A 144,179-nucleotide genomic window follows, 5' to 3' on the forward strand; every position below is an offset into this window, starting at 1 on the left:
AAATAATAACTCAGGGCACTTCGGAATTTATGAAAGAAATTGGCAAGGTGCACCGAATTTTGAGATGGAACCGCCGAAGCGACGTAACAATGACCGACATGCGACTCGCCGACATGATGATTTTGACTATAAGCTGTTCATTACTACACGTAAATTCAAAACGTTTAAGAATTCTGCCAACGACATTCATCCAGAAGCGTGGCTCCATCAATTCTTTCATTGTTTTCCTCCCAACTGGTCATTGGAGCACAGGTTAGAATTTATGTGTGGCTACTTGGAGAATGAACCAGCTGTAAGAATGCGATCGGTCATTCACGGTTGTCACAATGAAGGAGAATTTTACCATGCGTTCCTCTCAGCATATTGGTCTCAAGCTACACAAGACCGAGTAAAACATAGCATCATAATGATGAAACATTTCGAACAATCTGAATTTTCCAGTCTTGTGAAATATTTTGAAGACATGTTGCACAAGAATCAGTACCTGTCAAACCCATACAGCCCCTCAGAACTCATACGCATTTGCTTAATCAAATTACCTGAACATTTATGACATATTATTTTGGCAGGACGTTGCAAAGACGACATTGAAGCTTTTCAGGGACTGTTACAAGAATTGGAAATTGACACTGACAATCACGGAACGCGAAAACAGGAGCACAACAATTACAGATCACATCCGTCACAATTCTGCGATGACAGAAATAATATACGACAAGGATATTCTTTCAATGTAAATCGTGACCGAAAGAGACACCACCCGTACGACAACCGTTGGCAGAGTAGTAATAATTACAGGGAAAGATCACCTCTCCGCGGTAATGACTATCACAGAGACAATCAGAGAAACAGACAATATGGGAACCAAAATAATTATTATCACGGGAGACAGAATAACTTCAGACACAACAGTTCAGCACGCAGTTACGATTCCAGGATAAATTCTCCACCACATGACCAACAAACAAGAAACTATGTAAACTACCAACAGAACGACAGACCTGAATTCCATCAGAACTGGCGGGATTCAAACAGAGCAGGGCACTTTCGACAACATGAGTTTGTAGAAGTTAGGTCTCCAAATCTCAATAACGACGCACGCCAACAAAGAAACAGACAATGGCTCGCACCGCAGGCAGCTATGTGCGCCGGCTGGCTCAGAGAAAAATAACATAGACGCTAATCTTGAGAAAAAATCCAGTTTTCTTTACCGACGTATACCACATGATAATTGCATTAAAGTTGAAACTCTGCGTACTAGGAAGAGCAAAGGGCTACACCACATTTCACATGTGAAACCATTTATTGAAAGATAATCTGCCTTCTAAGTTTGTCTTTGCCATAAAACGTTTCACTTCACGTTACTAGTATGCTTTAGAAACTGTTAACATGCAACAATGTTTTGAAGTTCAATATCCAATCAAGAACCAAGAGACCTTATTTAAACAGAAATTACGAATGCATTGTTATTGCGAACAGACGACACAGTGTTATTGTGTGTGTACATTCTTGCTTGTTAGTTGCACGATTACGTAACGACTATAAGGCTCACATACTTAGAACATTTACCAGTACTGCTAATCAGATTTTAATGCAACATTTTGGTGTACTTGAAAATACATTCTGAATTAAAGTACTTTCTGAGAGATACCAGATGACACAGTGGTTAGTTTATGTGACAGCTACAAGATTATATCATGACGTTACTAATGAGTGACAATTTACAATGTTGCTTTTGCGGTGTATCTGTTTTATATCTGCACAGTTTTTCTGAATTCTTCTGGAAAGTAAAACATGTTTAATAGTAACTTTTGTGGTATAGCTACAATGAGACAGCCTTTTCCGTAGCACAACAATACGTAATTTCTTCATCACAACAATAAGCGTAATAACTAAGATATCTATACGCAAAGCATTTCACTTTTGTTTATCATGAGGTAAGTACATTGACTTCTGCAGAACTTAGCTTTCGGAGGACAATAACTACGACACTTCCACAGAGATTATCTTACAGCAAGACGCACACTTAGCGCTGCAGGACACGTATTTGAGTGATTAATTTTGTACTTAAAACATTTATTTTTAAAGATTTTTGAATTACAAAGAAAGTTTTCCATGATACATTTCATTCCATTGCTGTAATCTGTAACACCTGAGGGTATAATTACAATAATCCTCAGGGGGGTACATGCTTACTTTGTGTACCATATGTTTGGCAAGCACAAGGAGCCCTAGCTAATATGGTATTTGCTTATACAGCTTTACACATCGGTACCATATTTCTCCAACACCGAATTACACAGCCACCTGATTATGTAACAGAGAAACAAACATTTTTTTTGCTACATCAGTGACACATGTTTACGCAATTACACAGTTGGGTATCTTCACACTTACGAAATTGTATTTTGTCTGTACTTTGTGAACTGTTCATATTTTTTCGGACCCATTGTGATATTATGAGAGCTTTGAATGATATATTTGGTATGGGATCACGATTTTTAAAGTACGTTTGAGGCAGATGACACTTTTGACATGAGAGAATTTTTTTAATTATTGGAGGAAGCTACGACGATTGTGAGAGTTGACTGAGGTGTTATGATGTTATTATTACGATGACTATGTGTATTATGCTGTTGCGGTATGTTTATGATCAATAAGCTGATGCTATATGAGTTATTTGATTAAGCTACGTATCTGTTATGATGAAATATTGAAGAAGTGTCGACGAATAAGGTAAGGAATAATGAGTAGTGTTTAGGGACTCTGGTTTGTGAAAAAGGTTGTTGGAAACCAAGAATCGTACTTTAAGAGTTATGAAATGCCGACGAAAACGTTTTGAACACTGTTATATTCATAGGATTTTGTTTCTACACATTTGCAACGTAAATTCTCGACCTGTGAAATTTTCATATGAGACTGGCACTGTAGCGGAAACTGCTGTCATAAATATTTCCATAAGAAAGTTAAGTGACCACCTGCACGTAATGCGTCGTGGGCACCCAGCTGTGTCAGACGCCTGGAGAACAAGCCATTAGGGCGTGCCTTTTCAGAGGCACAGGTAGAAAAAAAAAAGGGAGGCCATTAACCTCGCTATTGACATTCCTTTATAGAAAGCTCCGCAAATACGATGCGCTCATTACTTGGAAACATTCTTACATCTGCACACCTGATTATGACAAGTATCTTTCTACGAGAGTTGAGAGATTTTTTTACTATTTTATGAAATGCCATATGGCTAATGAATGATGTTTCATGCCTTCCTTTGTACATATTTTCATTTTTTTAATATCTAGTTTCTAGCTGCACTGCAGCATTGGTTAAAATAGAATTTTATAGATGTACTAATATAAATATTTTCTGTCTACAGATCGAGTAAATAATAATTTTTTTCAAACAAATGAGGGAGCACAAAAAGACATTTACCTTCACAGGAACTGCATACATAATTTTCTTTTCAAATACTTGGTAATTTATTTTATAGAATAAGTTGTGGTGCACCACTTTAATTACATAGACACTAAGATGTGACATAGGTATTAGACATGGCCATTTTTACTGTAATATTTTTTTCTGCTTGAGCTATGTCATGTTTAGGTATAAGTTACTGCTGTTTGCCAGACATAGTGTTACTGAATTTGATTTTGTGTTACTCTGCTAAGCCAGTTTATTACTGATTTATTTTTCTTGTTTGTTGCACAGTGGCTTATATTAGTTGTAATATTGTTGCTTACTTTGCCAATTTGAATTTTTTTGTCATTGCTGTTCGTGTTAATTGTTTTGTGCTGCTGCATTGCCTCGTCCCTTAGTTTAGCATCTGAGTTCAGTAGATTTAAGTTAGCTTAAGAGGGGGTAGCCTATAAGAGAATGAGTTGCAATGAATTTGAAGAAATGCACTGAGAAGTTATACGAACAAAGTACAGGTATAGGCAGGATTTTCTTGGAAATAAATAATGTGGTAAGAAATATGTGAAATAAATACAGAAAGCATGCTTGGATAGGATTTTTTTGGTGGAAGCAAAGGTTGAAATAAGACGAAAGATATATGGAATGAAGTTTTGGGTTGGACTGCAGTACCAAATGTTACACTGAAAACAAACCCTGTCCTTTCCTTTTGTGTTATCCCACTATGTGTTTGTGTACCCTTGTGTATTTGTTTTCTTCCTGTCTGTGTAGCTTCATAGAATTTTTTCTTCTTTTAATATTAAGCTACATTCACTATGATGAGGAATACTGTTCTCCTCAAATATAGTTGGCATTAATAATATGTTATTTACCTTGTAAATATTCTTAGACATTATTTATTCTGTTTTGTTTTAATGCTCATGTGTGAAGTTGATGTTTCAATAATTATTCTGATCTTTTATGTATTTACTTATGTCATAATTCCTGTAACACTGATGTATATGTTTATTTCTATTGTTTTGTAAAGCCTGTACTACAAATGTTATCTGTATTATTATGTTTTAATGATGTATTTTGTATCTTTGTTATTGTATTTTTATGTTATAAAAATGTAATTGATACCAGTTCATCAAATTAAGTTTCTGTTGGTCATAGTATATGGACAATATGTGAGAAGTAGGGACTGTTAGTGTTTGCACATGTGTTAATAATTCAGCAAGGGACTGGATAACAGCATTGCTGGTTCTAAGGACAATTCCAAAAACTTTGTGAGTGCACAAGTGGTGATTATGGACTTGCTATATTAACTGCAAGACTCTTCAATGGTGATTGTGCACCCGCACAGTCACAACAGATGGCTGCTGGCCATCTCTACAAGGACTACAGTGGGTCTGCATCTCTGATGACCCACCAATACCACAATCTCTACCAGGACTACAGTGGGCCTGTCCACAATTTCTACAAGGACTGCAGTGGGTCTGCACCTCTGGTGGCCCACCAATACCATACTCTCTACCAGGACTACAGTGGGTCTGCTCTGTGATGACCTACCTACCAATCTTCTTCAAAACGTCGAATGACTCTGCTGTGGGTTTGCTCTGTTGTGGCCCATTACCTGTCAGCACGTCAAGAGTCAGCACTGTCTTTCAGTTGGAAGGACAACAATACTTTTTCAAGACTGCATGGAAATCCACTACTTCCGTGTGCATTGTCTTTTACTGCTCAGACTTTGAAAAGAAATCACTGAAATTTTACTGTGATGAACAATCTGGACTGTCTTTATGGACTGTGAGAAAATTTTAGCTTTTGACCAACATTGTATAAATAAGTGTGTGCATTTGATATCTTTGTTATTGTAATTACGAAAAATTTTTTCAAATCATTATTGGCCACTGCCCAAAACAATTTGTAAAATTTTTGTGGGGAGCATGGGGGCTATGTAAGTAGGCTGTTTATGTTTTCTTTATGTAAGTAGGCTGTTTATGTTTTCTTATTGGCAACGTTACGTAGCGCTCTATATGAAAATCACTGGCTGTGCTGTGTGCAGTCTGTGGCTAGTTTGCATTGTTGTTTGCCATTGTAGTGTTGGGCAGCGGTAGCTGGATGTGAACAGCGCGTAGCGTTGCGCAGTTGGAGGTGAGCCGCCAGCCGTGGTGGATGTGGGGAGAGAGATGGCGGAGTTTTGAAATTTGTTATACTGGATATTATGAACTGCTATATATATTATGACTGTTAAGGTAAATACATTGTTTGTTCTCTATTAAAATCTTTCATTTGCTAACTATCCCTATCAGTAGTTAGTGACTTCCGTAGTTTGAATCTTTTATTTAGCTGGCAGTAGTGGCGCTCGCTGTATTGCAGTAGTTCGAGTAACGAAGATTTTTGGTGAGGTAAGTGATTTGTGAAAGGTACAGGTTAATGTTAGTCAGGGCCATTCCTTTGTAGGGATTTCTGAAAGTCAGATTGCGTTGCGCTAAAAAATATTGTGTGTCAGTTTAAGCACAGTCTTGTATAAATTGTTCTAAGGGGACGTTTCATACCCTTGAACTCAGTTAAGCCAGTCAGTTCTTCGGGCCTAAGAAAACGTAACCCTCAAGTAATGATGACTGTTATGCTTCGCTCCAATGTCTATTAGACCCTCCAAAACATAACCAGATGACTGATCACTGTGAGGTAACGGGCGAGTCGTGGTGACCTGAAAATATTCTAAGCTCAGAGTCGGCGGCCACCGCTCGGGCCGTCTGGCAAGGCGCGGCTCGTTAGCAGGAGCTTGGTGCCTCAAAACGGCCGGAGCGCGTGGTCCATCGGCCGCGTGGCTGGGAATTCCGCTGTGACGAGGTCAGTGCTTTGTGTCGATGAAGGAGACACGCAGGGAGTGTGCCAAAGATTGCGGACTTTGCGAAGCCTTAATGGCAGACATTCCACAGTTCGTATAGAAATTAAGAGTAGCCAGATGAATCATGATACCTCAAAAAGAAACACGTACATTACTATTATTTGCACGACGATTCTGATGGTGTAATAAGATTTTCAATATCTTTATTAGATTAAAGTTTAGTATCTGACGGTAAATTATACAAGTAACACCCAGCAACGAATTTCCAAAATATAAACGCTTCATAAGATTTTGTCAATCGCCGCGTCTTTAGAAAGCTATTAGTGTAAACCTAAATTTGTATGAATTACAGGCATGTAACTTAAATAGTACATGAGGTCAAAGTGGCCTGTTACTATCGATCGCCTCAGGCCATAAGTACTCCACAGTTACACGAAAAAAAGGTAGCAGCATGCTTATAAATATACTGATTCAGCCATGTCTTTGTTAATATCCGATATATGCTATTCATGAAGAAACAAGTCAATTATTTACTGTGTATTAGAAAGCACAGAGACATTGGGCTCCTGGCCTACCTTTTGCTTACTTTCTTTAGATATATGTGTATTTAATTGTTTATGTATTTAATAATGTGTGTTAGAGCGTGTTTATGGTCCAGCCGTAGGTATATTTATTTAATTACAAGTTATTTTAAATGTAACACCAGTAATTCGTATGTGTTTAAATATGTGTGGGTGCGTTGGCTTGAAGACATAGCCCGAGCGCTCTAGCCAATCATAGCGCTCGTAAATGGGGAGACTGGATGGAAGCGAGTTCGGGAGAGAGGACACGAGGTGTGCTGGAGAGGGCGGCACTGGACACAGGAAGTGCTGTCCGCGGCGGCTCGACGGACGCACAGTCGGCGGAAAGTCTTGGACAGCGGAGCAGTTTGCGCGTGGTCGTGGCAGATAGACATACTTCGGAGTGCCGACCTGTGCACTTGTGAGATTTCCGTGGCTTCTACAGTGAAGACGTAGTGTGCGTTTAGAAGTGAATATCTCGCGAGCTATGTTGTTGTTCATAACTAATTACGTGCAGTAGGAATCTGTTGTTTCCCATTTATTCAACTTTATTTAATTGCTGGACTATCGACACCAATAAGTGTCTTGCAGTAATATACCGCATTCTCAAAAGTACTTCTATTCTCGTACTCATCATTTAAAGTCGTTAAGGCAGTTCCAGCAGATTTTATTTAATTGCAATCTCTCATTTGTAAACGTCTACGTTACGTTCAAAATTCGCAATTGCAGAATGATAGGAGCTTCGACCATTCGATTCATGTGTATATTCATATTATATACTGTAGACTTAGCAGTATTTGGCCTGTAATGCGGCAACTACGTATCCCAGTCCCTAGACAACAAAACTAGCCAAATTTTTAATATTGCATCTCTGAGTCGGAAGGTGCGTAATTGAGGGCCACATTTCTATTGAACGCACGCATCACTCACTGAACCATGTTGACACCATAGGTTGTGATCCAGAATATGTACTGAATGAAGACGACACTGCAAATTCTCAAACCAAACTATAGTGCCCCCTGCTACGGGCCAGCATGATGCATGTGAGTTATGGAGACGAGGTGAGAGCCCAAGAGGCTCCAGAGAAAGACAGCTGCAAATGTAACAAGTTCTTTTACTGACGCTTCAGTGCTGCATGATACATCAGGTCAGTGGCTGGTTGGCCACTGGATTCGTCTGAGCTGGCTGCCTGAACACACCGCGATGCTGATGCAGTACTCCATCACACCGGCGGCCCTGTTATGTAAGCTGTCTATGTGGTTTCTACGCCACCAGTGTGTCCTTGATGACTGCGTGTCTGCTATGGGCCCTGGCGATAACCAGCGGTGTCACGATGGGGGATGGCCAGCATGAGGAGTTGCCCATCTCACAATGGCACAGGGCAGCTGGTGTGCATGGTGAGCGAAATAAAGACCCTTGAGCAGGAGTAGTACATACTGCTAGAATGATCTGGTGTGGCCCACTCCACCATGGCACTAAGGCCCCGGAAGCTGTAGCTCTGCCGTGGCTTTAATGTGTAGAGTTGTTGCCAGTTCTACTGGCAGATCCATGTGGCATTCTCATCTGGCACAGCCCTGTTACACTCGTTGGGGCCAGAGACTCAGAATAATTCTATGTTTTCCATGAGGATGTGTTAGATGACGATCAATTTGGCTTTAGGAAAGGTAAAGGCAGCAGAGAGGCAATTCTGAAGTTGGAATTGATAATGGAAGCAAGACTAAAGAAACATAAAGACACGTTCATAGCATTTGTCGATCTGGAAAAAGCATTCGACAATGTAAAATGGTGAAAGGTGTTCGAAATTCTGAGAAAAATAGGAGTGAGTTTTGGAAGAGAGGGGTAATATACAATGCGTACAAGAGGCAAGAGGGAATAATACGAGTGGACGACCAAGAACGAAATGCTCGTACTTAAAAGGGTGCAAGACAGGGATGTAGTCTTTCGCCCCTACTGTTCAATCTGTACATCGAAGAAGTAATGATGGAAATAACAGAAAGGTCCAGGAGTGGGATTAAAATTCAAAGTGAAAGGATGTCAGTGATGCAATGCGCTCATGACATTGCTATCCCGAGTGAAAGTGAAGAAGAATAACAGGATATGCTGAATGTAATGAACAGTTTAATGAGTACAAAATATGGATTGAGAGTAAATCGTATGAGAAGTTGCAGAAATGGGAACAACGAGAAACTTAACATCAGGATTGATGGTCACGAAGTAGACTTATGGTCGGTCGGCAGTGGCGCTTGTGTTGTGCATATCCACCTCTGTATCTTGAAACACCACGACCACTGTCAGTGAGAAAACCTGCCGTGCCCCTTGCTGCACTAGTCTGTGCAGTAATAGTGGTGTAGCAGTTTCTGCAAGATAACCTGCCTCGCAGCATTCCGCTGGCCTTGTTGAATTATTACAGTGGCAACATGGCGAGCTGCAATATACCACTCTGGTTAACACTAGTGTGGCCGTTTCTGGCGCTGCGCTACGGCTTCAACCACTGAGAGAAAATAAGATCAGGATGAAGAATCTAGTACGGTTTCGAGAATCGCATTTAAAAGCAAGAACAGTTCCATTCAAAGAACAAACATTTGAAAATTTGAACCGGATATCACTCAAAATACGAATTGTTGCTCATTACGTATTTCTTGCAAGGAAGGAAAGAATGTGTAAAGGAAATTACGAAGGAAGTAACAATTTTATTGCAAAAGATATTAAATTTACCCTCATTATCGATACATGTGGTAGAAGGAAACTTGAGTAACGTAAGAAACCTACGATGCATGTGTAAAATAAGGAAAATATGACCAATTCAATGGAGTTTTTGATATTACAAAAGAAAATTGTGAACGGCTGTGCAGTGGGGACAGAAAGTTATGTCACGTTCAAGCAAAGGACATGTTAGTTCCACATCTGGGAAGACTTTAGATCCAGGATCATCCATCCATCCAAAAGAAGAAAATATCTTTGCAGGCAACTTCGATGATTGCAACAACAACAATGACAAAAGCTAATACTAGTACTTCTGCTTCAAGCACTTCAGCACCACAGTCTAATATTGAATGGCAGGAGTCCGATAGTTCAGGCTGCGAGACCCCGCTCATTGTTGGAGTAACTCCTACCTTATCCGCATTTCAACAGTCGGCTCTGATGAGTCTGACCTTTAACTGACCTCTACTCAGGGTACAATGCTAATTAACAGTGTTGCCGTATGGACTTCTGGGTAATGCCATCTGGTGTTAAGGGACCTTAGCAATGTATACTGGGTGTGATCTCTTTAACTCTTCCGTAACTAATTAACAGTGTTGCCGTATGGACTTCTGGGTAATGCCATCTGGTGTTAAGGGACCTTAGCAATGTATACTGGGTGTGATCTCTTTAACTCTTCCTTAACTCTGCTATGATTGGGGATGTCACAGCTATGAAATCCGTCATCAGTTACAATGTGTAAATAATTTTTATTTTGGCTGGAGCCACAGCCATTTTTTGACATATAAATAGCCGGCAGGTGTGGCCGAGCGGTTCTAGGCGCTACAGTCTGGAACTGCGCGACCGCTACGGTCGCAGGTTCGAATCCTGCCTCGGGCATGGATGTGTGTGATGTCCTTAGGTTAGTTAGGTTTAAGTAGTTCCAAGTTCTAGGGAACTGATGACCTCAGATGTTAAGTCCCTTACTGCTCAGAGCCATTTGAACCATTTTGGACATATAAATAAGTTTTTGTACTTAAAAGGGGCCTAAGGCCTGAATCTGGATCGTATAACAGAAAAAAAATACAAACAAATGGCGGAAGCATCATTAAAGAAGGTCTAGAGTTTATTCCAGTAATAACGTTATGGATTGCAATTTTTAACGGTTTTGGTTTACAATCACATGTCAGTTACTACAGTAGATAAAAGTTTACTCTTCAGCAGGTGTTGGAAAGTTTTGGTTAGAAGTAGGCATGTTAAGGAGGATGTGCTGTGACCTATCATTCGGAGATATGCGAAGTTTTACGGCAGATAAGCCGTGATTGACGGAACTGATTTGACAGTGAATGAAGATAATGTTACTTTTGGGGCGGAACGATTCTTACAGACGCCACCGCTGGACATCGACCTAACGTATCGTAGCACGTGATGTGTACCGTACATGATGCTGCTACGGTGTGTTGTTATGAGCCGCGTCGTCTGCTGTCGAGTCGTAGATCTCATGACGGCCCTGCGTCATTGCCATCGGGTGTATGTTCAGCTGATCCCAACTCTTTCAGCCCTAATCTTAATCGCGCCTCCTCGGCATCTCCATCTGAATAAATCTTCTACAGCTCATCTCCGCGTCCATGGACCGCACTGTTGCTAGCTCTTTAATCGAGTACTGAATCGCTAAACTCCTAGTCCCGAATTCCTGTCTTCCAAATGCATGGATTGTACCGTTCTCAGCTTTTTCACACCTCTTCGAACTTCTGTCCAATCTCCCGCTTTACTGCCAGTATCGGCCCATAGCGTAAACTTTATAAGATCTCTTTTTCTCCCCCCTTCAGCTCAGTATTAACACCTACTCCAATCCACATCTTTAGCTTGTTTTTCCGCCAAAAAATTGGGTCATATCACCGTCAATCTACCAATGAGAAGACACTTTCTTCCTACCGAAGCTATTTCACCACCATAGGAATACAAAAGGAAAAAAAAAGCATTGTCGGGGGAGTCGTTTTCACCGTTATATCGTCCCAGGCCGCAGTCTTTTTTTGATCTACTTTGTAAGATATTGTATCCCCCGTAGCCCATATTCCTTTACAGCGAAGGAACTCTTCTCAATATTCCTTCATGTGACTGCGCGTGTTTTTCTAGACCATCTGCGACACCTAATTTGTCTGCAGGCAGGTCTGGGGGAAACAACGGAAGGTTAGTATTTCTACAATCATAGTACCGTCTGTCCTATGCCAGATGTAGCCGCCCGCACACAGTTCGCCCTGCCACTTTTTCGTCTCTTTGCTACATGGCCTCGTTCAGAAAGACGTCACCTCGGGCGTCCTGAGGAGTCACAAGGCAACGGCGCCATTCCGCCTCATCGTCTAACCTGAACAGCCGAGTGTCCGTATTTTTACACTTTCAGATTCAGAGTCCTAGTTAATAAAGGATAAATCACTCAGTATCGAGTATCCATTTATCACGGAACCTGGTAATAACTTTGAGCAGGTCAAGCTGAATTTTCAGAATGGCCAGGAAGTGATTACTAAAACAGCAGGATGGCGTGATGATACGACATTTCTATTTCACTTAACTCGACTTCTTCGCTTTTTTTTGACGAATTTGGGAGGTTGCGTAAAGTGAAGTTTCAGAAAATACCTAACTTAAGTAACGTAAGATGTAACTTCAGAGCAATATTAGCTCTTTTGGAATTTGTTCTTATACCAGAGAGAAGAGATTCACTACTCCAAATTTGTAGATTCATCTCTTACAAATGGGTGGCACATTTATTTACTGACCAAATGTGCAATGCACATGATTATCAGAAGTTATGCAGCATCTTACAGGTTCATGAAAATGGATTAAACTGTTTGAAAAAGTTTTGGAGTCAAGAACTATCGAGGAAATTTATTCTCAGAAGAAATCAGTCTGCAGAACGAGCAATCAAGTGGCTTCAAGATTTTAATACCTGTTGTAAAACGAAACAGGAACTTCGGCTTGAACGGATTTTGTCTAAAAAAATATGAGTGGTTAGTGATGCTACATTTATGGTATTTGTACTTAAGAGTTAGCAGTTTTGTACTTATTTGTAACTAGGTGAGTACCTGATGTTGCCTGGGTATGTATTTATTCCAATTTCGTCAGCCCATCTTCTCCTTCTCCCATCTCTCTGTCCATCTCCTTGTCCTCCTCGCTTTGTCCTCCTGTCCCACACTGTCTCCTTCTGTCCCCTCTCTCCATCCATCTGCCAATTCCCTCTCTCTCTCTCTGTCCACCTGTTCCTGCTTATTCTGTCTCTCTGACCCTTCTCTCACTTTCCATCTTCTCCACCTCCCTCTATCACCTCCTGCCCCTCTATATCTTCCTCACTCCCTTTATCTCCTCCTCCCCCTCTCTCTGGCCATCTCCTCCTCCACTCTGTCTCTGTTCAGCTTCTCCCATCTCTCTGTGTCCATTTTCTCTTCCGTTTTTCTGTTTATTTCCTCCTTCCCATCTCTGTGTCCATTCTTCTGACGTCTTGCTGCCAATACCAAGTCCAACGGTAGAACTGCTTCTCTGATCCCTTTACCTAAGATGAACTGATCGTCATGCAAGAGAGCCTCAGATTCTTTTCCCTTTTTTATTGTACATTGTTCTTGCCAATGACTTGGATACACGAGCTACTAACCTGATTGTGCGTTAGTTCAAAGTCGCATTTGCTCTTGCTATATTTGGGGGAACAGACGCGAAATATCGCTTGAAAGTCTAATTAAAAAGTTTCAAGAACCAGGTTTAAGGGACGGGTCCAGGAATGTCCTACCGTGACGCTCCCGACTACTGATCACGAAGACAGGATTAGTCTAACTACAGCGCGCAAAGAGGGATTCAACGAATTTTTCTTCCCTCGCTCCAAAGTTGATTGGAACGGGAAAAAATCTTAGCCACTGATAAAATGGGAAGTACCCTCTGCCATGCAGTTAATAATTGTTTGTAGAGTATAGATGTAGATGTATAATCATTGTAAATGTGTATTGTAGTAAGTGGAAAATGCTACGTCGGGCTCTCCCAGGATAAATGGCGTGGCGTTCATAGCGAGGGTACTAGTACCTAATCACAACAATCGCATGACTCTACAGTGAGTAGATGCAGATAAACAAATAACAGTGGAACTTCTGATTTAAAAGTTTTAATGATCGTGATGTTATCACTTATCGTACTTTTCAGGTCAGTGAGGTTTGTAATAGGGATATTGGTACACCTCATTTTGGCTCTAGTATACCTCTTGTTAGGACTCGCAATCATCGTATGGTTGGCGAGTCAGAAGCTGTTTGCGTATGGTGTAAAGGTGATGGTGTGTGCAGAAGTGAAAATGTTGCAGAAGTGCTGACCTGGTATAATCGCAAATGAAGTCTCTGACATTGAAAAAAAAAAAATGATCTTGCCAAAAGCCGAGAAGCGATTTTTGGTGTTGTGGCTCTGAGGGGCCCTCAAGGATGCTCTCTGTGTGAGGCACCGCTGTGGGTCTCTTACGATGGCTCGATGGCAACACACAGCTCTATGACGTAGGCTGTCTCTGCGGGCTGCCTATTTATGATTGTCTCCGCGGCGGTGCTAGCTTTGCTTGCGACTGTTCGCTGATCTTTTGACTGCCTCTCTTTACATTTCTACTCCATGTACGTGTATTAGCGCAATGTAAGCACTGGCACCTACCGTGAACCAGTCTTATTGTATCTTTTTTCCCCTTTGCTTCGGAATTTAATTACTCTAGATGACCATAGTATATGGGTAAACCCTCTCGACTTTGTAGAAAACTACAGTGAAGCTATTTCGGGAATACGCAAGTTAGTTTATGAGGTCATTATCTGGAAATTGCGATAGTAATAACTGCTCAATTAAACGCGTGTATGCTCTTTATTGTTTGCCATTTCCAGACAAAATGAGTTTTTTCGAGTATTGTTGTTTCATATGGTTAAATACCTAGTAATTAATTAGTTACAGGTCACTAAACAGAGGATTCATATTAATTAGATTACGCATTTAACTCCGACACACAGTAATGTGCTTTACCTATTTTTTAAAGAAATATTCACCTAGGTAAGGCCAAAATATTGCTAAATAATTACCATTTATTTCATTTATTAATTTTCCTCACTACGTTTCCTTCACAGTTTTTCATTTATCGATTCGTAGCGTTCGCGCAACTATCAGAAGCCCTGTTGGAATGTTCGCCGGAAAACTTTTGCATTTTTAATGACAACTTCATAATTTACTGGACGATCTCTGATCAACGTCATTTCTAGCTGAGAGAACAATTGAAATGTTGATCACTGAGACGCAGTTTAGTACATTCTTCTAAATTTTACAGAGAGACTGCAAAATTGTATATGGTTCCATATTGAGAACAGATTATACGAGTATGTTACTGTTTTACATACCCATCTTATAAACAAAAACATAATGGAATGATCAACTTCTGAATTTAGTTTCGGCTGCAGTTTCTAAAAGTTGAAGTTTGAATCAACTTGTGTTGCTTCTGCAGTATATAAATACCACTTGGACGAAATAAAATTCACGCCAGGGTTCCCGGGTTCGATTCCCGGCGGGGTCAGGGATTTTCTCTGCCTCGTGATGACTGGGTGTTGTGTGCTGTCCTTAGGTTGGTTAGGTTTACGTAGTTCTAAGTTCTAGGGGACTGATGACCATAGATGTTAAGTCCCATAGTCCTCAGAGCCATTCGAACCATTTGAAATAAAATTTATACTTGGGGAAGTATAAAGCAGATGAAACAAAAATATAACCCACTCTGTATTTTTTGTATTCGACACAAACATGGAAATATTATAAAATTCCTGACATCTTGAGTGTGTTGTCCAACTACTTGATATAAATAGCATTGGCATACTATCAACATGTCGAAAACTACGACAAGACAAAATAATATAAAAAATTGTGACAGTAGTAAAATTAAAAGAATATATCATCTACTGTATTATAATCCATCTCAGTATTGGGCCGCTGCAAGAGATTGTCATAAAATTTATGACAATTCTGCAGTATATAATCAACCGTTTCCTTTATGTCCTCAAAACTTGCTGACAGCTGGTAGTCTCTTGTGTTGTGGATCGTGATGAAATTCCATGTACTTACAAGGAGAAAGTGTAACTCGCTGTAGAGCGTCAACTGTCTTTGCAAATGATTCCACGGCTAAAGAACTTCTCTTGTAAAACTCTTTCCACCAAATATCAAATTTCATTTAGGGATTCGAATTTAGTTCGTTTGTAACGTGGCCATCAGGTTAAATACCGTTTCTAGTAAGGAATATTGACCGCAGACGAATCAGACACCAAATGTCGTGTTACAGCTAACAATTTTTTTTGTAAAGAAATAATTGAAATTAGAACATATAAGTTGTTAAGTCGTTCGGTAGCATCCATCATCGTAGGACATGATTATTATTAATGCTCATCAGGTTTAAAAGTGCTGTTTTGAGTAACTTGACTACCTTCGTTGTCTGTTACATTTTCTGTTCTTGTGATACATTCAGATACAACCTCATGAAAGGACCTGTTCTGAGCCACACCCTTTTGATCCTACTTCCGTCACTGACACAAAAGGTATCTAAACTTCCCTGTTACCCTTCGATACAGTCAGGTATGGTTTTACACCTTATCGACTGGTTACTTAGTATGTCCGTGCACTTATGAGTTTTCGTCACTCTCACCTAGTAATACACTGAGTAACAAGAAAAGTGAAGCGCCAGATGACATGGTCGGATGTTAATGTAATCTAGTACACGTACACACCATCAGTGGATATATAAACGATTGGAATAGCCAGTACCTGTGGTGGATTAAACGGTCACTGGGGTACATTAGTGTCTTTCTTTTTTGTTGTTTCATCAAGCCTGGTAGGTTATGTAATGCTAATGAACAGCATCAGATGTTGAGTGATCATGGTAAAGGACACAGAGATGTCACGTACTTTTGGGAGACCTGACATAGTTTGATAGGTACCTCATTGTAAGCCTCCATTTGGATGGCTGATCGAATCTTGTAATACCCAGATGTGTGAGGTATTCAGATGTGGCAGTGGCCTAAAGTTGTACTATTCGTGAAGGTGAGGGGAAGCATGCCTGACGTCAAGGGTCTGGTTGACCATGTCTGACCACCACAAGGGAGGATCGCCATATCGTGCACCAAGTACATCGTAGCCCCTTCATACCCATGCCTGCCATCCGACAATGAGCATTGGACTCCCTGCAACGTTCACTTTCAGACTGTATCATTGGTTGGCAGCCAGACTATGGACATACCATCCCCTATGTAGGCTGCTCTTAACACTACAACACAAATGGATGCGTTTAGAATGATGCCGTGACCATGATCCATGGACTGTCAGTAAATGGCATCACATTGATAAGTCACTGTTCAGCACTACCCCATATGATCATCGCTGGCAAGTAAGGCGGCTACATGGGGAGAAGTAGCACTCTTCCACTGTTTTGGAGAGGTGCAGCTGTGTTACTCTTGGTGTCATGGAGTGGGAAGCCATTGGATATGATTACAGGTCAAAGCCAGTAGTGAGTGGGGGACTCTGACAGTACCTCATGGACATCCTGCATCCTCATGTCATATCTCTCATGCTACTGTGTCTTGATGCCATTTTTGAACAGGACAATGCATGTCTTTATGACCTTTGTGTGCAGATACTCCAATGACCAACTGGGCAGAAATCTGTCCCCAATGGAACATGTACGGGACTAGCTTGGACTTCAACTCTATCCCAGGGCCAGTATCCAGGATGTCAAGTAGTTAAAACAGTTGTGGGCCATATTATCCAAGGATAGGATATAATGGCTTTATGATACCTTTCCCAAAAAAGTCACTGTATGCATGCACTCATGTCAGAGAGGGGTGCAATGTCATACAGGTAAGTGGGCTCATACTGCCAAGTGTCCTGTAAATTTGACTCGATTTTAAAATCACTGAAACAACATCATTTACGCTCTCAACCTGTTAGTTTTTATTTCATTTTCTTCTCCTATTCTGGGTGCTTTACTTCTTATGTCAGGCAGTGTACATTTATTTCGTAAGGCAGATAGGTTTTAGTTCAACATCTACAATATGTTTTATTGTAGACACTAATCTATATCTTTCGGCTACTGTTAAATTTTTATCACTTAACTGTCACAAGGTACATATCGAACTTGTAATTATTTTAGATGAAGTGATTTAATGTATGATTGATATGGAAATCACAGTTTCAATTGTGCTGTTTTTATTTTAAAATTCAAGATCGGTTTCAGGCTAACAAATGCTACTCCTCATTCGTTTTATTTTATGCGTGCAAGCGTATCTAACACTACTTTCAAGCGCACTTCTCTTGTTTGATTTCAATAAATGCATCCGATGGTGGACATTTCTTACACTGAAACCAGTCGCGAATTTTAAAAATAAAAGCCTTACAACTGAACTGGTGATTTCCATATGAATTACGATACTCCATTGCGGATGCTCCTCCAACAGGATAGTTTAATTTATGATTACTCTTAAGAGTGATGACAGATCATCTGATTTATTGCATTTATGTACAAATATGAAGAAACTCTTAAGAGTGATGACAGATCATCTGATTTATTGCATTTATGTACAAATATGAAGAAAAAGTGTTTACTTTATTTAGGGGGGCTGAAGATGCACCACTGTAGCGACAAAATCGGGAGCAAACAACACAAGACCTTTACATACAGCTGAAGGATTCAGTTAGACTACAAAAACACGTACGCTATGCCCCAACTCGTACAGGACGTGGTAGATTAATCTGCCATGAGTAATGAGTGAGATGAGAAAACATCTATTAGGTGCACTACGAATGTAGTGGTGTGGACATGTTGAGAATGTGGGTCTCATGGGTAGTGTGCAAGTACTGCAGTACCAAATGTTATACTGAAAACAAATGCTGTCTTTTCCTTTTGTGTTATTCCGCTATGTGTTTATGTGTACCCTTGTGTGTCTATGTCCCTGCAGGCGCACTACCCTCTGTGCCCTCAGTGGCTCAGATGGATAGAGCAACTGCCATGTAAGCAGGAGATCCCAGGTTCGAGTCTCGGTTGGATCACACATTTTCAACATGACCCTAGTGATGTACATCAACGCCTATTTGCAGCTAGGGTGTCGATTTAATTATCATTTACAAAAACGTAGTAGCAACTGGCCTCCCTCGGTTTGTATGAAGTTGAATATACAAAAGAAAAACTCACTCAAGAAAAGATGCTAAAAATTGACTGCATGTATGTATCCCAAGACTGCAGACTGTTGGGTGTTAATCTACTTTTGAATTTATGGTATGGGTCCACTAGCCTCATGATGAAAGTGGTTTGAAAAATAACTTTGTTTCAAACATAAAAGTCACAAACACTAGCACCAGATCAGTACAAAATAACAAGTTACAACTGGGTCAGGATGGTTGGAGTGTTTACTTATCCTATTGAAAGGTACAGTGATGAGGCATGTTGGTTGGGGGAGCAGCAGGAAAGTAGAGCCAGGTGGCCACCACCATAAAGCCATAAAAGCAAATCAATAGTTCATTTATTTGTGGCATACAGTGCAACAATAGAAATGTTGTCTTGTTACAGTCTGTGTCCAGGGATGCATGATGGTCCTGGTCAGCACTATATGTAGTTAGCTCAGAGTGCAGCCTCCACAGATGGCTAGTGCCAAGAGTCACCATGCTAGGCAGATGGCAGTGGTGGCAAAGGTACCCTGATGAGAGTAGTGTCACATCAGGTCCTGCCAGGAGGCCAAAATACAGCGATTGCAAGTCTCATACTAAGTTCATTACAGCATATGGCACCAATGTGGGGGTCAGTGCAAGAAGCAAGTGAATGCTGAGGCTTGTTATCAGTTTGCAAATACATAACTGATTCACAATTTCTGACATAAAATTGGTGACCTGATTGGTTCCAGTACACCAAACTTTAATAACCAATTTTTTACTGTGGCATGTGCAACTGTGTCTGCCTGCTGGTTTAGGACAGTGATCATCAACACAGTGACAGAAATTATCTATAACAGTCAGAACAAAGTGTGTTCACCCCAGTGTCTGGCAAAAGGTCCTTAAATATCCATCCCAATCATTACAAAAGGTTTAGTAGCCTCTGGTAACTGCACCAGTGGTACATGTTGATGATTTAATTATATAAGTTATGCATATGGCTCACAATTGTTAACATGCTGCTCAACATCTTTTACATGTTCTCCACAAGTAATGCTTAGATACTCTCCAATATGTGGTTCTATGTCCTCCAGATAACACCTGATCATGTGTTTCATTCAGTTCTTCGTGCAGTGTGACAGAAACCGTTACGTAAGGCTAAAGTATTATTGTCTTACACAACACATTGTGGTTGCATTGCAAGTAATTTGTAATTTGATTCTGCGACTTATGCTCTCTGCCACTCTACAATTTTAGTTCCACTGTCCAGACTACAATTTTTCAGCATTTTCATGCACATTATCATCTTTCTTGACAGATTTGTGAACAGCTTTCAAATTAAACTCAATCAGTTTTACCACACATCACATAAGTCTACTTGATGAATTCTTTAATCTCAACAACAATTTCAGTGCTGCGTCATCCATTAACCACATACTTTTTTCCATGTATACTGTGACAGAAGCCTGTCATGCAATATACAGATATCAATCTTAACATCTTGTTTTCAGTGGCAGAATAATTCCTTTCTACTTTGTTCAATTGCTGCAATGTTCAAGTGACTGGTTATTCCTTACCTTGTACTTAATGATGTGAAATATATCCAGTTGCATTTGTCTCTCAGCAAATGTGAATAAACCTCTGGTAACAACTCTGAGAGCTTTATTTATTAATAATGTACAGAGTATTATTTTATTAAAATAGTGATTTGTTATGAATTTAAAAGACATGAAATGAACTCCTTTGTTTGTTGAAATTAATGTTGGTGAGAATTTAATTAAATTCTCATGGCTGGCGCTTCCAGTGCCTCTATTTAGTAAGCAGATGCCTCACTCGAGTGCAAGTAAAATTAGATCATAATTAATAAATATCAACCCAAAATCCAGTCTTCACTACAATGAATGGTGCTCAATGTAGCTCTACACACTTACACGTTCATACAGCATTCAATGATTCGTTGTGCTGACCAAAGTATCACACAATTCGTTACTTCTCAGCGAGACAGTGTCCCTAAGCAAAGCCTACATGATTGTCACATAGTCTTAAAACATCTAGTCAGAAGGGACATTTTCATATTATTCAATAAAACCGTCAAAAATTCATCCTAATCACATTTATTGATCGCCACCACTGCATAATGTCTTTTAATATGCTCTCTTACAAATGAATAATATTATAACCAATCATAAGCCTCTAATGAATTTACTTGATCTCCCTAAAATATATTCTCCAAAAATGACTGACAAATTGTAACTAACAATATCTTTGCTTGTCTGAAGCACTTAGGCAAATATAGTACTTTCTAGATGTATATAGTCTCTTTTTACGTTCCCCTGCAGTGTATATGAACCATTACACGATGCAAAACATTTGGAATACACTTATATACATTTTCCATACAAATTTAACCACTAACAATTTCAAGAATTATTCTGCATGCATGCTGTTAATTCGCTTGACCACACATTCTAATAATAGAAAAAATGTATACTATTACAAAAAAGGGAAAATGATGTTCTAAAAATATATATAATACCAAGAATCTTAATTTTCTCTTGAAAACTTTGTTTTGAATATTTAACAACAAGACGTTTACTTAGATTACTTCTGTGATATATACATAGTGATTCAGCTGCCCCTATGTATGGGTTTTATGCAAGCCACAACACCTGCAAAAACCAGACACTGAATTTTCTTATTCTTTTGCTCGCTATGTGCAAACTATTAATCCTACAGAAAAAATGAGCAGGACATTTTTGTAGAAAATTTAATGTAGTTAAAGACTGTACAGAGATACGCTTTGTTGGAGACCACAGTTTTATTTTTATTGAATAATTAGAAAACTACAACCTCTAGCGAAAACTTATCTCAGAATAAAATTTAACTAATTTAAGTTTACTATGAAATGTCCTGTTTATCTTTTCTGTATGACTAATTGCTTGTGGGTAATGAGCGAGCATATATGATAATCTTCTGTGTGGTATGTGAAGGTGTTGTTGGTTAAAGAAATTCCATAGGTAGATATAGCTGAATCACCATGTGTACAATGTCATACTAGTATGTTAGCAAGCTATTCTGTATGCAATGCTTCCAGTCTCAGTTAAACTATACATCTCAGCAACTGGTATGGTTATCAGCCTGAAATTGGAATGATGACCTACTCTTGGTAAAAGAATTTGCTAGTTGTGTAAAGTTTTATTACAGTCGGTGTGCTGAAACAGATAGAAGTTAAACCACAGGCTGACGTTTTATTTAGGCACTCGATACAAGCACTCATTGTAGTACACCAGTTGATGCACATCTAGCACTGGGACACGTCTTTCGGACACACTGCAATACTACATCTACACAGGTACATACTACTGCAACTCACAGAATGTTTACGTATTGCTAGGCTGCAATGAAGATTTTGTAACAAGCTACACTATGCCTACAGCTATTTGCAAACCTGGAACTCAATCCCAGATTGGTATCGTGGGTAGTATACTACCAGTTGCTCAGTTGGTATCACGTAGACAGGGGAAGAGTTCTTGTAAAAATAGAGGGGCCCAAAAATGTGCATCCACTGTTTAAAAGTCCATAACTGGCAAACTAACTGACGGACTTGTCTCGTCTTTGGTAGTGTAATAGTTTGTAGTTCCGGCAATCGCCACACAAGCGTTGTATAGCGTTGTTTTGTTTTGTCAGATGACAGTCGCCAGATAGTCAGTGTTTTGTTCTTAGTTGCACCCAGTTACTCGAGTAAACATGGCTGGCGCAAGGCTTACATTCGATGAAAGGAAGTCAGTTTTGAAGTGATATTTTAAGTACGAAAATATTAATGAGGTTCAACGGCAATGGCGAAATGAGTATCAAACAGAGCCACCGACACGTTTAACAATTCGCCGCATTTGAGACAAATTTGAAGCCGAAGGCTGTGTTAAAGATGTACACAAACAACGATCTGGACGACGTATAACAGCAACAAGTCCAGCTAACTCCCGTCGTGTGTTACAACAATTCACTAACTCACCACAGAAGTCTGTGAGTCAGTGTGCCCGTGAAGCTGGAGTGAGTCGCTCAAGTGTTCGGCGAATTTTGAAGACAGCCAGGTGGAAGTGCTACATCCCACGATTGCTACAAGCAATGAACGAGAACGAACCAGATTGTAGAATGGAGTACTGCGAGTGGTTTACTAACATGGTGAGCAAGAAGAGTTTGCAGAGATGATTGTATGCTCTGATGAGGCACAGTTCAAACTCAATGCTACAGTAAATCACCACAATTGTATCTTCTGGGCCGCCGAAAATCCGAACGTTCATGTAGACAAAGCCGTGAATTTGCCAGGAGTAAATGTGTGGTGTGGGTTGTCTTACCGGGGCTTGATTTGAACATTCTTCTTTGACGGCTCAGTTAGCGGTGAGACGTACTTTCAGAAGCTTCAGACATCCATTTTACCTGCAATCCGAGACTTATATGGAGAGTTTACTTTCAACAAGATGGTGCCCCAGCCCAGTACCAAAATCGTGTTAGGGCGTATCTCAACGAAAATCTACCAGGAAGATGGCTAGGCTGTAGAGGTGTTGTGGAGTATCCACCACGTTCCCGAGACCTATATCCTCTGGACTTTTACCTATGGGGAACACTAAAGGACGTCGTTTATCGACAAAAGCCACGCACATTAGATGAACTTCGAGAGTCCATCGTACATTCATGTGCAAATATCCAACTGAACACGTTGCAGTCAGTACTTCGTGCTGGAGTTTGGCCGCATCGTTTATGTGTGGATGTTAATGGAGACCATTTCGAACACCTACAGTCATATCTTGAAGTTGGACTTTAAGCTGCACTTTCACCAAAAATGAGACAACTCCGTCAATTAGTTCGCGAGTTATGGACTTTTAAACAGTTCATACATTTTTTTGGACCCCTCTGTATATATATTTTAGTCACTCTATTTACACACTGTCATTGCTCACTGCCGAAATTCTCTTTTCGATTGGTTCAGTAAGTCTCGTTTATTTCCAAGCCTCCAGCACCAATTTCTTCATGTATTACGGTGCCCTATCATTTTCGTAATAACTGTAGAGAGAAAGGACTGCTCTCTCGTGTTTTATCATCAACTCTGTTACTTTGCCGCTATTTCTCGACGCTGAACGAAATGCTAGAAATATCAACTCGAAACAACGCAGGAAGCAAAATATTGCTTTGAAACGGCGCTCCTACTGAGGTCACTGGACTCGCAGGGGAAGGCATTTCTCTCGGTTGGGCAGCGACTGTGACGGAAGCGGAGGTGCGGTGGGATGGGTGGCAGTGGGTGTTTCTCGGAGCCTGAGCGTGGGTAGACACGCTGCAAGCTGTCGGCAGACACACAGTTTATGGTGGCTTTCTGGCGTTTGCAAAAGACTCAGCTTTCTCTCTGCGCCGGCCGTATGTTATCTACAGCGGAGGCAGAGCACTTGCTGAATGCAACGGGCACGAAAGCGAGTTGCGTCTCCTCCTGACGTATGGTGTGGATCTTTCCTCTTAGTATCCAAATAACAAGAGATTTGTGAATATAGAATGTCCCAGGCAGAGTGGGACGAGTAGCTAGCATCAGTCAGCTTATGATATATCAAAGGTACACTTTACCCCATTTTGTTTCTTTCTGGATCATTTCATGCATTTCAGTGAGTGACATTTTATGATGGTAATGTTTTTACGGACACCTGGTTCAGTTAGATTTCTGTGTACTAGTGTGAGTAAATGATTCCTACACTATCGCCCATCTGCTACAACAGATGTCACAGTTAATGTTGCCAGGGTCCAGTTTTAGCCTGACGTGTCCGGATTTTTAGGCTCATGTTCGGCCAAATATATTCAAGTCCGACCTGTCCGGCTATTAGTAGGCTTTTTAGCGACTAAATAGAGAACGCACAACAAAGGACACAAGGAATAAGTATAAGTAGAAATACCACAGAAATATTCAGATATATCAAAAAATGCTGTTATTGTCTGTATCGTATGTTTCTTTTTCGTGGGTGGAAAAAACCTAAAGCACAGTGTCACAGTCACGGTACGTGGAGAGCGAGCGAGACTGACAGGAATGTGCCGATTAGCCAGCGCCAAGTCTCCACTCACCGACCTCCAATGCTCACTCGTCGCTCCTAACGTTGTTTAGAAACGCAAGTGCTTAATGAAGCATTTTAATAGGGCTGGGGTATCCGGCTTTGCACAGGGAGTTGGTATGCGATTTTGTGGTAGTTGGAATGAAAGGCTACACTTCAAAATATAAGAGATAAACAAATGTTGAAAACATATTCTCACTATTCACAATACTTGTTAAAGTATAAGAGTTAATTTCTTTTATTGAAAACACATACTAACTATTTACTGACTGGATGAGGAAACAACCAAGTTTTGTCGCCATGTGCTGACGTCGACGTACTTTTTATTCAACGAAAAATATTTTGAACAGACTGACGGAGTGGCTATGGGGAGCCCATTGTCCCCAATAGTCGCCAGTCTTTTTATGGAGGATTTTGAGGACATGGCGCTGAAGACGTCGTCTTTAAAACGAACCTGTTTCTGGAGATATGTCGACGATACGTTTATGGTGTGGCCTCATGGGAGAGAAGCTCTTGACCGCCTCCTAGATCATTTTAATTCCCTGCATCCTAGCATCAAGTTTACCATGGAGGTGGAAAGTGATGGAAAGCTTGCGTTTGTGGATGTTCTGGTGTACAGAAAGGGTAATGGGGCACTGGGACACAGTGTTTATCGAAAGCCTACGCACACGGACCGATACCTGCATGCTTATAGCTGTCATCCATCGTTCCAGCGTACGGGGGTCCTGCGGACGTTGGCGAGAAGAGCTTATGCCACTTCAGACGGAGAAAGCTTGACACAAGAACTGGACCATCTCAAGGTTGTGCTCAAACAGAATGGCTATACAGATTAACAGATCCGTCGTGCTTTCCAGTCTGGACCTTTGCCTAAACAACCAGAAGATACTTTCAAATCTGTGGCTTTTCTACCTTTTGCTGGGAGCATTTCCTCGAAGATAGGAAGAATTCTAAAAAGAGATCATATCAAAAGTATTTGCTTCAGCCTGAGAAATCTGCAGTGGCGAGTGGCGGAGCAGTGTCTCACCGAGGGACATAGAATGCTGTATGACGAGACACAAATGGTTGCCCCTGCCCCTGTCTTATTAATAGAGACAAGGGTTACCTTTTAAGGAAGACTTGGAACCCTGTGTTATCAGACATTAAAAAACAACGGTCTGTGTTTCGATCGCCGGGACAATTTTTAATTTTTGATAGCGATATCTCGATTTCGCCTGTTTCCACCACTGGCGGCGCGGTATGTTTACTTGCGCTACGGGGCAGTTACGGCACCTTCTCGCGCACGTGTTGTGGGCTTTCTGCGGCCTATATAGGGGCCGCCGCTTGCGCTGAGAAGTCCCCCACCCTTAAGTACCTTGGCGTCACCCTCGACCGTCGACTCTCCGGACAATCCAAGCCAAGGCACGCTCCCGACTCCGTCTCCTCAAGCTCCTTTACGGCCGTACGTGGGGTCTGGACCCCTCCACCATCCTCCACACCTATAAATCCCTCATCCGCCCTATCCTTTGTTACGCCCATATGGCCTGGATCTCCGTCCCCCCTACCTTTTATAAATCCCTTCAAATCCTTGAACACCATGCTCTCCGCCTCGCCTATCGCATCTGTCTCCCCTCCCCCACGCGGATCCTGTATGATCTCATTCCATTCCCCTACCTCCTCCTTTTCCTTGAAAGGATACGGATCCTGTACACCTCCCGCAAACTCGATCCTCCTCACCCACTTGTCTCGCCCATCCTCTTCCGCCCCCGCCCACTGCCGCGCCTGTATTCCCATGTTCCACCCGGTCTCCATCTCTCCACCCTCCTTACCCTCTCCCAAGGTGGCTTCCGCCAGCTCCCTCTCCCTGATGATGCCCTCCTCCCATCCATCTACCCCTCCTACCAACTTTGATCCTCCCTCCCTCTTCCTGTGTTTGCTCCTTTGGGCACCCTCCCTCCCTTCTCTCCCTCTTCGCTCCCTCCTCCACTTCTCCCCACTCGTCCCCCGGACTTCCCCTTCCCTGTCCCTCTCCTCCTCCCCCCATCTCCTCAGCCATTGGCATCCTTGTTCTCCCCTCTCCCCCACCTCACCCTTCTTCCCCTCTTGGCAGGTCCCCGGACTCGCACACACTAAGTGGACACTCACGCGCCGGAGATCATCGCCATCAGTGTCTTGTGTGTGCCGTCGTGTTTAGTGTTCAGTGTTCACCGTCACACTCCATCATTCACCAGTGCCATCGACATCTTCAGTGTTTGTGCTTCGTGTCAACAGTTGGTAGTGTGAATTGTCATCAAGTGTGAACGGCTTCATGTTTTTTATGTTCATGTGTCTACCGCTTTTCCCCGCCGTTTTTTTCCAACTCATGTGTCTTCTCTGTTTCATCATTGTACTATCTTTGGCTGAAGAGCGGCGTATTGTGCTGCTGCCAGCCTACCTGTTCTACAGGTATTAAAATCACAATAAAGGAAAAAAAAAACCGCTAAGAAGTCAGTTCCGGCATTCTCACCTGAAGATGGCGGCCAGTTGGATCGCTGAAATATTGTGTCAAGATGACGTTATGATTCGGCTGCACATTCGAGAAGAATATTATCAAATATTACGCCGGGAAAGCCTTCATAATCATATTTACAGTACTTGTTAGTAAACAACATTTTTAATTTTGTTATCCGGGGCATATATGTACAAATTTTTCAAGTTTCTTACTTGAGAGCAAGCTGCGTATAGATGACCTTGAGAGAAGCAGCAGTCTTTCAGGCTGATGGCGCAACATTTTAAAATTTGTCCTTGCACTTTGTTAATTGTAAATCTGTAGGCTAATTTGATTGGAAATTTTTGTCTTTTAAATTGGAATGGCAGTTCTGTAGAGATCAGTGGTATTCTGTGGATAAACAGGGTGTGTCGACTGTACTTTCCAGTCACAATTTCGCATTCGATAATGTTATTCGATAGCTATTTGACGATCATACTTATTCCATTACATAGTTTTTGTGAGCTGAGATTTCTGAGTAGTATGTTCGGAGATCCAATTTTAAGTCGAATGTAGTATAATGGCATTCATGGTATTAGCAAAGAATTTAGAAATTCTGTAGGGAAGTTCACACTTTGTTCAACGATTACCGTCGTGTCGATCAATTTCTACATTCTATCTTCACCGGGAACTTGCATTTGAATATTTAAGTTGATATTGTCTACAATATTTTTCTTAGTTGCCAAAATAGCCCTTTCAGATAGCCAGTCCGAATTGGTACAGTTGTGAACAATGTTTGGATAAATTTGGTTGATGTGAGTTTAATGAGCCTATTCGCCTATTTGTAAAAGTTGTTGAGCAAAATGCACTGCTGTGTTGTCTTTCGATAGTTCAACTCTGATATTTTTTGTTAATCGCAGTATTCTATGTGTAGCCAGAGATGTGACTCATTGATTGCTCTCGTCTGCTGGTGGTGACTTGGGGACAACTGGAAGTGTTTCTCGAAAATCTCCTGAGACTATGAGTATAGCTCTTCCTATCTCTTCAGACTTTCCTCGAAAGTCTTGTAATGTTCTGTCCACGGCTCCGAGTGATTTTTTTACGTGTCATTGTGTATTCGTCCCTGAAGATAATTTTGGCTTACCTTAGATGTTCAGACCGTCCAGTTGCTCTTGTGATCTTACGTACCGGGAATAGTTCTTCGGCTATATTAAACAGTAGTTTCAAGGCCAATAGGCAGTTTGTACTTCCATAAGTGTGGCCGCAATGTCGGATGATGCCAGTGCAAGTGCAATGTGTTGTTTAGCTCGTATTTCCGCCAGCGATAGATTTATTAGAAGCGTTCTCCCGGTGCCACAGTTTACACACCTTTCAAAATTAATTTTAGATTTATATTCAGTCACGTATTACTTTAACTACTCACACTTCACTGTTTATTTTTATTCACTCACAGCACTACTTTTTCGATTTATTATTTCGTCACTGATAAGAAACTTACATTCGAACCCACGACAAGTATTGCTTCATATACCCCTACCACTGGGTATCCCCACCAGTGGCGAATTCCAAAACAGACCAAAAAGACTTCGAATAGTTCCCAATGTTCCAGGACATTCCACAGCATTCGAGAGTGTTCTAGAATGTTCCACAATGATCTGGAGTGTTCCAGACTTTTCTCGAGCATTCCAGAACATCCCAACATCCCGGACCACTGTGTAACATTCCGCAACATTCAGGAATGTTGTGGAGTGTTCTCGAACACTGTCGAATGTTCTCTAATGTTCTCGAATAGACTCGAATGTTCTGGAATATTCTAGAAATTTCTAGAGGGCGAAACTTCCTAGCCCTTGTATCTTCAAAAGCACGCCCTTCAGGTAAAAACGGGAACCTCCTTCATGGATGGGGAATAGAGGGCCATCACTCCCTTGATAGAACCGGAACTCGTTTCTGAGTTTTAGCAGCACTCATATTGTACACTTATTATTATAAAATAAATATTGATTATTGAAACTGGCAGAATATTTGCAGTTCAAATCCATAAAGCCAGCGTGTTCTCGCTCTCACAAATGACCAATGGACAACGAAGGTAATAAGTTGCAAGGCGACACAGTCTCAAAGATAATGTTATTCTTGTGTAGCTTAGTATTATTTTGCCACGAGCTAAATAATTTAAAAAATACGTTCCTCATATTGTGGGTTCAAATGAGAAATATTAATACTTAAATACTACAGATATTGTCATTTCTTTATAATCCTAATTGTAAAGATGAAAGTTGTGGAATATCTTTTCGTTTTCCTTTCCATGAGAACAGATAAATGGTTTTTTAACGCAGAACTTATTTTAACTTATGATTGTCATAGGAAGACGGCGCCACTGAAAAAGAATGAACAGTTATTTGCTATCAAACTGGCGAATTATGAGGCTGTTTACTGGTTGTTCTTTTTAAAATTATAAGCATGTTTAAGGCCATCTCTCAAAAAACTGACTGTAACTGGTTAATATACAACGATTGAGAATACCCAGCCGACTCTATTCCTACTTAAAATAGGTAGTTCGGCTTTTAGGACAAAATGTCCGGCAAGATATAACGCTGCGGCCGGCATTTCTATTTTCGGACCTAGCAACCCTGTCACATTAGTTGGCTGCACACAGATCAACACCACCTACATGGAAAAGTCAAACTACTGCGAGAACTCCAAGTTACCACGCCAGCGACAAGTGGCGGCCGTCAACGGCTGTCTTGTGCTGTATCAACGTATTCGGAATAAAAAAATTGTTATTTACTTACAAAGGAATCACACTGTGTGTTTCTAACTTGTCTTTGTGTGATTTTAACGCAACGAAATATATGTTTATGCAGTTTCGTCTTAATTACGGTTATGAAGTGTTGCGTACCAAAAAGTACTGGAAATTATACACTAGGAAACACGGTTCATGCAGTCAAGTTCCCTGAAGATGATGTAATGAGGAGTAAATGGCTCCATTCAATTCCAAGGCAGGATTTCGCGGTTACTAATTATTCAGTAGTATGTTTTATTTTGAATATAATTTAGTAATGCTTGTTTTAGATTACAGCATACTACTGTTTGCTGGAAAACTTAGTTTGTATCTACGAGGGCTATTCGGAAAGTAAGTTCCGATCGGTTGCGAAATGGAAACCACTAGGAAAATCAAAAATGTTTTATTTGCAATAGTTAGCTACAGCTTATAGCTACTTCTCTACATAGTCGCCGCTCCGACTTAGCGTTGTACTAACTATCCAAAACTCTCGTCATAGAAGGCAGCTACTTGTGCTTTCTGCCTATTGTCTACGCTCGTTGTCTGTGTCAAAAGGTTATCTTCATAGCCAACGGTGCATGTGAGCAGAAATGAAACTCAGGAAGAGCCAATTACGGGCTGTGTTGTGGGTGATCAGCACGTCCCATCGAAAACGCTGTAGGAGCATCTTCATTGCCCCTGCAGAGTGCGGCCGAGAACTCTGATGAAGAACGAAACGGGCTGCACGACATCAAGCGATTCTCTCACCAGGCCCTGGCACTTGGTGAGAGCCACTATTTCCCAGGCACCTTTACGTGGACTCTGTGCGCTCAGAGTTGAAAAGAGCGATGTGCCACCATCTACGGGAATACTAGAGACGATACCCAACACATCTGCGCGAAACTTCGTCCAATTTTTCATTTTGTGACCAGTCGGAACTTAACTTTGCGAATAGCCCTCGTTTTACGATTAACGTACTTTGTTGTTCATTTTTCAGGTGCGTCACTAGCATTTCGAAGCTAGCGATCTTACCTGGGAATTATCTGCCACGAAGGAGAAACCGTAATTGCTCCATTTTCAAAACCACGAATTGATTCAGATGCCTTACCAGGCATTTTCCTGATCTGTCCAGCCTACCTGTCTTCAGCTGCTGGGCTATCCAAAGAGACACCAGAAGAAAACGCACCTGGGGACAGCGGTTTGGAGGGAAGCATCAAGAATAGAGCAGCCAACAATAATGAGTATTTAAAAAGAATTTCACATAACATCCTTACGGGTGAATTCGGTAAAAATAGCTGAAGAGGAGTGTGTATGTATCTACTGTATCAGTGCAGTCCCATTACTTGGTGTATATTGCGACTGATAATCATTTGGAACTGGAGATCCATTGAAAATGAGTTCCATTAAACAAAAATACTAGACACTGAATTTGTTCTTCAAGTTGTACTGGTAAGAGAAATTGTGTAAATACAACGACTGTGGTGTGCAAACAAACATCCTCTGAAAATTTGTGAATATTTTACTAAACAAAGATTGTGCATTTAAAAATCCCATAGGCGTTCCTAACAGCTCAATGGCACGAATATAGCCCATTTTTTCAAAGTCGTCAGTAGTTTGGTTTTCAAATGTGTTACACATGTTGAGTATGCGACGCACGAAATTAATCGAAGTTATGCTTTCATAATTGTTTTGACCTCATTTCTCGTCTCTGTTAACTACCCTCATTCAAGTATCAACTCATCACTCATTTCACGAGCCACACAATTATTTTGTGTGTAGGCTGCTGTGTGCTACGACGCCGCTTGGCTATGACGTCACAGTATAGTTGTTTTTGCCTTGTTCTGGGTGGTATTACTCGACCGTAGCTTCGCGTTAGAAAGCATTGTCAAGTACAGACCAGCAGAAAAAAGGTCGTGAAATACCTGTCTCCAGGTGCGCCACAATCACGTTCATACGTATGGCTCCTATTCTTCCACTTGTTTATCATCTATATCTCATGTTATAGTGATGATGGTAATGCAACCTGTAGACTGTAACTTCTGTGAACGTTCTATGGTACAACTTTCTAAACGCAGTGTGGCTTTGTAACTTTCTGTATGAGAAATGCTTCTTATCTTTCTAAATGCAACGCTCTAAATGTAATTTGGAATGAGACCTAGCATCTGCCAATGGAACAATAGTAGCTGTAACTTGTCCATAGGAAAGGTCATTAATGACTGCTATTATTTTACTGCAATACGCGAAAATCGTGTACTGAACATAGTACTGCATAGTTTAATGATGCTAATTCAGTGGTACTTTGTTACTTTAAAATGAAAAAGGAAATTTGCAATCCCTTCCTTGGCTTTAGCAATTTGAACATAAGAATCGATGATATATGAAACACACAATTCAGTAGCTTGCCCTCCAACAATTAAGTCTTTGTATGGAACAAACACGTGCGGTTACTGATACTAACTTTGAAACCATTTAAAAATGGATAAGTTATCATTTCTCCTTAAACATACCAAAGAAAAAAAAGTTCGTCATGTCCCTAAAACCGAGACATCACTTGCGCAAAGGAAGATCTGTTCCGCTCTGAAATATCAACTGTAATAAATCATTTGGTCGTCTTTTTATGTGCTAAATGCTAATGAAACCATTCCCACGACTGTGCATTACATGTAAGAATAGTCATGATTAGTAAGTTTTTAATCATCGAGAGGAACTGTGGAAGTGTGGATGAAGTGAATCAAAACCTATTTCAATCTAAATATGTATTTAGCACAGAAAACACAGTTAAAGAATTTCAGTTACATCTTATTGAAAACTCAGTGCTTCTTTTAGGCAGCATTGTCGCCAATAGTTATTAAGCAGCAGCATGGAACAGAATGCTGTAATGATGTGTTAAACGGTTCTGACAACACGTAATCTTTACATTATTTATTTATTTATTGCTTATTTAGTCTGACCACAATAGGGCCTTAGGGCCAGGAACAACACATATGAAAGATTTCACAAACAGCATTTACGGTTATAACATTCATAATAATATTAAACATCATAATAGTAACAATAGTGATGGTTGACACTAGTAATAGCAATAACAATATTAACGATAATGATAATATTAATAATGAATGGCTTAAGGAGTTATATAAAGCATTTTAGTACATTTGACTCCATGATTAGAGTTAATAGGAGTGAAAAAAAAGTAGGTGAAGGCAGCGACAGTAGAAGATAAGAAACAATAAAATACAAACAGGGAACTCTTCTGACAAGAGGGGGGGGGGGGGGGGTTGGACTAGTGGGATAGACGGAATTTGCAGGACTAAGCTGCGAATCTGAGTATGAGATAGATGATTATCGTGATAGATGGTTGGCCATTAGCTGTGTTTTCAAGCTTGGAAAGGGTTCGGTTTCTCTGATATTTTGTGGAATATTGTTCCAGAGTCGGGTTCGTGATACGGAAAATGATTTAGAGAATATGCCAGTATTAGGTGTTGGTACAGAGAGGATTTTACTATGTTGAGAAAGTATGTTCAGACAGTAGTGTAAAAGCTGTCGATACATAAGAGGGAGTACAGTGATTGAGAAGACGATAGAGCAAGCATAGGATATGATAGTCTCTACACTTATTGGCACGTAGCCGTGATAATTATTTGTAGGCGGGAGTGATATGGTCGAAAAAGTGAATGTCACAAATGTATCATGCACAAGCATTCCTCACCAGTTCCAATCCATGTGAGCTTTAGTATGAATATCCTAGCAGAATATCATCACATTAGTCGAGTATAGTGACTATAAGTGACTCTACAAGCTTCTTTTTAAGCTCGAAAGGGAAACCTTTTTTATACTTCTGTAATGAATGAAGTGACGCTGACATCTTCTTACAGGCTGCAACTGTTTGTTCAGTCCAGCCTAGGTAATGATGCAGAACTTTTCCCAAGTTCTTTTCAGGAGGACGAAAGGTTATTTCTGTGCCATTTAGGATTAGTGGAGGAAGAGAATCTCTGTATTGAGGGGTAATGAATTTTTTGCAAGCGACTAAGACTGCTTGTGTCTTAGATGGGTTAAGTTTCAAAACTAATTTCTGTGCCCAGTCTAACAAGGCGAGTAAATCAGTATTTACATGTTGGATAGATGAACACAAGTTTGTTGGATTTGCAATTAGATATAGCTGGAGACTACCAGCGTAGAAGTGATATTTACAGTGGGAGAGGACAGTTAACATATAGTGAGAATAGTAGTAGGCCCAATACTGATCCTTGAGGAGCTCCTGATACTGCATTCCTCAATTGTGACCTTTTTGTTCCAATCATTACACATTGCTGGCACTATGTAAGGTGTGAGTGGAACCAACGTACAGCACTTGAAGAAAAGTTTAGGCTTCTCAGTTTAGCAAGTAAAATGACAAAGTCTACAGTGTCGAATGCTTTGCTGAAATCTAAAATGCACATAATAGTCGCCTGCTGTTTGTCCATGGCTTGTTTCAAATCGTCAGTCATTTTATAAGAAGAGTCATCGTACTGTTATTTTTCCAGAAACCAGACTGGAGTCTCTGCTTCCAGTCTGATGGGAATGGGCAAGAGGTTAAATAATTGCTAAAAATTGTCCGTTATTATGGACAGCAGTGGATCGACGAGAAAACTGATCATTTGCTCTGAAATATTATCGTGTACTGCAGCTGCAGAACGAATTAGCGCAATTGACTTCTTAAGCGTGTTAGGGCTTACAGACTGCGGAGAAAACTTCTCGTATCCCCTAACCACTGATTTATTAATGGAGTGCTCTTGTTTGCTCTTGTGTGTTGGTCAAGTATAGATGTTGGCGTTGCGAAATACTCATTTAGTTCTTCAATAGGAAGCAGAGGTTCAGCAGCAGATTTTGTTTTGCCTATTCGTAGGCCTCGTAGATTTTTCCATAGTGCCGCAGGTCTGTTAAAGTATTCAGTTAGCGAGTGGACATACCTGAGTTTTGTAATCCTGACTAATAGACTTACTCAGTTGCATAATTGTTTGTATGTGATGTGGAATAACTGTTGTCAGGAGCAGACAGACTTGGTGCGGAAATCTGATCAGTGCGAATTAGTGCTTGATTATTTAGTTGATAATATACCGATGAACGTTGGAGAATATGCTTTATGCTGAGTAGATCCAAGAGGAATGTGTGTGAGCTCTGTGCAGGAAAGTATGCGAATGAATTTTGATACGGAAGGACTACTGTTCACAAAATTTATTTTGATATCTCTGGCTAGAATTACGTGTTCATGTGAAGGTTCAAGATTCGATAGTGCAGACTGAAAATTGGAGAGTTATTCAGCTTTCGGTGGATTGTATATTACGCAAATGATACTCTTTCTGTAACAAGGTTTAAATTTCTGAGAACATGTATTCGGATTGCTTATCCTTGTTATTGGACGTGAGCACGAGCTTTGGGTATAAATTTGCCCGAATATATGCTGCCACACTGCCCCCTCATCTGTTGCATCTGTCAACTCTCATAAGAACGTAGCCAACTAGACTTAGAGAACTGGAGGTGATACTATGCTTCAACCATATCTCTGACAGGAGCATGACGTGAAATCTGAGGTTCTGAAATATGCACCGGAACTGAGACTGGTGGGCTTGTAAGGACTGCACATATGTACGGCGATCTATAAGTGCATTTAAGGACGAAGAGAGTGATTAACGATTTCCTGAGTACATTAAGTAGCACTCGTAATATAGAAACCAAGACACGGAGTTTATAATAATGAATAGTGTTCTAGCAGTAGTGGATACCAGAAGATCCCATAAGGGAGGTCGAAACGTCGAGGAAATATGACGTGACCTAATAACTTCAATCTACTGCCGACTTTGCGCACCACTGTTAAACCTTTATCCTAACTACAGTATCCCTCCTCGTCAACCCCACGTAACACCCAGACGTTACGGCTAACCTTTTCAACTTACTATGTTTCCCAAAAATCTCTGTCAGTTCTCCACTAAATATAGAGCCTAAACAATCCCAGAACGTTGTTGTTAAGCTTTCCATCAAGATCCCCAGCCCCACACAAGTTTCAATCCTATCCAAACGATCACCATCAGCACTACATCCAAATTTAACCATGTTGGATCTCCCAAAGACATACTCTCTTTCTCCCAATCCTTGCAATGGAAACACCTCTTTGCCACTAATCCCTTCAACCAAAGTCAACCTGTTCCCAACACTGAACCCTGCCTAGTTCATACCATTACCAAATCGCGATTATCCTCCACCTCCCACTTAACCATACTCAGATAACTTTCCAGGAATTCCTTACCTCCAACCTGAGCTCACCATCCATCCACAGGTCCCCTCCTAACATTAGTTTTCCAACAGATGAAAGGACAGGCACGCTTAGTCTCGAAACAGATCCTGATCTAATCATCCTATCTGCAGGCAAAGGTTCTACCACTATGTATTGCGAATCACAGTGATGACTTGCCAGAAGGCCTCTGTGAGTTGTCTCACATTTCACCCGTAAACTTTGTCACAGTCATCTCATCCCAGAAGTTCAACTTAATCTCCAATCCCTGCTTAACACCTTAGACCCTTTCCAGAAGTTTTCTCCTGAATCCATTTCCCTCCTCACCCTTATGACACCCTGCACACACATATTCTACATGCTCCCCAAAATCCAACAACACTCGATGCCACATTATAGCTATTATCGTGCCTAGGCTGAAAGTATTTTATCCTGCTTTGACCAAAACCGCAGACCATTTGACCAAAATCTAGCCAAAGATACTAAAAACTTCCTTCTCCTACTCTCCATTGTCCCCACCCCCTTATCCCTGGGCCTCTGACGCCCCTTCCCCATACATCATCATTCCACATGCTCAAAGTCTGGCTGCTGTTGAAGACTACCTCTCCCAAAGTTCTTCTGACTTCACACCAGCTATGTCATTACTTAAATACCTTATTAAGACACAACTATCTCTCCTTTGAAGGGAGGGTATACAAACAAATCCATAGCATAGGCATGGGCACCCATATGGCACCCTCCTGTGCCAACCTTTATATGGGCTATTTAGAGGAAACCTTCCTAGTTCCAAAAACCCCAAACCCCTAGCCTAGTTAATGTTCATTGATGATATCTTCATGATCTGGACTGAGGGCCGAGATACCCTATCCTCATTTCTTCAGTGACAAGAGCTCCCTTGCACACTGTGCTGAGAGTCTCACAAAGACCTTGACAGACACACACTATTCCTTAGACATAGTCCAGAAACGGGTTGTTCATTACATATCCCCACACACTTCAATCCTCTCATATCCTCAAGAACCAGTTACAAAGGAGCACCCTCTTTGTCACCCAGTATCATCCTAGACTGAAATGACTGAGCCACATCCTTCATCATAATTTTGATTATCTGTCATCATGTCCTGATCTACAGCACATCCTACCCAAGATCCTTCGCACCCTTCCCAAAGTGGTGTTCCATTGCCCACCCAATCTCTAAAACATCCTAGTCCATCCCTATGCCACTCCCAATCCCATCTTGGTACAGGGATCTTATCCTTATGGAAGACCCAGGTGGAAGACCTGCCCAATCCGCCCACCCAGCACTTCCTGTTCCAGTGCTGTCACAGGATTATCCTGCCCCCATCATTGGCCAGGCGACCTATGAAAGCAGCCATGTAGTATACCACCTGCAATCACTGTACATCTTTTTACTGGAGTGACTATCAACCAAGTGACCACCAGGAGGAATGACCACTGCCAAATTGTGGCCGAGAGTAAAGTGGACCACCCTGTGGCTCAACAAGTAACTGAACATAACAATCTTGATTTCAATGGCTATATCACAAAGTAGGCCATCTGGGTCATCCGCTCCATCACAAGCTTTTCTAAACTATGCAGATGGGAGTTATCCTTACAACAGATTCTCTGCTCCAAAAATTATTCTGCCCTCAACCTGCAGGTACCTATTGTCCCCCAACAGTTTCCATCTTCTGTGTAGTATCACATTCTCCCGGTTCATGTCCCTTCACCCTCGTTGTACATCACCTCTTCTTACCAATCATTCACTGATCTTTTCCTCTTACAAGCTTCTCTTCTTTTCTTTCCCTGTTTTCCACTCTCCCTCCCCCAGCACCTTCTGACACTGTGCTTTACAGCCTTCTCTTACTGCCATCTAGTCCTTGTATGCTCCACCAGACCTCTTTTCTCCCTCCTCCATCCATTCGCTACTGTCTGTCACCGTTTCCCACGCCACTCCAGATTGCTGCTTTCCTTCAAAGGGACAGTCCCACTCCGGCTGCAGTGGCCGGAGATAATGGTCATGTCTGTGTGAGATGCGCCTACTTCTGTGAATACGTGCATGTTTTCTTTCCTGAAGAAGGCTTTGACCGAAAACTCAGTGCGTATCTTTTCATTGTGCCTGTCTGTAACTCAACTTGTCATCTTTATCGTGAGTAGCAGTCTGTTCTTTTCATAATAATGTTGATCTTCCAAGCCGGCCGGGGTGGCCGAGCGGTTCTAGGCGCTACATTCTGGAACCGCGTGACCGCTACGGTCGCAGGTTCGAATACTGCCTCGGGCATGGATGTGTGTGATGTCCTTAGGTTAGTTAGGTTTAAGTAGTTCCAAGTTCTAGGGGACTGATGACCTCAGAAGTTAAGTCCTATAGTGCTCAGAGCCTCGTTGTACATCACCTCTCCTTACCAATCATTCACTGATCTTTTCCTCTTACAAGCTTCTCTCCTTTTCTTTCCCTGTTTTCCACTCTCCCTCCCCCAGCACCTTCTGACACTGTGCTTTACAGCCTTCTCTTACTGCCATCTAGTCCTTGTATGCTCCACCAGACCTCTTTTCTCCCTCCTCCATCCATTCGCTACTGTCTGTCACCGCTTCCCACGCCACTCCAGATTGCTGCTTTCCTTCAAAGGGACAGTCCAAACTATTCCAAACTAGAATTTCCATTCTTTAAATTTTGATTACATACATTACTTTTGCCGTAACGGTTTTATTTCCATCACTTCACTGTAGGATTCCTAACGGTCTCATCTGAAAAGTTGTCTGGATGAACGGTGTTAGAAGGAAGGATTGGAAACCCACCATATCTGGCAAACACAGCGTTTCAGGAAGAGGACGAAGACCGAACATCAGCTTTGTCAGTACATATTGAGGAAAGTTCTGGAATACAAAAGCAATTTCTTCACATCACGTACTTCTTTTCTTGCTTGTTTGAAACGCATAACAACAAGAAAGTCATATTAACGCGGCGAGTGCGTCGTAGTATAGGGTCAAATATGCATTTCAGACCTGGGACATGTTGAAAATGCCTTTCTGATGCTGCGGCACTCTCGAAAGCTCCGTAACATTTTCTAATTAAAACAGCTGTGCACATGACAGATATGAAGAAGAAGAAGGAATCGTAAATAGCAGTCGTGTAATTTTAAGGGCATCTAACATGGCGGCGCCGGCTTCAAAGGAACGTGCAACGTAAGTCTGTAGCGCCATCTCTCCTTCCTCGGGTATAGCACCCCATGTGGTAAAAATAAAAAAAGCTGCAGCCACTTCTCAGCATACACGCATCTTTCGAGGCCGAAATTGGAAACACTAGGTAATGCGGGTACACTGTAAATGCCTACGATTATGTTATCTCCACTTTATCAAAAGACTACTTATTTTGGCTCCTCTTGCAGCGTGCGGCAGTGCTGAGGTTCACTGGTTTTGGAGTGAATTAAGACTGGAACATGTATCCTCAAACAAACAAAAAATGGTTCAAATGGCTCTGAGCACTATGAGACTTAACAGCTATGGTCATCAGTCCCCTAGAACTTAGAACTACTTAAACCTAACTAACCTAAGGACAGCACACAACACCCAGCCATCACGAGGCACAGAAAATCCCTGACCCCGCCGGGAATCGAACCCGGGAACCCGGGCGTGGGAAGCGAGAACGCAACCGCACCAAACAAACAAAACTTAATTACCTAAACTAATTTTGGATATTGGTCCGTTTCATTGTAACTACTAAAACAGCTATGGCAGCCTACGAACTTACATTAATTACGTAACTTTATTGTTTGAGGATGGTAACTTTAGCTTTAGGATTACCCCAATATAAACATCGTCATTTTATTCAAGAGCTGCTACAATAGCCCTGCAATGTCAAAATAGTCCTAGGAAGTCATCATGGGATATAAAATAAAAGGTTGGTCGTTCACAAACGAAAGGGTCCAAAGGAACGTTTCACTAAAACTAGCATGAACACCGAGGAACGATTTCTAAGGAAAGGTCGTACACAGTTCACTGCGGTCACGCACGTCTCGTTCCCGGGAACGGTCATTCACAGTTCACTTTCGCCAGCCCAGTTCCTGCGTTCCTGGTTTCTGCCTTCATCTCACTCGACCGGTTTGTTCTTTTTTGTGTAGTAGCTTGTTCCAGTTCAACTTTTATATAAAAATTAAGTGAATGTAATGCATACACATTTTTCAGGCAACAAAAAGAGACATCTGCTTTCTTCTCGTCGTTTTGATCAACTGTACAACACACATTGTTTTTATGTTTGACGAATTAACACCATTGCTTTTATTATTCGCTGATTAAGTTCCATCTGCTTCCTTCAACGATTAGTTTCTAAGGTAGCTTTTAATAATTTTTTTAATTGTAGTGTAAGAAAGTTTACATAAAGCTTTCTAAAAAATGACAGTTAGTGAGGCTTTGATTTTTCAAGTTTGATTTTTTTCTTTGTGATACCCTGTAGTTTGATTTCCTCGCACAAAACAATAGTTGTGCATGATTTATGCTCAGCTGGAAAAGGGGAGGCGTTGCCTCTCCATCTAAAAAATTATAAAAATGCATAAAAAGATGTTTACTTTTTATCTGAAAAAACGGATTGTTCAGAAGTAGATCTTCAACAAAATATTTTTTTTATTTACAACCTAATTATTGATACCGAGTTTCTGCATTAACTTTAATAATGCAACCTATAAACCCCTGTTTACTCGTACTAACAGCATGAGGCAAATTTGGCGAAAGAATCACATTTCATGTAATGCATACTTATTCTTTGATAAAGTGTCTTTTTGCCCAGGAACCTTATGGGAATACTCAGACACGACCTACAATATATAGGTTTTGTTTCTTTTTTTAAATATATATTTATTACGGTGTTCGTGAGCTTCGTGCCTGTCTGAGCCGGATAATTTAAAATCTTTAGTTTAGCAACTAGGTGGAGAGCGTTGATGACATCTTCATTTTCATGCTACTGTGACGAATCTGTTTTAAGGAACTTGTCACTAAAATCAAATCCGTTTAGAGATATTTTTAATATATTAAAAAGGAACTGTTCAGTCACGTTAGTCATAATTTTTGGTATTTGATCTATGCCTACTTGAAACCTTTTATACATTCGCCTGTTGGTTCTGCTTAACCATTCAGTGTAGTGACTGTCTTCAAATTTGAGCCAGGAGATTAAGGAGACAGAGTAGGAGAGTGAACCTACAAACGATTTTTCAGTTTTTGTAAACCCACAGGCAGGGTGGTGATTAGGCTTCTGGTGCGGCATAAAATCATGCTTCGACTTACCTACTGGTAAGGATAATACGAATAGAACAAAGTACAGTCTTTCTTGTTGTGGTCATAATTCAGATTCATCACGGAACATAAACTTTTTAAATACATACATGGATTTTACCGTTCACCTTGCAGGGTGGATCCCCTTGGTGCACGGAAAGATAGTCCATGAAATGATTCTTCGATAAGAGAATCTTCAGTTAATCAAAAAACTATCATTATAATCATGTCACGCATCTTATGCCTGGAAGTTAAAATACAAGAGAACATTTACCAAAATGTTTTCAATACAAACATGCGCAACTTTAAAAGTGGTCGTATATTATGTTATTGTGAAAGATACTAATGATTTAACTAAAAAGTCATTCAGTGGGGAGTTTTCATGAACAACTTTTTCTTGGCCTTTTCCGTATTAAGTTAAAGAATCGAAATATCTGTAAAATTATCAGCATTGAACTGGTAGTGAATGACAATTTTCTTTTATTTTCAAATGGCTTGTGTGTAAAATTTATATTGTAACTACATTAATACGTATTACATGAAGTTTTGAATTTCATATTCTTTTCACTGTCCTCTGTTAATGGCTGCCTGCGCTCGCTCTAAAGTTATCTTTCTCAAATAACTGATGACTGATTCGATGCATGAACCTTGCACACCTTTCAGGCGGTGACTGATGAAAATTTTTTTACGTTTTCCCACTGTAAAGAACTTCAAAGCAATTATGTGCGCTTTGTCGTGAAGGTTTTGAGAAAAAAAAGTGTCCAGTTTCTTTTCACTTGAGAAGTTTCGAACTCTCCGACGATATTTATGTGGTTGGCACCGCTGCTGATACACAGCTTCTAATTTTAGTACGTAATTTTTCTGCTCCTGTGTCGGAAGACGTGATTTTTTCGGAAAAAATCTTTACTTCCCACGCAGAGAGTATGGCACTTGGATGTGTAGTTAATTTACAAAAATGGTTCAAATGGCTCTGAGCACTATGGGACTTAACTTCTGAGGTCATCAGTCCCCTAGAACTTAGAACTACTTAAACCTAACTAACCTAAGGACATCACACACATCCATGTCCGAGGCAGGATTCGAACCTGCGACCGTAGCGGTCGCGCGGTTCCAGACTGTAGCGACTAGAACCGCTCAGTCACCCCGGCCGGCAGTTAATTTACACAACCGCAAGTTGTAAAATAAAGCTATTAATGTTGAACAGATCTATGACAGCTTATTTTCAGTTATTTCATGGTAGTAATAATTAAAACGTAGTTGCGCGGCTTGTTACTCTTTCCATCTTTTTTCATTCAGTTTCACTTTACACGCCGCATCAAAAGGTAGTATTCCAAAAATTTTATCCAAGTTTTGTGATGGAGAGATCTATTGTTTGTGCAAGAGTAATCCGCGACGATTTTGTTGATGTCTCGAGTGCTGTTGCTGGTTACACTGCTCAGAAAGTACTTGAAAAACATTCAGCACAGTTATGTTAGTGCTCAAATCAGCGAAATAAAATTTTATTCGAAGCTACCTTAACATACAATACGGAAGTAAAATGATAGCCACCAGCTTAATTTCACATAAATTCTGGGTGCTTTTTCTCTACAGTATTACTACCGAAGCAAAGTTTTGCATCACTGTGATGTAATAGTGACAGTAAAAGGTAAAGTTGATGAAATCTATAGGAAGTTGCAGTGAAGTTGTACAACTCTTTCAGGACCTTCCTGCTTACCCGTCGACAGAGGCATAAGTAGCTACTGCAGTGGTAGCCAACCTGATCCCAACCGCCCATTAGTGCGCGTTACAGCCTTCATGGTGGGTGGTAGCGGGTTTAGAAAGGATTTCATTGCTTTACCATAAAATTTTGATATAAAGAATTTGGCAAGTAATTATTATTATGTACCTTAACTTGCTGTAATTCTGCGTTATAAATTTTACAATGTAAGATAAAGTTATTTCTCTACTTTATAAATCACCACTGCTGTGGAACCGGTCGGCGGTTGGAATATTTTGCTACTAACAGAGATACTAAAGTGGGCGGTAGGTAGAAAAGGTTGACTACCCCTCCTATAGATTTTTTTGGGTTGGGGAGAGATGTACTTGAACCACCCTCCTCCAGCAAGCCCACTCCGCACTCCCCCCCCCCCCCCCCCCTCACCCCTTCCCTTCACTATACCGAGCCTCCACTCCAGCCGTCGAGTACAGAAAACTTTTTCAAAACACCATCTGATGCATTGTTAATAGCTTAACGAAACCGAATAAAATATTAACAATAGTGTCTCTGATACACCAGTACTAGCAAGTGTTTGTTCATGCATACATCAATGATAACGAATACCGCACACCAGGAATGGTAAATTTTAATAAAATTCGAAAAAAATCAGTTACGTAAAGTACTGTGAGACGAAAAAGACGTCAAGATGGATCGAATCAAATATAAATATGGATGCTGAAGCGTATGATCAAGTGAGTGAAAATAGCCTCTGATACTGCCCACTTGCTAATGTAGCTTAGTAATTATTTTTGTCGTTTTGATATCTTCATAATGGACTATCATTTCAGAAAAATCAGTAATTTGTGCTCTTTCCATGACTGTTGACAATACAACCATACAAATTAACCGTTTCTGAGTATGGTAGAACGTAAGTAGTTCCTTTATGTTTCGCCTGATAGCCTGAAAAATAAGCACTCAGCTTTTGTAATGTCACAAACGGTGTGAGATGCACCAGACGCGCCACTCAGCTAGATCATCATGTATTTCTACATCTACATGGATACTCTGCAAATCACACTAAAGTGCCCGGTAGAGGGTTCATCAAAGCATCTTCACAATAATTCTCTTTTAATCCATTCTCGAACAGCGCACGGAAAGAACGAACATATATATCTCTCCGTGCAAACTCTGATTGCCCTTAATTTTTTTATGGGGATCGTGTCTCCCTATGTAGGCTGGCGTCAAAAAAATATTTTCGCATTCGGAGGAGAAAGCTGATGATTGAAGTTTCTTGAGGAGATCCCGTCGCAACGAGAAACGCCTTTGTTTTAATGATGTCCTCCCCAGATCCTGTATCATGACCGTGACACTCTCTCCCCTATTTCTCTATAATACGAGGTGCATTCAAGTTCTAAGGCCTCCGATTTTTTTCCCTAGACTGGAAAGAGATAGAAACATGCGCATTGTTTTAAAATGAGGCTGCGTTCATTGTCAATACGTCCCAGAGATGGCAGCACCGTACAGCAGATGGAATTTTACCGCCAGCGGCGAGAATGAGAACTGTTTTAAATACTTAAAATTGCGACGTTTTCCTTACTTGACAGCGTGCAATCATTCGTTTTCTGAATTTGCGTGGTGTGAAACCAATTGAAATTCATCGACAGTTGAAGAAGACATGTGTTGATGGAGTTATGGATGTGTCGAAAGTGCATTCGTGAGTGCAACAGTTTAATGAAGGCAGAACATCATGTGACAACAAACCGAAACAACCTCGGGCTCGCACAAGCCGGTCTGATGACATGATCGAGAAAGTGGAGAGTACTTTTTTGGGGGATCGCCAAATGACTGTTGAACAGATCGCTTCCAGAGTTGGCATTTCTGTGGGTTCTGTGCACACAATCCTGCATGACGACCTGAAAATGCGAAAAGTGTCATCCAGGTGGGTGCCACGAATGCTGACAGACGACCACATGGCTGCCCGTGTGGCATGTTACCAAGCAATGTTGACGCGCAACGACAGCATGAATGGGACTTTCTTTTCGTCGGTTGTGACAATGGAAGAGGCGTGGATGCCAGTTTTCAATCCAGAAACAAAGCGCCATTCAGCTCTATGGAAGCACACAGATTCACCGCCACCAAAAAAATTTCGGGTAACCGCCAGTGCTGAAAAAATGATGGTGTCCATGTTCTGGGACATCGAGGGCGTAATCCTTACCCATTGCGTTCCAAAGGGCACTACGGTAACAGGTGCATCCTACGAAAATGTTTTGAAGAACAAATTCCTTCCTGCACTGCAACAAAAACGTCCGGGAAGGGCTGCGCGTTTGCTGTTTCACCAAGACAACGCACCCGCACATCGAGCTAACGTTACGCAACAGTTTCTTCGTGATAACAACTTTGAAGTGATTGCTCACGCTCCCTACTCACCTGACCTGGCTCCTAGTGACGTTTGGCTTTTTCCAACAATGAAAGACACTCTCCGTGGCCGCACATTCACCAGCCGTGCTGCTATTGCCTCAGCGGTTTTCCAGTGGTCAAAACAGCCTCCTAAAGAAGCCTTCGCCGCTGCCATGGAGTCATGGCGTCAGCGTTGTGAAAAATGTGTACGTCTGCAGGGCGATTACGTCGAGAAGTAACGCCAGTTTCATCGATTTCGGGTGAGTAGTTAATTAGAAAAGAAATCGGAGGCCTTAGAACTTGAATGCACCTCGTACAAAGCCTGCTGCTCTTCTTTGAACTTTCTCAATGTACTCCGTTAATCCTACCTGCTAAGAACCCCACATAGAGCAGGAGTATTCCAAAAGAGGAAGGGTAAGCGTAGTGTAGGCAGTCTTTCTAGTAGATCTTCTAAGCGTTCTGCCAATAAATCGCAGTCTTTGGTTCGCCTTACCCAAAACATTTTCTATGACTTCCTTCCAGTTTCAGTTGTTCGTAACTGCAATTCCTAGCTATTTAGCTGAAGTTTCGGGCTTTAAATTTGATTGATTTATCGTGTAACCGAAGTTTAACGGACTCCTTTTAGCATTTGTATGGATGATCTCACGCTTTTCAAAACTTGTAGTCAACTGCAAATTTTTGCACTATACAGATATCTTTTCTAAATAGTTTTGAAATTTGTTTTGCTCTTCAGATGATTTTACTAGACGATAAACGACAGCGTCGTCTGCAAGCAGCCTAAGGCGGCTGCTCAGATTGTCTCTTAAATCGTTTGTAGAGATAAGAAACAGCAGCGGGTCTATAACAATACCTTGTGGAACGCCAGAGATTTCTTCTGTTTTACTCGACGACTTTCCGTCAGTTACTACGTACTGTGACGTCTCTACAGGAAACCACTCATCCAGTCGTACAACTGAGACGATATTGTATAAACAAGCAATCTGATTACAAGCCGCTTGCTAGGTACTTACTACTAAACTTGCGCAGATTCTTGCATTCACGTGCTATCGATACGGGTAATTTCAGTAAAGCACTTTTCTATTTCAGCTGTGCTGGAACCAGGGGACATTTTACATGGTAGACTTAAGTTAGTCTATCATTTTTAAGATATTCGCTGAGATGGTAGATACAAAAGATCCTGTTGCACCTAAAACTGTCATAAAATAACTGCGAATACGTGTTGTAAATCGCTGGTAAAACGTATAACTCTAAAACTATTTATTGACTCTGTCACACTCTCTTCCTGACAAAGCTCATTGAAATACTACTGCTTTTAGTTGTCACAAGATTAATTAGAAATAGTTTTTCGCTATTTTAGAAGCACATTACTTTTTAATAGTCATTAAAAAAAATTCTTCGCACCTGCAGATCGTATCGTTATGAAGATTATAGAAATTTTTTTTTGTTGGATAGCGCAATGGTTCTTTGTATTTTTGTTCTGTTCATCAACTGGAGCGCATAGAACGACAAAGAACCTTTGCATGCTTCCCGGCCTCCGCTTCTATTTCCTTCGCATTAGTTTCGCTCCATGTTCATATCCTCTTTTCATTCTTGTATATCGTACATCGTATGATTACAACGCTGAGGTGCACTAAATGTCATTAACAGTGACTAACAGTCTAACATACCTGCATAAAATATTAATTTTTAATGGCCCCGAGGTCGGGGGCACTTTGATCACGTGGGCAACAATGGCAAGAGCGGTAAACAGCGGGCGAGTGAAACCACCGTGAAACACAGTTCACCTGCTGGCGAATACACTGCTAGAGCTGGTAACAAGCAGTGAGTTACTTTATGCCTTCCTCGCCTACTGCAACGTAAGCGCAGACGGCTTTCAGGTGTCCTGAGAATTTCACCCGTCACTTTTCCAGCCGCTTATCAACTGTGCTCACTCCCCACACCACGACTGACTACTGCCCGAGAAAGTCCTTGTGGCATCGGCTCGTGTTTTCTTCTCAGGCAGACGACCGCAGATAATGGGTTAGGCGTATACCTCTCGTTTACCTTCCAAGAAGGAGAGTGCTTGTTTTCTTCGGGGTGGTGCGTGGGCGAAAGCCAAAGCACCCTTCTTATACCGTTATACCTGTCAACAGTGTGCTCGCGAAAAAGGTTCACAACAAACAAAGTTCGCGAGAATCAGTTCGTTGAACAGAAAATTTCGAAACAGTGTGTTCTTTGTTGCAGAGTGAAAGAATAATTTTTAAAACAGTTCTTTGGCTCCGGCTAAGCTGTTTTTCCATAACGTTGTTTCTTTCAGGAGGGTTGTATGGGAAGATTATGTTAGCTACCAGCCTGTTTTGACACCAGTATCGTGGGATGGAAACGTTTATGAGCGATAAAGCGTACCCGAACTTAGCTCGTCAGATGTAGTCCAGTTATCAATCACGCACCGCTGCAAAACAGCTCTTATTTAAAAAGACGACGATTTTATACATTCTTTGGAGACTTGTTAACAGCGGTTTAAACGCACAACGAATGCGTTTGGCCTTCTACTATTTATGCATCAGTTATTGTGATCGTTTCTCAGCTTTGGTTACTGATAATACCTTGATACCAGTGCCTATGAGTTTAATTTGTACACCACAGCACTGAAGATGATCACTATGTGATTGAAAATCGATTTTGCTATCAATAAACCATCAATATTACGGCCAACGCTGACCTTCCTTTTAATTTTAATTTTTGCATCATATAATTATATCCCACTTCACAAAGTGTAAATAATATAGGGACTAAATAGCTATAGGAAACTACGAGGCGTGTTTTTCAAGTAAGTACCGTTTTGAAATTAAAAAAAAACGTGCTAAGATATATCAGCAATTTTATTGTTACATGAAAGCCTGTACCTTAATCTACGCACTGACACCATTACAGTCTGATTCTTCCTTGTTTACGTTGTGTACTGAGTGTTTAAGATGCCTCTGATAATCCTCCGATCCTCGATAGTCCCTCCGACTGTGAAGTATGGGCTGTTATACGATTTCTTAGTGCTAAAGGCCTAAAAAAGATCGATATTCATCGTGAGATCTGTGCAGTTTACGGAGAAAACATGAGTGATGGAATGGTAAGAAAGAGGGTGAGAGTATATAATGATGGCCGCACAAATGTGCATGATGAACAACGGAGTGGGCGTCCTTCGGTCGCTAATGAAAGTTTGGTGCAGGAAGCGCACAATAATGTGAGAGAAAACAGACGTTTTACGATTTCCTCCTTGCGGGTTGACTTTCCTAATGTTTCTCGTAGTGAAGAAACACCTGGGCGGTCAGCGTCTTCAAGACGATGACTAAGTCAAAACAGGGGTGATGCAGCGGTTAACAAGTCAGGCGGCAGACTTCTATGACGATGGTATTCAAAAACTGGCACAACGTTTCGACAAGTGCCTGAGTATTGACGGAAATTATGTATAAAAGTAGATTAAGGCTTTCATGTAAAAATAAAATTATTGAGATATCTTAGCACGTCTTTTTTTAATTTCAAAACGGTACTTACTTAAAAAACACGCCTCGTACAATTAATAAGAGTGAGTCTGTACCTTTGCGAAACCTCTTCTGTAGTGGATATCTGGTTGTATTTACTGCAATGTACTTTGCTAATGGCTGGCAACTTCAGTATCGTTAGTAAAATCGGACTTCGGGGCAGGTGCTTAGTCACTCCACCACTTTCCGACAACATGTCCTTCCTGTGAGTCTTCTGTCCTCTTAAAAAACATGAAATGATGTAGGAAATCACCAGTTGGTTCTCACTATCGAAACTGTAATGAACTTGCAATCAGGTATATTTGACGAGATAAATTATGCCCACGAACAGAAGAACTCGTACAGGTTTTATATCACAAGTTAGTAGTTCTTCCGGTCACAAAAATCGAGAATAATTCATACTTCCTCTCTTCTATCATATTCACGTAATAAGGAATGTCAAGCAACGGACGCAGAGCTCAATGCGCTCTCCGGAATATTTGATTTTGCGTCTTACCTCTGGCACACAATGCTTATAAAGCTTCCCTAACGATATAGGGCAATAAAAATACAACTGTAGCAATGGCACTAGTTACTTCAGTAGATTTTAGCAGACAGCCAAATTCACAACGCAGACGCAAGTATCACCAGCAACACACTAATAATGGTTCAAACGGTTAATCTACGAATCACTCGCTGAAAAATTCTGAGATGGACTGACGAAACATTCACAGTCTCAAAATTCGATCCTATGCGGCCACTTGCTGCCGAGAAATCATTCACAAACTTTGCTCTGCACATCTTGGAGGCAGAGCTCTACGGTCTGTCGACGTTAAACACAGAGGCCACGTGAAGTCCGAAGCTGTGATACACATTATGTAAATTAAAGGTGGAGAGGGAAGAGAAGAAAGGAATGGGAAGCAACAACTGATGTCAGCTGCATCGTGGCTTCGTGCGGAATGAGCAGACACGACGAAAAGAACAGACACCACTCCATCATATGACTGATTCGCGTCGATGGGCAATGAATACACCATCGTCAGTACGGATGCACAATTTCGTTCGACCTTCGGAGGAAATCTGAAATTAGCGACCATGGGGACTAGAACAGAGACTACGGATTGGTGGAACTAGGTGGGACTGTGAGTTGGCAGGGGAATGTCTCGAGAAAGTTGGTGTAAGCGCGATAAACGCTGTGTCGGGGTGGCGCCGCGGATGACGTAACTCTCTGGTAAGTAGGAGACCCTGGGGTTCGAATCCCGGCCCGACACACATTTTCGCTCGTAGCCGCTGATTCCGCATAAAGTCACGACGCATCTGACATCAATAGCTCCTTCCCTTTCGTTTCCTTTCTCCCTCACCGCTCTCCACTTACATAACAAAGATCTTCACTCCTCCGAGTCTCAACCACAACTTCTACTCACGTCTTCGCCAGATTCCGATCGAGTGAGGTGGCGCAATGGTTAGAACACTGGACTCGCATTCCAGACGACTTTGGTTCAAATCCCTATCGGGTCATCCAGATTTAGGTTTCCATTATTTCCCTAAATCGCTTAAGACAATTGTCGAGGTGGATTCTTCGGAAAAATCACGGCCAGTCTCCATCCGCATTCTTCCCTACTCTGAGCTCGTGGCTCCGTCTCTTATGTCCTCCCAGTCGACGGGACGTGAAACTCTCATCTTCCTTTCCAGCTCCCTTTTACATTGCCCTTCTATTTGTTTCAGTCTGCTTCCCAACGCCGCTATCATCTCTTCCGTACCATGCCGTTCCGTCCTGAGGACGTGCGTTTTATTACAATATTTTTCAGAGCTTTCAGACAGCATTATTTAAAAAGGGTTACATAAGAGAGTGCTCTCAAACACTGATCAAAAAGACATTAAATACTATATATTAAAAGCAAAAAACGTCTCATCAATTGTCATTGGAGTCTGTAATATAAAGTGCATTTAATTTGCATGCTGTGGTGTGCACAATAAATTTTGGTAAGTGTGGATCTGGTGGAAACTCCAACCCAGTCATTCTTGGCACTCTTTTCGTGTTGAGACTCTTGTGCCGGCTCGCTACGCTGTGTGGGGTCGGCTCCGATTGTGTGATGCTACCCGGTGCAGCCATTAAACATCTCAGCCACTGCTACTGGCATATCAGGTACATGCAAACAATGGAATCAAATGGTTCTGATGGCTCTGAGCACTATGAGACGTAACTTCTGAGGTCATCAGTCCAATAGAACTCAGAACTACTTAAACCTAACTAACCTAAGGACATCACACACACCCATGCCCGAGGCAGGATTCGAAACTGCGACCGTAGCGGTCGCGCAGTTTCAGACTGTAGCGCCTAGAACCGCTCTGCCACCCCGGCCGGCCAACCAATGGAATCGCTTTTCAATTTTGCGAATGTACAACACCCCGTCTCATTTGCAAACAGGAGCGTCCTATCCAGCAAGTGACTGCTCCAACGGTTTCTAATGCCTGACTACGAGCTCATGCCTTAAATATGTACTTATGTACTTTTAAGTGCCTGTATCGCTGGAATTCTCCAGCACACTGTAAAACTATACCCAGGAATTCCCCAACGGCGATTTGCTTGCCTTGGAACGTCTGTCCAAGCTACTCAGAACCTCATTCATCACAATGGAATTACCAGTGCACTCCAAACGAACGCAAGGGTCCATTCTCTCTCTCTCTTTTTTTTTTTTTTTTAACGACAGAAAAACTCACCAGTCTCCGTGACGGAAGTTGCTAACGCACATTTGAGTAGTGGCTCTCGACCTGTGGGTTAGCCGATTCGACTCCTGGTGGTGCAAAAGGTTCTCACTGCCGATACTTGGCTGGCAAGGGTAGGGGAGGAGATGGGATGAAGTACATGGTTACTAGACTTTGCGCCAATGTCCTGTTTTAAATACCGAAGCTTCCGCAGTGTGTCATGAGGTGAGGGCATGTGATATTGTTGATAGTCAGGGGCCATTCTAGAATCGGCCAAGGGGAGGGGGGTTATGGACGGGGGGATGGGGGGAGGGAAATATCGCTTAACTAAAGGAGAGTTGGGGTCCTCCACCAACAAACTGGTAAAATTTGGTGTTGCTTAACGTAGTTTTTGTTAACTGTTTTGGAGTTCAGGGTAGAAAGTGTCTACAGAATGTGTGTGCCCAGGAAAATAATACGATTTGACCCAGATGTCGGCTATTTCGAAGTTTTTGTCTGGGGGTCAGCAATTTAAGTGTTGGTAGGCATACCTACCATATTTAGTTTTCTTGATTATTGTAAGTGATACTCGTAAATTAATATACGAGGGTCACTCCAAAGGAAATGCACACTATTTTTTTTAAAATCCATCTTTTATTCTACATGTTTGAAAGTCTTAAAGTGTGTAGATACATCCTTCAGGAACAATGTTTTCATTCCTCCACATTATTTGCATCCATCTCAACTGCCTTACGCCATCTTGGAACCAGCACCTGTATACCCACACGGTAAAATTCTAGACCAACCTGTTGGAGCCACGGTTTGGCAGCGTGCACAAAGGAGTCATCATCTTCAAATCTTGTTTCACGAAGAGAGTCTTTCAGTTTCCCAAAGAGATGATACATGAAGCCAGGTCAGGACTGTAAGGCGGGTGTTGTCCATCAGAGTTTTGTGATCGCTTCCATGGTTTTTTGACTGACATGTGGCCGTGCATTGTTGTGCAACAGCAAAACATCCTGCTTTTGCCGATGTGGCCGAACACGACTCAGTCGAGCTTGAAGTTTCTTCAGTGTCGTCACATATGCATCAGAATTTATGTTGGTTCATATTGGCATGATGTCCACAAGCAAGAGTCCTTCAGAATCGAAAAACACTGTAGCCATAACTTTTCCAACAGAAGGTGTGGTTTTGAATTTTTTTCCTTGGGTGAATTTGCATGATACCACTCCATTGATTGCCTCTTCGTCTCTGGTGAAAAATGATGGAGCCATGTTTCATCATCTGTCACGATTATTCCAAGAAATTCATCTCCACCATTCTCGTACTGTTCCAAAAGTTCGCTGCATACCGTTTGTCTTGTTTCTATGTGAGCCATTGTCAACATCCTGAGAACCCACCTGGCACAAACCTTTTTTAACGCCAACACTTTCAGTATTCTGCAAACACTTCCTTCCCCTATCCCAACGTAGCGTGACAATTCGTTCAGTGTGACGCGTCTGTCAGCAGTCACCAATTCGTTAACTCTCTGCACATTGGCCGGCCGGGATGGCGGAGCGGTTCTAGGCGCTACAGTCTGGAACCGCGTGACCGCTACGGTCGCAGGTTCGAATCCTGCCTCGGGCATGGATGTGTGTGATGTCCTTAGGTTAGTTAGGTTTAACTAGTTCTAAGTTCTAGGAGACTGATGACCTTAGAAGTTAAGTCCCATAGTGCTCAGAGCCATTTCAACCATTTTTTTTCTCTGCACATTGTCTGGAGTGTGTGGAGTACGAGGCCTGCCGCTGCGAGGACAATCCTCAATATTGCCGTGCCAGCTTTCATCACATAACCTGCTTGCCCACCGACTAAATGTACTGCGATCGACAGCAGCATCTCCATACACCTTTTTCAACCTCTTGTGGATGTTTCCCACTGTCTCGTTTTCACAGCACAGGAATTCTATGACAGCACGTTGCTTCTGACGAACGTCAAGTGTAGCAGCCATCTTTAAGACATGCTATGACGACGCCACTCACGGGAACAGGTTGAACTAAGTTTGAAAACAAGCGGGAATGATGTACCTACACACTGTAAAACTTTCACACATGCAGAATGAAAACTGTATTTTTACATAAATAGTGTGCATTTCTTTTGGAGTGACCCTCTTACATCCAATGTATATTAATAAGTAATAAGACGCCCATTTTGAGTTAAATGATATTTATTGGTTTAGATAGTAAGCTATCTATGCCGCTCTTATTCTTTTGTTAAAATGTGTCTGAAATACATTGCAACCTATAGTGCTACATAATTATAAAAAAAAATATTGAATCTCTTGAAATAACATATTCGCTGATTTGTGAAGTCATTTTATCCAGTGTAATATGATACTCCATTTGGGGGGGGGGGGGGGGACTATGGGGGCCTCCGCCCCTGTTAATAGTGATCTGTCCGTCGGATGGAAACGTTAAGTTTGTCGGCCCCCTTGGTGTTATTCGCCAAGAACAGGTCATGTACCGACACACACACGCACGCACACACACACACACAGGCGCGCACGCGGAGTATATACATGTAGTATTACAAATGTTGTAACATAGCATGTTGTAAATAAATAAACAAAAAAAGGAAAACAGTTGTGAAGTTGGGAACAAAGGAGGAAGGTACTGGCAAAAACGATGTCGGCGAGGGTCGTGGGTCGGTCCTGTATAGCTCTGTCGATAACATTATCTCCAGCTAAATTTAAGGGTTAGCTTGAAATCGTTATGTCTTCCTAACACCCATCTGCTTAATTAACGGTATGGTGCTCTTCTTGCTGCATTCAATAATGATAAAGTCCTTCCGTTTGATGTTAATGGTTCAAATGGCTCTAAGCACTATGGGACTTAACTTCTAAGGTCATCAGTCCCCTAGAACTTAGAACTACTTAAACCTAACTAACCTAAGGACATCACACACATCCATGCCCGAGGCAGGATTCGAACCTGCAACCGGAGCAGTCACGCGGTTCCAGACTGTAGCGCCTAGAACCGCTCGGCCACTTCGGCCGGAGTTTGATGTTAATAAGGCTACGATTTGTGGACGCATAGAACAGTAACGACTTGATGCAAGCCATAATTGTCCGCTGTAAATTATATTACCTTTTCTACGTCGCATTATGCATTCTGGTAACTGTGATTAGCGGTCTGTATTGCGCCCGTATTGTCTCTACTGCCAACGCCCACCGCTCGACAGAAAATGAGCCCTTTATACTCACGCTGTTTATACTGCTAACTGCACAGCGTATTTTCATTGGTTGGTTTCACCGCTAAATTATTTTTTTCTGATGTTTGTGCTGAACATAAAGAACTTGGAGAATAATATATAGATATATTCACAGTCTTATTTATTACGTCTGCTTCAGTACGGTAATTAAAATTCACCACATTCTCACAATCTCAATTGACCTACATTGAGAGCGCAAACAAGTATGTCCCTTGTCTGCAACTTTATATGCCATTTCATTGGAACACCCTACCTCCCACCTGAATTTCAGCTTACTAGATCTCATATTTCTCAATTCATTCACAGTGGTACAAGCCTTTGCATATGACATCAGTGTTGTCATTAACTTTTTATTATCGAGCAGAAATATACAATGCTTCAATTAGGATGAACCCTTGGACATATCCAATAGCTGTGGTTACAGCGGACGGTCGAAAGAAAACAGCTAGAAGTGAGAACTACGACAAACCCACAGACAACGATTCATGCTAACTGGAGAGACAAGCGAACTTCGTTAGTATAATCTACAGAGCAGTGGATAGATCAAACAACAAGCTACTCGTAAAAATAGCATTTTATGTTAATTGTTTTGTCTGGACAACGCTACACAGCATTGTTGCAGTACTTCTACCAACTAACTTCAGAAGAATCCTAGCATCAGCCGCACCAACGCAGACAGATGTGGACTTCTCGTTGTTAGTACACAGTAACTGGTGGGACTTATAGAAACCCACCTCCAGTCCACCAGGCCACCCATTTAATTAGCAGCCAAAGCGGTGTTGCTGTTCACATATGCATAACATTTGACCACCAAAAGGTCACAGCGTTTTAATATTGGCGTGGAACCTGGCACTGAGTTCGATATTGCAGCGGAAGTAGAAAATGTATAGCGAGGTACGAAGGTGACACTCGCTCAGATATAGCGGTAAGAACTGTACAGCTGTCTGACATTAACTGAATGTCAGTTGACAAACAAGTACAGTCCATTCCATCCCAACATTCCTGTCTTCAGCAGCAGCACTGTCAGTGCATCAATAGTCAATGTGTTTGACGGTCAAATGTTAGATTAAACAGCTCAAGAGTTAATGCAAAGTGTTATGGACAGTTTTGGTTACCAGAACGAAACTGCATTGTAGTATACATTTTAAATCATTGGCGATTCCATGTTAGTACGCTTTTTGGTGATATTGTAAATTGTGTATTGGAATGTCAAGTTCATGATGATTTTGTTGAATTAGGTAACTGTATTTGAATACATTATAAAATCAATACAATATGGCATACCTTCCTCAATGGGTTTACGTTAAATATAAGGGTAATTCAAAGAACATAAAAACCAATTATTTGCGAAATATTGCTGCATGATGATTACGGTTCACGTAGAATGAAGTAGAATTGTTAGGTTTTAAAGTTGCAATATATGATCAGTTTCAGTTTTATCCCTATGTTAGAGAATAACGGCTATATATATATATGGAACTAAAAATTCTAATAAATTGATATTTTTTACAACTTCCATTTTCTATTTAGTCCCACCGCAAATATTGTCATGTTTGCTTAGGAACCCAAAGAAACTGGCATAGGCAAGCATATTCAAATACAGAGAGATGTAAACAGGCAGAATACGGCGCTGCGATCGGCAACGCCTATATAAGACAAGTGTCTGGCGCAGTTGTTAGATCGGTTACTGCTACTACAATGCTAGCTTATCAAGAATTAAGTGACTTTGAACGTGAAGTTATAGTTGGCGCACGAGCGATGGGACACAGCATCTCCAAGGTAGCGATGAAGTGGGGATTTTCTCGCACGAGTATTCCACGACTGTACCGTGAAAACCAGGAATCCGTTAAAACTTCGAATTTCCGACATCGCTGTAGTCGGGAAAAGATCATGCAAGAACGGAACCAACGACGACTGAAGAGAATCGTTCAACGTGACAGAAGTGCAACTCTTCCACAAATTGCTGCAGGTTTCAATTCTGGGTCATCAATAAGTGTCAGCGTGTGAACCATTCAACGAGGTGGCAGGGGGGACGCCAGTAGCAATAATTCCTCCTTCTCTACTGACATAGATTGGCGGTTGCCGTTACCACAGTACTAGAAAGCTTCATTAAAAATTTCAGTCATGGTACTCAGGCATCTTTAAAAAGATCACAGTTCACAAGAGATACAATCACTTATCCTGTAACACAGAGACAACTCGATAATTATTTAGTAAAAGTTAAAGATACTGCAAATGCAGAAGTTATTCCTTAGTTTTTTTATAGATGTAAACAATTTCGTAAACAGCTCGAGCTCGTGGTACTGGCCAACAGGTAACTACAGGGATGCACCAGAAATAAGGTAGGTAGAGTCAACAATTTTCGCTGATTTTAAAGTACAATTAGTAAATCGGAAGAATTACATTTGCATTCTATACCTTTAGATTCTATAATCAGTTTGGAATAGTGACAGCCACAAGTCCACACCCACTGACATAACTGGACTCAAGTAGTACCAGAAAAACCTTCATAAATAACACATTTTTATAAGTAGCAACGGGAAAACAGGATGCGGAGTCAAAATAGCCACCATGCAATATCAAGTGACGTGCTCACCGTGATTTCTCGTAAAATCCAGCGCCCATTGACAAACGTTTGCTTACATATCGCCGAGAGAAGGATGTAACGAAGATTACTGGCTCTGAGCACTATGGGACTTAACTGCTGTGATCGTCCAGTCCCCTAGAGCTTAGAACTAGTTAAACCTAACTAACCTAAGGACATCACAAACATCCATGCCCGAGGCAGGATTCGAACCTGCGACCGTAGCGGTCTTGCGGTTCCAGACTGCAGCGCCTTTAACCGCACGGCCACTTCGGCCGGCGAAGATTACTCATCGTCAGAAAACCACGTGTATCATCCAGCAGACACCACAGCGACCAATACTTGCAAAGGTCACACCGGACCCCAACCACAACAGGCACAAACTACTTGCAACGTCAGTAGCAAAGGGCACGGCGAATACTGTCGTCCTGCCGAAGTAGCTTTTAACGAGCTATGTTCACGGCTGCGACCAACAGTCGGTTCCGCCAAAACCGCAGTGAACAAAGGCACAATTGTGGCCAACGGTCCACGGCAGACGCTTGGCCACAACACGCCGCCTCACTTACGCTCCTCGCCATGTCAGACTCTCCACTCCTCCAGGTCGCTGCAGCCCTTAACTACCTTGTCCTCCGACCTGCCCTCTGCCGGCTACAGTAAAGCCTAGTTTACACGATGACATAGGGTTGCGCCACTCGTTGCGTGGAATGAGTTGCACGCAAGTGGTTTCATATTTGACTGTAGACACGGCGAAACCAGTATATACTTACGTTTCGTCGTTTTGTAGGTTCCTGAGTCGTGTCTGAAATGAAAGTTTTGGCAGTTGCTCGTCACGCGAGTTGTGACGGAGTTAAAGCTTGTTGCGTGGAATCCCTGCCTAAGATAAAAATAAGAAACGTGTTTCGATTCGTGACTGAATGAATAAAAGACGTCAGCTCGGTTGCTCAGCATCCTTGCTGATATAATTTGTAACCGAAGACCCAAGAAGTTCTTTTAATTATCTTAGAATGTCACCAGAACTGTTAACATTTCTTCTAAAAGAGTTAATTATGCGATAAGGAATAAAGATATTGTAATGCGTGAAGCACTGTCGCCAGAACTGAAATTACATATCACACTGCATGCAATACAATCGGGAACACTCGGTGTGTTATAAGATGCGGTTTTATTTGGTGATGACGCTTTTTCATTAACACCAATAATTATTAGCAGTAATAATTATTAACATTAACAGAAGTAATTATTCGAAGCAGGCCGCATTTAAGACGAGAATGGTTTGCAAACTACTTTCTTGAAGATGGCAATGTTTCAAAATTCAAACATATGTGAATGGGGAGCACTGCTGCGACGTTTTAAATAGTTGAATATTGAATAAAGAATGTAGCTTCTTGAGTTGCGTAGCCTTCCCTCCTGACAATAATATTACTTAAAAAAAGGAGTGGTCCAACTCGAACCATGGGTTTTTAGTCTTGTACACAAGAGTATTTCTACAGGTAGAATTACGAAACTTCCTGGCAGATTAAAACTGTGTGCCGGACCGAGACCCGAACTCGGGAACCTTGCCTTTCGCGGGCAAGTGCTCTACCAACTGAGCTACCCAAGCACGACTCACGCCCCCTCCTCACAGCTTTACTTCTGCCAGTACCTTGTCTCCTACCTTCCAAACTTTACAGAAGCTCCTTTCTTTCAGGAGTGCTACTTCTTCAAGGTTCGCAGAAGAGCTTCTGTAAAGTTTGGAAGATAGGAGACGAGGTACTGGCAGAAGTAAAGCTGTGAGGACGGGGCGTGAGTCGTGCATGGGTAGCTCAGTTGTTAGAACACTTGCCCGGGAAAGGCAAAGGTCCAGAGTTCGAGTCTCGGTGCAGCACACAGTTTTAATCTGCCAGGAAGTTCCATATCAGCGCACACTCCGCTGCAGAGTGAAAATCTCATTCTGGAAACATCCCCCAGGCTGTGGCTAAGCCAAGTCTCCGCAATATCCTTTCTTGCAGGAGTGCTAGTTCTGCAAGGTTCTTAGGAGAGCTTCTGTAAAGTTTGGAAGGTAGGAGACGAGGTACTGGCAGAAGTAAAGCTGTGAGGACGGGGCGTGAGTCGTGCTTGGGTAGCTCAGTTTTGAGTAGTTGGCCTTTGGCTGTGCTGCGGTGAGGACGCGCTGTTTGTGTTCCTGCCGCGGAGCGAGCGCTCGTGATGTTTACATCGTACTCGGCCGTTTCGCGCGTGCCGTACTCAGCATATAGATCACTATGGCGCACCAGTACAGAAAATCGACGCTCAAATTTAAGTTCCGCAACGAATTTGCACGGCCCAAAGCACTGGAAGTCACCCGGTTTCTACGAGAAGAAGTTAAAATCCCGGCGACCGACATTCTCGGCATTCACTTATCCATTGTGAGTAGTATCGTATACGTCCAGATCATCAACGACGCAACATGTGAACGGATCCTTCGGGACACGAAACAGGGCCTACGTTTCTGCCATGCTGATGGCAATGTGGGGACTGTGCACGTCGATTATTCTGGCATGGGACTTCGCACGATCAGACTTTTCGAACTTTCTTTCGAACTACCGGCGGAGGACGTCGTGACAGCGCTGTGCCCCTACGGCACGGTGCATGATAATATTGCGGAAAAATGGACGCAATTCCAGACATATCCTGTGCTGAACGGAGTCCGCCAGGTCCGAATAGAACTTAAAAGACATGTACCTTCATATCTGAATATCGGTGGCTGCCGTGCCATCTTCATCTACGATGGGAAACCGAAGACCTGCTTTGGTTGTGGGAAGGAGGGACACCTCAGATCCGAATGTATCCAACGTCGAATCACTCAACTGCCGCCGGCTGACGCGGAACCGCCATCGCAGCCTACGCGGCTTCCCGTGACTTACGCAGCAGCCCTCACGACAGCTACCACTTCACCACAACAGCCGTCATCCACTGTTGGTTCGCTGCTCCATCCTACAATACAGGGCGCTGATGACACACCCGTACCACAAGCTACGGATTCAACTCCGATGCTGCCGCCCCCGTCGACGGATAACAACGTACATGACGATAGCATGGCCGTAGACTCGCTTATTGTGCCTACGGCTGCCTTTGTGCCGGAACGTCGAGAATCTTTGCCATCGTCTGACACAGAAGGACACACCAGGAAGCAACGCTCTCCGAAGCGACGGAAGCGGAGGCGTAGAGAAACTTCCGAACGGGATGCGACACAGCCTCCAGAGGACCACGGTTCCAATGACAACGCTACCACAGAGGCAGCCGCCATTTGCTGCAGTGTGGCACCACCGAACGGAACTGAGGACAAACCACATATATCTACAGTGGCACAGTCGGATGCCGATATGCAGGACAGATGCTGCCCACCACCTTCTGGAATGCAAGCACCCATGCCGTGTCCTGAGGAAGCTAGGGAAGCCGATCATGCTTTGAGTTCCCCGACGTGGGCGGATGACCACGACGACGACGGAACCATGCAAGTTACGCCAACAGGGCCCACGCCATTGGCGCCGGCTCTCTAGAAAGGACTGCAGGTGCGGTTTGGGGGGATGCGGAGGTGTCAATACAGTCAGAAGCGTCATAGGTAATTCCAGTCTTAATGGATAACTTAACACCTGCGGTTCGGCAACAAGCCTATCGTAGCGCCACGCTTAACCTCAACACGATACGAACGGCAGTGAAGATCCAGTTGCTGCGTGAGAAGCTTCGTTCTTCGGATGTTGACATTGCCCTGTTGCAAGAAGTGTATATAGCGGCCCTCCCCGTTTTCTACGGTTATGTGACATATACGTCACCGGCGGACTGGAATGGCAGCGGTACGGCAATACTAGTGCGCGACGGAATTGCCATCGAAGAAGTGACTTACCTTCCGTCAGGAAGGGAACTGGCGATCACAGCACTGGGCACGCGCATCATTAACATTTACGCTCCATCAGGAACTGACCAACGCCGCGAACGATCGCTGTTCTACTCGGAGGACATCGCCCCCCTCTTTATCAGCCGCTTCGATCAATATATCTTCGGCGGCTACTTTGACTGTGTGCTTCAACCCAAAGACCAAGTCCCACATTTCTCGACTTGTCAAGAACTTCGGCTCCTGGTTCGAGATCTGCTTCTCACCGACACGTGGGAGACAGTGCACGGTGACCGTCCCGGGCCGACATACCTTACTAGTCACTCAGCCAGTCGCCTAGACAGCATTTATGTCTCACGAGCTCTAGCGCCGGGAGTATTGGACGCCGAACGTTGGCCGCTTGCCTTCTCCGATCATAGCGCTTTCATATGCACACTCACTCTACAGCAGCAGCGGATATGGCGCAGCCGAGGGCCCTGGAAGCTGAATGTGGCACATCTTCAAGCCCCGGAATGCCGTCAGATTATCGCCAACACATGGCTGGATTGCGAACGTCGTCTTCCCCGCTACCTTTCGACTCTAGCATGGCGGGTGGAATATGCAAAAACCAGCGTTTCGGCGTGTGCTAACACAATTCGGAAAAGATATCGCAGCTTGGCATCGTCACACATTGGACTTTTATTACACAATGCTCCGCGAACTCGACAGCCAACCACCATCTCCAAACCGACAAATGGAAAGCCGCCGAATTAAAGGTAAAATATTGTCTCTTACAAGGAAACGTTTGGAGGGGGTCGTAGTGCGATCGCGACGTCAAGACCGAGCGGAAGGAGAAAACCCGTCTATGAACCACATCGTGCTCGACAGCCGCCGACGCCGACAGCAGCTGATCACGGGCCTCGTATTGCCAGGTGGTAGGGTCGTAATGACTCAGGCGGCGGTTACAGAATCCTTTGCAGATCACTATCGCCGGTTTTACGACGAGGTGAATACAGATGAAGAGGAAGCGGACGATCACGACATACTGCAGCACGTGTCGCACACCCTCGACAATCCAGCAGCGGCGACGCTGGTAGCTGGACTTACACGGGACGACATCGAGGACGCGCTTAACAAGGGAGCACTCAACATATCTCCCGGGCCAGACGGACTGCCGCTCGAGTTTTATCGGACTTTCCGCGATCTAATGATGCCCCGATGGATCATCATGTACCAAGAACTGATGACCCCCGGTTCCCACGTGCCACCTGCATTCGTGGAAGGTCTCCTTATACCGATACACAAGCCTTCCAGAGGTCGAACGGTCGAGGACTACAGGCCAATTACAAATCTGAACTCGGACTATAAAATCTTCGCCCGACTACTTGCCAGCAAACGACACAGGGCGGAGTGACCAACATGCAGACGGCAACCAGCGAATGCAGGGATTTAATAGCCATCGCCACATCCTGTCGCCTTCGAGCTGCTCTGATCTCCATTGATTTCGACCACGCCTTCGACAGAGTTCACCACAAGTTCCTTCTGTCCGTTATGGCCCGCATGGGCTTCCCGCCTGACTTTCTCGACATTTTTCACCGCCTTTTCCGTGGAGCTGCACCCCGTGTACTGGTGAATGGACGGATTGCGGGTCCCTTTCCGATCCGACGGTCAGTTCGCCAAGGATGCCCACTCACCATGATCCTTTACGCGATCGCACTCGAACCACTTGTCGGAGGGTTGAAAAACAGGCTCTCGGGCATGTCATTGAGGGGTCACACCTTTCACTGCAGGGTATATGCTGATGACCTTCTATTACTTGTCCGATCTGGTGACGAGGTACGCTCGGTGATACAATGGATCAATCGCAATGGATTGGCAGCGGGCAGCCTCATGAATGCGGCCAAGTCGGCAGCGATGACCATTGGGAGAGGTCTACGAGAACGCTTTACCCCCACTCCCACTAGTTAACAAGATCCGGTTCTTGGGCATACCATTTACACAGGATGTGCGCCGCACGGCTGCCATGAACTATGCACGATTACTACAGGCAATACGCACAGAAGTTCGTCGGAACTTACTTCGACGGATGGACCTCCTACAGCGTGTGGAATATCTCAACCTTCACGTGGCGACTAAGATGATCCACATGGCCCAGGTTCTACCGATATCGACAGCGATGGCACACAGACTGCAAGCAGAGTTTGGATATTACCTTACCGCCGGACACCTATTCAAAGTCCGCTACGAAACACTCACCCTCCCTCCACGTGATGGAGGACTGGGACTTATAAATGTACGAGCGAGGGCTACAGCGTTATGCTTGTGCACAATGATGAAATTGTGGACCCGCAAAGACGCTTCACTTACGGGACGTCTGTTAGAGGAATTGCTGCCGGCGTCTCTTCTGCCACCTGTCACGGTTGCGCACATTCTAACCTCACTCTCGCACTACTCGGCATTTATTCTTGTGTATAGTTACGTGCACCCAGACCTTCCCAACACTCGCACTCCCAGACGAGAGACGTTTATAGACTGCTGCTAAGGTCCATCCCTCGCAATGTGATTGAGAGGAAGAGCCCTACGACCCTATGGCCTGCAGTGTGGAGAGCGGTCCAGAAGCCGTTCCTCCCCACGAGGGTACGAGCTATGTGGTACCAGTTGGTGAACGGAAAGGTTGTAACACGACAATGGCTGCACGCTATTGGGATGACGGCTTCCCCCCTTTGCCCACGTTGCCACCTCCTGGATACTGACGAACACCGTTTAACATGTGGATCGGCGTTAGAGGTATGGCTGCTTGTGCAGAAGATCCTCGCCTGCTACCTACGTATCGCGCCTCGCACAACTGAGCCACGGCTCCTCCTTGCCCGGAGGATACTTATTTCCCACTTGCGAAGACTCACGCTATCACATGGTTTAAAGGCATGTCCATATACTACCTCTTTCGAGATGATGAGAAGATGGTGCTTGATTACTGGCAATTTCTCCAGGACAGTCATAGCACACTTGAGTGTACTCCCCGATACCGACAACTATTTGCGAACTATTTGCGCAGTGTCTTCGATAACCCCCCTCACAGTTGGGGAGTACCGGGCAGAGGATGACCGCCGACAAGGAGCTCCACACGCTGCGAAATGTTGTACCAATTTGGAACATGGAATCTGTACGCAGATGGGCCATGCACATGGAATGGCGTGCGGGATTTGGTTACATTTTTCTTTCTTTATTGTCTATCATCACACTATTAGTTTCAAATTCTATTTCATAGTTTAGAAGGAACTCTTGTTCTGTTGTCGTAACTGAAAGACGCCTTTTTCCATATAAAAAAGGGTTGGCAGAGAAATTAATTTACAATTAAAAAAAAAAAAACGAAAAAACAAAAATAAGAAAGCAAAAAAAAAACAAATAAAAGAGGGGGGAAAAAGTGGTCAGCGTGACGCATTGCCGTTCTACGGGCCTCGGTTCGATCTCGGCTAGGTCGGGGATTTTCTCTGAAACAAAATAAAAAAAAAAGTTGGTAGAGCACTTGCCCGCGAAAGGCAAAGGTCTCGAGTTCGAGTCTCGGTCCGGCACACAGTTTTAATCTGCCAGGAAGTTTCATATCAGCGCACACTCCGCTCCAGAGTGAAAATCTCATTCTGGAAACATGCCCCAGGCTGTGGCTAAGCCAAGTCTCCGCAATATCCTTTCTTTCAGGAGTGCTAGTTCTGCAAGGTTCTTAGGAGAGCTTCTGTAAAGTTTGGAAGGTAGGAGACGAGGTACTGGCAGAAGTAAAGCTGTGAGGACGGGGCGTGAGTTTTGATTGGGTAGCTCAGTTGGTAGAGCACTTGCCCGCGAAAGGCAAATGTCCCGAGTTCGAGTCTCGGTCCGGAACACAGTTTTAATCTGCCAGGAAGTTTCATATCAGCGCACACTCCGCTGGAGAGTGAAAATCTCATTCTGGAAACATCCCCCAGGCTGTGGCTAAGCCATATCTCCGCAATATCCTTTCTTTCAGGAGTGCTAGTTCTGCAAGGTTCGCAGGAGAGCTTCTGTTAAGTTTGGAAGGTAGGAGACGAGGTACTGGCAGAAGTAAAGCTGTGAGGACGGGGCGTGAGTTTTGCTTGGGTAGCTCAGTTGGTAGAGCACTTGCCCGCGAAAGGCAAATGTCCCGAGTTCGAGTCTCGGTCCGGCACACAGTTTTAATCTGCCAGGAAGTTTCATATCAGCGCACACTCCGCTCCAGAGTGAAAATCTCATTCTGAAAACATGCCCCAGGCTGTGGCTAAGCCAAGTCTCCGCAATATCCTTTGTTTCAGGAGTGCTAGTTCTGCAAGGTTCTTAGGAGAGCTTCTGTAAAGTTTGGAAGGTAGGAGACGAGGTACTGGCAGAAGTAAAGCTGTGAGGACCGGGCGTGAGTCGTGCTTGGGTAGCTCAGTTGGTAGAGCACTTGCTCGCGAAAGGCAAAGGACCCGAGTTCGAGTCTCGGTCCGGCACACAGTTTTAATCTGCCAGTAAGTTTCATATCAGCGCACACTCCGCTGCAGAGTGAAAATCTCATTCTAGCTAGAATTACATTTGCTTGTATTTTTCTTAATTCAGTTATATATGGGCTCCTAATTCAATAAATGTAGCCCGGCAGCTCAGATACTGTCAAACTATCTATGTTCTGATCGCACCTGACGGTCTCAGGAGCAGCAGTATGTTGTTATTTTTCTAATCAGCATCACTGAAATCCCACAAACACCTATGCAAAGCATATATATACACACACACACACACACACATACACACACATATATATATATATATATATATATATATATATATATATATATATATATACAAAAAGCGAACATTATTCTCCGTTCCCCTCTTAATATTTCAGTTTGTCCACATTCTACGAACACACATAACCTCAAAACTCATGCAACTAGTCTCGCCAAAGTTGAAACACGCCGAAACTGTTTAGTTTCGTCATCGAGTTGCGCAAACGCACGGCGCGCATACGCAGCGGCCGGTAGCGCAGTTGCCTGCAACCTCGTGTCTTCGTGTAAACTAGGCTTAATGCTCCATGCACTCTTGCGGCCAGAGGGATTCCAAATCCGCGGGGACTACGCGAAATTAAACTCGGGAGCACGGCACAGTAACGGCGACTCAAAAAGTTTATTTTGTTACAATGATCACCAGTAACATGGCTGCCATTCCAATAGAGAAGGCATTTTGCATGGATCATGTCCCAATTGCAAGAGGACAGTGTTAATTTAGGTGCTCCTGTGCACTTTCAGAACGACGATGTTCCTGAGTTCTTGCGTACTTAGCTACTACGATGATGGACTGCTTGTGCACATATGGGCCATCCTCAGTTGCTGGCATGACCCTCACTTTCTCCGGACCTGACACCAAACGATTTTTATCTGCGGGGGATACATCAAAGACTATTCACAAACTTCCATTTCCACACAACGAAGCTGGCTTACGAGAACATATCAAGTCATCTATGACTGGCATTGATGCATTCGCTTTAGGGCGAGTGTGGGGCAAATTGGGCCATAGAGTGGACGTGTGCCATGTTGCAGTTCACACATTGAACATACGTGAGGGTGACATCTCACATACAAAAAAAGAGACCTATGGTTATACTTCAGTAAATCTGTAACCCCTAACTTCCCTCCCCAAGTAGATATTTAGGGGTATAGAGTAGCAGAATGCAATCAAGGCAGACTTAGGTAGGTTTTAATAAATCGAGCTGCTATTACAGGGTTTAGGTTAGTGGGATTCATGTTAATGGGGTCTAACTCTACACTGTTTTATAAGCACTGGAGTACACAGTATGATGCTGTTGCCCTGTCATTAATAAAGTGGGAATGGTTTGTTCTATGTAGTACATAATATGTATCTGTCACATGCCCAACCCCCAACCCCTCCTACCCCTCACGAAAAAGGAGTATGCCTGCACGAATAACACTCTAGCATCTGAGATTTAGGGCGACGTAGACGTCTGGGGCCGGCCGCGGTGGCCGAGCTGTTCTAGGCGCTTCAGTCCGGAACCATGCGGCTGCTACGGTCGCAGGTTCGAATCCTGCCTCGGGTATGGATGTGTGTGATGTCCTTAGGTTAGTTAGGTTTATGTAGTTCTAAGTTCTAGGGAACTGATGACCTCAGATGTTAAGTCCTGTAGTGCTCAGAGCCATTTGATTTATTTAGACGTCTGGGTGAGACACAAAGATCACTTACGGATTATATCTTGCATTAAAATCATGGTATGCGTAATACTTTAGTAGTTGTAAGCAGACGTAGGTTCATTATAGAGACATAGCCTAACAGAGCTCTCAGTGCGGGTCACAACCGTCGAAAATGCTGCAAATAAATTGAACGAAGTATGTACAGCTTTACTGGGCAATGATATAATACAGCTCTGACATTAGTACATACCATTTACTGAGTAAGTATTTTTTTTGTGGAGAGTAATAGCAGGTGTTCAAAAAGTCAGGTATGTTTGTTAGGCAACAGTTCTTCCCAAACCGTCCCATAACTGGTATAAAATCAGAGTTATAAAGACCAGTCAAATTGGAATAATTAATCCCCACCAATAAACGATGAGTGTATCAGTACTAGTTATTGCCAGTGTATTACAATCTCATATTGAATTGTATGGTTCACTTAAATAAGAGTCATTCCAGGCATAGTGAGATGACCTGCAAGCAAGTGAGATCTCAGCAGATCATGTGGGCTAGCAGGGAAGACTGTCCCTAGGGGAACTTTCGAAAGGATTTGCTGGCAGCGGTGGAGGTCAATGCCACTTGCCAGTTGGCCTTTGCTTTTAGAAGCTCCCCCTGGACACCGTTCACCAGAAGTCACAATGCAGATAAAAACTCCTCTATTGTTGGACGACCCTTTCTAACAGCCTGAATGTGAAAGGAGGAGAATTGCTGTTCTTGGTGAGGTCTGGAAAACGTTATTGTGAACAGAACACAGAAAGTTGAATTTCTTCCACATGCATCTCCTGCAACAGATAACATCAGAACGTGGGGTGAGAACCCCCGAGTTAGGCCAACTTTGTAGCCATTGGATGCCACTGAGCATTCGCATTGCAAACATCAAATGTTTGATGTATTGTAAGATCAGCCAGGACTGCCGAACATAATTACTTCAGAAGTCAGTAAGAGAAACTCGACTCTGCTGCCAGGGCCCAACCTCGTCAGCCATAGACAGAAACTGAAAGACAGCAAGTGTTAGCGAGCGTGTTAATTGGTTAAATGCCTGAAACAAGAGTCAGGGAAGGGGTCCAGTTTCTTTTAAGGCATGTTTTTGCTGGTTGGCACTCGGAATATGCATAGTTGAGCCAGTCGAAATGCTGTGACGAACGAAAACATGAGGATTTCTTTTAGGAAGCTGATGGTACAAAATCATTTTACTGCCAGGGCTCTTCTCCATCAAACGATTTGTCCACCAGACTTCTTATCCGTACCTCATCAGATTTGTGTCTCCGCAGTAAGACGCCCCGTAGAGCGGATGGCTGGGGGACTTAGACAATTTCCGGTCGAGTTGAACTTAGATGCAGCCACTTAAGCCCCTACCTGCAGATAAACATGAGATCTAGCCATAATAGCGAGCAAATCCGTATTGACAGTCAAATCAGTTTTAATGCGGTTCAGAGTGATTTCAAGCTTCATCTGAAAGACTTGCGTGCGGATTTTACCATCTATGTGCTTTCAACTCCGGACACTGTTGGAAACATGTACCGTTCTCTAGCGCTATCTGCCTTTTAATACTAACGTTTCGACAATCACGGCACGACTACACAAATATAATTGTTTTGTACTGATACACTTTTGTAGCATCAGACCTCAGAGTGCAATCTACAGGGAATGTCAAACTGATCCCATAATTTTAGATGTCCAGAAGGCTTTTGATACTGTTCTTCGTTACTGACTCTTGATAAAATTGTGTGTGCCCGCCGAGTATAATCTCAGCTGTGCGACTGGATTCATGATTTCCTGTCAGCAGGATCACTGAAGTAATATCTGGCGTTCCCCAAGTAAGTGATATAGGCCCTCTGCTGTACCTGATCTGCATATACGATTTAGGAGACAATCTGATAGTCATCTTAGACTGTTCCATAAAGAATCGGGCGTGCAGCCGCAAAAATTCAGCTTCTTCTTCTAATATTTCAGCTGAATACCATCCAGCCTTCTTCAGAGTGAGCCGAGGTGACTAACGCTCCAGTGGTTTGGTCCTCGGGCTTAAAAGGACGGTGCAAGTGCTGGAGCGTTAGTCACCTCGGCTCATTCTGAAGAGGGTTGGACGGTATTCAGCTGAAATATTAGAAGAAGAAGCTGAATCTATGCGGCTGCACGCCAGTAGCTTTATGGAACAGTCTTTATGCTGCGAAAACATGAAGATGCACAGTCATCTTAGATTGTTTGCAGATGATGCTGTCATGTACCGTTTTGTAGTGTCATCATATAATCAAAACTAATTGCAAATGATTTATATAGTATATCTGTGTAGTACGAGTCTAAATTGGGAATTGACTCTAAATGATGAAACATTTGAATCATCTACATGAGTGCTCGAAGGAATCCAGTAAGTTTCAATTACATGATAAATCACACAAACCACAAGGCTGTAAATTCAACTAAATACCAAGGGATTACAATTGCGAAGAACTTACTTAAACTGGGACTATCATATACGCAATGTTGTGAGTAAAGCGAACTACAAACTGTGATTTATTGGCTAAACACTACTAAACAGACTGCTTACTGTACGCTTGTCCGTCTTCTTCTGGAGTATTGTTACGTTGTGTGCTTCAAAAATGGTTCAAATGGCTCTGAGCACTATGGGACTCAACATCTGAGGTCATCAGTCCCATAGAACTTAGAACCACTTAAACCTAACTAACCTAAGGACGTCACACACATCCATGCCCGAGGCAGGATTCGAACCTGCGACCGTAGCAGTCACGCGGTTCCGGACTGAAGTGTCTAGAACCGCACGGCCACCGCGGCCGGCTACGTGGTGCGGGATCCGCATCAGATGGGATTGGCGGGAGACATTGAAAAAGTTCAAAGAAGAGCAGCTCGTTTTGTACTATTGCAAAATAGGGGAGAGAATGCCATAGATATGATACGGAAATGTTGGTGGCAGTCATTAAAGCAAACGGGTTTTTCGTTGCGGAAGGTTCCTCTCATGAAATTTCAAACCCTAACTTTCTCCTCCGAAAGCGAAAATATTTTGTTGGTGGTCACAGACATAGGAAGGAATGATGACTGTAATAAAATGAGACAAATCAGAGCTCATACGGAATGATTTAAGTGTTCACTGTGAAACGGGAGAGAAACAGCTTTAAGGTGATTCGATGAAGCCTCAGCCAGGCATTTAATTGCGAATAGCAGAGTAATAATGTAGATGCTGATGTACTAACGCTTCTGTATGTAATGATCACTCACGAATCATCTTTGACTTGCAGGATTCAGATCAATGTGCGTTAGTGCCAAAGAGCGCTCATACGATAACTTGTAAGGGAGGGACGGGTGGACGGGAGGGTTGAAGCATTTTTAATATTTTGAGAGACGAATGGCGACTTGTAAGTACCCATAAAAAAGTTTGAGTTCCGACCCTGTTAAAAAACAGCGTAATACCGTGTTTTAAATAATTTTCTTTAAAGAAGAACACATATTATTCACTGAAGCACGAAAGAAGCTGGTATATACATGCTTGTTCAAATATAGAGATATACAAACAGGCAGAATACGGCGCTGCGGTCGGCAACGACTATATCAGACAAGCGTCTAGCGCAGTTCTTAGAACGGTTACTGCTGCTACAATGCCAGGCTATCAAGATTTAAGTGAGTCTCTGATGTTATAGAGGCGCGCACGAGCGATGGGACACAGCATCTCCGAAGAAGCGATGAAGTGGGGATTTTCCCGTACGACCGTTTTACGAGTTTACCCTGAATATGAGGAATCCGGTAAAACATCAAATCTCCGACATAGCTCCGACCGGAAAAAGATCCTGCAAGAACGGAACCAACGATGACAGAAGAGAATCGTTCAGCATGACAGAAGTGTAGCCCTTCCGCAAATTGATACAGATTTCAATTCTGTGTCATCAGCAAGTGTCAGCGTGCTAACCATTCAACGAAACATCATCGACATGTGCTTTCGGAGCCGAAGACCAACTCGTTTACCATTGATAACTGCACGACACAATGCTTTACGCCTCGCCTGGGCCCGTCAACAACGACGTTGGACTGTTGATGACTGGAATTATGTTGCCTGTTCGGACGAGTCTTGTTTCAAATTGTGTCGAGCGGATGGACGTGTAAGGGTGTGGAGACAACCTCACGAATCCATGGACCCTGCATGTCAGCAGGGGATTGTTCAAGCTGGTGGAGGCTCTGTAATGGTGTGGGGTGTGTGCAGTTGGAGTGGTATGGGAACCATGACACGTCTACGTATAACTCTGCAGTGATCACCTGCATCCATTCATGTCCATTGTGCATTGCGATACTCCTGGTTGTGGCCGCCAGTATTTTATTTTGCTAGAAGCTCACCTTAATACAGCTTGACACACGCGTAGTAGCATATGGTACAGAAGTGGAGTGAGGTACAAGCGACAGATGGTATAGTATTTACCAGTCCCGTGGGAGAGTCCACCAATTGTACTGAACTTGCTTATGACTGGTCGGCACATTCGGGTGTTAGGTGATAAAACGCCTAATCTCTCTTATTAATTATTTATAGACTTTTCATAGTATTTAACCCAGTTTTCAGCATGACAATCTCTCATGACTACCCTACGAGTATATCATTTTTGTTTATTAAATTTCACTAGTTACGAGAAACATAAGGGTAACAACATTGCAACCGAAGTGCTTCGTACGCCTTCGGGTCGCTTTGGCGCTCCTGGGAGGCGAAGTACTTCGGCTGCGCTAGTCAATACGTTTCGGGCGTTCTGGAGAGTCGGACATGTATCTCTGTTTCGCGCGAACATGTACCTCTGTTTCGGGATTTCTTCAGAGACGGACATGTATCTCTGTTTCGGACGGACATACTGTACTCTATATCGGAAGTGGTTAGAAAAGTCGAATGTTATAAAATACAGTGTACAACGTATGATTATTTAAAATATAAACAAACAGGATACGTTAATGAGAGGTGCCGCCTACCATCATTGTCAGTACTACAGATCCTACAGACTCCTTTTACCTTTCTCCCCCTTCCACCTTCAATTTACATAAGACAGTCACCCCACTACACTATATTTTTTCGTTTCCCTGAGAGCTGTGGTGGGATTGGGGGGGGGGGTGTTCAGTTTTGAAACCAAAGCATACTCTGCAACTTCCCCAATAGTACTAATATTACTTTTTCATTATTTTATTGTTATTTTTGTATCAATACTTCCGTCTAGAGTTGTTTGGAACGACATCTTAAGCATACGTACGAATATGTAGACAAGTAAGCTATATCAGCAATTCCTCTACAAACAATTAGTTTTATTGCAGGAGCACTTTGAACTTCTTTATATTCCAGAATACCTTAACGTTATTACGTTTAGATATTCGATTTTGCAACATCATCACACCGCTTAAAGATACATGTGATTCGTATGAATAAGGATTCCAAGCTGTTACTCCTACGAAATATAAATCATGTCTGTTAAGACTACAGAGCAGAAATGCTGTTATTCGTAGAAGTGGAAATATCTTATACTCCTAATTGTTATAATGACATAAAATGAACTCTTCTCGTAGGAATTATTAGGGTGATTCGCTGGTCACCATTAGTGACATGGTGGATTACAATGTATACTTCAGGAATTTTTGTGTACGTGCTGCACTAGGGATGATATTTACTGTTACGTGCCTGTAAATGCGCGTTGTGCTCGGTTTTTGCTGATGGCGCTCATCCTTTAGTATGTGACTTTGGGGAAAGGAAAAGGAAAGAAGGGCTCCTATTACATACATCAAAAACAGTTTTGCATCACCCCGGTTCCCAGAACTCCTGAAGACAGACGTTGACTGTGGATATTGTATCACAGACACAGTCCCTTTGGATTTTCAGAGATGTCACTAAACCCGTCCGAAGATGTAAACAACGGTGCATGAGCAGTCCCTATTAGACGGAGGGATTCCTACAGCTGATCATTTCCAGTCATTCCACCAGGAAGGAGATGCACGGCTTGTGTTGTCTGTAATTCAACCATGCCTAGACGGTCAATACCGCGGTTCGATCGCGTCCGCAATGTTACTTTGTGCCAGGAAGGGCTCTCAACAATGGAAGTATGCAGGAGTCTCGGAGTGAACCAAAGCGATGCTGTTCGCACATGGAGCAGATACAGAGAGAATGGAACTGTCGATGACATGCCTCGCTCAGGTCACCCAAGGGCTACTACTGCAGTTGATGAACGCTACCTACGGTTTATGGCTCGGTAGAACCCTGACAGCAACGCCACCATGTTGAATAATGCTTTTCGTGCAGCCACAGGACGTCGTGTTACGACACAAGTAATACGCAATAGGCTGCATGACGCGCAACTTCACTCCCGACGTCCATGACGAGGTCCATCTTCGCAGCTACGACACCATGCAGCGAGGTACAGATGGGTCCAAAAACAGGCCGGGGGGACCGCTCAGGATTGACACCACGTTCTCTTCACTGCTGAGTGTCGAATATGCCTTCATCCAGACAATCGTCGGAGACGTATTTGGAGGCAACCCGGTCAGGCTGATCGCCTTAGACACACCGTCCAGCGGGTGCAACAAGGTGGAAGTTCCCTGCTGTACGATACGTGAGTGCCATCCTCCGACCGATAGTCCAACCGTATCGGCAGCATAGTGGCGAGGCATTCGTCTTCATGGACGACAATTCGCGCCCCCATCGTGTACATCTTGTGAATGACTTCCTTCAGGATAACGACATCGCACGACTAGAACGGCCAGCATGTACTCCAGACATGAAACCTATCGACATGCCTGAGATAGATTGAAAAGGGCTGTTTATGGGCGACGTGACACACCAACCACTCTGAGGGATCTACGGCGAATCGCCGTTGAGGAGAGCGAGAATCTGGAGTAACAACGCCCTGATGAACTTGTGGATAGTATGCCACGGCGAATACAGGCATGCATCAATGCAAGAGTACGTGTTACTGGGTATTAGAAGTACCGGTGTGTAGAGCTATTTGGACCACCACCTCGGAAGGTCTCGCTGTGTGGTGGTACAACATGCAAAGTGTGGTCGTCATGAGCAATAAAAGGGGCGGGAATAATATTAATATTGATCTCTATTCCAATTTCCTGTATAGGTTCCGGAACTCTCGGAACCGAGGGATCAAAACTTTTTTTTGGATGTGTGTGAATAATTAGCTTCTGTATGAGTAAGAGTCATTTGAAATTCTTTTCGAGAACTGATCGAAAATGTTTGAATGCAAATGAAAAGTCGTCAAGAGAGTGGACGAGTATTTGAGTTAATTAATAAGTGAAATTCCATGCAAGGGAATAATAACTGAATCTGAGTAGGTGAGCTAAAACTTACAACGAATCTTTACAAGATTTTGGCATTCCTGTTGACACTACGTCTGATCTTCTTTCCAGTTATCGTTACGTAATGTATGTATATTGAAGTGTGAGCTTAGTCATATAAACTGTAAGATTGATTTTCAGTAAAAGTCATTGCGTAGGTTTTACGCGACTCGTATCCTGAAGTAAGACAGATTTAATAATTTCTACATGTATCTGAAAATGTTATTTGCTTGATTTAATATTCAAAAAAATTAAGTTTGACGATCAGGCTTTGAGATCTCGAACGCTAAAGTGAAAGTAGTATTGAAAATGGAAGCAAAGCATCATGAGATCCACTTCATAGTATTCTTAATAATAAGTTTAACAGCACAGATTAACAGTAGAGACGTATAATGATAAAAGCGAGATCAAAATAAGCTGCAGCAATAAAAGAAAAAAGAAAAATAATTAAAAAGTGCACACTATCAGAGGTTTCCAATTCACTCATTTATTGTTGTAATAGTAATTACGGATTACATGACTTGATTACATTTACAAATCGATAGCGCAAACGATTCTGAGGTACCAGGTATCGACCCCCACGTGTATTAGTTCCTAGTGTAGCGTCCATGGCCGGCAATACAGGCGCTGATTTTGGCGCCCAGTTGATCGTATAGACGGGGACTACTGCCCTGGTGTGTGTTACGCCATGTCTGCTCGACGTGTACACGTAGTTCTTTAAGAATTGTTGTTTGACGTGTTGCACGAGTCACTTCTCATTCCACCATATCCCACATGTGCTCGATTGGAGATAATTCTGGAGATCGTGCTGGCCAGGGTAGCTGTTGCACGTGTTGCAGAGAACGTTGAGTTTCACGGGCAGTGTTTGGGTGAGCATTATCCTCTTGGAAGAACACATAATCTTTCTGTTGCAAGAACGGCAACAAGATTCTGCACTTAAAGAGCGCTAGTCAACCTCTCCTCTAGAAACCTGAGAGGTGAGAGTTGTAGCTTATTGCATCCCAGACCATAAGGCCAGGGGTGGAGCCAGTATGTCTTGAACGAATGCTCTCTACGAGCCATCGCTCACCAGTTCTATGTCGTACGGGTAAACGACAATCTCTTGCTTGTAGGCAGAATCTGCTTTCATCGTTGAAGACCACAGCGCGCTATTCGATATTCCAAGTGATCCTCTCTGACGGCACCAGCCGAGTCGTGCACGTCGGCGCTGCGGCTTGAGTGGAAGATCGGTAGAGGTGTACATGCCAATAGTTATACTGCTAAAAGCTGATTCGCAACAGTTCGTGTTGACACGTCAGGGCTCACAAGCCCTCTTATCTGTTCTGTGGTAGCTGTATGATCTGCCACTATTGCCCTTACAGTACGACATTCCTAGAGGGCGTCTGTGCTGCGTGGACGTTCAGACACTCGTCTACGGTTGTGACAACGTTCACGTGACAACTGATGCCAGCATCGTTGCACAACTGATGCGGCACGTCCAACGAGTGTGATAGTTTTCCAAAAGGACCATCCCGCTACTCGGAAGGTCACAATTTGACCCCTTTCAAACATTTGGCTGTAGTAAGCATGAGTGCATCTCCGTGGCTTGCTTGCCTGCTTGCTTCATACGTTTGCACCACACTGTGCCTTCTGGCTATGATCATTCCCTATTAAATGGTAGATACAAATGGCGCTCTGCTAGTTATGCCACTACGCTATCTGTTGGCGGACGACGTTGAAATCATCAGTATACCTACTATCCCGCAGGTGGCATTACCATCATAGGATGAAAACTGACGTCGTCTTTTCAGGTGTACTAATTTCTTTCAGGCAGTATACAATATACAGTACCAAAATTATTATTTTTAGACCATTTCACAATGCAGGATTCAGTACTTCCGTCACCATGGTCTACAGGGTCGTATGTTGAGCTACCGGTATAAAATTTACTGGTATCAATCCATCACAAACTCGGCCACAGCCAAATATTAAATAACTTTTGCATTCCATGGAAATAATGCCATTATTGGGCAAGAGGCCCGGTCTGGAGTTGTTTAGCTGCCTGGTGCAAATCTAGTTATCTGATTTCACTTCGGCGACTTGCTCGTCGATGAATATGAGACGAAATGATTCGGACTCGTCTGGGTTTCAAACCCAGATCCTGTGATCTGAGGCAGCGACACAAACCACTAGACCACGATCTAACGACAGGAGGCATCCAGCAGAAAATAACTTGCAACAACACGGAACCAGGTTGTACAGCGGTGTTAAGATCGTTGCCCAATCAGTGTTAATTCGTATTCCATTGTTTCTGTGAATCACTGGTGCGAGTACCACGACGGTTCTTTCAACAAAACTATAGGCGGTTTTGAAGCGCGCAAATGGACAAAACATCTGAACTGTCTTCTCAAGCCCAGCGTGTTAAACAGACATTCTATATAAATATGAACCTGGCCCTGGAAAGGCAGCTAATATTAGGCGTGGATCGTAACAAAATTAGTTAGAAATACTGCTGTTGTGTAACCATAATTAATTAAAGTGAAAGTCTGGGATCAACTCTAGAAAGGCAAAACAGCTATTTCCTTTTTCATTCTACATAAAATTTATCACTTGTGCTTTCAGGGGTCAAGTGATAGACAATAATCATCTTCCAAATAATATTTAACTTTTGGACATATTGAATTGGCGATTATTAAAATCGTTATCTCTACATATGAAAAATTTTATCACAGGAAAGAATGATTAAAAGTCTTCATCAGTGCATTTATTTTATAATGATTTCTTTACTTCGTGAGTGAGCATGGATTGATGATATGTAGGTTAGTTAGTTACTACGCCATGCCATTAGGTTTCTTTTATTTTTTTCTGGCCTACTTTAACGATTTAAATGATTAGTATTATTGTACCTATATTTGAATATTTACATGTTTGTGGCTCGTCCTGTCTGCCTCTTGTGATCTGCTACAGCAAATAATGCTGACGAATGTCAACCGAGTTCTTGTCTTTCCACTTATGTTTGACCTTTAACACCTCTGGATCTTTGTTCTGTCATCGTCACCATTGCAGTGATTGAATAACGGCTCTGATATCGCTGTTAACTCACTCCCACTATCTACTATTGTGTTAACGACATTACCGTTGACTGTTACACTAAGTATCAGACTTATCTCCGAAGTACTCTCGTCTTCGACTTCCTCCATCAATATGTCGTCAATTACGTCATAATTTAACCGATTTATGTGTGTTTGTTCTGTCACAACTGGATGTTTATGGGCACCCATAATTGCGTCATCTTCCATCAACATTTGATGGTATTCATCGAGAGTTTGGGCAGAAGTAGTCCCCTTTTTTTAAATTGTCCAATTGTATTCTCGCTGCTTCTAGATCAGCTTCTATCGTAACCAGTCTAGATTTTAAATCCTCATTTACACATCTTGCTACGTCCTTTAAGTTTGTCTCCTCGTCACACACCTGGGTAATCGTTTCTGCTTGGAATTTTAGAGCCTGGCAAGTATTCTTTAAGTGTGACAGTACTTCACACTTACATTCTGGGGATTCGTCAGATTCTACTTTAATTGTGTCTGTACTCGCACCCTGATTAAACTCGTTATCATATTTGTTATCTGCCACTGAGAATTGCAGATTCAAATTTTTAGATATGTCGTCATTTATTACGACGCTGTTTTCTGTGTCTGGTGCGATGATTACATAGTCTCAGTAATACTGCCTTACTATGTCCTCGTATGTGACAAAATTGTATACCGTTGAATCTGAGTTATCAGAGTATTCACATACTTTATATTCTGGTTCTTTTTACGATCCTGAAGGGATATTGGGCCCTGTCATTTTCCTCTCCATTATCGACTTGTTCTTCCCGATTTTGTTCGATTCCCGCTATCCACAACGACTCAGACTCTTTCTGCTTTTCTTCCAAAGTTTTGTGCAAGGATTTTAGTAGATCTTGTAGCGTGTCGAACCTTCGATCAGGTGTACTTATCCATACTTCACTCTTTTTTCTGTGACCTGTATTAGCGTATTTTGTCTGTTAATCCTATCGTCTTGATCTATCGTAGCGTTGCAGGTTACAGTAGGATTTGTATTATCCTACTGAAAATCATTTTCCGTCTGTGGAGAAATAAACATCTGCACCATATACATTAATATTTCGTCTTAATCAAATGGTTCATTGCTAGTTAATGCTGTAAGCTCATCCTCATAGTCAGTATCAATCCACTCTTTCTCGTCAGTTGTGACTTCCTCCCTATTTGTAGTATCTGTACAGATACTTTTGATGATATTTCTGTCGCTCCTGTTCCCAATTTCGGTTCTTGTAGGTCACACCTTAACCGATTTATTGCTGTGGTCGCTTTGTCATCCGTTTGTGCAGAAAGTGTATTATCTGCTTGAACTCTTGTAATACCTAACGTTAGTCAATCCTCACGCTTCTCAGGATTTGGTGGTCGTAATTCAACCTTCATCTGTGGTTCGTTCCACCGGTAATTACCCGAAGTACTTGCCTGTGGGTGAGTTCTTGCAGCACCTTCCCATATACTTTCTCTCCTTGGACCTGGCGAACTCTGATTAAAATCAGTTTGTCGGTTATCTCGAGTTCTCCATTCCTATTGTCGTCTATATTCCGCCTGTTTCAACCACTGTTAAAACTATATCCATTAAGCTGTGGTCTAGTGTTTCCACTACTCCCATTCCCGTAATTATTCCCATTTCGTCCAGAATTCAATCCCAATGCTGGCCTACCATTGCTACCATTATTATTTTTCTCCTTGCTATTACGTGTTCTTTCAAAATTATTCTGTCCTGTCTTTGAGCTTCGTTTTCATGCATGAATTCTACTTCTCTCAAAACACATTTGAAAGTTTCTACATTATCACCCCCACATCCAATCAAGGCTTTTCTATAGCCTTTTGGTTACTGGAGTTGAGTCAGAACTCAACACAACCCAATTCAATGACGTGGTGCGCCATGAATTAAGAAATACATGAATACAATTCTATCTACACTTACTACACAGTGGAGTCACATTTCCATTTACATTTTTTCCTGCAATTTGCGCCATATTATTTGGGAGGATTATGTGTTTTGTACCATCAATCTATCAGAATGCTGTAATTTCGAATCCTGGTAGGGTCACCATTTGTGAAGTGCACAAATGGACAAAACATCTGGACTGTCTTCTCAAGCCCAATGTGTGAAACAGACATTCTACGTAAATATGAACTTGGCCCTGTAAGGCAGTTAATATTAGGTGCAGATTGTAACAAAAATAATTAGAAATGCTGCTGTTATGTGGCTAGAAAACATGAATTAATAAAAGTGAAAGTTTGGAGTCTAGTCTAGAAATACAAAACAGTTATTCAGTTATTCCTTTCTATGCTTTCAGGGGTCAAGTGATACACAACAATCATGTTCAACAAAATGTTTAACTCTTGGACTTATTGAATTGGCGATTATTAAAACCGTTATATCTACATATGAAAAATTTTATCACAGGAAAGAATAAATAAAATCTTCTTCAGCTAACTTACATCTATTATAGCATAGCTGGTCAATGCACTGAGTTGGTGGAGAATAATTTTACTTTTTAAACCAATGAAAAACTCTCATGTACTCAATGTGAGGGTAGGTTAGTATCCTAGATTTTGATGTTCAATTATCAAAGCATACAGAACTTGTATTGAGCAAAATCTCGACTCAACGTTTACTGTGGCCTAATGCATGATGGTACTTCACCAAGTGGGATCTGCAATGACGTTGTCTCCATGCTGGATCAGGAACTCTAATTCCCTACTCTGGCCTTGAATGAAATCCCATAGTCAAAATAATGGCTATTGCTTACTTGGTAAGGTTTGGAGTGACGTGCACAATTTCTTTGCCATCAAAAGTTCCTGCAGGTATAATTAACTACCTCTTTGCTATCTGTCGCCACAATACATGAAGCATATCGTCCACACTTCACAGAAGCAAAGCTCTCAACGCGCTCGCTATTTTCCAACCACATGTGCAGTCTGCTGTGAGGCAAGAGAGGTTCTTCAGAAATTTTAGTTCCCGAAATGCTTTTATATAATGAGGATCTCCGCACAGTGTCACATCTGCTTCGCCATATATGGCTTCAGCCAATCGCTGTCTCATTAGAGGTGAATTTTATTTTTCTTGCCAGGTCGCTGCCTAGCCCTGTTAAAACTGTCCAGCCACTTACCTTTGGTCCCGGACCTATTTACATTAAAAAGATCAATGTATTGTTCTGGCCTTACCCCTTTCTGCGCTGAAGCTCGCCGTTCTCTTGTTAAGTGGGCTTTTCCAATACCATTAACCACCTGCTCAGTTCATCTCCAAAATATGTTTCACTTTAACTTACTTATGCATGCCATTGTCCATATATTGGTAGATATTGTTTTGTTAGTTTTCGATACATGAGATTACTGCAACTGCTTTTTTTAATGTAATGTAGTTAATTAATGAAGATGTCATACTGTATCGTACTGCCATTATGGATGAAGCTCATGTAAGGTCTGTAAAATCCGGATGCCCTACACGCTTTCTTGTCCGAATTTCTTTCAATCGGGTTCTATGTTTATAAATGTTTCTTTAATAAAGTTCGTTTTGCAGCTACACAAGCTTCAGATGATCATAATGATATTCTGTTGGTGAATCAATTACGCCCTTAGTGCAACTGTTTCTGCTCTCATGAAACCAGTGACAAATTATTTTTACTAACGTATCCCCTAGACTATCAATAATAATGGATAACTATATTTTCCATTGTGTTGACAACTGATTCCAGGAATCGATATTGTGCAATTTTAATGACAAATCTGTGACTTGTGACGATAGCGGATATGGATACCGGCAAATATTGTCTCCTGGGCTTCCTTTGTGCTCACGTAAGCAAAAGAAGAAGCGTAGCTCGATGACCCAGAGGTATAAAAAGAGAGGAAAAGTGACTATAGAACTTTACTAAATAACTTGATTATTACCAGAACTTCCTGAGGATGGACGCTTGTTCATTAAATGCGCTTTTGCAAATAGGTGCACCTATAATTGTGATTACATATGCATAATATTTATTTAGACCCAAAACATTTTTATTGAAACTGTGCTAAAAATTTCTTGCCCACCCAAAAAGCTCGTGACTTCAAAGTACCAGCACCAGCTCCTCTTTTCGACGCACTCGTAATTCTTTTCAGCTTTTTTCTATAGTTTGACCGTGATGAATTTAATTTGTTTACTAATTGAAACTTATCTACTTCCAGGTGCTTTACTACATATTTCGGTAACAACTGATCGTATTGTTCCCTTTTTCTTTTGGTGATTACTTTATTCTTTTCATTTAGCATAACATAAGGCTTGCAGATCCCTACATGCTCCCAACAATTCTGAAATGAACATCTGTTCCTCTCATTTCTTACGCATTTCCACTTAGCAAATCGTGCAAAGTGAAAAGTTTAGCAGACGTGAGGCGACAAAGATACACAGTGCTAGCCAAAGACTATAGAATCTAAGCACTTCGCTTAGATTGCTAGAACAGTCAATATATTGCACAATATACATCGCACAATATATAATGCATAATATGTTTCACAATGGTCACTGATGTTACGCGATGTGAAATATTGCACAATATTATTGACAGTCTAGGGGCAGAGTCGACAAAATCGTTCTGTAAGGATACCAAACAACTGTTTGCGCAATGTCACATATTAAATCATAAAAACACCTCGACTTTGATCTACATTGCTGCCTTACTCGAACTAACGAGAGTGGAAAGACTGATAGCCTTTCACACTGAAATGTAACAACTGACAACAATCCAGAATGTTACAAAACGAAGTGACCCTCGTAGGAAGAGGAATTAATTGAAAAACGTAAAAACGTTTCCACTGCCTCTCTGCAACCTGTTATGGTACCTGATTCTCATATGAGATTCCTAAACCTGAACAATAGTAAACGTCCAAACAATGCGTATTTACGCAAAGTGCAGGGCCTAATACCGTTTTGTGGCGCGTTCTCAATCCACAAGAATCATCGTGACACGGAGAATTGCAGTTTCTGACGCGCTAGTGCGTCCACTATACGCAATATTCCTCAGCGCATACACTGCCTACCGCACCAAGCCTCCATTGTGTTAAGATTTGCAAACGATCTTGTTTAACATTGCTAGAACGACAACAACAACAATAGCAATGGCCGCGGCAAACCAATGCACGATAAACAAGGGACTCCGAAATACACGTCGCTCGATTGTGGACAACCCGCTACTGTTTGGCCAGCGAACTCTCTCGCATCCCAGTGGGATACCTGCATATTGATTGCTTTGTTTAGTTCAGTCCACGGGCCCGCCGAATGTCCTTGTTGGACGATTCGTTTCACACGCCGGGCTCACGTCAGCGAACAGCAGCGGTACACCGATACGCTTATTTAATATCTTCATCCACACGTCAGCACCACGTAGCTGTTGTAGAAAATATAGAAAACGTTTTCAAGCACACTTCTGTGGTCATTTATTTCATAATCAGTCCAAAAGCTTGTTATATTTATGTCTCGTACTGGCTGTAATGTCTGCATTGGAGTCTGTGTCCACGACCTTATGCCTTGGAACGACTAACATTTCCACAATTTTTTTGTAAAGTTTATTGTTATGAGTTTTAACAGTTAATTCAATGTTTTAAATTTATGCAATGGAAATATTTCGCAACAGTAATGACATAAAATAGATGATAATACATAAAAAGAGGGTATCTGCGAGTAAATTACGAGAGGTGCAACAGTACACATCAAGTTTTCAGGTCTCTAAAGGAGAAGTTCGGCATTCTCTCACAAGGCCGGGCATACGTCATCATCTCCTCTATTGTGATCTGCAACCGCGTGGTAATCGGAGGGTGCGGGTAAGTCATTTCTGTACGTTTACGATGTAAAATTTGCATATTTTGATTGAGTGTTTGGTGAACGTAACTCTATTTAAAATGTAGCTAAAGTCGGTACCGGAAGCAGCTGCTATAAGCTTTCAATAACCTACTCGATATCTACGACTTCAGTTATGTTTGGTGTCTGTGGATTGCCGGAAAAGAAAATAGCTGAATGTTAGAAAAATACATAGGTTTATTGGGGTAGAAGTTCACAGTGCGCGCTTTTACCTGCGAAGAAACTATTTGCGATCATTTACCCCATAATCTGTACTTTGACTTGTGAGAACCCCACGTAGTGCATTCAAGCATTTTTGTTGCTGTTTACTAACATTAGGTGCCTCATTTTGTACCATAGAGAACTTTAATTAAGTCTAACATTTGTACCAGAGGTTGAAAATACCGCTACAGTTATAAGGTTCTGTTATTTAGGAAATGGCTGGTTTCGGTCTCTCATACGCCGATCTTCAGGTGTTATAAGTTCGTGCTGTGACCGATCCCGGGCGCCGTGCTGTCCCCTCGCTCGTAATACACCGCATACCTTACTCGTTCATCGCGGCGCTTGGGGTCGCAAGATGAACTTATAACACCTGAAGTGCTCGAGATTTTGAAGTGACGAATATATTTCCAGAAATGACTTCTAAGCCTATATGTGAAAACTGAGAAAAGACTTATTATTATATTATGAAATGGAAATAATTTCCAAAAAACAATATGTTTTATTATTTTTATAACCAGTTTTCTACAAGGAATAATCATATAACAAAAGATAATACTACTAAAGGAATTTATTGGGATTTTAATATCTGTGAAACCTTTCTTCTGTTGTTCTCTATGATGTATGAAGTGGATGAGACCGAAGATAAGCTCACGTCTGTTCTTTTAAATATTGTAAAAGGTAATCATAAGTGATCAAAAGAAATATATAATGTATAATTTACTAAATAGAATTCTAGTGTACGGACTTTTATTTGTAACTAGATAACTTACTATGAATAACTAAGTTTTGTGTCCGCAGCAAACAGGAAAGAATACCCAGTCCAGACTGTGTTTTGTCTGCTGCCATTACGTGGGCGTATGGAGCGGCAGTTTTAAACTGCAGAAATGATCAGACATTAATTTTTCAGATCGACACTACAAGATGACAAGAACCCACAGGAATTTATTATTTTTCTATTCTAACAGTAAAAATAAAGTTCATTAGAACAATCTTAGACTTTACGCATATGAAATAATTGTTGTGGCTGGTGCGTAAGATTAACTTTTCTCAGTGACTCTAAATAAAAATATTTACGACACTAGTGTTGTTATGCGAAGAGGTTGTCGTGTGATATATTAATTACGTCACTTACTGAATTAAGTGACACAGCGTTTCAATATTTATGTGTAGTGATAAGGTATGACTAAATAATTTATTATAGTCAGGCTCAGCAGCGCATAAATAAGAATTATCAGATATTATTTTTTTCTTTCAAATAATACTGTTATTCTAGCTGTTACATTTTCATACATTTTACATAACATGTACACACCACCACAACAACTTTTAACAGAACAAAGACCCATTAAAATATTTGTAGCTTGCTCTTCGTTAGATAGCAGTTTTTTTCAAACATACGTAGTCAAACATATTTCACGTCTTCCATACTGGCATTGTTTTCCTATAACAAACCTATAATATCAAGTCAACAGCCATTAAATGCTTTGCCATCAAGCTCTTGGTGTTATTGTAAGTTAGTTCTTCACATGGCAAGCATCCTAAGTTATCGTGTTTTCAGAGACCGCCTTAAAGAAGCGCCTTAAAACCCCCATAGTTAGTGAGTTCCTCAGCCGATATGCAAAGACTTTATTATTTGAAGAAGAGCAAGCAAAAGTGCAGAAGTGCATTTACCTCGATAAATGCTTTTTGAACTTGTTCTCAGGTTATTTGATTGTCGGTGTTGTTGTGGTCTTCAGTCCTGAGACTGGTTTGATGCAGCTCTCCATGCTACTCTATCCTGTGCAAGCTTCTTCATCTCCCAATACGTACTGCAGCCTACATCTTTCTGAATCTGTTTAGTGTATTCATCTCTTGGTCTCCCTCTACGAATTTTACCCTCCATGCTGCCCTCCAATACTAAATTGGTGATCCCTTTATGCCTCAGAACATGTTCTACCAACCGATCCCTTCTTGTCAAGTTGTGCCACAAACACCTCTTCTCCCCAATCCTATTCAATACTTCCTCATTAGTTACGTGATCTACCCATCTAATCTTCAGCATTCTTCTGTAGCACCACATTTCAAAGGCTTCTATTCTCTTCTTGTCCAAACTATTCATCGTCCATGTTTCACTTCCATACATGGCTACACTCCATACAAATACGACTTCCTGACATTTAAATCTATACTCGATGTTAACAAATTTCTCTTCTTCAGAAACGCTTTCCTTGCCATTGCCAGTCTACATTTTATATCCTCTGTACTTCGACCATCATCAGTTACTTTGCTCCCCAAATAGCAAAACTCATTTACTACTTTAAGCGTCTCATTTCGTTATCTAATTCCCTCAGCATCGCCCGACTTAATTCGACTACATTCCATTATCCTCGTTTTGCTTTTGTTGATGTTCATCTTATGTCCTCCCTTCAAGACACTGTCCATTCCGTTCAACTGCTCTTCCAAGTCCTTTGCTGTCTCTGACAGAATTACAATGTCATCGGCGAACCTTAAAGTTTTTATTTCTTCTCCTTGGATTTTAATTCCTACTCCGAATTTTTCTTTTGTTTCCTTTACTGCTTGCTCAATATACAGATTGAATAACATCGGGGAGAGGCTACAACCCTGTCTCACTCCCTTCCCAACTACTGCTTCCCTTTCATGTCCCTCGACTCTTATAACTGCCATCTGGTTTCTGTACAAATTGTAAATAGCCTTTCGCACCCTGTATTTTACCCCTGCCACCTTCAGAATTTGAAAGAGAGTATTCCAGTCCACATTGTCAAAAGTCTACAAATGCTAGAAACGTAGGTTTGCCTTTTCTTAATCTTTCTTCTAAGATAAGTCGTACGGTCAGTATTGCCTCACGTATTCCAGTGTTTCTACGGAATCCAAACTGATTTTCTCCAAGGTCGGCTTCTACTAGTTTTTACATTCGTGTGTACAGAATTCGCGTTAGTATTTTGCAGCCGTGACTTATTAAACTGACAGTTCGGTAATTTTCACATCTGTCAACGACTGCTTTCTTTGGGATTGGAATGATTATATTCTTCTTGAAGTCTGAGGGTATTTCGCCTGTCTCATACATTTTGCTCACCAGATGGTAGAGTTTTGTCAGGACTGGCTCTCCCAAGGCTGTCAGTAGTTCTAATGGAATGTTGTCTACTCCCGGGGCCTTGTTTCGACTTAGGTCTTTCAATGCTCTATCAAATTCTTCACGCAGTATCATATCTCCCATTTCATCTTCATCTACATCCTCTTCCATTTCCATAATATTGTCCTCAAGAACATCGCCCTTGTATAGTCCCTCTATATACTCCTTATTATTTGATTAATTTTTTTGAATCCACCAAAACATAAAGAGTTCTTCTTTGTTTATTTGTAATCATTTCTATTTTCTTCAGCTGGGGCCAAAGATACGCACTGAATACTCTTGCCCCAGACCCTTGTATTCTCCATATCATGGTGTAAGAGTAGGCAACATTATTTTTTAGGATAACTTTTGTCACTTTTCCAATAATAATTGGATGACAGAGAAACTTTTACTGCATATTACCAAGATATCAAACTAGATACTACAGGTGTAACTGATATAATATTGCTGCAATATTTAGTAAAACCAAAACGCGTACTTATATCTCCACCTAGCACACAAAATAGAAAATCGCAAAGAAACAAATATTTCGTTTTCATTCTTTATATGTTTTCTTGTTCGTCTGGCTGCAGCTTTCTTCCCATGTTTGATGTGCTGTGTTGTTACATTCTGATGCTGATAGAAACTGGTCATGTTAAATCCTTTGTTGGCCCATGTAGTGGCTGAAATTCGTCACTATGTTTTAGAGACTGTGTTTAACATTACAGTTAGTATGTACATGAGAAAGAAATATATGTAAAAAACTCTTTCTCCATTATTAGTCGATATACTTATCATTTTGCACTACCAATCTCAAGTGCTATTGAAGTGATGGAAGGAAGAAGCCAGTAAAACCCACCCCAGATTCTTTAAATGATTGAATTCCTATGTATCAAACGTTATATCTCCCAAAATTTGTGTCAAACAATGATGTAATTTGACAGGTACATCCAGTGGGATATGCGAAAGTAGTTGGGTAGTGGGGTCACGAAATTTACTTTTGATATCACACAGATATGCAAATTAAATAAATTGATCAATTAATCACCTTCCGATCCGACCAACCCGGCCCTGACCCGCATTACAACAGAGCACGACGCAGGCATTCCTCAGAACAAAACTGTGATAAATGACTGTGTGTTGTTTGTCTAAAGGGCCAGCCGTGACCTCTTACAGAACTTCCACCACGCCGTTGCGAGCGCTGGACTGTAACACCAACATGACTCCTATAATAAAGCAACTATTAAAAATGGAAAACACAATTGCGATGATAATAAAAATCCTCTTTCCACGATAATAGGCAAAGTCCATTTTCCTTAGTTTTATGAGCAAAATCGGTAAAGCTTTTACATTCGACATCAGGATACAATTTGCATCTCATTATTTTGTGACGTCCAATGAAGTGCACTGCCACCTATCACGAATGATCAGCAGAGACATGTCCACTCTGCATAAAATCAGGCAAAGAAAAACTTTGTTTTGCTGCGAAAATAAACGATCACCGCAAAATGTCCACGTTATGTCGAAACCTTCATCGGAGTAAAGAAAACGTGAGAATGTAAACCTCAAAGAAAAAAAATCTGTATTAAACTATTTCTTTCAGCTTGTTGAACAATAGATGACCTGAGAGTGTCTCTCGCCTTCAGTGTCTGTAAATAAACAGTAATGCACATGTGTACTACAAACATTTCAGATACGTGAAATAACATTAGAGAATACAATATTTAATGCCATTGGCTCACATATCAAAAAAACAAAATCATATTTCATTCGACAGCAACAATCTATAATTGAAGAGCATGCAGACGTTCTGTACACTGTGACAGGTTCCCTTTTACCAGTGTCATGCTATATCACACTAGCGTTTACGAAACAAATCGATAGAGCCAGTCTCTCCCTCTGTAGGTGGGATATTGGGATTTCGTTAAAAGATGTCGCTTCAACTTCATCCACCCACCAGGTAGCACGTCATAGTTTCCAAGTTGGTAGGCTAATTAATTAAATGGACCATGAGAGTCACTTTGCATGACAAGTAATTTTTTTATTCATTAGTCGGACTTCACTCATCAAGTAAGACCAATGGGAATCCATGGAGGGAACGTGATGTTCTTTTCGAGAAACAATATTAAGAATCGACATCTGAAGCTAATCACAGAGGGATTCAACAGCTCACAACATACATTTCGCGTAAATGCCTTGGTATTAAAAACACGATCATGACGACTATGTTACCATCACCCTGCATAAAAAGTGGTAGTCTTAAGCCTACAAGCACACATGAGTTGCTGATAGTGTTACACTTTATGGTAATAATGCTGCCTGCATATCTGCATTGGATCCTGTAGAGATGTCTTTTAATGGTTACAGCCACTGGTGAATCATGTTCATGCCACTCTCATATCATGAAACAAGTCACCATTTTTGAACCGACCTGCTAAGGATCTCATACAGCAAGAACTCTTAAGTAAGTTTTTTTTTTAGACCGTCCCTCTGCATCTTGTAACCGCTCCTCAGTCTCTACCCTGCCCTCTATGCCCGCACACCCACCGTCGTCGCGACTGCACAGATATCGCTTCGCCGTTCCCCCCTCCACCCCCCTGTTAATTGGATTAATACTTGTATATTTTATAGCATCGCCACATAAGTTCAATGCCGGCACGTAGACGGTATTTGCTTTCGATATATCAGAGTGACATATGCGGTAAAAAGCTATCGGATGAAGTTAACGTAGCTTTTATAGTTCGTAATTTTTCTCTGTTGGATTTTACAGAATAACGATGATGGAATGTTTGGGTAATAGACGTGACTGTACCCTGACGGATGCGAATATGCCTCGAACTGCAGTACCTGTATGATGTTGAGTCTTCCTAATTTTCTCAGTAAGAAAAACCACCGTAACTGTTCGGACTGCCTCTTATACAACGTCATGTTGCAGGAGCAGACATCGTTCACAGTTGGAAGAGCTACGACAACGTGTTCCCATTTACTCCGAGTGGTCAAAACACAGTCTACCATTAACACAGCTCACTCTATTTCTATAAGCGTTGCGGAATGTGGAAGACATAGCTCTCTCTGACTTCTGGGTAAAATTGGTCTCGCTATCAACAGCGGAGTGTATTACATTACATCGTCCCATATCAACGGTGTCTTTCGCATCCCAATCGTCCACTGGGTATACTGTTGATTACCACATAATTATTGACTGTGAAACGTCCCCTTAGAAAAATTGTTGAATTACTGTGCTGATAAATCTCTTACATTATTTGATTTTCAAACAGCTGAGCAGAACTGAACGTACTCAGATATTTCGCATTTCGCTCTTTACCTATGCTGATCAACACTAAACTGACACACAATATTTTTAGCGCAACGCAATATGACTTTCAATAATCCCTACAAAAGAATGGCCCTGACTAACATTAACCTATACCTTTCACAAATCACTTACCTCACAAAAAACTTCGTTACTCGAACTACTGCAATACAGCGAGCTCCACTACTGCCAGCTAAATAAAATATTCAAACTACTGAAGGCACTAACTACTGATAGGCATAGTTAGCAAATGAAAGATTTTGATAGAGAACAAACAATGTATTTACCTTAATAGTGTTCAAAAGTCATAATATATATATCAGTTCATGACATCCATTCTTACAAATGTACTGTTTCTGATGGGCACACGTCCAGATCATCCGCTCTCAAAAATCCGCCATCTCACTTCCCCACATCAACTACTGCTGGCGGCTCACCTCCAACTGCGCAACGCTACGCGCTGTTAACAGCGAACTGCCCAACATTACAATAGCGACTATTGCAACAATGCCGACCAGCCTCAGACTGCACACAGCACAGTCAGTGAGTTTCACATAGAGCGCTACGTGGCGTTACCTATAAAAAAACCTAAACAGCCTACTTACAACTGACGTCACACGGTTGAGATGGAGGGAGCCTTGGCGTAACACCGGATATCTGCTACTTGTTACTTGGTTCGGGTGGAAAAGACACTGTCGATGTACTGTAATAAGAGGCATCATAGTTGATAGTGCAATGAAGTTTAGAAAGTTTTATCGTAATTTCAAGCATGCTTACCAATTTGTGTATCATCGCTTAACAACCTCTCCACTACTTTACGAGTACCATCATGAATGTAAATATAGGTAGATGACTGTGCAGTACGTTAATTCATTGATAATTCTCAAACATATACAACAAAGGATAACAGAGACCTAAATATCTGTAGCACTTTGATCATAGTCGGTAATTTACGAGTTTGCTCTTTTTGGATGGCACTCACAGGGCATTCTCGCATTCTTAGGATAAAGTTAGAGATTGAAAGATCTCCTTGCATTGTCTTTGACCAACGCTCCCTGTAGATGATCAAAAGTAGATCGCTATATTCCACGTTTCATGTAGGAACGGTGCGAACCGAGGCTGTAACTGCTGTCCCGCACCCATCCAAGAGCATAAGATTTCTCCAGAAGTGCGAATGCCGAGGAGGTTAGCACCTCTTATCGGTGTGTAGTAGATATTAATCTGTTGATATAACAGACAGTTAAGAACAAGAAACGGGTCGTTTTTAAGCATGATGGAGTTCCATGCGGATGGAGTTTGCTGCATTTTACGTAAATCAACTGTGCTATCAATTCTGTTGTTCTAGTGTCTACGGTCATTAGCAAGAAGGTAGTGCTATGAGAGAACATAAACACATGCACTCCTAAGGCTACAAGGCTCTACACTTAAAACACGCTGTAATGTTAGATCATTGCGGTTTCGGACGTATTTGTCTTCCGGAATGCAACACTGTTTCTACCCCAATGTAAGAAACATATTTCCAGCGAGTGACTTACATTCTCTTGCAGGTTTCTCTACGGTAAACTATGGTGATAAACTGTAAAATGAAAAACTACTTAAGTTTTGAACATTGCTGCATTGTCAGCGATTGTTTACAAAGTAAAATTAAAGCAATAACAGCCCTCGGTCGCAAAAATGAAGTCTTTTAAACCAGGTTTCGGCAACTACTAAGAGTGTCTTCATCAGAAGTAAAACATTCAAACTGGCATGTCACGTATAAAACAAATATCAAGCGAGAAAGCTTTAGTCACAAAATTTTAAAATAGAAAACATAGGAGGCAAGACACTATGGGCTGCTCACACATGTCGAGCTGCGGTAGCATCAGACTGCTCGACATATGCGAGCAGCCCATAGTGGCTTGTCTTTTGTGTTTCCTATTTTAAAATTTAGCGGCGGGGTTTGAGGTGTGAAATTACACTTCATGCCGCTTCTAACTCTGTAAACAACACATGTTAAGCTGAAGTATACACGGGGATTGTAGTACCTCACAAACACCTGTCGCCGACTTAGAATCAAAGTAGTTATGAAACTGAAGACTCGATTTTCTCCCCAAGTTGCGGCAGGTGAATGGAATACGTCGTATAAATCTTCGCTCGTTTAGATGGATGTGTCGAAACAGGATGGAAGTCCTCTGATGACCGAGAGGTTTGCTATTAACGACCGCAAGTAGTCAGAACACGCAGTTGTATACGAGTCCAACACAGGCTATGTTACAACTGAAGCATCCCGACAGAACAACGGATAAAATTGGTCAAATGATCTGCACCGACATGCTCCTCTCTCTATGTAGAATGCATCATCAGTCTGCCATTAAATCCTACCTCGTTACAACTCCATCTCAACCAATCACTCCATCCACTCTCTTTCATCCTGTAACGCATCTGGAAGTTTAGAGGCTGATGGTTCTCTTTTTTCAAGGAAAGTATCGAAGACAACAGTCGCTTGTATCACTATTACCTCAATGGACATACAATAGAGTGTTGCCTCGACAAAAACTAACAGACTCTTTCCCCGGTGCTTCCGTCTCGTTTTCTGATATTCCTCCTGCTGCAGTATACCCGTTTCCACATACAAGAATTGTTCTGCACCAATCAAAAGACATGCAGATACTCCCTCAATTTTCCCTCATTTCGGCGTATTTTCCCTCAATTTATACGTATTTTCCGAAATTTTGTCGATTTTCTCACTTCTATCCATGCCATCATGACATCACTTCTCGTTCCGTGTCTTAAAATTGCTTCAAAATGTAGTATAGCTGCCAACACCTAGCGCAAATGCACTATTTTGCTGATCAGGCAACTTAGTATAGCACTGAAATCGAATGCATCCAGTCACCCTAACCGCGTATTCTACAACTACAGCACGTTTCCTCTGTTTTCTGTATGTCTGCGTTGTATGTCCGGTTGGAGGTGACTGGATACATTCGAGTACGGAGCTGCACTACGCCGCCCGACCGGAATAACAGTGCATTTGCGGTAGGTGTTGGCAGGTGTACCACATTTAAAAACAATTTTAGAACGTGGAACGAGAAGTGAAGTCATGATCGCATGAGTAGAAGTGTAATAAAATCGGTAAAATGACGGAAAAGACGTATAAAATGAGGGAAAATACGCCGAAATGAGGGGAAATTGAGGGAGTACCTGCATGTCTTCTGATTGGTGCAGAACAATTCTTGTACATGGGAACGAGATGCTTTCATGGAAAAAAGAGAACCATCTGCCTCTAAACTTGCTTGCATATGCGTTACAGGATGACAGAGAGTGGATGGAGTGATCGGTTGAGATGGAATTTTAACGAGGTAGGATTTAATGGTAGACTGAGAGAGAAAGTGGGACATGTTGCTGCAGGTCATTTGACCATTTTTTCCGTTATTCTGTCGGCATGTTTCAGTTGTATGACATAACCTGCGTTTGACTCGCATACAATTGCGTGTTCTGTGTGACTTAGAGCACTGCCTACTTGCGATCGTTAATAGTAAACCCCTCGGTCATCAGAGAACTTCCATCCTGTTTCGATACATTCCTCTAGACGCACGAAGATTTATGCGACGTACTCCATTCGCCTGCCGCATCTTGGGAAGAAAATCGAGTCTTCGGTTAAATTATTACGGTGTTTCTAAGTTAACGACAGGTGTTTATGAGGTCCTACAATCCCTGTGTGTACTTCTGCTTGAGATATGTCCTGTTTACGGAGTTAGAGGCGGCATGACGTGTAATTTCACATGTCAGTAACCGCTGCTATGCGTTTGTCACATTCTTTGTAAGAGGAATTCTCCGTTACTGACAGGCATTTTATATAGGACTGATGCAAACATAGTATAATTTGTGAGCCTTGATTGGACGTGAATACTGGGGCTATACACCTCTGGAAAGCCATATTGTGCGTGTATCACAAAGAATCAATGTTCTAAGGAAGTAGTTTCTCATTATACACCAACAGCATTGCCACAGTGGTAAAACCGGTTCCCGTCAGACCCTCGAAGTGAAGTACCAGCACTCGGACGGGTGACCATCCGGTCTGGCAAGCGCTGTTGGGAAGCAGGGTGTACTCAGACCCTGTGAGGCAACCTGAAAAGCTACTTGATTGAGAAGTAGCGGCTCCGGTCTCGTAAACTGACATATGGTTCAAAATGGTTCAGATGGCTCTGAGCACTATGGGAATTAACTTCTGAGGTTATCAGTCCCCTAGAACTTAGAACTGCTTAAACCTAACTAACTAAGGACAACACACACATCCATGTCCGAGGCTGGATTAGAACCTGCGGCCGTAGCAGTCGCGCGGTTCCAGACTGCAGCGCCTAGAACCGCTCGGCCACTCTGGCCGGCCTGACATATGGCCGGGCGAGTGGTTGTAAGTAGGCTGTTTAGGTTCTTACATTGGTAACGCCGCCGCCACGTAGCGCTCTCTGTACGAAAATCACTGGCTGTGCTGTGTGCAGTATGTGGCTAGTTTGCATTGTTGTCTGCCATTGTAGCGTTGGGCAGCGGCAGCTGGATGTGAATAGCGCGTAGCGTTGCGCAGTTGGAGGTGAGCCGCCAGCAGTGGTGGATGTGGGGAGAGAGATGGCGGAGTTTTGTAATTTGTCATGAACTGCTATATATATGATGATATTAAGGTAAATACATTGTTTGTTCTCTATTAAAATCTTTCATTTGCTAACTATCCCTATCAGTAGTTAGTGCCTTCAGTAGTTTGAATCTTTTATTTAGCTGGCAGTAGTGGAGGAGGAGGAGATTAGTGTTTAACGTCCCGTCGACAACGAGGTCATTAGAGACGGAGCACAAGCTCGGGTGAGGGAAGGATGGGGAAGGAAATCGGCCGTGCCCTTTCAAAGGAACCATCCCGGCATTTGCCTGAAGCGATTTAGGGAAATCACGGAAAACCTAAATCAGGATGGCCGGAGACGGGATTGAACCGTCGTCCTCCCGAATGCGAGTCCAGTGTGCTAACCACTGCGCCACCTCGCTCGGTCTGGCAGTAGTGGCGCTCGCTGTATTGCAGTAGTTCCAGTAACGAAGATTTTTGTGAGGTAAGTGATTTGTGAAAGGTATAGGTTAATGTTAGTCAGGGCCATTCTTTTGTAGGGATTTTTGAAAGTCCGATTGCGTTGCCCTAAATAATATTGTGTGTCAGGTTAAGCACAGTCGTGTACAATTGTTCTAAGTGGACGTTTCATATGTATAAATAATTCAAAGGGGACGTTTCATGGTGTGCTGACCACCTGCCCCTTCGTATCTGCATCCAGAGACGTTTGTGGTCTGAGGAAGACAAGGTGGCCGGTCGGTGCTGTTGGGCCTTCCACGGCCTGTTCGGACGAGTTTTTATTTTACAGTTTATCGCCATAGTTTATCATAGAGAAACCTGCAAGGAGAATGTATGTCATGCCCCGGAAATATATTTCTTACATGGGGATAGAAACAGCATTGCATTCCATACGACTAATAGGTTGGAAACCGCAACGACCTAACATTATAGCGTGTTTTAAGTGCAGAACCTTGTAGCCTTAGAAGTGCATGTGTTTATGTTCTCTCTTACCAGTACCTTCTTGGTAATGACTCCAGAAACTACAACAATACCATAGAATTGATAGCGCAGTTGAATTACGTAAAATGCAACAGACTCCCTCCGTCTGGAGCTCCATAATGTTTAAAAACCACCCGTTTCTTGTTCTTAACCGCCTCTTATATCATCACAACAGATTCATATCAACTACACACCGATAAGAGGTGCTAACCTCCTCGACTTTCGGGCGTCTGGATGAGTCTTGTGCTCTTGGATGGGTGCGGGACAGCACTTACAGCCTCGGTTTGCACTGTTCCAAAACGAAATGTGGAATGTAGCGGTCTACTTCTGGTCAGCTGCAGGGAATGTTGGTCAAAGACAATACAAGGAAATCTTTCGGTTTCTAACTTTATGCTAAGAATGCGAGAATTTCCTGTGACTGCCATCCACATAGAGAAAGATCATAAATTACGCACCAGGATCGAAGTGCTAGAGATATGTAGGTCTCTGTCTGTTACACTTTGGTGTATATTTCGGGAATTAATAACAAACAAACGTAATGAGAGTCATCTACCGATATTTACATTTGCAAGATTAAGGACAAAATGTTCAGATTAAAAAGTGGATGAGGCACTAATCCAGTCCTTCACTCCTAGTGTTCAACTACACAACAAAGAAGCACTGACGGAAATAAAGGAAAGGTTGAAGGGTGAGATTAAGATTGAAGGTGAAAGGATGTCAGTAATAGGACTCGGTGATGACATTGCTATCCTCCGTGTAAGTAAAGAACATTTACAGGAACTGTTCAATGGAATGAACTCTCTAATTAGACAGAATCTCATTGAGAGTAAATCGAAGGAAGGCGAAAGTAATAAGAAGTGGAAAAAAGAACAGCGAGAGACTTAACTTCAGAACTGGGATAGCCTAATAGACGAAGTTAATGAGTAAGCATAATCCAAACTTATCGATGTCTTATTCATTCACATCGTGGAAATTAAAATCACTGGTTCCTTAGCACAATTAAAATAAATTATCTAATACCTTAACGAAAACAAAACACTTGCATTTTGCACTTGTATTGCGCCTCGTTAACGCATAGGATGGTGCCTAGGAAATTCAAGTGAAAAGACTGAGGGAAATTACGTGGAAAGAAACTAAACTTTCAAATGAATTTTTATTTTCATGAAAACTGATATTAACATTCCATCAGAATACGAAAGAAAAATTCCCCAAATGGCTGAGTATTTTAAAAAGGTAGCAAGCATCAGAACAGACGTAAATGGTTGAAATTTGAACAAGTAACTGACACACCTTGGAAAAAGATAGAGAGAAATACAGTGCGTGGAATAAATAATGAATGGTAAAAGCAGAGGACTTGTTTGTAGCAAAACTTGGTATATACAAACAAAGCAAGTTTCAGAAACACATATATTTAGGATTAAATTAACACTGAAAGACTATCTACACACGAAAATCATTGTATCGAAAGATTACGGATGGAATCAGGTAAGGATGGAGCTGAATGAAACACGAAAATGTGAGTCCAGTGGGACAAAATACGCGGATAGAGCCTACAAATGAAGTAGAATAATTATTGAAACAATAGTAATAAATAAGAATTATATGCACGTAAAGATAAAATTTCACATTCATTCACTTAAAAGAAAGACCTGTTCCCATATAACTAATTCTAAGTCTCACGAGCTATCTCACACTACATCTCTAAATTCAAATGGAACAAAGTAAGCCACTGATTAAATCAGTAAATCATGAAAAACCTATTCGCTACTCTAAATAAATGATGGATCATGACTTCGAAAACAAAGCTGTAAAAAAAGAGAGATTAAATACTCCAGTCAGACTGAATACTTACACAGCTAATCACACTTTTAAGTTACCATGACTTCCCTTAACCTACAATGTGTCCTCACCAGAACCCAGCAGCAGAGTAGGTTAGCCCGCTTGCTGACCAGTAAACTTCCAGGCACAGAATAGGGAGTCTTCAGAATGGAAACTCAGCTGAAATATATACGCCAAAATTTAGTGCGCATGGGTGAAGTCTGCCATATTGAAACTGGTAGCCAAAGGCGAACATAAGTTTTGTTATTTTATTAATTGAACATTTTAGCTGCTGGGCTTACCAACGAGTAAACAGTTGTTTGATATGTTGTAAAAGTTAGAAATGTACAGTATAATCGACAATAATAAGAGAAACGACCACACAGGAAAGTAACGAGCGATTCCCACGCAGAGCAGTACATGAGTAAAATGAATTTTTAAGTTTTCTTACTGTAAACAACAAAAGCTCATTAAACTGTAAAAAATACTGTATGTACCCGTAAATCAAGCAGAGCTACATCAACTCCTTTTCCTTTCAAAAAACAAATATGACTTGTTTCGTACGTGCACGTCTTCTTCACTACCACGTATACAGTGAGGAGGTAAAAGCCATGGGGTACCTTCTAATATCGTATCGGACCTCCTTTTTTCCGGGGTAGTGCAGCAATACGACGTGGCATGAACTCAACAAGTCATCGGAAGTCATGCCGCCCCTATGGCCGTCAATAACTGTGAAAGCTTTGCTGGTGCAAGATGTTAAGCACGAACTGGCCTCTCGATTACACCCCATAAATATTCAATGGATGGTGAAACCATTCGCTTGAACTGTCTGGAAAGTTCGTCAAATCAATCGGGAACAATTGTGGGCCGATGACATGGCGCATTGACATCTAAAAAAATTCTGTTGTTGCTTCGAAACATGGCGTCACGAATGGCTGAAAATGGTCTCCAAGTAGTCGAACATCGAGAGGACATTCCATGTAAACACAGCCATACCATTAAGGAGCCGCCACCAGCTTGCAGAGTGCCTTGTTGACGACTTGTGTCCATGGCTTCGAAAGTCATTAGCTCTTACCAACTGGAATCTGGACTCATCTGACCAGGCCACAGCTTTACGGTCGTCTAGGGTCAAACCGATATGGTCAGGGGGCCCTGGAGAGGAGCGGCAGGTGATGTCCTATTAACATAGGCATTCGCGTCGGTCGTCGGCTGCCATAGCCAATTAACGCGGACTTTTGCCGCACTGTCCTAACGGATACGTTCTTCGTACGCCCCACACTGACTTCAGGGGTTATTTCACGCAGTCTTGCTTGTCTGTTAGCACTGACAACTCTGTGCAAACGACGCTGCTCTCGGTCGCTTAGTGAAGGTCGTCGGCCACTGCGTTGTCCGTGGAAGGTGGGGAGTAAGGCTTGAAATTTGGTATTCTCGGCGCGCTCTTGACTGTGGGTCTCAGAATCTTGAATTCCCTAACGATTTCCGAAATGGAATGTCCCATGTGTCTAGCTCCAACTACCATTCTGCATTAAAAGTTTGTTAATTCGCATCGTGCGGCCATAATCATTCCAGAAAGCTTTTCACACGAATTACCCGAGACATTGTAGTGCCCTTTTATACTTTGTGTACGCGATACTACGGCCATCTGAATATGTGCATATCGCTGTCCCATGACTTTTGACACCTAGATGATGAGGAAATACCGTAGGCACATAAAATTAATTTCTTTCGTATCTTATAGTTTCATATCACAGGTTGAAGATGAAGTGTCTGTTTTCTCGATATGGGTTGTAGTCCCTACTTAATTTCCAAGTACTTGTTTAGTTGGTTAACTCCAACAAAGGGACCAAACTGCGAGATTTTTGATCCCTTCCAAGTGCACTGTAGAATAAAATTTGAATGGTTTGCAGTGAAACAAAAAATGGTTAATTTATGTTTAGTTCATTTTAGATGATACGTTGCTATATTCTAAAGCTAGCTAACACAACGTAGGTATTGTTAAAGTTGGAAGGAAAGCTGCATGGAGTATGGAGAAAATACACGCTAACGTATTTTATTTGAGCGCGCTGCCTGAGGGCGCCACTTATTAGTAGCCTGCCGCTCAAAAGGGCATCGCTCCTAGTCATCACCTATTTCGTCCAAATTTGTCAGGAATGGAAGTGATAGGAATGGGAGTTTTAGGTGGCCAGGCGTTTAAAAGGAAATAACAGTTTTGGGACGGTTCGGGCGAGGCTTTAGACATTTGTGGTACCCTGGCCTACAAATAGGCGGTGGCTCAGGGAATTGGCAGTCGGCTTACAGCCGTGACACCAGGCGGACGTGCTGTGTTGTTGTTTACACTTCAGCGCGCAGTGTTACGTTGCTATATTCATTCACGTTCTGATCTGAAATGGCGTTATTTTACCGTCAAGCGACAATCAAGATCAGGTTTCAAGGGGAACATGCATGACCTCGAGCGCACGTAGTAGAACAGTTCGTCCGTGCCGTACTTCAACTCGAGTCTCACGATGTTACAGAAATACACTTCTCTATCACGAGCAGCGTCGTGTACGTGGAATTGTGTACTGAAGAAATTTGCACTGATGTTGTGCAACGTTTCACCCAGGGTCTGAAATTTAAGCAACTTGATGGCCACAGTTGATCACGCAGGGTTCCACCTCTGCACCCTGCGTGCTTTCGAACTTCCTTTTGAAGTACCGCCAAGACGTGGTCGTATCTATCTTTCTACCTTACAGAAATGTCGTCAGCCACATCGCAGAAAACTGTCAGACTTTCGAAACCCACCACGTCTTAAATAGCGTGCGTCAGATCAAACTTGAATTGACAAAGTACGTGCCGTCACGTTTGATGATTAGCAGTGTGTGGACGATAGTCATATGCCACGGTCAGCAGCAAACTTGTGCAGGCTGTGGTCACGTCCGTTCGGATTGTCTCCGCAGACACCTAATTCAGACGCCAGTAGAAGATGTCACACCGCTCATGTCACCTACTGTGCTCCCTGTCAACTACGCCGCTGTTGCGAAGATGTCGGGTGCACCGGACCACATTCCTTCCGATCCAATGTCGGTGCCGGACACTGGCGGAGCGTCGAGTCTTTACAATTCATCTCCATCACCTCTGGCGGAAACGGCGCCCTCCGACGCCGGTCAGCACCCGTGAAGCGTTGTTACCGTATTGTTACCGTAGCGATGGACATCGACCTGGAAGTCGTACCGTCTCTGCTTTGCTTCCGATTGGAGCGGCGTCAGATGACTACCGATCCCACTCCAGTACGGAACAACACGTCCGGAAACGGAATTCAATGAGGACGTAGTCCTACGCCATCTGACTATTGACTCTTCAGGATGGAGACATGGAATGACGAACCGGCGTCGGACGATACACTGATCTCGGAAGGTTTGCTTTAGAGCTTGCCTTCTTCCCCTGCGAACTCAGAGGCTTGTCCTCCACAGCCTTTGGCACCTCCCCCTTCGCCGCCTGCACCCTCTGTTAACAAGCCGTCTCTGGCAGACGCCGACCTACAGCGGCGAACCGATGGTTCTACACCTGGACAACACAGTGATGCTGCTTCTGTTTCTTTGGCGGATGATGTACAGGAGGAATCGGAACCGCTTATGAATACTGTGGGCGGGCGCGTTCCACCGGTTGTGGCCCGCGCTCCCTCATCACATTGAACGCCGCGGCTTTGACCGCCTCGTGCGGTCTTCACCGGCCAGATACGACCGGTGGACCGCTTTTCTCGACAGCAGGAGTTCCGGAACAGTAGTATCAAAAAGCTACGATTAATGTCAACACCATACGTGTGCCGCGAAAACTGGAAATGCTGCACGATACACTTCGCGCGGCCGACATAGACGTGGCCCTCTTACGAGGAGTGCATGTTGATGGTTTTCTTAGCCCATCTGAGTATACTCTTACGTTTTCCACACTGCAGATTCCGGTAGCGGTGTGGCGATTCTAATCCGTGAAAGGTCACCTGGCGACGACGTCCAATATCTTCCGGATGTGAGGGGCAAGGCTGACATACTCTTCAGCGTCCGAATTATGGACGGGAACGCTCTGCCTTTTTTTGCAGACGCCGTCTTACCTCTTTTCGTAGGACGGCAAGATACATTGGTGCTGGGTGGTGATTTTAATTCCATCTCTCCCCCTGAAAATCAGCTGCCACGTCATTCGCCTTGCGCAGAGCTTGCCATGATTGTCGACTGTCTCCACCTAGTGGACACTTGGCACCAAGTTCATGGTGACTGACCGGGTTTCACGCACTACACGCAGATTCCTCCAGTAGCTTTACTCACTTTTATATCTCGGCTGGCGGAGATTTGGCCTGTAGCTTTTTCCGAGCATGCGACATATATCTACACTGGCACCCTCGATCTCCAGAAGACATGGGTGGAAAGGGGTGTTTGGAAAATGAATGTGACTTTACTGGAGTCTCTCGACTGTTGGCAGCTTATTGAGGTGAGATGGGATTCGTGTAGCAGCTTTCGTGGTGCTTGCCCTTCTTTGTTATTATGGTGGCTGTCCTGCGCAAAAATTGCCCTCCCCGGGCCATGATGTATGCCAGAGACTCAGCAGCCTGGAGGAGGCAATCCTTGGAATTTTATTACCGAGTACTGATGGACTATTCTACGCTGCCGTTTCCATCTAAGCGATCTACAATAGTGGACCGCGCCGAAGCACTTGCAACAGCCCTCACGCGCCGCTACCTTGAAAGGACAGTGGTGCGAGCCTGCACTTGTCACCATACGGCTTTGCAAGCTCTGTTGATGTACTATCTCCTAGCTGACGGCCCCAGTAATGCTGCGTTACCAGTAATGCTGCGTATCCAGTAATGCTGGCAACGGATATGGTGTGCATGGGGATCATATCAACCTGTATCGCATCAAAAACAGCCTGAAGATGACGCACTCAAGCGTTGAAACTGGTAGCGACAAAATAAAATAAAACCATACCATCGCTGATGACGAAGACAGGCAACATGACCTCCAATGCGGCACTGGATGCGTCTCTCGCGAGCATTATGATCACGTTTACCATCCTCATTCACACCGCTGTTACTGAAGGGGTCTCCTTGCCCACGTTCAGCATAATGGAGGACGTGGCAATGTAGTTGGAGGCCCCAGACACAGAAGGCGAAGTCCTAGATGCTATCCAGGCGAGAGCTACTAACAAGTCACTTGGCCTTGACGGCATACCCATCGAATTTTTCCGTATTTGGCATCTACTAACGCCCACGTGGGCTGTCATCTGCGGAGAACTACGTTCCACGTGGTGAAGCTCCCAAAGTCTTTCTGGACGGCCTTATTGCCCCTATTCATAAACCTCACGAGGGTCAGCACATTAGTGATAATCGTCTCTTGACCTAGCTAAACTGCGACATGAGGATCTTTACTCGTCTTTTGACAGCGTGACTTAAGAGGACGGCCCGTCATGTCGTGTTTTACGATCAGGCGTCAGTCGGCGGAGCGTACAACATTCGCACAAAGCTCTGCCGCTACAGGGATCTGATAGCCCTCGCTCGAGCTCAACATTTGCCCGCGGCTTTGGCGTCCTTGGACTTCAGCCAGGCATTTTATGAGGTCGATCATTGTTTTCTTATGGCTGTCCTCCGTCATATGCGATATCCAGAAGCTATTGTCTAGGTAGTCACACGTCTCTTGCGTGGAGCGACATCCTGGGTGCTGTATAATGGTAGGCTCACACAGCGGATCCTGGTCAGGCGCTCGGTGCGAGAGGGGTTCCCCCTGTCGGTGCTACAGCACAGATTCGCTCTAGAACCATCGTTATGTGGGCCACGACAATGACTGACAGGGAAGTCGCTGGGTGGACATAGATTCCGCTGCGCTGCGTATGTGGACGATTTGGTTCTTGTGACAAGTAAATAAAAACACCTACCGTCATCCTTATGATTTTATTTTATATTGCCGCTACCAGTTTCAGCGCTTCAGTGCGTCATATTCAGGCTGTTTTTGATGCGATGCAGGTTGACATGGTCGCCAACTGCCAGTTGATGGTTGGACTGCGGACACATTATCTGCGTATCCAGTATGCTGGCAACGGATATGGTATGCATGGGGATCATATCAACTTGTATCGCATCAAAAACAGCCTGAAGATGACGCACTCAAGCGTTGGAACTGGTAGCGACAAAATAAAATAGGCTATAGGTGTTTTTATTTACTTGTACCGATATTAAACGGCCGTCGTCCCAGAGACTTGCTGCTAAAAGGATGGACATAGAAAAGATTTGGTTCTTTGCCTACGAAGTGCTAACGATACCTGGGCAGAGCTTATGTGGGTGGCGACCTATAGCGAGGCATCGGGAAGCGTCCGTAATGTACGTAAATCACAAGCTGTGCACGTAAGGACGGACCTGTCTGAGAGGAGTGTTGATCCGCTCAATGTGACTGATGCCTTACTTAGCCTTGGCATCGATTTAACTGTTGATCTGCGGCGCACTGCAGCTCTCAACTGCAGACTGCTGCAACAATCAGGCTTGGACCCTATGACCTGCAACAAACGCGGTCAACATTCATATAGCGTCACGGACCGCACACACACTGGTTAGTTGCATCCTAGCTGCGATGGGTTCATTTGTTAGCCAGGGGATGATTTTCAAAGTTCGCTATGAGTCCCTCAGTCTTCCCCAGGCTCGAGTGGGTGTGGGCATTTACTACGTTCCAGATAGAGCTGGAGGCCTTTTTCTCAGCTCACAGTCAGTGATGTGGCGGCGCTGCAGGACATTCCTCATCAGCATTCTGTTTGATGCATATGCCCCAGCCTAGTTAGCCCCACCGGTGACGCTGTCGAATATCCCAGCGCGCTTCTGTCACATATGACTATCTTCTGGAGCACAGCTATCTCTCTGTCTCTTTGCCACCAGTGCACTTGTTTTCAACGAAGGCGGTCTACACTGAGATGCAACTGGCTCGCGCTCCCCGTTGATAGAACGGAAGTTCATATACTACCGGTGGTGCAATACATGGAGGGCGGTCAAAGCCCCATTTCTTTACACTGCTACACGCTCTGCGTGGTGTGTCACCAACAACGGGAAGTACACTACTGTCCATTAAAATTGATACACCACGAAGATGACGTGCTACAGACGCGAAATTTAACCGGGAGGAAGAAGATACTGCGATATGCAAATGATTAGCTTTTCAGAGCATTCACACAAGGTTGGAGCCGGTGGCGACACCTACAACGTGCTGACATGAGGAAAGTTTCCAACCGATTTCTCACACACAAACAGCAGTTGACCGGCGTTGCCTAATAAAACGTTGTTGTGATGCCTCGTGTAAGAATGAGAAATGCGTACCATCACGTTTCCGACTTTGATAACATCTACATCTACATGTACATCCATACTCCGCAAGCCACCTGACGGTGTGTGGCGGAGGGTACCTTCAGTACCTCTATCGGTTCTCCCTTCTATTCCAGTCTCGTATTGTTCGTGGAAAGAAGGATTGTCGGTATGCCTCTGTGTGGGCTCTAATCTCTCTGATTTTATCCTCATGGTCTCTTCGCGAGATATACGTAGGAGGTAGCAATATACTGCTTGACTCTTCGGTGAAGGTATGTTCTCGAAACTTTGACAAAAGCCCGTACCGAGCTACTCAGCGTCTCTCCTGCAGAGTCTTCCACTGGAGTTTATCTATCATCTCCGTAACGCTTTCGCGATTACTAAATGATCCTGTAACGAAGCGCGCTGCTCTCCGTTGGATCTTCTCTATGTCTTGTATCAACACTATCTGGTACGGATCCCACAATGCTGAGCAGTATTCAAGCAGTGGGCGAACAAGCATACTGTAACCTACTTCCTTTGTTTTCGGATTGCATTTCCTTAGGATTCTTCCAATGAATCTCAGTCTGGCATTTGCTTTACCGACGATCAACATTATATGATCATTCCATTTTAAATCACTCCTAATGCGTAGTCCCAGATAATTTATGGTATTAACTGCTTCCAGTTGCTGACCTGCTATTTTGTAGCTAAATGATAAAGGATCTATCTTTCTGTGTATTCGCAGCACATTACACTTGTCTACATTGAGATTCAATTGCCATTCCCTGCACCATGCGTCAATTCGCTGCAGATCCTCCTGCATTTCAGTACAATTTTCCATTGGTACAACCTCTCGATACACCACAGCATCATCTGCAAAAAGCCTCAGTGAATTTCCGATGTCATCCACCAGGTCATTTATGTATATTGTGAATAGCAACGGTCCTATGACACTCCCCTGCGGCACACCTGCAATCACTCTTACTTCGGAAGACTTCTCTCCATTGAGAATAACATGCTGCGTCCTGTTATCTAGGAACTCCTCAATCCAATCACACAATAAAGGTCGGATTGTAGCCTATCGCGATTGCGGTTTATCGTATCGCGAAATTGTTGTTCGCGTTTGTCGAGATCCAATGACTGTTAGCAGAATGTGGAATCGCTGGGTTCAGGAGGGTAATACGGAACGCCGTGCTGGATCCCAACGGCCTCGTATCACTAGCAGTCGAGATGACAGGCATCTTACCCGCATGGCTGTAACGGATCGTGCAGCCATGTCTCGATCCCTGAGTCAACAGATGGGGACGTTTGCAAGACAACAACCGTCTGCACGAACAGTTCGATGACGTTTGCAGCAGCATGGACTATCAGCTCGGAGACCATGGCTGCGGTTATCCTTGACGCTGCCTCACAGACAGGAGCGCCTGCGATGGTCTACTCAATGACGAACCTGGGTGCACGAATGGCAAAAAGTCATTTTTTCGGATGAATCCAGGTTCTGTTTACAGAATCATGATGATCCCATCCGTGTTTCGCGAAATCGCGGTGAACGCACATTGGAAGAGTGTATTCGTCATCGCCTTACTGGCGTATCACCCAGCGTGGTGGAATGGGGTGCCATTGGTTACACGTCTCGGTCACCTCTTGATCGCATTGACTACACTTTGAACAGTGGACGTTACATTTCAGATGTGTTACGGTCTGTGGCTCTACCCTTCATTCGATCCCTGTGAAACCCTATATTTCAGCAGGATAATGCACGACCACATATTGCAGGTCCTGTACGGGCCATTCTGGATACAGAAAATGTTCGGCTGCTGCCATGGCCTGCACATTTTCCAGATCTTTCGCCAATTGAAAACGTCTGGTCAATGGTGGCCGAGCAACTGGCTAATCACAATACGCCAGTCACTACTCTTGATGAACTGTGATATCGTGTTGAAGCTGCATGGGCAGTTGTACCTATACACGTCATCCAAGCTCTGACTCAATGCCCAGGCGTATCAAGGCCGTTATTACGGCCGGAGGTGGTTGTTCTGGGTACTGATTTCTCAGGATCTATGCACCCAAATTGCGTGAAAATTTAATCACATGTCAGTTCTAGTATAATATATTTGTCCAATGAATACCCGTTTATCATGTGCATAACTTCATAGTGTAGCAATTTTAATGGCCAGCAGTGTAGTCCAGTTGTTCTCGTCTCCACCACGTTCAGCTCGCCGACACTCTGATTTGCATCGCTTACACGGTGCCAGACAAGGATGGCTATCACTTCTTATGTGGCCCAGCAATAGATGTCTGGGGCTTGGTGCAGCGAATTCTGGCCTTCCTTACGCGTACCACTCCTAACCACATTACACCACACATGATGTTGTTCCCGGATGGCGTGTACTACCCGCAGACGAAGACTCACTTTGCGAATTGTTTCCACGACCTTGCAGTTGAAATTTTTTTTTGCAACTGGCTAGAAGAATGCTCTCGATTTTCGGGCATCTTATTTTAGAGGAGACGAGCATGGATTTCTCCACGGCTAGGAGGAGATTCACGGACTTCAGTCCACATTAAAAAGAAATAAAAAATATGAACAAACTAAAAAAATCAAAAATAGATAAATAAATAAATCTTCTCTCTTACATCCATTTGATACCCTCTCCCAGCCTTTCCTTTCCTCCTTTCTTAGATTAGGTAGAACCGTTGGCATAGTAAGGGCCAAAGCCTTAAGTGGCACAGATTTTTTTTATAGGGTCAAAGTGGTGGTGACAAATAGACCAATTTTGTGCAGGTTCTAACGTAGTCAGGTAGGTGAGGAGGAGATAAATTAAAAAAAAAGGTCTTGGGTTCAAATCCTGGACGAGCCTGTCTCTTGCATTTGCAGCTCTCCAAGTCAGTGCAAAAGTCTGGCCGTTAGTAGACTACTGAATGAGTATCATATTAAAATAAAAACTGAAATTATTTTATGTTCAATATTTTCAATATGTGGGTTTCTTACACTGTAAAATAAACATAAATAGTTTTTAAATATTATATATATTAATACTTTCAAAAAGGGCGTGGAAGGAAAAGCAAAGATTTAAGATTGCATACAATTTTGCAGTAAGTGATTATAATCTGTACACCAGAAACTTCCTGGCAGATGAAAAACTGGGTACCAGACCGAGACTCGAACTCGAGACCTTTGCCTTCCGCGGGCAAGTGCTCTACCAACTGAGCTACCGAAGCACGACTCACGCTCAGTCCTCACAGCGTTAATTCCTGCAGTACCTCGTCTCCTACCTCCCAAACTTCGCAGAAGTTCTCCTGCGTGCCTGCAGACGAGCTACTGGCGGAATTAAAACTGTGGGGAGGGGGTGTGGGTCGTGCTTGGGTTGCTCAGTTGGTAGAGCACTTGCTCGCGAAAGGCAAAGGTCCCGAGTTCGAGTCTCGGTCCGGCACACAGTTTTAATCTGCCAGGAAGTTTCATATCAGCGCACACTCCACTGCAGAGTGAAAATTTCATTCTGTTCACCAGAACTTCGTACATAAAATTGGATTATATGAATGCGTGGTGTCTGTCTTTTCGGACATACACCACGGATTGGTGTAACTGATTCGCTTCGATGGGCAGTGAAACCACAACCTTCTGTGCGGATGCAAAATTACGTCCGACCACCTGGGGAAATCTCAAATAAGCGCGCTTGGAAGACAAAGATGCGCGTGGTGGCGCCAGATGGGGCTGCGCGTCGACTGAGAGGCGTGCCGAGACAGTCCGTGCTATTGCGATAAACACTGTGTCCGGGTGGCGCAGTGGTCAAATCAACTGCCCAGTGAGCAGATTATCGACGTCTCGCACTCATTTTGACAAGTCGTCATTGATTTCGTAATAAGTCCAGATGCAGCTGACATCAGTAGCTCCGTTCCTTTCCTATCTTCCCCTTCCACCAACAATTTACATAATAAAATTAGATGCTTTCATTATTTTACGGTTGATGTTTAACAATTGCTGGGATGATATATAACGTAAAAACAGGGAAAGCAGTAATTTTCTCTGCGTGCTGCTCACGTTATAAAAGTCGCCGTTGTATAATTACAAGGTTTTTAAAAGTTTCTATAGAAAAACAAACTAGGCTTACATTCATAAAAGGATCTCTCTCATCGCACAGCTTAACAGCAAGCCACACGTAAAGCATCATGTCGCCAGACATTGGCAGTGGTGTACATTAGAGGGTACACTGAGATGCCAAAAGTCACGGGATACCTCCTAGTGTAGATCATTTCACTTACAACTATAGTTAATTTTCGATGTAAGTAACGTAGAAACAGAAAATAAAAAAAAATTAAGTTTTCTCATAGCGTTTCGATTCCGCAATCTTCGGTTCACCGTTCTGCACTGTGCGCCAACCGCTGCGTAGAAACTATGTTCGTGCCGGCCGAAGTGGCCGTGCGGTTAAAGGCGCTGCAGTCTGGAACCGCAAGACCGCTACTGTCGCAGGTTCGAATCCTGCCTCGGGCATGGATGTTTGTGATGTCCTTAGGTTAGTTAGGTTTAACTAGTTCTACGTTCTAGGGGACTAATGACCTCAGAAGTTGAGTCCCATGGTGCTCAGAGCCATTTTTGAACTATGTTCGTATGAAAGGCTCATACCTCGCCCGATGCAGACCCAGGAAAGGAAACTGCCCTAGTCAGTTCAGTGACGATGTTCAGCGCGCGAGATAACACGGCCGGAGACGGGTAGAGAGGATCAGTTCGGCTGGAGGCACCAAAGGGTACATTTTGGATGCAGACGCGAAAGGGAACGGTCGGTCTTTAGGCAGCTAGGAAGACTTAGAAAATTTCGCGTTGTGTGGTATCGTGGGACTTAGTCTCTGAGCGGTGAGCAGCCACGCGCCTGGTGTGAACTCTAACTTTTCGCGTAGATAACTTGTACTTCACGATAAGATTGTGGCCGCGCGGGATTAGCCGAGCAGTTATGGAGTGTGCGGCTGGTCCCGGCGGAGGTTCGAGTCCTCCCTCGGGCATGGGTGTGTGCGTGTTTGTCCTTCGGATAATTTAGGTTAAGTAGTGTATAAGCTTAGGGACTGATGACCTTAGCAGTTAAGTCCCATAAGATTCCACACACATTACACATAAGATTGTGAATGATCGAACTGTGTCAAGTGGATATGCTCTCGAGTGTAACAGTAACTCTAAATACGACCACTTTCGCTGTTCGTTCGCCTTCTGAATAAACATTATTCTAACCAAATCGAAACTGTGTGGCCTACATCATTTATGGGTCGTTAATTTAGTTCCCGATATTATTATTACTGTTATTATACGTTATGTTAACTCTATATTTCGCGAACTTGGCATCAGCCAGACAAATCAACCAAAGGGTCACAAGCGTCTAATTTAGGGCGTGTAATGCGACACGTGCGGTTCAACCCCTAGATCGCGCGATCAGCTTAACAGCTCGTGCATCAAAGTTCCTGACAAGAATAACGTACAGAAGAATGGAAAATGAAACTGAAGAACTGTTAGGCGACGACCAGTTTGGCTTTAGGCAAGGTAAAGGCACCAGAGGGGCTGTTCTCACGTTGTGATTGATAATGGAGGCTAGACTCAAGAGAAATGAAGACACATTCACAGGATCTGTTGACCTGCAAAACGCGTTCGAGACTGTCAAATGACGCAAGTTGTTCGAAATTCTGAAAAAAATAAAGGTTACCTAAAGGGAAACCTGGGCAATACAAAATATCTACAAGAACTAAGAGCGGAAGAACAAGAGCGGAGTGCTCCAATTAAAGAGAGTGTAAGACAGCGATGGAGTCTTTCACCTCTAATGTTCAGCCCTATACCGAAAAAGCAATGACGGAAGTAAAAGGAAGGATCACGACAAGGATTAAAATTCAAGGTGAAACGGTGCAAGTAAAGAAGAAGTATAGGATCTGTTGAATAGAACAAACAGTCTAATGAGTGCATTATATGGATTGAAGCAAATAGGTGACAACGGAAATTATGAGAAGTAGCAGAAACGAGAACAAAGTGAAATTTAACATCAAAATTCGGTATCACCAAGTAGACGAACTTAAGGAATTCTGCTACCTTATGTAGCAACATCCTGCCAGTGTTCATCACAGCAGCACCGATGCGTTCACTGAGCTGTCGTTGCAGTGTTCTTGGGGGAGGGGGTGCGTAAACAAGGGCGTTAATGTAGCTGCAAGGGACAAAGTCAGTGGGCGTTGTGTTAGCTGAGCTGGGGCGACGGAATATAGCAACGTCATCTTCACCAGTAAACTCAGGCCAGCGATGCTTAAGTCCATCGTTTAGGTAGCGATGAAAAGCGATGCTCCAATGAGCTGTTCTCCCTTGCTGTTGAAATATGAATTTTTTGTATCAGCAGTCACTTTTGGAAACTATCACAATTGCAGTATATTAAGGTAATGTACTCCCATCGCAATCTGCTTAAAGAAGAAAATCAGCCATACAGCTTCACGTCAGACTGTACAGAAAACATTAACCTTCGGTGAGTCTTGTTCATGCCCCGCAATTTTATGAAGATATTCTATAATTCTTCCAGAATGCACGCTGCACTGTTGTAGCACATAAACATCTCGCTTATGCCAACCCAAGAAACTCTTTTCTTGTTTTGTCGTCATTTTGTCAATGCACTGCACATAGATACGCATACAAAATGCTAATTCAGTGGGTTCATGGTCCTATTCTTGCATCAGTCTTGTCTGTGCATGTAATAGTTTGGAAACTATAGAGCGTTGAAGACGAATGAATCGTTTATAGCAGCCATATTTGTTATAGGTACTCTGTTTCAGGATTGATCATTTAACATTTGGATGGAAAAGTCGAAAGAATTAGTGTGAGATGCAGGGCGGTCAACATCTGCTGGTCGATAAATAATTTTGTGCGGAGTTAATGGAGCAGCCACAAAATTCCAGCTTCACGTTCCTTTCTCGCAGTTGCAGAAACATTAGTTTTTATCACGTAACACGTGTCTATTTAAGGGAATGATATCACGCGTGGAAATTAAGTGAAATATTGGTGTTCTGTAGATATATCCAGATCCCGTTATGAGCATCAGGATTTATGTTTTCCCTAACTTCCCTACATCGCTTACGACAAATGCCGAGATTGACCTTTTTAAACGGCACGACAATTTCGTTCTCCGTCTTTTCTCAATCTGGTCTTGAGAGCTCCCTCTCTGTAAAGATCTCCTTGTCAAAGGGACCTTAATTTTCCTTCCTGCCTTACACGGAGTGAGATCTTTTTGTAGATAACTCACTCGGCGAAGACCTTTCTGCGACGGGACCTTCCACGTAAACACAAACATACAGACGCAGACAGTACAATGAATATTTGTTTCTCCTATAATGACAAGCTAAATGGAATGTGCCATACGTACGACGATATGTGACAGTAGAAGTAGTCGGAACATTGGATAATTGTCTGCAGAACGTCTATCGACATATCTTTCAAGGACTTCTAGCGACCAAATAATACATCGTGTAATGTTAACATAGAAATGTATTCCTTGCTCATTTTCAGTCAATATGAGGGCTTTGCTAACAATTTTATTAGGTTTGATAACTAAATTGTTTCTCAAGTTAATGGTAATTTTAATAGAAATACTGTAGTTTTATCAGTGTCTTTCCAATAAGATCGTGAATAGGCTCATGAATTTCAGGCGCAGGAGATCAATTAACATTTCCACAGTTTTTATATTCTGGAGTAAATCCAGCAGTTTTAGAGCTGTGATTGTTACGACTCGTCTTTCGCTCAATTAAAAAATTGAAAGAAATGCTTTCATGCACACCTTCTTCCAATCACTTCGTACTACTATATAGCAAGAGGAAGTATCATTTTCACTACTTTGGGGTTATTTATATTCTCTGGACTTCTCTGGTTAACGTCATCTACATGAAACGAGTCTTGTGTGTACAAATATTTCGAATTCTTCCCGGGAATATTGTAAAATTTTGGAAACGTGTGCAAAAAGTTATCTAAGCACTTTCTTGTACTTCCAATGAAAGAAAGCGAAAGAAAGAAACAAATCAGTAATTATTGCTGCAGCAAACACAAACAGTTCATGTAAGTTATCGGAGAGAAGAAGCCAATCATTTTAAACAACTTTGGTTACCAATAAATAGTATCTATAATAGTTTTCTGCTATAAACCAAATAAACGAAACAGTGTATTGCTACACCATTAATAAGAAAAACGGAAATGAAATAATGGAAGAGCGGTATCTTACCTGCAAGGAATTTCCAGTTTTTCAGGTTCAACGATCTTGCCTCTACGGATAAAATTAAAAAACTGAGTGGGATGTACTTTACCATGTTTACCTTTCATAATTATGGCACCAAGTTATGGTTCAAATGGCTCTGAGCACTATGGGACTTAACTTCTGAGGTCATCAGTCCCCTAGAACTTAGAACTAGTTAAACCTAACTAACCTAAGGACATCACACACATCCATGCCCGAGGCAGGATTCGAACCTGCGACAGTAGCGGTCGCGCGGTTCCAGACTGCAGCGCCTAGAACCTCTCGGCCACTCCGGCCGGCTACCAAGTTTTCTTTTATGCTATTATTCTAGGTAATCACCATTACGGACGTTGTCATTATCACTCATTGTTCTTGATTTGATGTGAATTAGTAATTGTGAAGAGAACAGCTATAAAACACCCTCCAGTACATCACAGGCTATAAAATAAGCAAAAAATAAATAAATAAATAAATAAATAAAATAAAATAAAAAAAGAAAAATAATGAAACAGCTTCTTACAGCGTTGTAAACAGATTTTTTTAAAGAGGTGGAAGTGTCAGTGACATATGCCCATTTAGAAACAACTGCAGTCGTTGACCTGTGTTTCTCGCTGAACGTGAGGCATTACAAATGCCCTTTTTGAGCTTATAGCTTGGCGTATCTAAAGAGTTTCCAAAATGATAAAAAATAGAAAATTTGTCAGATAATGAGTTTAGCCCCTTTAAAAATATCGACTCACGTGGCCAAACATTCGGTCGGCAGCTGGCTGCAGAACTTCAATCGACATGCCTTTCGATGACTTCTAGCGGCTACAAGATTTATTGTATAACGCTCACTTGAAAAAAATGTTTCTTGTTCATCCACAGTCAATTTGAAGGCGTTACTAACAATAGTAGGTTTGACTGTTAAATTGTTTCTGTACTTAACAGTAATTTTAATAGCAACATTGTAATTTTGCCAATGTACGACTTGCTTAAACAAGACAGTGTGGTCGAACATAGAGACTAATTGCTAATTGATGTTTGAGAGAGAGAGAGAGAGAGAGAGAGAGAGAGAGAGCTCGGGTGGGGGTGGGGAGCAGAGAAAGATCGAGCAATATAACTCATTTCTGACATTCGAATTCACCGCTTATTTTATGTCTGTTGCCTGTTTCACTAGTTCAGTCTACGATTATTAATAGCGAGAGGTCTGCTGATGGACACACTGTGCGTTACCTGTCAGAACCGAGAATGAATTATTTAAGTAATAAATAACTACAGAAAGTAGAACTACATGCTTTGTTGTCAGAGAGACAGTAGAACGCGTTCTCTGGTAATCAAACTGACAATCAGTGTGTTCATGTACCAGTAAACAAAGTTGGCTGTAGAAACCAGGTAGCAATACAAACTTAAATATTTGCTTTTTAGTTTCAATTCCATTATACGAAATGCAAACCCTCAGATTCAAACATAGCCAAGTCTTTTGGAAAAATAACCTTCTAATTACAGCGATTCGTTGTCTCTGAAATTCGAGTATCAACTGACTTAACGTAGACACCTAAATTAAGGTACACGACTTTTATTCTTCTAGATCAGCAAATGGCAGCAGGCAGACGGTCGTATGATTAAACAATGGAGGCATAAATGGTCAATACTTTACAAGGTGGGGGACGGTGCAAGCGGTCAATGAAGCCGTACCTACGTACCGGCGTCCAGAATTAGGACAAACACTCCATAAATCAAGCACGGTATATCTGGCATTATTAATTGCATCTCATGCATAATCCGGGCGCACAAACCCTATTAGGAGCGGGCATAAATTCGCGAGGACAAGATGACACTGGTGATTAGCCCGGTCAGTCCAGTCGCACGGCTTCGTGATTTGCCCACATCGCGAATTTACGCAGTACTCAGACACGTGCGACGCATTTTAAATATTCTGTACATGCTGTAATTTTACTCTTGCTATTTAAGTATTTCAATTCCTTTTATGCACGTTGTTGGATATGCAACAACAAACGATGGAGGCTAACTAAGCAATATCCAGAAATAGATACAAAAACAGCAGAATGACATGTAATTTTGATAAAGAACTTGAGCTGAAATACAGCAAGGAGAGCGATAAAAGTAAAAAGAATTAAGCAAGTGGCAATTACGAATTTTTAGCAAGATTTCGAATAACAGGAAAAGAACCAAGAGAAAAATGTACACGTGAATAATATAGAGTAATATATAGATGGATTCAGCGCGGCTGTTAACTTTACACACGGCAGACAAGGTGCCTGAAGAAAACGGAGTGATAGTATTGTAAGATTTTTAAATACATATCTCGAGATCACACAAAAAATAAGAGTTGTAAGAGTCGCAAGTAAAACAAAACTACAGCAGCTTGATCTTAAACATTTGTTCACATTGTGTTTGATCATTATTAGGGATAGGAAATTTAAATAGGTCGTTTCTGACGTTTTTTACTTAAGGGTACCACCATCTCAAGAGTCTTTCACCACATAGCGAAATAAAGAGAGGGAAACACCTGTAAACCTCAAGAAATCTGGCTCTAGACGTGAATGGTCCTCAGAAGATGAGCTTGTTGCTTAGAAACCAATAACGGCGCTTTTTGTATAAATAAATAGAATTATCAATAGTGGCTGCTTGCTGTTGTCTTTTTGCCAACAATGAGCCTGTAGAAAAGAATGTGTAAAGAGAAAACCCTGGAGCCGACTACTTCTCTTTGTTTGATTGTTATGCGCGTAATTAGAACCGCATATCGTTCAGTGTTAATCCACTGTGTATTTTATGACTTTAGTGAATATAAATTTCGTTTCATAAGTAATGAAAATCAATTGATCGCTTAACGCCAGCCCTTTTATATAATCAAAATAGTTACTTTTAATGCAGATGCAGTTTACATGTACAAACATAAAAAAATCTATGTAATTATTGTAGTTATCTTGTACTTAATAGAATATTTTTCTTAATGATCAAAGGCGAGTTTCCTGTTATTGGTGTTAAATGCGGCAGCTGTTTATGAATAACAGAAACGTCTTTTATAAGAACGTGGCCAAGCGGTGAAGCTATTTTTGATATATTTTTGTTTTGCGCCGTTTTATAGTTTTATTTTTTTGCGAGACTTGCGTTTTGTAAATCTATATGATACAACTGTATTTTTCTTTTTAATTTTCACTATGTTAACTCTCTGTTTCAGTTATAAATCACCAATTTTCGAATGAAGCCTGAATTAAGCACTCACAATTTCAATTTTATTTTAAATGTTGTTTATTTACAGACGAGAGGACAACTACGTAGTAAAAAACGTTGCAATTTTTCGTACGTTGTAGTTTGGTGGTTCTGGAGAAGATAACTAATATGGATTTGTGGTTTATGATATGAAGTAAAGAAAATGTGACTAAAGATCGTGTAACAACTCATGAATGTTTCTTTATTTTTCCGTAAACTTAACGTATTGTATGTACTGTATGGTATGTTAACCGAGGACCTAGAAACGACGGAGAGGCTCCGTCCCCGCCGCAGCCGCAGTGGTCTACAACCCCACGACGACTACCGCAGTCCACTTCACCCCTCTGCCGCCCCACACATAACCCAGGGTTATTGTGCGATTCGGCCCTCGGTGGACCCCCCAGGGAACGTCTCACACCAGACGAGTGTAACCCCTATGTTTGCGTGGTAGAGTAATGGTGGTGTACGCGTACGTGGAGAACATAGTGTAACTGAGGCGGAATAAGGGGAACCAGCCCGCATTCGCCGAGGCAGATGGAAAACCGCCTAAAAACCATCCACACACTGGCCGGTTCACCGGACCTCGACACAAATCCGCCGGGCGGATTCGTGCCAGGGACCAGGCGCTCCTTCCCGCCCCCGAAAGCCGTGCGTTAGACCGCACGGTCAACTGGGCGGGCAAAGTAACGTAACTAATATTGTTTCCTTTTAATCATATGACAATTGTTTTTCCGAAAATTTCGCGATATTATTTCGAATGTACAGAATGATTTTAATAAGAAATACAACGAATCAAGAAAATTAATGAGAAATTCAAAACCACTGATAACGAAAACCTGTCGTTTGTGATCAAAATAATAGTTGTGCTTTCTGGTCCAAAATAAAATTACTCCGTATCACTATCTATATCTTAGATCTGAGCTATAGTTTTCTATTGGAGCTTTCTGAAGTTTTTGAAGAGACAGATTCACTGTATTCCATACAACAAAGTTCGAGTGGACGGAAACTATCTTATCGGTACCTGAATAATGACGACAAAACCAGCGGCTGTATATAAATCTAACGTCGTTTGTTCTTTTTAAAACATGGTACCACTTTCGATATCACATGGTGTCCTCCTCATGCCCCAAACGTAACCTGCCATTCAGAACCATTTTCATGTGCAGTGAACAGAAACGTACGCAGCAGGCCAAAATTAACTCGATTCCGTACCTTCCCTGGCAATAACACGCCCAACGTGGTCAGACGACAATTTTGGGCTTGCGTCGAACTGTCTTTTGCCGACTGTGCCGACTATGCCCATTTTGCATAATATCTGCTGGAACTATTTGCAATCACGTGCCTGGCGTAGCAACGTAGTTTCTAGGTTAGCTGCGACCTCTGGTGACTGTGTTTTGCAGGCTCTGCCAACGGATAGTGGTCCTTGGCGGCCGTTGGTGGAGACCTGGTGGTGTGTTGTGTTGTGGCCACCTGTCAGTCTTTGTTTTGACAACATAGACGACGTAGGTTTCCTGGTGAACATACACCCTGTGATGCAAGCATCCTGAGATGGTCTGATGTAAAGCGGGATGCCGATAGAGTAGGCACTACAATATCTGAAGTGTGCGGCCTCAGCATACCTCCCCCCCCCCCCCAACCACACCCAACCAGTGGGGAGTGGAAGGCCCATCTCGATGTCAGGCCCCAGGGCCGTGGGCGACAGGAGACCGGGGGTGGTTGCAGGTGCAGGATCCACCTCTATGGGCGTAGAGCCCTCTGCAGGAAGGTCCGCCTGGGGTGTGAATGGTGGAGACGGCGGTGGCGGCGGTCGGGCGTGGTGAGGAGCACTGCCATCCCCAAGGGCCGACAGCCCTGGAGACAGCACAGGAGGCGGCAGTGAACCACATGGGGGGCGAAACTGGTTGGTGTGCTTCCGACACGCTGTGTTGTCATCGAGGGTGACTGCCACTATAGCGTGGCTGATGAGCGATGAGACCCTAGTGGGGACAGCGCCAGGTAAACACCAGTGCAGACCGGATCCTGGAGAGAATAACGGGACTGTGTCGAATCTGGAGGAGTGGGGCGGGAAGAAAACGGAAACAGGAGTGACAAGGGGGACTGATGAGGACGGCCATGAAGTTTTTAGCTGGGATGATCCATCCTGAACAGTGGATCGATAGGAGGAAAGAAAGATGCTAAGGGCGTCGTCCAGGGAGTGTCGAGGATTCAGTTTCAACATCTGGACTTTGAATGTTTGGACAAACCATTCAGCTGATCTGTTAGATGCAGGATGAAAGGGATTAGTATGAATCAACTGGATACCCTGGGAAGTGCAGAAGGAGGTAAACTCAGCAGATGTAAGCTGAGGGACGTTGTTGAACACCAACATCTCTAGAAGGCCCTCAATGGGAAATATGTGGGAGCTTGTGGAGGACATGCGGGAGACATAAGGAAACCCACTGCTGGCCTCCACAAGTATAAGTCAGGCCGAGCTGAGGAATGGGTCCATGAAATCCTAGTGCAAATGGGACCATGGAGAATGAACAGGAGGCCACAGGAACAGGCAGTGAGGGTGCGCCAACTCGTTCTGTTGACAAGAGGGACATGAGGCCACCATGCAGGTGATGGCAGCGTCCATCCCTCTCCAGCAGACATGCTGGTGGGCAAGCTGTTTCATCAGGACAATCCCCCAATGACCAATTTGCTGGAGCTCCAAGGCCCACTAGTGGAGGGAGGGTGGCAGCACCACCTGCCAGCGATGATTAACACCCAAGATGATGAGGACCCCATCTCTGACAGACAGGTCTTGGCGGCGGTGTCAGTACACCAGGACCTCTAGCTGCAGCAGCTGACGACAGTCTGACAGCAACCCTTGTTGAACATGGTGCATCAGCATCTAGAGGGTCAGGTCGTCTGACACATGATGTACAACTAACTTGGCATCCAGTGGCAAATCAGAGACTCCCTTGGCAGCGGCGTCATCCAGGTAGAAACAGGCAACTGGGTCTGTGTCGAACTCTGGGTCAGCACCCACTGGGAGATGAGAGAGAAGATCTACATTGGCATGGAGAGGTGAGGTCCGAAAATGGATGTTGTGGGGATGGAGGCCAAAGCGCTAAACAACGAGACCAGAAGCCTGTGATTACTGTATAAGGTGAAGCAAAGGCCGTAGATGAAATCATGGAATTTCTTCAACCCAAAGATGATGGCCAAGGCCTCCTTCTCAATTTGCCTGTAGTTACACTGAGATGGGGATAGCGTTTTGGAGATGAAGGCCGCTGGACGCTCGACTCTATTGATGATTGTGAAACAAGACAGCCCCCACACCAAAGTCTGATGCATTAGTAGCCGAGGTGAGGAGCTTGGTGGGTTTTTAAGGGTCAAGGCAAGCCGGCATTGGGAGAGAAGACTTCAGACAGTGAAACGCCCTATCACAAGCTGGCGACCAGTCCCAGTGAACATTCCTACAGAGGATGCAGTGCAGTGGTTCTGTCAGAGCTGCGGCATGTGGGATGAAACGGCGGTAGTAATTGAGTTGATTCAGGACTGACAAAGCTGGTAGGTGTCCTTCAGGGGCGGCAGCTGCTGAATAACCTTGACTTACTTGAGCGTCAGTCGATTGCCATTAGCGCTCAAAACATGGCCGAGGTAGGTCACCCAAGGAACCAAAAACAGACATTTCGCCTTGTTGCAACATAAGATGGCACCCTGAAGAACCGGGAAGAGGAGCTGGAGGTTCCAGGCCAAGTCCAGGGTAGAGATGCCAGCGACTAAGTTGTCATCAAGGTAGTTAGCAGTCCCCAGAATGTCGCTCTGGCGACCCGAAATGGGAAGAGCCCAAAAGGGGTATTGATTACCAAGATCGTTTACGACGACTCATCCAAAGGCAACTAGAGGTAGGTGTCCTGCAGGTCAATTTTGACAAACACCTTGCCGCCAGGAGACTGGGGCAGGATGTCATCAAAAATGGCTCTGAGAATTATGGGACTCAACTTCTCAGCTCATTAGTCCCCTAGAACTTAGAACTAGTTAAACCTAAGTAACCTAAGGACATCACACACATCCATGCCCGAGGCAGGATTCGAACCTGCGACCGTAGCGGTCTCGCGGTTCGAGACTGCAGCGCCTAGAACCGCACGGCCACTTCGGCCGGCAGGATGTCATCAATTTTGGGTATGGGATATGAGTCAATAACAGACTGAGCGTTGACAGTGGCCTTAAAATCCCCACAAACTCGAAGAGGTCCCTTCGTCTTCTCAACGACTATGTTGGACCGGGGTCGGGATGCACTCAGTCTTCAGGTAACGAAGCTCCTCCTGTAGTTTGTCGCGCAGGGCAAACGGTACCGAGAGAGCCTTGTGGAACTTCAGGACCTCCGAGGGAAGGAGTTCGATATGGGTTTCTAACCTGGAGACCCATGGTGATGTGGCAGAGAACACATCTGGGAGATCATGCAGAAGCTGCTGCAAATGATTGTCCACCGACAACGACTGGACGGCCAGGCCCCGAGTCATGTATCTCCAATGTATTTCCAATAAGTTGGTGGCTTCGGGGTGGCGAGTACCAAAACCCGGGCTGTGACATCGCGAGTGAGATACTGGACCCATGCCAAGAACCACTTCCGTAATCGAATGACGTCGTTGCTGCACCTCTTCGGTCTGTTTGTAGTGGACACGGCGGTCGATTTCCTTCCCCATCCTTCCTTAATCCGAGCTTGTATTCCGTCTCTAATTACGTTGCCGTCTATGGGACGTTAACAACTAATCTTCCTTCTAATTTTACTATGAATCCCATCACACGCCGACCAATTGTGCTCAATGCCGCTGTTGATGGTGGTACTCTGAGAGGTTTGCCTGCGAGATAGTTCTGCGGCTGACTGCTACACAATCCTTTCCTTCAGCAGCATCCCGCACAGGTTGACTGGTTGGTTTGGGAGAGGGGAGCAAAGAAGTCATCGATCCTATCGGATGTGAAAAGGATGCGGAAGCAAATCAGCTGTACCATTTCTAAGGAAGCATCCGGGCATTTGCCATAAATCAAGGAAAATCTAAATCTAAGTTCAAAAGAATTGGATTCGTTGAAACAGGAAGCTAATAAGCACCATTAATCAAGTTGTTCAGAGACTCGGAATTAGATTTTCTGTCTTCTGACGAGGAGTTGGAAAGTCTTACATGGAAAAAAAAAAATTGAAACTGTGGTGCCGCACTATAGATACACTGAATTTATTGAACATTTTCGTGTGTGGCGTCGTGTGGCAGAGGAGTTAAGTGAAAAATTCAGGAACGCTAGCCATTATAAGTATCAGGCAGGGGTAAATGGGAAGCTCCTTTCACTAAAACTGATGTTTTTGTGGTTTACTGGCTGTGAAGCTGCACGTTTTAGAACGTGGTGGCAAATTTAACGTAGTCGCTGGTGATCCACCACCACGTGCGGGAATCCAAGCTGAAATGGGACGAGAAACGTTTAAGCAGAGCGAACAGCTGACGCGGGTTCTTACGTCATCGTAGCTGCGCCTGCGCAGTAACACCTGCTTTTGGCGATGGAAATTAGCTCTCTGGCAGCTGCCTGCACGATCCTCTCGAAACACGTCGGCACCATGCGCTCGGAACTGTTTCATGGTTTCACAGACTTCGTACAAGCGCGCCCTGCGCGAGTCACTTGTTTGAGAAGTGTAACGTGGCTTGCGATTCGACGCAGTGGCGGCGGAGATTTCCGTGCAATTTCGCGTGTCATTATCAGGAACTTTAGCCAGCGTAAACCAGAGATAGTACAGGCCACTAAATTCAATTGTACTGACAATCTCTGAACAAAGGAAGTCAGAAACTTGCTTCTGGGTCCTCTTTCGGTGTAATTTATACGTTTTGGCGAAAGATAGTGGTGTTTCGATGCTTCAGTATGTTGTCTGGTAGAGCTGGGTGAGACTGCTGCTTGTTGCAGGAGCTGACCATGAAATTCATTCGATATCTGTTCACGGTTCTCGTGTTTCAAGTATGTTTTCAAATTCTATTAATTCAGAGTAACTACTCGTACCGCGCATTTTATGATTTGCTACAGACCTTCGCTATACGTTTAGGGTGATATTGGAATCCACGTGGACATGGATTGCAAACCCAGTTATAAATTTTTTATCCGTGATTAGAAATGGCTTCCGACCCCTCTTTCGTAAAGAAAGCTTAGGAAATATTTTAGCTTTCATAATGGATATTATTAGGTGACTACGCGAATTTTAAAATTGTGCATAAGTTTTACTAATAAGCTATAGCGTCCATGTGGAACTGCCGTTTCCGTAATACCATTTTCAACATTATAACTTTTATTTTCTCAGATTTTCCTTACATATACATTGCTGAAAAAAAAAATTAGTACACATAGATGTTCGAAATCGATTTTTGTCCGACGATAGCATAGGCCACCTGGGGAACAGTAGATGTATAGTGGTTTCAAATTGGTTCAAATGGCTCTGAGCACTAAGGGACTTAACAGCTGAGGTCATCAGTTCCATAGAACTTAGAACTACTTAAACCTAACTAACCTAAGGGCATCACACACATCCATGCCCGAGGCAGGATTCGAACCTGCGACCGTAGCAGTTGCGCGGTTCCAGACTGAAGGGCCTAGAACCGCACGGCCACACCGGCCGGTTATAGTGGTTTCAACGTCGTCCGCCAAAAGATAGGGTAGTGGCGTAGCTACAAGAGCGCCATCTGTGCCAACCTTTTAATGAAGAATGCTCAGCTAGAAGTGTCAATGTGGTGCAAACGTTTGAAGCAAGCAGGCAACCATGCCACTGGAAACGCGCTCTTGCTTCCTATAGCCAACTGAGCCACTTTGAAACGGGATAAATTGTCGCCTTCCGAGTGACAGGATTGTCCTTTCAGAGAACTGCCACACAAATTGGATGTGCTGGGTCAGTTGCGCAGCGGTGCTGTTATCAGTGGTGACGTGAACATTCTCACACCCGCAGAAAGTTTCTGGACGTCCACGCAGTACGGACGCCCGCCGTGATCGTCAAATTCTAAGGGCAGCAGTGGCAGATCGTACAGCTACCACACCACAGATAAGAGGGCTTGTCGGTCCCCATGAACTCTTGCGAACAGGTTAGTAGCAGTGAGACTACGGGCACGCACACCTCTAGCCCATCTTCCGTTCGCGCCACAGCATCGACGTGCACGGCGAGACTGATGCCATTAGAGGATGACTTGGGACATGGAATGGCGCTTAGTGGTCTTGAAAGAAGAGTCTGTGTGCACACAAATGATGGTTGTCCGCGGGTATGATGTAGATCTAGTGAGTTCTATCTAGAGTGCGTTCTTTCAAAACACACTGGCCCCACCCCAGTCTTAATGGATAATGCTGGCCCACACACTGACGGTGAAAGTCAACATGCTCAGCAAGACGTGCGGCAACTTCCCTGGTCAGCACTACCTGTGGACTCGTCTCCAATCGAACACGTGTGGGATATGATGGGACGAGAAGTGACTCGTGTGATTCGTCAACCAACAACTCGTACATGCGTGACATAACGTGTCCCAGGACAGTATTCGCCATCTGTACAATCGACTGGATGCGAGAGCCAGCGCCCACACTGCCGTCCGTGGACGCTACGCCAAGTACCAACATCGGTGTCTCTGCTTGGGTCGATCTCTTGTGCAGTTGATCTGTAAACGTAATCACTTCATGTACTCCATCTGCACTGCTGCGACAATAAAACTTGAATGAACATGTAACCTCTGAAAGGGCATAGAACCTGAGAAATCAGTACCCAGAGCAACCACCTCTGGCTGTAATAATGGCCTTGATACGCCTGGGCATTGACTCAAACAGAGCTTGGATGCCGTGTACACGTACAGCTGCCCACGCAGCTTCAACACGATACCACCGTTCATCAAGAGTAGTGACCGGCGTATTGTGACGAGCCAGTTTCTCGGCCACCATTGACCAGACGTTTTCAATTGGTGAGAGATCTGGAGAATGTGCTGGCCAGGGCTGCAGTCGAACATTTTCTGTATCCAGAAAGACCCGTACAGGACCTGCAACATGCGGTCGTGCATTATTCTGCTGAAATGTAGAGTTTCGCAGGGATCGAATGAAGGGTAGAGCAACGGGTCGTAGCACATCTGAAATGTAACGCCCACTGTCCAAAGTGCCGTCAATGCGAACAAGACGTGACCGAGACGTGTAACCAATGACACCCCATACCATCACGTCGGGTGATACCCCAGTATGGCGATGACGAATACACGCTTCCAATGAGCGTTCACCGCGATGTCGCCAAACACGGATGCGACCATCATGATGCTGTAACAGAACCTGGATTCATCCGAAAAACTGACGTTTTGCCATTCGTGCACCCAGGTTCGTCGTTGAGTACACCATTGCAGGCGCTCCTGACCATGATGCAGCGTCAAGGGCAACCGCAGCCATGGTCTCCGAACTGATAGTCCATGCAGCTGCAAACGTCATCGAACTGTTTGTGCAGATGGTTGTTGTCTTGCAAATGTCCCCATCTGTTGACTCAGGGATCGAGAGGTGGCTGTACGATCCGTTACAGCCATACAGATAAGATGCCTGTCATCTCGACTGCTAGTGATACGAGGCCGTTGGGATCCAGCACGGCATTCCGTATTACCCTCCTGATCCCACCGATTCCATATTCTGCTAACAGTCATTGGATCTCGACCAACGCGAGCAGCAATGTCGCGATAAGATAAACTGCAATCGCGATAGGCTACAATCCCACCTTTATCAAAGTCGGAAACGTGATGGTACGTATTTCTCCTCCTTACACGAGGCATCACAACAACGTTTCACCAGGCAACGCCGGTCAACTGCTGTTTGTTTGTGAGAAATCGGTTGGAAAATTTTCTGATGTCAGCACGTTGTAGGTGTCGGCACCGGCGCGAACCTCGTTTGAATGCTCTGAAAAGGTAATCATTCGCATATCACAGCATCTTTTTCCTGTCGGTTAAATTTCGCGTCTGTAGCACATCATCTTCGTGGTGTAGCAGTTTTAATGGCCAGTAATGTATATTGCAGTAGGGAATTTTGTCTACCTGTATAGTCAACTGGCTTTCTTCATTCATACTGATGCGACGTGGTCTCATGTCATGCAACCCCATTTTCCTGTTTGGTTTGTTTTGAAACGAAAGTATCTACTAAATATTCTCGTTTTCTTTACGAAGTTTTTTCAGCATTAGGGAAGGTAACTCCCATGCAGATCGTACAAGCATATGGGAGTATTGGTTTGATGAGCTGATGATTTTCAAGGTGGCCACAGCTGATGGCTTAGTAATTTTTGAAGTGCTATTTACAGGGTATCCCAGGTCGAAAGGTCGACTTTCGGTCATAACAGGAATCATCATTCGAAGTAAAAAAAGTCTTATGAAATGGGTTCCAAAATGCATGAGCTATGAGCACCTCATCATCTTCGATATGTGAAGCAAGTCTCTTTTCTTTCCATATTTTGGGAGGAGGTAATATGGTAAAAAAAGCCCAGTAAGCTCTGAAATACGTACCTTATGAGCTATGAGCACTTGTTGAATAGAAGCGATGGACTTTAGGGACCATGTTCTGAGCAGTTTTTGTCTTGCTTTTGTCCATACTGCCACTTCTCAAAATATGGGAACCAAAGAGCTTGTAGTAGAAAAAATTTGTTTCACAGTATCCAAGAAGAAAAAGTGCTCATAGCTCTCAAGCAATGCATTTTGGAGCCAATTTTTAACGGACTTTTTGTTCCTGTCACATCCGTGAATACTGACCATCCCTTCTAGGACATCCTTTATTGCCCTGCACATATCGAGAATTTAAGGCAAGACTGATTGCACGTTTGGTCATTGTTCGGTCAGCGGCCATATGTAACATTTAATCTATAATAGGAAAGCTTTACAAAAACACACTCGCTGTGCTTTTGAAGGTACACCACGTCACTATCTTCATTTTGGAAGTCAGACTGCGGTACCAGGGTTCTACACTTGGATATTTCTTATAAAATGCCAACGTGAGTAGTTTAGAAATATTTTCAGTTGTAGTGTGTGTACTGTAAGACCTTCGGTACACACACCATCAGATTATTTGACTTGTCGCTCTAACGAAGTAGGCAAGTGGCAGCAATATGTCTTGTGGTCTTATCGTGGTGTGTTTATCTTCTGCCGTTAGATCAAATGATAGGAATGCCACTTGCACGCTTAGAGTAGCAGACTGACGGTGACCAACTTCAAACAGAACTTGATTAATTTTCACACATATTTATTAAAAAATAACAAGCATAAAAATAACTTAACTTGGTTCTGGATGCTATTTACAATTGACAATCTGAAGTTCCTTTGGGCTTGGCATGTTAATCTTATTCTCACATATCTCTGATACTTGACAAAGTGTCTAGTCATTTATCTTCATGGCTATGTACAGGAATATGGTAATCTTATTAGGCGCAGACTGAAACTTGACTACAGACTAACGCAGACTAATGCAGATTAACTAATCGGAGGTCTGTACACTCGTTATAATACCTCACGCGTTCAGGTATTACTGTGTGAGTGTGATCCGGGAGGAGAAAAGGTTCTACTTTAGCAGCAATCTCATTGACTGTGTTACATATTAATAGGCGGATCGGCGGGAGCAGAATTTGGTCCGTCTCTAAGGCAGCGCCATCTCGTAGTGCGGAGACGGACGAGCGCTGTGCCTGCACTGTTGTGCTTAGCGGGGCACGCTCTAGTGGGAAAGTTGTGTACGCGCTGACTACGCGGAACTATGTACACATCAGTACACCAAAGTAGCAGCTTAAACCATTTAATAAGGGTAAAGCCTCCGGTCCAGGCTGTATACCGGTCAGATTCCTTTCAGAGTATCCTGATCCAATAGCTCCATACTTAGCAATTGTGTAAAACCGCTCGCTCATCGAACATTCCCTACCTAAAAACTTGAAAGTTGCACAAGTCTCATCAATACCCAAGAATGGAAACAAGGGCAACCCGCTAAATTACAGACTCGTACACTAACGTCGATTTTCAGTAGGGTTTTGAAACGTATTTACCATGGCGGCGTTCCCGTAATGTTTCGATATCACTATTCATATGATGTTTGACAAACACGTTGCTGTTTTAGCGCAGCGTCTTCTGGTGTGGCGGCTCCGGGCTTGGTGGCATGTTTGGTGGGCAGTATCAGCTGAGGAACGACGTTGTAACGAGCTTTCCGCTGGGTCCCTATGCTATGGTGTTAGCTTTTGGCGGCCAACCAATATTGGAGTCATATTACCCCGTATAAGTTATCGAGTATCGACGTGGGTTTTCTGTGATTTATCAGAAGGCCGTCGAGCTGCCAGGGCATATTCACTGACATTTTGGTCTGTCTTCCTTCTGTTTGTTGGGTATGGATGCCCGTATCTGAATGGCATTCGAAGGGAAATGTGATTGCAAGATCTGATAATTTAAAACTGACTCACTGGCTGATATCTCACTGTAATGTTTTTGTGTGTTAACTTTATGTATCGGTGGCGGTTACGAACTTTAGCCATCGTAAAGCACCGTGTTCCAGAAGAAGGCTTATTTTGAATGCTGACGGTGTGCATTAGAATGTGAATTACCTGTTCTTTTGTGCCTCCCCTTAATTCTTCTGATTTTTAAAGTAAGTGATTGGTCGTGTAATTTTCTATTGGAGGCGCAGTAAAATGTTTAGTATTACCGGTTACCACGGATGATTAATTGTTCATGTCAGAATGTGTGTGTTTTGCCCATTTATAATTTGCTTTTGTTGTTCTGGTTTCGTTGAAGCTAATGCTAAAGACTTATGCTGTCTATAAGTTATATAGTACGTCTGTTCTATTTAAGTGCCTTAGAGAAATTTTAGTCTGTTCCAGGACGCATTTGTTTTCTCTGACCCGCTATGGACTAATGTGTGAACTGATCAGCTTTGATTTTAATAGTTTAGAATAGAAAGGAAATTTTTTTCTGATATTACTGTCGTATTGCTGAAATTATTTTAAAAAAACATTTGTGAATAGTCTCTTAAATTTGTTGGTTATCTTATTAAAAAACCATTAAGTTATCAATGTTTTTGGTAAGATCTCAGATCAAATATTCCTGCTCTATGGGTTATTTGTTTGATACATGGCAGTGTGTTGCAGTTCTGTAAAGTTAAAATACTGTCTTCAACTGTTTTCAATAACCTATTGTACTCCATTGCTGGTACGTGTTACCTAGGACTGGGCCCCATTTACTCAAGCCTCGTCCGCAGGCTCAGTCGGACGTTTACGCCATTTGGGGTGCATACGATCGGCAGATCTCGCCGCCTTCGGTCTTTTGCACTGTTTCCTCCAACCGCAGCCGCACTACTTAATGTTCCTATTCAAGCTAACTTTATTCTTGGAATTAACATCAATTTGTATCCATTAGCCTCTAGCCTCCAACTTCAGTAAATTTTGACGTGTATTGGGACCCCAACATGTACCTTAATCTGTTGTAACTTAATTATCCTTGTGTCATTGGAAAATCTATTAGATTGTTGATGTGTTTTCCTAGGTTTAATATTATCTTGCTTAGATGCTGTGTTAAATTGGTTTTCATTGTTTTATGTGTGTTTTTAAGTTTTTTTAATCATTCTGATCTAAATCATGTTTTAGTCTCATCATTTCGTAATTTAGGCCGTTATGGTCTGTTCTGGTACCGTTGTTTAAATTTAAGTCTGCTTTTGTTACGCCTTCAGCGTTATTACATTCTGTGCCTTCTATAGGGCGTGTCTTGCCTTAAAGAATATTAAGTCATCTTGGGTTAAAGTTAAATTTAAATTTTCTGTAAATTATTTAAATTGGCATTGAATTTTAAATGAGTTTCTCATTGCTTGATCTTTTATTATTATTCAAAAAATTGTTCAAATGGCTCTGAGCACTATGGGACTTAACTTCTGAGGTCATCAGTCCCCTAGAACTTAGAACTACTTAAACCTAACTAATCTAAGGACATCACACACATCCATGCCCGAGGCAGGATCCGAACCTGCGACCGTAGCGGTCGCGCCGGCCGGAGTGGCCGTGAGGTTCTAGGCGCTACAGTCTGGAACCGAGCGACCGCTACGGTCGCAGGTTCGAATCCTGCCTCGGGCATGGATGTGTGTGATGTCCTTAGGTTAGTTAGGTTTTATTCCCCGTTAAGGAGGGCGCTAAAACACAACTGATTTTCATGGCATTTTTTCTGTCTCTTTTTTCCCAAAGACTTCTCATACATTCACTGTGTTTCTTTTTCCTCTCGTCTGTACACTTCTTTCCTGTTTTCTTCTCTTTGGACGTTTGCTGGAATTTCTGTTTTCTGATTTTTCCTCTTCATTTTTCCCTGAGCAGATGTTCAGTTTCTTGAGGTCTTCCATGGTTTCCTTTGCCCAGATGGTTTTCACAGTATTAGTTGTAACTAAGTTAAAATTTTTCTTGGTCAATCTATTTTCGTTCATCCTATGTATGTGTGCATAAGGCATTGCTCTTTCTTTCCTGATGTTGTTTCTAATCGTCTCTGTCTGCTTTTTACAGTTCTTTTGTCCCGTAGATCTTTTGTAGTTTTTACTTCTCCTTAATTATCGTTTTCCCCTTGATTACTGTTGTTTGTGAGACATACAAGGCTTTTGGTAAGACTACTGTTCTGTGGTGTCGTAATTTGGCATTGATGGAAATTCTTCTTTTGTTGTAATGTTTCCATGTAAGTTTGTATGATTTTTGTAGTTTTGTGGTCCTTTCGTCATTGACTGTTGCGTTCAGTCCTGTTTTCTTTGTAATCTCTCCCAGGAATTGAAAGCTATCTACTTGTTACCTGTCCATACTTCGTTTGTAGGGGGTATGTGTCTGTGGATTTTGTGTCCTTGTATTGCTTTTTTTCATGTGAGGACCTACAGTTCTGTTTTGGCTGAGATTTCATGTAGTGTCTCTAGAGATTCCTTGGCTTCTTTTCTACTAATTGTTATATGTCTATGTCATGTGCAAAGGTCAGACATTTTATGTTGACAGTTCAATCCTTGTCTCCCCATCTTCAGTCCATTGACTCCTTTGTCCCGTGTCGTGATTATTCGATCGAAAACCGAATTAAATGAAGTGGATTTCAGCCTACCTCCCTGCCTCACTCCTGTCTTGATTTCGAATGGTTTCGAAATCTCTCCCGTAAACTTCACTTTGTATGTTGTATTTGTGAATGTTTCCTGGATTAGATTTCTGGTTTTGTTCTCCACCTTCATTTCTTACAGAGTATTGAAGAGTGTTTATCTATGTAGTCGTAGGCCTTCTTGAAGTCGACTAATGTTATTGTGATTTTCCTGGACTTTCTTGTTGTTAGTATTCTCAGGCACCAGATCTGTTCATTGCATGATCTTCCTTTTCTGAACCCAGCTGGGTATTCCCCTATCTGCGGATCTGTTTGAGGCTCTAATCCAGCTGATTTAACAGGGCTTTTGACAGAATTTTGTGTGTCATAGGCATTAGTAAAATGTCTCTGTAATTATTGGAATTTATTTATCTCCTTTCTTATAGAGGGGGTGTATTATCGCTGACTTCCATTCTTATGTACCTTTTCTGTTTCCCAGATGTTTTTGATGATTTTGTGTATTTTGGGTGTGATGCATTCATGGTCTAATTTCCAGATTTCCGCAATCAGTCCATCTTCTCCAGGTGCCCTACTATTTTTCATTGATTTCTATTATTATCACGATCTCCGCGTGTGTTGGAATCGAGGTTGGGTTCTGGCTTAACGGACAGTAGGATCTGCATCGGTTTATCACAGTTTAGTAGTATGTCAAAGTATTGAGCTAATATTTTACAGTTCTTTTTCTGGTTTGTCAAATGGATTTCGTCTAGTGTTTTGAGGAATAAGATTGGTGGTTGGTTCTGTAAAAACTGAATGTGTTGTTTTTGTTGAAGTCCTCTTCTATTTCTTTCAATCTGTTGTTTTCATAAGCCCTTTTTTCTCCACGGATTCTTTTCGAAGTGGTGTTCTGTATCCTGTTGAATTCTTCCCATTTCTCGAATGTTCTATGGCTGTTAAATTTTTTGCAGGCTTGTATTCTGTCTTCTATGGCTCCGTCACATGTCATGTTCCACCATATGTGTTTCCTTTTTCTCGGTGGTTGCCCCAGTTTTATCAGTTCTTTAACTTTTTCTGACAGTTCTGTCTGGTCGTTACTGTCGATTTTCTTAATTTTTTCTATTATGTCTTTCTTCTTTAATTCTAGGTGCTCTGAATCCTTCGGAACTTTTTGTCGGTTCTCTTCATTTGTCTACTGGGTATACATTTGAAGTAAAAATTCTTTCCTTGTTCTTACATTCATAATTTCCTGGTGTTTTTCGTGGATATCGCAATGAGGTCTATCTGAAAGCTCTTACTGCGCTTTTGAGGGATTTCCTAGATCGAAGTTTCTTGTATGGTTTCTTGAATTGCGTAGACATAATTTTGGGGTCGAAATCGCCGAAAAAGTTTATCAGGGTCCCTCCATTCTTGTTTGCCCGCTTGTGGGCCCTGTGTTTTCCTGTTGTGTATTTGATTTTTCTTCCCCTGTCCAATTGGACATTAAAAATCTCCTAGTAGAACTATCATGTGCTTCGTGGGGATTTTGTTGGTGGTTTCTTCCAGGTCTTTCCAGAAATCTTCTATCGTATGTTGGTTTTTCTTGTAACTGTATGAGGGGGCGTTTGCATTGATTAGTGTATTGGCTTTGTTTCCAGATAGTATCGTGAGCGCTGATATTTTTTTCTGATTTTTAAGTGAAGTCTTACAGGGTCCAGTATCGATTTGTGTACTACAAATACCTTTCCCAAGAGTTTGAGATATCTTCCAGGAATAGTTATGACTGGTTTACTCTTGTATATTCTGTAGTTTTCTGAGTCAAAGAGGTTCTCATCTGAGAATCGTGTTTCCTGTATTGCCAGAATTATGGTACTGAATTTATCCATGGTGTTTATTTATATCATTTTACCTGGTTTCAGTAGTGTATTCATGTTGAGTGTTCCCATGTAAAATATTCTCTAAGTTTTGAGGGTTTCTGGGAGGTTCCGAGCCTTCTCTTCATGACATGCCTGATCCCTTGGAATCCGATGATCAGGTAAAAAATTTGGAAATTTGTGGTAAGGTCATATGGGACCAAACTGCTGAGGTCATCGGTCTCTAAGCTTGCACACTACTTAATCTAACGTACTCTAACTTACGCTAAGGACAACACACACACCCATGCCCACGGGGGTGGGGAGAGCCGCGCGGACCGTGACAAGGCGCCCAAGACCGCTCGGTTACCCCGCGCGGTGATGGTCAGGTCTATCACCCAGTGTCATTGACTGGGGCCCAGTGTAGGGGATTCTTTAATATTGATCTGTAGTGATTATTGATTTGTGTTGAGGTTTTGGTGGCGAAATCCCGATCTCACGTAATTTCGACTGGAGTTTTGAGTTCCAGAAGATTCAATTACAGCCGAGCTCACAGAATCAACAGAATCTCACCGGAGTACCGTTGGTTAGCATACCACGTGTCTGGATTTTGGGATTTCATCTGTAACTTTAGGCAGGGGTACTCACAGGGTGCTACCATCCGGACCCAGATGGACCTAGGTTTTTTAATGAGGTTGTTACTCCTCCCCCTCCTCCTTCCTCATCGCTTGCAAAAATTAAAAAATAAATAAAACCTTAATTGGCTGCTATGTGATTGAAACTGTGTTAAATATACACTCCTGGAAATTGAAATAAGAACACCGTGAATTCATTGTCCCAGGAAGGGGAAACTTTATTGACACATTCCTGGGGTCAGATACATCACATGATCACACTGACAGAACCACAGGCACATAGACACAGGCAACAGAGCATGCACAATGTCGGCACTAGTACAGTGTATATCCACCTTTCGCAGCAATGCAGGCTGCTATTCTCCCATGGAGACGATCGTAGAGATGCTGGATGTAGTCCTGTGGAACGGCTTGCCATGCCATTTCCACCTGGCGCCTCAGTTGGACCAGCGTTCGTGCTGGACGTGCAGACCGCGTGAGACGACGCTTCATCCAGTCCCAAACATGCTCAATGGGGGACATATCCGGAGATCTTGCTGGCCAGGGTAGTTGACTTACACCTTCTAGAGCACGTTGGGTGGCACGGGATACATGCAGACGTGCATTGTCCTGTTGGAACAGCAAGTTCCCTTGCCGGTCTAGGAATGGTAGAACGATGGGTTCGATGACGGTTTGGATGTACCGTGCACTATTTAGTGTCCCCTCGACGATCACCAGTGGTGTACGGCCAGTGTAGGAGATCGCTCCCCACACCATGATGCCGGGTGTTGGCCCTGTGTGCCTCGGTCGTATGCAGTCCTGATTGTGGCGCTCACCTGCACGGCGCCAAACACGCAGACGACCATCATTGGCACCAAGGCAGAAGCGACTCTCATCGCTGAAGACGACACGTCTCCATTCGTCCCTCCATTCACGCCTGTCGCGACACCACTGGAGGCGGGCTGCACGATATTGGGGCGTGAGCGGAAGACGGCCTAACGGTGTGCGGGACCGTAGCCCAGCTTCATGGAGACGGTTGCGAATGGTCCTCGCCGATACCCCAGGAGCAACAGTGTCCCTAATTTGCTGGGAAGTGGCGGTGTGGTCCCGTACGGCACTATGTAGGATCCTACAGTCTTGGCGTGCATCCGTGCGTCGCTGCGGTCCGGTCCCAGGTCGACGGGCACGTGCACCTTCCGCCGACCACTGGCGACAACATCGATGTACTGTGGAGACCTCACGCCCCACGTGTTGAGCAATTCGGCGGTACGTCCACCCGGCCTCCCGCATGCCCACTATACGCCCTCGCTCAAAGTCCGTCAACTGCACATACGGTTCACGTCCACGCTGTCGCGGCATGCTACCAGTGTTAAAGACTGCGATGGAGCTCCGTATGCCACGGCAAACTGGCTGACACTGACGGCGGCGGTGCACAAATGCTGCGCAGCTAGCGCCATTCGACGGCCAACACCGCGGTTCCTGGTGTGTCCGCTGTGCCGTGCGTGTGATCATTGCTTGTACAGCCCTCTCGCAGTGTCCGGAGCAAGTATGGTGGGTCTGACACACCGGTGTCAATGTGTTCTTTTTTCCATTTCCAGGAGTGTATTTGTGTTCTACCAGTGAATGAAGTGTGTAAAATCTCCAGTGGTCCAATCCTTCCCGCTTTTCCTTCCTGGTTGAATTAAAAGTCCGTAATTATCACCATTTCACATATACTGTGTTCCAGTATTACGAATTACCTCGAAGAAACGGTTTATTGACAAATGGTCAGCAGGCATTCAGAAAACATCGTTCTTGTGAGACACAACTATAAGTTTATTGTCACGAAGTAACGAGTGCTGTCGTCGGAGAATGTCAAATTGATTCCATAGTTTCAGATTTCCAGAAGGCTTGTAGCACCGTTCCTCACAAGCTTCTTCTAATCAAATTGCGTGCCTGTGGAATATCGCCTCAGTTGTGCTACTGGATTCGTTAGTTCCTTTCAGAAAGCCCACAGTTCGTAGTACAGTAATTGACGGAAAGTTATCGAGTAGGATAGATGTAATATCCGGCGTTCCCCAAGGAAGTTTTGTAGGCCACCTGCAGTTCCTGATCTACATACCGGCTGTAGGAGACAGTCTGAGCAGCTATCTTATATTTTTTGCAGATAACGCTGTCATTTACCGTCTTGGGAAGTCATGAGATGCTCAAAAGCAATTGCAAAATTATTTAGACAAGATATGTGTATAGTGCGAAAAGCGGCAATTGACCCTAAATAATGAAAAGTGTGAAGTAATCCACATGAGTACTAAAAGAAATCTAGTAATTTTCTTTCAAAAAAATCTTAGGTTTGTGACCGCATTGTCAATATATATAAAACTACCGGCGTTGCAAAAAGAAAAAAAAAAGAATAGTAAGCAAAAGCACTCTGACTAAGGTCGCTTGCAACAGAGACCGAAACGTCAGTCGTTTTATATATACTGACAATGCGGTCACAAACGCAGAAAAACTTTATTGAATGTGACAATGACATCGGAAGCCTAACTGTATTACTAATTTTCTGTTACACGATACATCACACAAATGCAAAGGCTGTAAATTCATTTAAGTACTTAGGGACTACAATTAGAAATAACTTAAATTATTAAGATCACGTAGATAATGATGTGGGTAAAGCAAACGAAAGACTTCAACTGATTGGCAGAACACTTAGAAAGTGCAAAAGGTCTATTAAAAACACCGCTTGCACGTCCTCTTACTGAGTATTGCTGTGCGAGTTTGGATCCGCATCAGATAGGACTGATGGAGGACATCGAAAAAGCTCAAAGAAGGCAACTCGTTTTGTATTACCACAAAATGCGGGAGAGAGTGGCACGGACGTGATAAGTAAATTGGGTTGGCAATCACTAAACCAAAGGCTTTTTCATTGCGGCCGGATCATCTCACGAACTTTCGTCACCAGTTTTCTCCTGCGATTGCGAAAATATTCTGTTGATACTGACTTACGTAGAGATAAATGATAATCAGGATAAAGTAAATGAAATTAGAGCTCGCACAGAAAGATTTAACTGTGTGATTTTACCGAAACGGTAGAGAAATAGCTTGAAGATGGTTCTACGAACTCTCTGCCAGGCAATTAATTGTGAACTGTGGAGTAATCCTGCGTATGTATATGTAGCTGTAGAAAACTCAGTGTGAAACATGGTAAAGATTTGTTTCAACTTGCACTTTACAAAGCATGATAAGCTTTCAACTGCTACCACCGTCCCTGATATGCGTCCACATGTAAATGCATCATTCTGATTTTGCCGCCTATCGATGTTTAATTGGTAGATAAAGCAGCCTGCATCAAAATTTTTCTGCTCGTATGTCCCGCTGGAGCTTCAGTGACGACCAAATACATTCTGGATGGGAACTGCTGTGGCGGTCGCTACGTAAATTGCGATCTATAGACAGCGAGGCGGATGGCCGTCCGTTCGACTGGTCCCCATTTCTGGGATCTGTTCTTAGGCCGCCCTCACCACCGCCACCGCCGCCGCCGCCACCGCCGCCGCCGCCACCGCCGCCGCCGCCGCCGCCGCCGCCGTCCGGAGAGTCCCACAGCCAATTAGCCGAGCATCCAGTAATTGCTTCTGGGAGGCCGCTCTACTCGGCCGTGGCACTTGTGGTCGCCTCCAGCGCCGTTCTCCTCTTGTGATACGGCGGAAGAAATCTTTCGTCCACTGTCCACCGTTGTTATTTGCCCCTCCATACCTGCTGGTCTGTACGAAAAACGCAGCACACGTCAATTAAGCAGCGATACGAAGAACAGTACTTACATCCTGGTTCATATTAAATTACTTATTTGAAGTTACTACCCTCTCCCGCCCCCTCCTCCCACTCCCTCCCATTCTCTCTCTCTTTCTTCGTCTTCTCTCTTTCTTCCTCCTCTCTCTCTTCCTCTTCTCTCTCCCTTCCTCTTCTCTCTCTCTTCCTCTTCTCTCTGTCTCTCTCTCCACCTCTCCCTCCCACACACGAGAAAAATAAGTGACAGCCGGGGCGGGAAGGAACCACGGGTTGTTTACGGCTGAAATGTGGTGCACTCTACAAACACTTCAGGAACTATTATGCAAGGGACATGGATGGTCTTAAATCAATGTAGAAGTGTTTGTCTTTCATTGTTGGGGCAGCAACGCGTTCGCCCTTGCTTCCCGCGTGCACCATGCAATATTAGTAACTCTTTATCCGCAAGGTAAACTAAAACGCTTAATATTCTGTGTAACAAAATGGAACTCCTACAGCCTATAACACTACCGTCTGCTACTACTATACCATAACCTTAAAGTTGAAGGCAGGTCGTGAAATAAAACTATCTTGTTAAAGCAATTATGGTGTAACGCAACAGACCAGTGTTACCCTCTGAGAGGAATTTTGTTATGTTGACCGTGCTGTTCCTAACTGAGGTGGTATATCGGAAGTGAAAGTCAGAATTACGTAAATATTTAAACGGTAACAAACAATATTTTATCTATCTACACTGTTCAAAGAATAAGGAAAACGGTCACCAGCCTAGTTAAGCAAGATAATGATTGACATTCTTGTGCAAGAAAATAAGTATGAGTAACTTTAACGGACAAACACACCTTATACTTTGCCACACGCGAGTGCAATGATTTCTGACACCTTCGTATGTTCACGTTAAGATTTGAGCTGACAGATCAGAACAAACTATTTGCATAAATATAACAGATAACAATACACACTATTACTTTTCACACATTTTCCCAGCTGACATAAAATTGTAAATGTAGTTGACTGCAAAATTATGAACTGATCGCAGGTTAAGTCTCTCTCTCAACTAAATACTATTCTATTTAGAATGAAAGTTAATTGGAATTCACTAACATGTTGCTTCTCACTGTCTTTTGAATAAAGAAATTATTATTTTCATAAATAGTGGTCTTTCTATTAATTGTTATTTATCATGAGCATAAAGGATAACCTGTGGATGCTATTACACTATTAATATGCACTTTCAATACCCAAAAGAAACAAGTGCTTAGCAAGCCTGAGGATATAACTTTCCACTATTGCAGTTTTCCACTTTTACTACAGTAAGATACAAAATTAACATATTTGTAAGATACTGACTCACCTTTTGCGATTTACGACAAGCAGCAATGTGATCATTTATTAAGCAAAACTTTATAAGCCTCTGTCTTGAGAACTTTTAATTTTGCAGTTGGCAACAACATAGTAATAAGCAGTTTTAATAGAAAAATTATTTTCTGCAAGTACCAATTACTTTAGTTCACTCTGTTGCCACATTTCCTTTAACTTTCTTTTTACTATGTTCAAGAGGCATTAATCAGTTAAAACACTAGGCTTTAATGTTCTTTCAATAAGGACACTCGGTAATCACTTTAGTTCAAACTGAGAGGATCCTGAGAGGTGTTATGATAAGGAAAAAAAAATCGAGGTAGGTACATAAATTCAGTTATAAATTACCTTATATTTGAGCACACTAACACATCCAATAAGCTGATCCTTCACTGTACATTACTACAGTGTTCCATTACAGTGGTTGCGCAATGTGGTGGCGATTGCATGTTGGTAGGTGAATTTGCAGGTAGAATTGCTGAACTGTCATTTCTTGGTGACGATGACAGATACCAATTTCAGAATATTTCCAGCTCTTTGTCCATCCATCCGAGGCATAGGAAAGCGTCAGGAAAAGTCTCTCTCGGAAGCAGCACAATATACAACTTTTACATGGGCAGTTCACAGTTTGGTGGTTCGTCCCCGACTGACTCTTTGCCCCACGTTTTCTACCTAGGCCAACCACAATTTACGCACGCTACACAGTTCCGTTCCCGAGGGGTATCACAACACCTTTTACATACAAAATAACTAAGAACCCTAAGTGAGGATCAGCAGTTTACATAACAGAGAACAAACATTTTAAATAAAACAGAACCTTTGCACATATTGACATTTCTAAAAAAAATTGTTTCGACAAATTCCAAATATATACAGTAGGTTTTGTTTCCCTGCAATTGGGACAAAGAATTTAAATGACGGATACACTACATTGCATAAAATCAAATCATGACATCAAAGTTTTAACAAAGAAAGGAGTATACAATTTTGCGTTATCGATTCAAACACATTTACAGAAGTTCAACGATGTAACATTAAATAAAACAAAAGGCAAAACAAATCAGTAGAGCATTAGAGCTATGGTGTTACAAGCCGTCCTTCTGATGTTATTTATTATACAGCTACAAGTTTCGGTGCTTCAGTGCACCATCTTGGGATGGCCAGTTAAGGTCTGCAGATGGTGCGCTAAAGCACCGAAACTGGTAGCCATGTAATATGTAACATCGTAGCGACAACTGTATGTGTTCAATTTTATTACATAAGTCAATGGTCGAAATCCCTAAGATCTCCGACCACAGGGATCGACATACAAAAGCCTAATCTACCAGTTTTCGTTTCCTTAAAATATCAGACGCATGTTAGGCCATTTCTTTTAGTGCACTTAAAGGATTTTTACTTTTCAAGGCGCTTTTGAGATTTTGAATTGTACGTAATCCCACAGGTCCATTTGGAAAGGACTGGGGCGTAACTGATCGAGGTTCCGTTCTGCCTAAGATAGCGTAGCATTCTTTCCAACTGTTTACTTTTCAGTATTCATATTTATTCTAAAACTTCTAAGGTAAATTAGTATGTTTTCAGGTTTTTCATGTTGTTTCTAATGAAATTCTTTTTTCGTAGATGGTTAGAGGATACGAATGTAAAGCTAATTGTCAAAGTTGGTCTACAGAAAACATGGAAGAGCCAGTGACAGCTGTCCTGACAAAGGAAATGGGATTTAGCAAAACCAGTATTCAGTTCAGTGTTCCTATAGCAGATCTTCAAGGAGGAGTTTGGAACTGACTTGTGAATGAGAATTTTTAAATTGACAAGTGAGTGGGAAAATTTTGTTGTGTTGTCTGGAATGATCTAGAGTTAGAGCTTGACGGTTATTTGAATGACATGGATGGCAGACTGTTTGGACTTACATTGGAGTTAAGAGCGTTAGCTTTTCATCTCGCAGAGGAAAACAAACTGAAGCACCCATTTAATTATTTTTTTTTTTTTTGTCATCAGTCTTCTGGCTGATTTGATGCCGCCCGCCACGAATTCCTCTCCTGTAATAACCTCTTCATCTCAGAGCAGCACTTGCAACCTATGTCGTCAACTATTTGCTGCATGTAATCCAATCTCTGTCTTCCTCTACAGTTTTTGCCCTCTACAGTTCCCTTTAGTACCATGGAAGTCATTCCCTGAAGTCTTAGCAGATGTCCTATCATTCTGTCCCTTCTCCTTGTCAGTATTTTCCACATATTCCTTTCCTCTCCGATTCTGCGGAGAACCTCCTAATTCCTTACCTAACCAGTACACCTAATTTTCAACATTCGTCTGTAGCACCACATCTCAAATGCTTCGATTCTCCTCTGTTCCGGTTTTCCCACAGTCCATGTTTCACTACCATACAATGCTGTACTCGAGCTGTACATTCTCAGAAATTTCTTCCTCAAATTAAGGCTGATATTTCATATTGGTAGACTTCTCTTGGCCAGGAGTGTCCTTTTTGCCATTGCTAGTCTGCTTTTAATGTCCTCCTTGCTCGGTCCATCATTGGTTATTTCACTTCCTACGTAGCAGAATTCCTTAATATCATCTACTTCGTGACCATCAGTCCTAATGTTAAGTTTCTCGCTTTTCTCATTCCTACTACTTCTCATTACCTTTGTCTTTCTTCGATTTACTCTCAATCCATATTCAGTACGCTTTGGACTATTCACTCCATTCAGCGCATCCTGTAATTCTTCACTTTCAGGATGGCGACGTCACCAGCGAATCGTATCACTAATATCCTTTCACCTTGAGTTTTAATTCCACTCATGAACATTTCTTTTATTTCCATCATTGCTTCTTCGATGCACATATTAAATACTCTTACACACTTTTTATTCCGAATACTTTGTTCTTGGTCGTTCACTCTTACTATTCCCTCATGGCTTTTATGCATACTGTATATTACCTGTCTCTCCCTATGCCCTTACCCTATATTAGAGCTATGAATGTTGTTCCGTAACTGCCCCAGGCCTGGGGCAAACGGGCCAACTGTCAGCTTGTTTTAATTTTTTTATAGCGTGCGCCTCTGCGCCTTTACGTAAGTTTTCTTTGTTTCACTGCTCAAAGTATTTGCTGCCTCACAAATAAGTAAGGGCCTGGATTTTGGGAATCCTCATGAATTCCGCGCTGCTATGGCCGTGCTGTGAAGAACGCATAAGTTGCAGCTACAACAGCGCATAGTGACCTGTGTGTAGGGGACCTATCGGGCTGAGGAAAGCTGACGTTGTAATTATTAAGGGGAGCCGGAGGTGCCTACGCTGCCCATGTTAAAATCACTAAGTTTGAGGAACATTTATGAATAAACTACCAAATAGAAAAATTTGAATTTTTTTTACATATAGAGTGGTTTAGTATTGCAGTTATGACAGAGGGATTTTGGAGTATCTTTTCTAGTTTCCTTCCAATTATTTTTTTTATTAATGACCCAATTTTTTTTACAAATAATTGCTTTATAATTAAACTGAAATGAAACTACTGAACATATTGCCAAATGGTTGTGTTACAATGTAAGTTTGACCGCTAGGAGTGCTATATAAAAATTTCATCTCTCTAGCTTGAGTGGATTTTGAGAAAATGTTCCTTATGTTCGAAAAATTCTAATTTACGGGAAATGGCTATCAAAGTTTCTCAATACATTCCTGCACTATAGGATGGATTATCAGGGTCTTCTTCTTCATCCTCCAAAAGCTTCCTCTTTTGTCTTCTTTTCTGGCCTGTTGTTCCGTCATACTTCATATGCCTTTCTCTTCTTTCTGCTCCTCTTATCCTTTCTCTGTCAATATTTCTTAGTGTTCGTACAGTGTTCACCCCAGCTGTAAATCCTAGTGCCTTCAGAACTTCACACTTCGTACTGTTCCCTTGGTTGTAGGTTGCTATTGCATCATAAATGCCAAAGTGCAGTGTTTTTATGCTTACCTACACACTTTTAGGAATCACTTTCCAAATCAAATTGTTTACGCTCTCATTAGAATTCTGCGTCTTTCCGTGCAGACATTTATGTAACAATTCTGGCTGTGCTAAGTCATGAAAAATTGGTTTTATTGCATTTATCACAGCTGCTGGCAAACCATGTTTGTGATCATAGTCCTTTTTTGCATTATATTTGCACCAGGAATCTTTTGGGCACAGGCTGTGTTGAGGGTATTCATTGGAAGAGGCAGTATGAAGGAACAATGCCCACACTGCTTTTCGCATGTACTAACATTACTAGTATTTTGCCTTATAGCATACCCATAGTATCTCTGTAGACGTTCAATCACCTCATCGCCGGCCGGAGTGGCCGTGCGGTTCTAGGCACTACTGTCTGGAACCGAGCGACCGCTACGGTCGCAGGTTCGAATCCTGCCTCGGGCATGGACGTGTGTGATGTCCTTAGGTTAGTTAGGTTTAAGTAGTTCTAAGTTCTAGGGGACTGATGACCTCAGAAGTTAAGTCGCATAGTGCTCAGAGCCAAAATCACCTCATCAGTAAACCTGCCTCTCCCTCCTATTTTCTTTCCATCACTGAGCTTACTTGAACCCAAAGTTTGTTTGAACCTTCGAAGCCGAAACGGTAAACAGCAAAGAGACGATGCTCCGCGCTCTTAGCGCTTCATTTGTCACAGAAAACAATGTAGCCAACCCTTGTACACTCGCTGTATGCATAACATAAGGCGCTGTATGCGTAACAGGCCGAGAAAATCCCAAGCAGTTCGCCAGGAAGTCACGAGAGGATGTTAGATGCATTCAGCGGCCGCCCATTTCCTCTGCAGGCGTGGGGGAAAATGGTAATAACTCCACTTCTAGGGCGAGTAGAACAATAATTCAAAGTTTACATTAAAGAGGAATGTTCCAATTAATTTTCGGTGGCAAAAAAATAGTAATTTTTTGGATTTGACCACCTCCGGCTCCCCTTAAAGAGCACTTCACTTTTCCCTTCCAGAGGAACAGCCCTAGAGGCGTAAGATAAAGACATATAAATAAGCGAGCCCAGAGGCTCAAATCAGGCAGTCGTTTCGCCATTCTGTCCGCGTCTGGAACCAGAGAGAATGACGATTGTTTAAGTTGTAGGCCAAACATGATGACCTCTGGTGATAGATACTAGCGGCCATCAGGCCCATTGAAACCATCACCAACCTTCGCTGCACGGACACCCTTACGGCCGTGGCGAGAAGGGCCGCGGCTTGGAGCTGCACCTGCGCGAGGAGCGAGAGGGCTGCTGGCCTCCGGTGTCAGGGTGACATCGTCGGGCTGTCAGCAAGCTGCCGCCTGCAGGGGTGGGCTGGGTGCAGAGCTGTCTGCACATGCTGGCCGAGCTGCCCTGGGCGGGGCGGACGGCCGGAGCTGCTGAGGCTCAATACAATGAAGGCGCTCTGCTGTGTCCCTTCGGGGCTCTACATAGGGTTCACGAATTGCCCTTGAGGGAGCAGTCTGCCTTGTCCCGGGCTACCAGAGCAGCCAACGCACGCGGCGGCCACTTAGCCACTGCGTGAGCAATGGGCGACTGTACGCCGGTGCAGCAGACTCCGGCATTGGCACTGGTGCTGACCCACACACACCAGCAGCGCGGCGCCATCACTGAGATCAGCGAAAGGCCGGCTGTGCACGTTCGATGCAGTGAAGTTAGTCACAACTGCCGGTGTTCCTCTGCAAACTACAAGGAACGAAACTCGTCTAGCTTGAAGGGGGAAACCAGATGGCGCTAAGGATGGTCCGCTAGATGGCGCTGCCATAGGTCAAACGGATATTAGCTGTTTTTTTTTTAATAGGAACCCCAATTTTTATTACATATTCGTGTAGTACGTAAAGAAATATGAATGTTTTAGCTGGACCACTTTTTTCGCTTTGTGATAGATGGCTCTGTAATAGTCACAAACGTATAAGTACGTGGCATCACATTCCGCCAATGCGGACGATATTTGCTTCGTGATATATTACCCATGTTAAAATGGACCGTTTACCAATTGCGGTAAAGGTCGATATCGTGTTGATGAATGGCTATTGTGATCAAAATGCCCAACGGAG

The sequence above is a fragment of the Schistocerca cancellata genome, chromosome 9 (genome assembly GCF_023864275.1).
Source record: "Schistocerca cancellata isolate TAMUIC-IGC-003103 chromosome 9, iqSchCanc2.1, whole genome shotgun sequence".
NCBI classification, from domain to species: domain Eukaryota; kingdom Metazoa; phylum Arthropoda; class Insecta; order Orthoptera; family Acrididae; genus Schistocerca; species Schistocerca cancellata.